General features: G+C 51.9%; 1 protein-coding gene across 2 annotated transcripts; it reads left to right on the forward strand.

Annotated features, from left to right (window-relative positions):
- Nucleotides 1–2,067: 2,067 nt before the first annotated feature.
- AACS (acetoacetyl-CoA synthetase) lies at nucleotides 2,068–62,174 on the forward strand. Of its 2 annotated transcripts, XM_088019458.1 has the most exons (18): nucleotides 2,068–2,248; nucleotides 8,989–9,092; nucleotides 10,330–10,450; nucleotides 15,603–15,716; nucleotides 18,694–18,791; nucleotides 30,621–30,735; nucleotides 30,951–31,032; nucleotides 33,934–34,081; nucleotides 39,824–39,904; nucleotides 43,128–43,252; nucleotides 47,665–47,729; nucleotides 47,875–47,997; nucleotides 51,062–51,175; nucleotides 52,842–52,967; nucleotides 57,393–57,462; nucleotides 57,935–57,993; nucleotides 58,827–59,029; nucleotides 61,937–62,174. In XM_088019458.1, the coding sequence occupies exons 1-18, from the start codon at nucleotides 2,116–2,118 to the stop codon at nucleotides 62,072–62,074; spliced, it is 2,019 nt and encodes a 672-aa protein (XP_087875584.1). In that variant the 5' UTR covers nucleotides 2,068–2,115; the 3' UTR covers nucleotides 62,075–62,174. The 2 variants fall into 2 exon arrangements, with proteins under 2 accessions (XP_087875584.1, XP_087875585.1); XM_088019459.1 differs by lacking the exons at nucleotides 43,128–43,252; nucleotides 47,665–47,729; nucleotides 47,875–47,997; nucleotides 58,827–59,029.
- Nucleotides 62,175–141,454: the final 79,280 nt, after the last annotated feature.

Consider the following 141,454-nt stretch of genomic DNA (forward strand, 5'->3'; position numbering starts at 1 on the left):
GTGGGCCAGGCTGAAGGGATTAAGAATGAATCAAGTGGCCATCAGGTGTATAAATCCAGTCCTCTGCCCGCTCTATGAGAGTTGGCCAATCCCCTCATCAAACTCTGATTTGCATGGCCCTGGAAGGCGAGGTCTATGCTTTACATAGCAGAACCCCCTTGCCTAGCCCACGGAGGCACACACTAGGCATTTCTGAATGAATGACTCTTTCTTGAGCTCCTCCTATGGATCAGGCTTTGGGAACCCTGGTGAACCGGTGAAACAAGGATTTTGCTCCTGTTGAAAAAAACCATGAATCCTTCAAAGATGAATCTCCTTCCGGGTCAAGATGAACTCATGCCTTCACAAGGGTGGTAACTCAAACACAGAGCCAGATGAGATGCTGGCCCTAGGACTTGGAGGTCAGAAAGCCAGGTATTCTGGAAGTCATGTTTATATAGCAAGCATCCTGTTTTAGATTAGAACCTATGTTTTTTTCGTGGTGATTGAGAGATGGAAGCTGTTTCTGATTTAGTGATGGGGTTGCTTCATAAAACTCCAACACTGCAAAAAAAAAAAATGTGCCTGGGAGAAGCTGACTGGGTTATTGGGAGAATAAGTTACAAGGAATGTGGGAAGGTCCGTAGCACAGTGCCAACCCACGCACAGTAGGAGTGTAATAAATTAACCTTCAAGATATACCCCAAGTCTCATTTTTCTATTTCCACATCTGCCACCTGGTCCAGCCACCATCATCTCTCTCTCTCTCTTTTTAAAAGATTTTATTTATTTGACAGAGAGAAAGAAAGAGAGCATGAGCAGGGGGAGTGGGAGAAGGAGAAGCAGACTCCCCACCAAGCAGGGAGCCCCATGTGGGGCTCGATTCCAGGACCCTGGAACCATGACCCCAGCCGAAGGCAGACGCCCAACCAGCTGAGCCACCCAGGCGCCCCACCATCATCTCTTTCAACATCATCCTAACTGGTCTCCCTGCTTCTATACCTGCTCCCTGAAATCTATTCTCAACTCAGCAGCCAGAGGAATTCCTATTACAGCTACAGTCAGAACATGACCCTCTTCTGCTCAAAACCTTCAGCGGTCCCATCTTGCCCATCGTAAAAGCTGGTCTTCATTGTCCTTAGGAGCCACTTGTGTGGCCACTCTTCCTTCATTGACTTTATCTTCTACTCCAGGTCTCTCAAGTCAAAGAAAAAGGCTGGACCCTTTACTAGTTCTCTAACCACACCCAACACTCCTGCTCAGGGCCTTAGCACCTGCTGTCATCTCTGCCTGGACACTTTCCCCCAGATACTGAAGAGCTCATTACTCCTGTCACCTGCTTCAAGTTGGTGGCAGACGTCACCTTTTCAATGGAATCCTCCCTGACGACTCTATTTAAATAGAAACACTCCTTCTGTCTTTTCTATCCTTCCCTGCTTTCTTTCCATAGTACTTAATACTTTTTATTACATGAATTACTGTACACGTATTATTTATACGACACTCATTGGTATACTACATATTTCACTGCATGCATTATACTATGTATGACGTATATACGACATCTTCGTCCCTTATCTCCTGTTGACACAAGGCAGGAACTTTGCTTCGTTCACTGCTGTATCCGCAAAGCCCTGCACCGTGCCCGGCACCCAGCAGGCGCTCCGTCAATAATCCGCAGGAAGAACAAATCAATAGCGAACGAATGAGCACAGGAACGGGCCAGCGCCTCTCGGCTTCCCGTGCTGCTTTAACCCCTTGACGTCCCAGGTGAGGATGGGGAGCTCGGGCGCAACGCGCCTGCGCAACTCCACCCACCGCGCGCGGGTTCGAGTCCCGGCCGCGGTAGGGCGCGGCGGGGAGCACTCCTTTGCGAGGTTCGGCACCGGCGGAGGGTTACACGCGGAGGGGCGGGGCCTGGCAGGGGCGGGGCCTGGCAGGGGCGGGGCCTGGCAGGGGCGGGGCCGGCCGGGGATCCCGCAGACGCGCCCGCGCCGAGCTCAGTCGTGCTGCCTGCCACCCGTCGGTGCCGCTCACCCGCCGCCCCGGGACCCTGCCGCTCCGCCTGCCGCCCCCCGCCCGGTCCCACCCCCGGTCCCGGTCCCAGCACAGCCGACGCCGCCCCCCGCCGCAGCCATGTCCAAGCAGCCGCGGTCCGGCCGGGAGGAGATCCTGGAGTGCCAGGTGATGTGGGAGCCTGACAGCAAGAAGAACACGCAGATGGACCGTTTCCGGGCGGCTGTGGGCGCCGCCTGCGGCCTGGCGCTGGGTGAGTGCGGGCACGCGGCCCGGGGGCTCCGCGGCCACCACCGCTCCCCCCCGCCCACCGGGCCGTGGCCTCCAGAAGTCTGGCTCCCCCTCGGGGTCCGAAGGGCCCCCTGGCAGAGGGACCCCCTCCTGGGGACCGGGGCGCCCCCTTCTCCGGGGCGTTGCTGTCAGGGCCCCTCCTGGTTGTTGGAATAATCCCCTGATTCTCAGTTTCCCTGTTCCGGGGCTTGGAGGAGCCCCTGGCAGTGGAGGCCCCCTCTCCAGGGGGTGGGGCACCTTCTGACGGTGGGGTTTTGCCCCCTTGTCTGTGCAGGACTCCTCCTGACTGTAGCATCTATGTCCCCGGCAGGGGTCTTCACCCGCCCCCACTCGCCCCCACCCCTCCCGGGCCTTGGAACCTCTGGGGACTGAGATCCCTTGCTAGTCTTCCTACTTGTGAGGTGAGGGGCCCCTGGGGTCTTGCACTCTGGCCTGGCCGGGGGGGGGGGGGGGGGGGCGCTTCCTCCCAGACATAGGGTCTTTCTGACTTGTAGCTCTTCTCCTATGTTTGTGGGGGGTCCCTTGCCAGCCAGTAGCCCCTTGTGTTGTCCCCTCCTAGGCCCCTCATCTTGAGCTTACTAAAGGGCTGCCATGGAATTCAGGCACCTAGGAGAAAGACGGTCAGGTAGAGCCTTTGGGATTGGGGCGAGACTCCTTCCCCTCCTGTTTACGCTCGCAGCCTGCTGCAGAACCTAGCCACGGGCCCTCCCTCCGGCCACCACCCTGGCTCTCAGAAACAGCCTGGCCTGGCTGCGTGTGGGCTGGGCAGACGAGGCCCTTTTTCTGGGTGAGAAGCACCTGCACGTGCTTCCCTCCGGCTCTGGCTGGCTTGTCCGACTTCCTGCAGGACATTCCCCACCTTCAGCGGTTTTTAGCTCCTCACAGCCACTTTCCTCCCCTTCGTGGCCCTCGGCTGGCTTCTGGGACTCCTGTGTTCCTGTCGGTGGCATCACCGTTCTCAGTAATCCTCACAGAAGTGGAGACTGGGTCGTCTGCCCTGCATAGGGGAGTCCTCAGCAGCACTGCCTTCCTTCTTAATCCCCCCTTTTTGTGGGGGGCCCTTGTTCCCTCTACCCCGAACACTGGCTGGTTTCCTGCTTCCTACTTTTCCTTCCTCCTCCCTTCTGTACACCCTGCTTGCTTCGCCGGAGCACAGGTCTGACTTTGTCACTCCTTGGCTCAGAGGCTCACAATGGCCCCTTGTTGACCGTGAAATCGCACAGTGCCACCTGGCAGCTTCCAAGCCCTCCACCGTAGGATGGGTGTCATAGCTTCCACTGAGCCCCTTCCCTTGGCAAACCCAGCTCTCTCGCTCTCCCTCCCTCCTGCTCACTAGACAGGGAGCACCTTGGAGACAGATGTGGCTTATTACTCGGGGGCCTTCCAGGTAGTAGTGGGTAAATAATGTGTGTCTGGTTGGGGGAGAACAGACCTGATTCCTTCTCCCCCAAGAAGAGCCAGGAGTGGAACATTCGTCTGTGTTACCTCCCCTCGATTCTGTCTCTTTCCCCTGCTGGCAGTAGTATAATATTCTTCTCCTGTGCTTAACTAGCCGTGGCACTTTAGGAAGTGATGGCACATGAGTTGTGAGGTGGGTGAGACACATCTGACTTGACTACCTGGATTTCGAACTGGCTCCACCACTTCTTTATGATCAGGAGGAAGTCACCAGATCTTCCCTGAGTCTCACTTTCCCTGGCTGTAAAATGGGCATGATGAGAGGACCTGTGTCAGTGGGTGGTATGAGGGTGACAGGAGGCCCTCAGGCCCAGCGGTCACCTGCACCTGGCTGGTCCGTGGGTCGCTGTGTAAACACTACTGAGCACTCCCAGTCGGCCTGCTCGGGGCGGTGGACTGGGGGTCCAGGCCCAGACTGGACCTGAAGACTTGGCTCAGGTGGCTCACACACTGGGAGACTGCATAGGGAAAGCAAGATTTCCAACTTGTTTTGAAAACCCAAAGGTCTGTGATGCTGGGTCTGTGTCACCATGTGGTGGCAATAAGCTAGACTGAGCAGGGTTCTCCTCTTGGTCTGGGGGAGCTTTAGAGCTTGATGTTTGTCTCTCTCTCTCTTTTTTTAAAGATTTTATTTATTTATTTGACAGAGACACAGCGAGAGACGGAACACAAGCAGGGGGAGTGGGAGAGGGAGAAGCAAGCTCCCCGCTGAGCAGGGAGCCCGATGCGGGGCTCGATCCCAGGACCCTGGGATTATGACCTGAGCCGAAGGTAGACGCTTAATGACCGAGCCCTCAGGCGCTCCTTGGTGTTTGTGTTTTACTCTTCCACTCCTGATGGTTGAGCCAGCCTGCTGCTTCCAGAGGCCCAGCCCTGGCGGTTTTGGGCTTTAAGAGCCAACTCACATGCTGCCTTGTTTTTGATCATTGTCTTTGAATGTTTTCTCCTTTCATCTGCTCTCCAAATGCATGTAATTTGGACTTTCATTCTGCCTCGTCTTTCCATTAATTTGTGAGTATTCTAGTCGCTTCAAGACTGCACACTTGAACTTGTACTCCCCCCCACCCCCCGGGGTCTTGTGTGTAGTTGGTATGCAGTCTTGAGCAATGCTGTCGCTCGCATGTACAGAGAGAGAGCAAAGTACGCACCTTCACGGGTCGCTTCAGTTGTGCTCTGGTTCTGAGGTTGGACGGCTGGGGGCCATCCTCCCGCCTGGCCACCTGGCCATGAGCCCAAAACCCCAGACCGAGGTTGGCGTGAGGTCTCTATCCCCGCCGTTCAGGAGCTGCCCGATCTGGGTGGGCTTACTTATTCTCTTTCCCGCACCCAGGGCCATTGCTTGGTTTATTGTCACTGCTTCTAGCGGAGCTACCTGAGGGCTCCCTGCAAGCCCACGTAGACCTGGGGGCCCTCAGGATGCGGACCCCTTATGGAGCAGCCCACAGCTGCAGCCCAGCATATGTGCCTGTGGTGTGAGGCCTCTTTTGCAAGACCCCAGGGCGCATGCTACACGCACCAGCCCCCCCCCTTGATTAGGGGAGGGACACCCCCTTCAAAGCACCTGCTGGTTTGGTGGCCTGTGCCACGTGTTTTCCGGTGTACCACAAGCTACAACTCAGTTCAGTGTTGGAGCAGCTGGGACATCGTTTGCCCACAGATAGAAGGCTTGCTCCCTGTTCTCAAATAGCTCAAGTGTAGCTGGAGGAGAAAGCTCGTGCAGGCTAGCAGTGCGGCGAGTGAGTCAGGGCCGAGCGCCAGCGCACGGCAGCCTGCTGTCGCCTCCCGGGCGCTCCAGGGCGTGTTGGCTCTGGCAGACAGGATCCTGAGCTGAGACTTGGAGGTGTAGGCTGGTCAAAAGTCTCGTAGGTGGAGAGGAAGAAGAGGGTGAAGGGAAAGCAAGACTTGCACATTCAGATGCCTACGGGGACCCAGAGGGTGATGGGCATAATACCAGTCAACTTAGTGGGTGCTTTTTCTGTTTTTAAAGATTTTATTTATTTATTTGAGAGAGAGAGTGAGAGAGAGCGAGCACATGAGGGGGGGGAGGGTCAGAGGGAGAAGCAGACTCCCCGCTGAGCAGGGAGCCCGATGCGGGACTCGATCCCGGGACTCCAGGATCATGACCTGAGCCGAAGGCAGTCGCCCAACCAACTGAGCCACCCAGGCGCCCCCTTAGTGGGTGCTTTACACACGCATCCGCCGACTCCATCCTCAGTAACCTGGCCAGGTAGGTGCTGCTTTCACCCCCTTTCCCCAGCTGGGAAAACGGAAGTTCAGTCCTGGTTGGGATGTCGCAGCTGTGAGTAGCCCATCTGTAGTCTGTTTCTGGAATCATTAGTCTGTGCCGCGGTATGTGGCCTTGGGCATGTGGGTGAGGGTGGGGCGCGGCTGTCACCCAGCTCTGTAGTTGCTTGTCACTACGTGGTGGGACGGTGCCTTAGTGATCTGGGAGAGCAAGGCGGGGGCTGCGCTGTTGGGAGCTGGCCTCAGAAGTCGCCCTTGGTCATTTCCATACTATCCTGTTGGTGACACGGATGAGTCCTGCTCAGTGTGGGGAGGGGACAGCACAGGGAGGTGAGGGCGGAGGTGAGAAACAGGAGCCGGTCACAGCTGTTCTCTTGTCTCAGGAGAAGGCAGCGACACTGAATTTCATTTGAAACCTGACTTTAGTACATTGACAGCTAGTTCCAGTTCTTCACGAGCAGCGTGCAGCCTGAACCACACAGGCCTGTGGCGGATCATCCGGGCTTTGGGATGCTGCCTGTGAGTGGGGGCCAGGAGTGTGTGAGCAGGAGCCGGAAGGGCGTGTCTGAAGAGGGGTCCCCGATGACTTGGCTGGGTCGTCAGCGGTGGAGAAGTCTCTGCACCGAGTCCTTCCGTTTCTCTGCTGTCCTCTACGGTCCTTGTGATGTTGGGTTGCTGTCGAGACCACTCAGTCCCCAGATTGGCAGGCGGGTGGCATCTTCCTCCCTCGCGGATGCTGCTGGTGACTCACTCTTGATGGGCTTTTGTAGTCTTCAGTGGAGGTGTGGGTGTGAAGCCTCTGGTCCATCTCTTGTGTGAGCCTGAAGGAATTTTTGGTGCCGGAACTATTTGCCCTTTGCAAGGATCAAGGTGACCAAAAACAAACAAAAGACTGGGAGAGAATGGAGCTGTGGGCCTGTTTGCCTAGTGCGGGCAGGGTGGAGCCTCCCTCTCCCGCCCCCCCTTCTGGACCCGGAGTCCTGCTCATTAACACTTCCATGTACTTGCACAGCCCGTCCTGTCTGCTAGCCCGCTGTGGGTCGTGCTTCTGCAGGATGTGACCAGCAGTGGCTGCAGTGGCTGTCACGCCAGGTACTTTCTCTCTGCCAAGCACTGTTCTTAGTGCTTCATGTGTTCTGACTGTTTCAGTCCTGACAGTGACCCTGTGACAAGTACCATTCTCTTCCTTTCATGGAGGAGAAACTGAGGTCCAGAGATGATTGATTACTCATCTGAGTCACATGGAAATTGGCGGGATCTGAACCCGGATTGTGGCACTCTGGAGCCTTTGTCTTTAAGCAACATGCTCTACTGCTCCTCGGGGTCACTGTTGTTATTCCCATCTTGCAGTTGACAATGCCGAGGCTCAGAGGGTGGAGCAGCTTGCCCACCGTCATTGTGTAGTAAGTGGCAGAGCCGAGATTCTAATGCGGGTCGTCCAGCCCAACCCTGGAGCGCAGTGTTACCTCTCCTCGGTCATGGGGGCATCCATGGCCTCCTCCAGTCAATTTCCAGGTGACACACAGGGAAACTGAGTCCCCAAGACTGGCCTACCTGAGGTCCCCAAGCGTGGTCTCTAGAGTCAGGGTTGGCCCCAGCCTTCCAGATGCCCGGTCCTGGCGTTTTTCCCTGCATGTTTGGTGGACCTGCTCTCTGGCCCCTGGCGTGAGTAGGTGGGTGGGGCCGGAGGGCCGTTCTCCTGGGGCTTGGAGGAGGTGGCCTGAAGCCCCCGTTCCCTGATCACTGTATGACCTCTGTCCTGCCTCTCCGCATTTCATCCAGGTGACCCTTCTCCATCCCTGCTGCAGACCCACTCACTCCAGCACTCTTTAACTGGGCTCTTGGCTTCCTCCCAGTGTCCTGACCCTGCCCTTGCTGCCAGGGCCAGCCCCTCCTCCTGCAGCATGCTCCTGCTCTCAGAGATCTCTCCTTTCCTCTGTGTACTCCCTCTCTGGCCCCCAGGGCTGGGAACAGGGAGGACCATTAAGTCTTTAGCTGACTGATGGCAGCGAGAGAATTCAGCCCAGCCATCATATTAGGCCATTTTTTTCTGTTCCTGACACCTGCTGGTCATCTTCCTCTTGTTACCACATCCTTGGAGCACCAGCATATGAATGGAGAGCCTACCGAAAATATGTGGCAATTAAAAAGGCCCAGTGAGGGGCAGCAACTTTCCCCAGGATTGGAACCAGGTGGGAAGAAGAGCGAGTTTTCATTTGTGTGAAAGCCGGAGAGAGGGATGTATTTACTCATACATAAAATCTGGAAGGACACACAAATCTCTTTAACTGGTTACTTCTAGGTAAGAAAAGTTAGATGATTGTGGGGCAGGATGGAGAGACTTCCTGAATGACCTTCTGCACTTCTGTTACCTTGAATCATATGGCTTATTCAAAAATCAAAATAAATACCTGTTCCTCTCTCCCCCAAACATTGTTACTGGCACAAGAAGTCATCAATAAGCTCCTAGTTTTGCACTTCTGTGTTTTCAAATCTATTGGATATGGCTTTCCTGTTTGTATGGTATAATAATAGCAAGCTTAATGGAGTTCTGATTTGGTCCAAGGTCCTGTTCTAGTATCTGTCTCATGCATGTGCTTATGCTCATTTAAATGCTCCCAATAGCCCTGCCAAGAGGGGGTGCTATTAACCATCTCCATTTCACAGATGGGGAAACCGAGACACAGTTTGCTCAAGTAACCTCCACAAGGTTGCACAGCTAATAACCGGCCAGGCCAGGATTTGCAGCCAGGCCTTCTGGCTCCAGAGTCCATGTTCTTAGGCACGCTGGTTATGATATGGAACCACTGCCCGGCAGTGGTGGGTTTCTGGGGGGTAAGAATTGGGATACCCCACCTCCCCCAGACCATTTCTTGTCAGACACCTTCAAACTGCTCAGACATAACTGTTAATTCCTTACGTGTGTCCCCGTCTTCTTATTGGACTGCCAAGACTTTCTAAGATTGGTTTGAGCCATGTGCCATTTTATTTTGTTTTTAGAAAATTATGATGACTTATACCACTGGTCAGTTGAATCCTATCCAGACTTCTGGGCGGAGTTCTGGAAATTCAGTGGAATTGTCTTCTCACGCACGTATGATGAGGTAAGTAGGGATTTTACTTATGCATTACCTTTTTATGGTTATGTTCCAAAATAAAGTGTTTGTTTTTGGGAATACTGAATCATATTTTCTTTTGACGCCTCGCATCAGTGGGAAAAAGTCATTGTTTTAGAGAGTTGGCAGAAAATTGTGTTGAGGTCACAGACTCCATGGAGACCAGGCAACCTCTGGACTCTGTGATGTGTGGACCTCAGGCCCTGTCCTGGGAACTTGGGCGATCCTACATGCAGGGCATCGTCGTTTTATTTTTATTTTATCTTAAAAAAAATTTAATTGTGGTAAAAGACACATAACACAATTTACCATCTTTTTTTTTTTTCCACAATTTACCATCTTAACCATTTTAAAGTGTCCAGTTCCATGGTGTTATTAAATACATTCACATTATTGTTCTTTTTTAAATTGTCAGTAGTTTTATTATTTTTTAAACCTGGAGTTCAGGGAACGTTCTGACGCCTCATGCTGTCCGTCAATCTGGGGAAAGTGGGTCCTGTTACCCAAAGTATAACTTAATTGTGTTTTCGTGTGACTGGGGGGTGAACTGTTCTGAGAGGCTCACCTGTATATGCACTTGGGGAAGGATGTCGAGGTTCCAGCCCATGGAGGAAGGAGGCTAGGGGCCCGGCTCTGGCTCTGGGGGGTTGCGGTGGGAGGGGCGGGTGGGTCCTGGAGCTCCGTCTCCCAGATTTCAGTGTGTGTGGTCAGAGCCTGCGGCATTGGGCAGGTGCCCACCTGTCTTACTTACTTTCTGGCCCCTGCACCTCTCATAGAGTAGGTGCTTCATACAGGTCTGCTGAAAGAGTTCATTTGTGGGGATGCTGTTTTCCCTTGGCATTCATTTCCTTTTTTTTTTTTAAAAAAAAAAAAACCTCATGGGGGAATAATTAGCCATGAAACCGTATCTATTTAAAGCGCCCAACGTGATGATCTGATATACAGACACACTGTGGGATTAACACACCCATTGCCTCACTTTCCCTGTGGTGAGAATGCTGAAGATCTCTTCCCAGCAACTTGCACATGTGAAATCCTGTCTGATGAACTGATCTCTCTTCAGTTCCAAGCCTGGAGGCCAGTCCAGTGCTCAGTCTATGAAACGATCTAATGAGGCTTTGGGCCAGTGAGTTAGTGGGCTTCCCGGGAAGCAGAGTCACTTGTATTTATTCCTGGTGTAGATCTCATCTGGGTGCGTGTCTTGGTTTGCTGTCGTTCTCGGTAGGTTGTGGACACATCGAAAGGAATCGCAGATGTCCCCGAGTGGTTCAAAGGCAGTCGTCTAAACTACGCGGAAAACCTCCTGCGGCACAAAGAAAATGACCGAGTTGCCCTATACGCTGCAAGTGAGTCCTCATGGCCCCAGTGGATTTCCCTCTCTCCGCATCCTGTGCCACGCACACGAAGGGCCACGTGGCTGGAGAGGCTCCAAACATCCAGATTGCCGTGTGTGTTTTCAAACAATGTTCTGGCACTTTTTTTATTGTGGTAAAAAGTGGGTAACATTAAATGTACCGTCTGGACCATTTTTAAGCATACAGTTCCGTAGTGTTAGGTGCCTTCCCGTTGCTGTGCATCAGCTCTGCAGAACGGTTCCATCCTCCCCCTGTTTCGGCATGGTGTCCTCAGAGTCCATCCGTGTAGTCGTGTGTGATAGGGTTTCCTACCTTTTTGAGGCTGTATGTATTCCCTTGTTTGGATACCCCACATCTTGTGTGTCTGTTGATCTGTCACGGGGCACCTGGGTCACGTTCACCTCCTGGCTGTTGTGAATAGGCTATGACAAACATGGGTGTGCACATAGCTCCTTGAGGTCCAGCTTTGGATCCTTTTGGGTAGATACCCAGAGGTGGATCGTATGGCGACTCTATGTTTAATTTCCCGAGGAACCTCCTCCATACTGTTTTTCTGTAACGGCTGCCCTTGGCACCTTTCCGACATCGTTAAGACCTCTGTTGACTTTTTCTTCTTGCTGAGAAAGGGAGGGGACATTCATGTGATCATGTTTTATGGGAGAAATTGAGACACCAAATATGAAGTAACCAGCTCAGAGTCACCGGGACAGTTAGTGAGGGAACTACAGCTAGAATCTCTGCCTGTTGACTTCTCTTTAAAAAAAAAAAGTTTAAAGAATTTTCTAATTTATGTACTAAGCAGGTTCCAGAAGAGTTGCCATAAAATATTTGAAATAAACGGGGAGTTTTCTTAGTAAGGAGACACTGTGGTTGGCCTCCTAATTAATTAGGTTTTTGGTAAGCCTGAAGTTTTGTAAAAAAGTAACATTGGATTTATATTGTATTGGTTAAGGTTTGAGGTGTTTCACGGTGGATTTTCCAGGTGACTATGTTTTTCTCCTTTGAGTGATAAAGCTTTACTTACTCATTTTAGACACAGCATGTGCTACTTGGGTTGTGAGGAAATAGGGCATCCGCAGAGGAGACTGAACTTCACTGGACCTTTGGTGTTCATGACTCACGGCTTCCAGTTTTGGGATGGTGACAGAATCTAATGCTGTCGAGCTGTCCACATGTGTGGGATGGTCTGCTCCCTCCTTTGCAAAGGGAGCTCAGGTAGCTGTGCCCCCTGCCGTCACCTGCCCAAGTCTTGTCTCTTGCCACCTGCTCTCAGTCCTTGCAACCCCTGTCTACGTTACAAGTTACTATTTGTTGTCAGAAGTGGTGTTACAAGTCAGATAATTATGCTTGTCCAGGTAGTGCCTGAAGTAGGGGTAGCTGACCTTGGGTGAGCCCCTTAACCTCTCTGGGTCTGTTTCTACCTCTGTCTAATGGAGAGGAGGAGAGTACCTATTCAGGAATATTGTAGAGCTTAAATGAGTGAATGTGTATACATGTGTATACAGCAGTTTCCGCCACAGGGGAAACGTGCATAGCTCTCAGTTGAGGTTATACCTCTGAAATCCCTGTGTGGCTTTTCTAAATCCTGGCTGTCCAGTTCCTACCGTGGCTTCCTAGAGCACATCTTCCAGGGATGGGGCCCAGGCTCATGTATATTTTTAAAGCCCACGGTTGCTTCTGATGCATATTGTTGGTTAAGAACCACAGAGTCTTGCCTTTATGTAGTCTTTGGGCTGTTCGGCATTATTCTCCCTTCCTTGGTTCTTAGCCGGATGCAGTTTGGGCTGAGCACGTAAATAAGTAGCCTTGGGAATGGGGACACTACACGAGTCCTGCATCTCTCCCTTGCTTTTCAAGGAGGTATTTGCATGTCCATCCGTCCATTCACTCGTTCTCAGATCTGTCTCAAATGTCTCTTCAGTGCAAAGTGTTGGGAACATGGTGTTGACCAGGACGGCTGACATTGGAGTGGGGCGCACGATAAGAAAACCATGCGGATGGTCCCCAGCTTAGGACTGTTTGACTTCACAGTGGTTTAGCGCATTCAGTAGAAACCGTACTTGGAATTTTGAATCTAGACCTTGTCGCCCGGGCTCACGATCCGCGGTCCCATCCTGTTTGTGATACTGGGCAGCGGCCGCCGCTCCCCGTCAGCCACGCGATCACGTGGGTCACAGACGCCACCTGCATCGTCTGTCACTGTCAGTGCCGTAGTCAGGTGATTTTGTCCAGCGGGAGGCTCACGTCGGTGCTCTGAGCACGTTGAAGGTGGGCCGGGCTATGCTGTGGTGGCCGCTAGGTGAGGTGTGTGAAATGCAGGCACACTCTGAGCTGGAGCCGGTGGGCTAAGCTTTAGCTTTGTAAAATGAATGGAGGAGCACATTTGCCTGGGGTTCCTTACACCCTTGAAGTCTAATAGGAGTTGGTTTACAGGGTTTCAGTAGTGAGCCGCGTGTGTGACACGGGCATGCCTGCTACGTGACCCTGGTCACAATAGCCCCCGGCAGGGAACCGGCTGGAGGTGCTTGGCGGCCACAGCCTCCGGGAGGCAGAGAGCGGCGGAAGCTGGGAGAGCGGGCCTCCTTCAAGGGGGATTTCAGCCACGAGAGTCATCCATGCCCTTGCGCGGCGCATGTCAGTGGTTCTTCGCATCTTCACAGGGTTGTCAAGGACCACCTCTGTCTAGTTCCTGCTGTCTCTGCCACCTCAAAGGGACACCCCTCCTCAGACCCGGCACCCATCGGTGTCTGTCGTCTCCTCGCGTTTGCCCGTGCTGGACGTTTCCTAGAGATGGAATCCCGTGTGGCTCTTGGTGTCTGGCCTCTTGCTTGGCCTCATGCTTTCAAGGCCCCTCCGCGCTGTGGCAACTGTCAGTGCTTCCTTCCTTTTATGTCCCAGTCACGTTCGGGTGTGTGGATCCAGCACGTTCTCTCTGCCCGCGAGAGGCCCTTCAAGGGCTGTCCTGCCCCAGGCACTGGGGTCCCTTGGTGAGCTCTGCTCAGCGCCTTTATGACCGGAGGGGCGGGAACGCTGGGCCTGTCTTTGATTGTTTTTCCTGCTCCCGTCAGAGGTCTCTGCACTTTTACCTCAGGCACCGCACCAGGTCCCAGTTTCTCCCTCGGGAAAGTGGGAAAGGTCAGATGTGAATCTTCTGACAAAACGAAACAAACCTGAAAATCGGTGATGCTAGTGGGAAAACAGACCAGTCTTGGGGGTGGCTGTGCGCTCACGCTCTCACGCTCCCCCTCACGTGTATATTGGCTGCACCCAGACCCTCTTTCCCTAAGTCCAGCTGTGTCCTGAGCGTGGGTGAGGGAGGTAAGGTGGTCATTCCGGGTGCGTGGTGGCTGTTTCACACTTGTCCCTGCGCGCTCTCCCTGCCCAGCCCTGCCGTTCCTTCCCTTTAAGTAGGAGAACCCCTTCTTCTAATGAGCTCCCCTTTTATTTGCAGTGGAAATAAGTGCCCTCAAGCCAGGGATCAAATTTAGTTTACAAATAAAGTACCTTCTTCTTCTTCTTTTTTAATTTAATTAATTTATTTGACAGAGTGGGAGCGAGAGAGAGCACACAAGCAGGGGGAGCGGCAGGTGGAGGGAGAAGCAGGGACCTGATGTGGGGCTCGATCCCAGGACCCTGGGATCATGACTTGAGCGGAAGGCAGACGCTTAACCGACTGAGCCACCCAGGCATCCCACAAATAGGGTACCTTCTTAGCAGGGTCCTAGATCGGCTGGTTATTGGCTTGGGGACTTGAAAGTCACTCACTGTGTTTTGCTCTCTGCATGTTTTCCTAATTCGTTCCCACTCTCCCAGCTGAGTGCAGGTACTTGTGGAGTTCTGCTTTGTGCTCGCTTAGGCATTCTTGGCCGACCCCATCCCTCCTCCATATGATCCCTGGGGAGGCCACAAGGTGCCGCCAAAGGAAGGCGTTCACTGGTGCCTTCATGCTCCAGCGAGCAGAGCAGAAGCAGTATGCATTAGCCCATCAGTGTGGAAGTTCCAAGAACAGCTGCCTGCACAGCACATTCTGTCTTTGACCAGTGGTTTCAGGTTACTGGGTATTTTTACAGGATAGGAAATCACGTGGGGGAGTGGAAATATGGGAGAAGTAATTACGAGGCTACTCAGTAAGGAGAGAAAAGAACCAGGGGTAGGCATACATAACCTTAAGGAAATGGGAAAAGCCAGATTTATACCAAAGAGAAATCAGGATGTTTGGAGAAGTGATGCTTCATGTTATAGAATCAAACAGCACTTAGTCAGGAATAAAATATTTGCATCAAAGACAACAGTCAGAGGAGTAATGTCTTTCCAGTAGAAAGTACATTCAAATAATTTTCCCACACCCATGCAACATTGAGTCTTGGTTGTATTCATTTTCTTTCTTTCTTTTTTTTTTAAGATTTTATTTATTTTAGAGAGAGAGAGAGCATGCAAGCAGGGGGAGGGGGAAAGGGAGAGGGAGAGGCTTAAAATAGTAAACTCTTAGTGTCTCACAGTTTCTGTGGGTTGCATGTTCAGAAATGGCTTAGCAGGGTGGTTCTGGCTTGGGAGCCCTTCATGAAGTTGCAATGAGGATGTCGGCAGGGGCTGCATCATCTGAAGGATTGACCGAGGCGGGCAGTTCCACATCCAAGATGGTACACTCCCATGGAGTCCTCAGTTTCTCACCACGTGGCAGCTAGATCCCCCAGAGTGAGCTAGGTGGAAGCTGCCGTGTCTTCTAGGACCAAGCATCAGAAGTCACTGGTCTCCAGTGTCATGTTGGTTACCTGGCTCGGGCCCCATCAATGTGTGCAGACTCACCTGAGAACATGAGCACCAAGGACGGGGATCAGTGGGGTCGTTGTGGTGGCCAGCTAGCACACCGTCCTGTTCCGTTATTGCCGTCTGGTAGGTGGAAATTCGTGTCTCGCTGTTGTCACTTATGTTTCTTCGATAGCGAGGCAGATCATTCTAATGTCTTAGGCTGACTTCCACATACACGCCCTTCCCTAGGAAGCTGAGGAAACCCACATCTGGGTGATGTTCTGGGCACCCGTTTCCAACCTGCGTTTAAGCCGTGTGAGTTTTCCTCCTTGTCTGTGACTGAGAACCTTTCTTTTAGGGTTGTCTCTACCGCCTGTCCCTTTTCTCTTCCCAGGGGAAGGCAAAGAGGAAATTGTGAAGGTGACGTTTGAAGAGTTGCGGCAACAAGTAGCTTTGTTTGCAGCAGCAATGAGGAAAATGGGCGTGAAACAAGGAGACCGGGTGGTCGGTAAGTGTTTTTGGTTCTTGTTGTGGCCTGCGGGGGAGGAGACTGAGGCAGAGTGACTGGCTTGGAAGGTTGAGGACACTTTTGGACAAGATGGCAGATTACATGCAGCCTCATAGGACTTAAGCGATCCTTGCTTGGTGGAGGCTAGATGCACAAGGAAGGTCATGGCGCAGGGAGAGGGCAGGGGAGTCCTGGCAGTAGGGACAGCCTATGGAAAGGCCCTGAGGCTCATGGGCACAGGGCACCTGCAGGGGTGACAGGAGTGTGGTGGGCTGGGTGTGCAGGGCAGGCGGTGGGGTTGGCAGGGACTGTCCTTCTGGAAGGGTTGGAATCCTCAGACCTGAAAGGGAGGCCTGGCTCCTTCTCCCTCCCCGAGTCCCCGCCTTCCTTTGTTCTCTCCTAATCGGGTGGTGAGTCATGATTTCCCACCTAGAGCAATTCAGGTTCTTTCTTATAGTTTTCTTTTCACTTTGACTTTTGGAGAAGGTTTAAAGGCCTGTGTGTGGACCTGGTCTCCACCGCAAGGCACTGTAGTGAATTGAGATGTGGGTGGGTGTGTCCCCAGGGGCCAGCAGCGGGAGATAAGAAGACTTATCGTCCCTGCAGGCCGGGTGGTGTGCAGGCCGGGTGGTTGGGGTGCTAGCCCGCCTCCCCCGCCCCCATGGTGGTGGGGCTGGGGCCACGGGGCAGGGGTGGCGGTGGGAGAAGCCGCTGCTGGGCCTCTCCCTGGGGAGCTCACAGCAAGTGGGTGTTCAGCGTGTGTTTGCAAAGAGGGTGGCCTTATCGTGTGTAAACCGAGGAAAGGGCTGTACCCATGTCTCCGCTGATGGCAGCTGGGCACGGAGTCCCTGCTTGCATGTTAGTTGACTAGCACCAGATAGTAGGCACGCACCAAGTTGCCTCCTCTCTTACTCAATGGGGCCCGCCCGTGGTTGCTCGCTGCCGGGAGGTTCCTGCGAGCCCACGGAAAACCCACCGCCACTCTCTCCCCACATCCTGCTTTTGTTCTGTTGTTGTCCTTAGAGACCGCCTGAAATCTTGGGATCATTTGTGTGCATGCCTGCGTCTGTCTGTCTGTCCTCCCATACTAGAGGACCGGGCTTGGTCTTCTGTTCACTGCCGTGTCTCTGTCCCCAGGGAGGCGGGCGCACGGCGGGTGTATGATGAACACGGAGCGAGCGAATGTGGGTGTGGGGCCCATGGTCACAGCAGGCATTGCGTGGTCGAAGCCTCAATATCTGGGGTTCTTCTTCCAATTTAGTCTACCCTTTCGAGGTCTAGAAAAGGATTTCAGAAGATCCTTTTTCCAATTTTCTCTTAAAAAAAAAAAATCTCTCTTTGAAGCAAACATTTTCTGAGAGAAGGAGAAATGGAGAACCGGGTGTGTCGGGGAAGATGGCTGAGAGGCCTCTGGGGACACCCGACTCTGCAGTCAGGCTGGTCCCCGGTGACCCGCCCCCTCGTGAGTGTCGCAGCGTGGACACCAACTTGACCTGTCCATAGTTCCAGGCCCCCGGGGGCTGTGTTTCCCTAAGAGGGCGGGAGGGAGTGACTCCCTGGGAGAAGCTTGAGGGGCTCCTGAGACTGGGTTGGGGCTGCTCGTGGGGGACTTACTTGTCTGTGACATGCTCATCTCTTGGCCCTCTGTCGGTCTCCACCGAGTTTGGGTGTGCAGCCTCCCGGGGGTGGGCCCCGTCCTGCCCTGGGGACCTCACGGTTTACACAGTAAGCTCAGTAGGCCCGCGTGGGCCTGCCTGTGGCAGATGCTGGGCGCAGCCCTGCCCTCGGGGTTGTTCCTGGCCCAGCAGGGAGATACAGCGAAGCCAAGGGAGCGGGAGTCCTGAGTGCTGTGGTCACGTAGGCCCCTGAGAGCGGAGGGGAGGGAAGCAAGGGGGGAGCCGTGCTCAGGGCCCTGGGTGCTGCGACTGCAGGGCTTCTGTGGTCACTGGGGGGTTGTGATGGGGGGGGCACTGGGCCATGGCCCCTCTGCTCTCTGCTGACTTGTGCCTGCTCCTTTCCTCTGGAACATTTAGGTTGATCTGTTTAATGGACCACAGTCTCTCTGGCCACAAAGAGTCTCTGCCTCTGTTGTCATAAAAGCCCAGCCTCTTGCCGGATGGAGGGTCTATGCTTCTTCTCCCCTTACAGTCTCGTGACTGTCCTGCTCATCGTCTTCATTCCCCTATTGCCTCTCCTTCCTTCCCCATCTATCCACCTGTCTGTCCGTCTTTCCTTCCATCCATCCATCCATCCATCCGTCCAGCTGCCAGCCAGCCAGCTCACTAATATGAAGGCCTTGATATGCAGGGCATGGTAAAAGGCACTTGGTTAAGCAAAGAACAAGACAGGCAAATCCCTGCCCTCACGTGAGAACCAGATATAAAAATGCCAGTTACGACTATTAGATGTAGGTGATTATTAAGGTTAATTTGGTGAGGGAAAAATAGAGTGTGCTTTGTGGGGACCAGCCAGGGAACCTGAGTTTATCGGGTGACCTCGGAGAAGGTGTCTCTGAGAAAGTCTCATTTGCATTAAGAGCTGAGCGATGACTTTGCAGAGTCAGGAAGGCTCGTGTGCATAAAAGAGTGGTTAGGCAGAGCAGACAGCCTGTGCAAAGGCCCCGGGGCAGGAGGAGCTTAGAACGACTGGAGAACTGAAAGAAGGTTGTGACTGAGCCCAGAGTGGGAGGCGGGGTGGAGGGCGAGGAGGCTGGGCCGGATCCTGCAAGGGCTGTGGGGATCACTCTGGTTAGGTTGGGTTGGAGGGGGTGACATGGATAGCCTGGTGGTAAGTGGTAGGGCCTTGTGAGTGGGAGATGTCCAGGCACTGGGGTGAGGTGAGGCTGGCCGTGCTCCTTGGATCAGCCAGAGGCAGCCCTTGTCCCCACTCCTGCCCTGGCTCTCAGAAGTACCTTTTGGAGGTCCGCCGCGTCCAACATACCCTGAACCCAAGCCTTTCTCCTGGTGCCCAATTACAGGTTATTTACCCAATGGTGTGCATGCCGTGGAGGCCATGCTGGCTGCAGCGAGCATCGGTGCCATCTGGAGCTCCACGTCCCCAGACTTCGGTGTGAACGTGCGTTGGGGTCCCCACTGAGTGCCCTGGGGGTGCGGCCACTGCGGCAGAAACCTTCCCGTGTGATTTCCGCAGGCGAGGGCTCTGTCCACCTGACATCTTGGGTAGGGGCGCGGGTGGCTGTGCCGCAGGACTGGCGGGGCTGGAAGGCCACAGTGTCACCGTGGCCTCCCATCTCATGGCCGGTGACATGAGAATGATGGGAGAGAAGGAGCCAGAAGGAGCGGAGTCTTGTTTTTCAATCTAAAAACAAACGAGTCTTCCTTCTTTCTTATGTTACTAATGTCCTGTCCGTGTGTACGGACTGCATTAGTGTGTGTTCTGTGTGACAGATGGCTCTTGGACATCTAGCTGGAGGGGTCTGGTCATTTGTCCGTGTATCCATGACCACGGATTTCCTGTACCAAACCCAGTCGTCTGGGTTTGCTCACAGAGGTTCCCCCGAGGCCTCCCTGCCATTTTTGATCTCTTACTTGGGATCTGTGTTCTCTGTGGGGGAGGAGGGCGGGCCTCTTTCTTTCTCTGAGCCCTGCAGGGGCCCAGGACCTGGGGTGCATCCAGCCGCTGGAGTGACCCGGGCAGGGGCAGGCAGCTCCTGCTCAACGCCACCGGGGAGGATGAAGCAGCAGAACAGGACCTCCCCGTGGCCCCAGGGACCTTCCCTGGCTGCAGAGCCTTGGGGACGAGGGGCTGTCAGGAGCCCTGAGGACAGACCCCAGTCAGAGGAGCCGGAGGCCATCCATGACCATCATCCACTCTTTCTGGCGTCGGGCTGCTCCGCTCTCGTCACAGCCCCTGCTCCGGGCACTGGACCATGTAGCTCAGTGGCTGAAGGTTGGCCTGGCCTTGCCGGCGATGTGCCCCTGGGTCAGCTGTTTATCCTCTCGTGCGAAACAGGGGCCGTGGGGAGAGAGAGGGTCACGAAACAGGTACAGGAGGCTCGGGCCCGGGATTGGCACACCTCGGCTGCAGGTTCGGCCACTGGCAATGTTGGAGCTCAGCACTCTATGGTCGGCGCGTGTCTCGGCTGCAGGCTGGGTTTCTGGGTATGAGCTTGAAGCTCACGTCTGCCCTGGGGCTTGCTGTTCTGGTGAAGGTGGTCCAGGTACGTTGCATTTCCCCCACGCCGTGCGAAGGAGGAACAGACACGCTTCTCCGGCCCAGGGGCCTGGAGAAGTAAGTGAGCGGCTGAGGCTGGGGTGAGGACCCAGCTCTGCTGAGTTCAGGGAGGGGTGGCCGCCCCAGGCTGGAACTCTCCATGTGGGCTCTCCAGTGCCCCAGGCTGTCCGCGAGCCTGTGTGAGCTGCTTGGGGCTAGTGGCATCCTCACGGGAGGGTCCCAGAAGGCCGGGGCCGGTCCCTGGGCACTGTTCCCTCGGATCCCGCCCTTGAGCTGGGTTGCTCAGAAGCAGGGCTGGGAAGGCAGTGCGGCATGGTGGTTCCTGCCCGGGTTTGGGTCTGGCTTTGCTGCTTCTGGCCATGTCCTCAGTGCACACTGGGGAGCTGGTGAGGACTGCAGAATTATTGTTAGTGTGGGGTCGGGGGCAGCACTGGACGCACCCACCCAGGTCGGTACGTGTTAGCTGTTATCCAGGAGTTGGGTGTTGTTGAGCGACATCGGGGATTTTGAGCCCGTCTGGAAGATGTCGGGAAAGCTGTGTGTGGCCCAGGGGGTCAGGCGCGGCCTTCTGGGGCTGGAGCGAAGCCCCTGCCTGAAGACCTCCCTGAGAGCAGAGCTCCTGATGGTCCCAGTGGCGCGTTGTGCCTCTGGGTGCACGGGGGGTGTGGGGGGGGACACAGGCAAACGTCCAGCCACCTCCTGGCTGTTCTCTCCACGGTCTTCTCTCCCGGATCATCATCCTGTCCAGGCCGCTCTGCTGGTGCCAGTGTGCGCTAGATGGCAGCCTGGCTCCGCTCTCTCCGCAGCCTGCCACACGCCCGGGTCTGGGGAAGGCCGGAGTCTCGGGGGAGAGCGCTCCCTGCGGTCAGAAAACGACAGGCCAGCCGCCTTCCCACTCAGGTGCTTCCCTCCGCCCCGAGTTCCGGGAAGCTTTCTGGGAAGCTGTCACCTGCATCCTGCCTCCGGTGGGCGCAGCTGGGCGTGTGTGCGATCCAAGCTGCCGTGCGCCCCTCCTTCCACCTCTCCCGCATGTCTTCATTCTCAGCTTGGAGCCCGACACAGTTGGGCGTGGGGGTGTCGCCAGGCGGGGAGAGTGCTCTGTTTCCTGGGTCTCCAACCTTCCAGCCTCCCCCAGACCTCCAGGTCCTGCATTTTTTTGGCATTTTGGTTTTTTTTTTTTGTTTGTTTCATTGTTTTCATTTGAGTCCAGTGGCTTCTCCGCAGATGTGCGGGGGGTCCAGCCCCTGACATCCACGCATCCAAGCACCGCGCCTGCACCCTCACGGCGTTTTCAGGTCACCGTGCGCGCAGAACGGGGCAGCTGTCCCTGCCCGGCTGGCTGTCCACGGGACGCCACGCCTGGCTGGTGGCGAAGCGCTGCAGCAGGCCGCACGCGCCCTCCCAGGTGTGCTGCGTCACTGCCGAATGAAGGCAGCTGCGGTGCGGGCGGCTCTCCTGGACCGGCTCAGAGCTTCACCTGTGCTTCCCCAGCCAGGTCGGCGTCCACCTGGGGCCTCCGAGTCTGTCCACAGCCCGGCCCAGACCTCTGATTCGGAAGCACTGGGGTCTTTGCCACGTGCGGGCCGGGTCCTTTCATCCGAAGTTTGTTGCCACCTTGCGTGGGGAGAGCAGGAGAGGCGCTAGGTGTCACCACATCTCAGCTCCCTTCCAGGGCTCCCCCAGGCCTGCTCTGTGCAGCCCCTCCCCGGTCTCAAGCCTTGCCCCCGGCGCCCTCTGCCTACGATACAGCCTCGTTCCCTGGGTTGTTCCAGCCTGAGCTTCCCTCTTCCTCCTCCTGCTTCGGTCTGCCCGGGATCCAGCCCTGTTCTCTGCTGCTGCCCTTTGGTTTCCTGGCCCACGGGCGAGTCTTCCCTAGTGGAGGCGGCCCCACGGTTAAGAGCCCCAGGCTGTAGGCCCAGCTGTGTCACTGGCTGGTTGGGAAGGCTGGGTGACTGACTTAAGCTGGCGCTGCCTCCTCAAGGACATCGAGCTGCCCCGGGGGTGTGCAGGCCAAATGTGTGAGCGCCCGTGGCAAGCCAGAGTGGTGTCTGGCACACAGCACTCCGTACGTGGTAAGGGATTTTTATTGGCAAAAAGTTTATTCCCAGATAAACCAGCAACTCTCAGCCCATCTTAGAATCCTGAGCTTTAAAAATACTATCTATTTTGCTATAAAATAGCAATGTTTGTACATCACCACAGTGCCTTTTATCCACCTAATGGTTTTCCTGGTGATCCTCAGGAATTTTCTGCGTAGCTTTTCCCCTTATGTGCACAGACGAGTCACCCGGGTCTTCACCTTTCTGGTTCCCACCTCCCCACAGTGTTGAGGACTGGGATTTTCTTGGGAAATCATGGCTTCACTGCTTGTGCTCTTGGAGTAACCTGGCTGTTGGTCGTGAACCGCTGCACAAGGGAATGGAAGGGCTGTTCTGGGTGGTATCTTCCCAGGCACCGTGTTTGTGGATGAAGAAGGCTCTACCCTGGTCTGAACTTGGGGGAGACCTGGCCTTTCCCTGTCACCCCTGGGAGAACACTCAAGTTGTGGGGAGTGTGTCGTGAGGCTACACCTGTCAGTTCCCATCACTTCACGTCAGTTCCAGAAACAAGGGGTTACCTGCATGGGAGGCATGCCTTCTTGCAGAGAGAGAGGTGTGCTTGGCAGGATGGCAGGTTCCACGTGTGGTATAAACAGATATGTGGCTGTGGTGAGCCTGCCTTTTGTATTTATTTATTTATTAAAATGATTTATTTATTTTATTTTTAATTTTTTATTGTTATGTTAATCACCATATATTACATCATTAGTTTTTGATGTAGTGTTCCATGATTCATTGTTTGTGCATAACACCCAGTGCTCCATGCAGAACGTGCCCTCTTTAATACCCATCACCAGGCTAACCCATCCCCCTACCCTCCTCCCCTCTAGAACCCTCAGTTTGTTTCTCAGAGTCCATCATCTCTCATGGTTTGTCTCCCCGTACGACTTACTCCCCTTCATTCTTCCCCTCCTGCTATCTTCTTCTTTTTCTTTTTTCTTAACATATGTTGCATTATTTGTTTCACAAGTACAGATCTGTGATTCAACAGTCTTGCACAATTCACAGCGCTCACCGTAGCACATACCCTCCCCAATGTCTATCACCCAGCCACCCCCTCCCTCCCACCCCCCACCACTCCAGCAACCCTCAGTTTGTTTCCTGAGATTAAGAACTCCTCATATCAGTGAGGTCATATGATACATGTCTTTCTCTGATTGACTTATTTCACTCAGCATAATACCCTCCAGTTCCATCCATGTCGTTGCAAATGGCAAGATCTCATTCCTTTTGATGGCTGCATAATATTCCATTGTGTATATATACCACTTCTTCTTTATCCATTCACCTGTCGATGGACATCTTGGCTCTTTCCACAGTTTGGCTATTGTGGACATTGCTGCTATAAACATTGCGGTGCACGTACCCCTTCGGGTCCCTACATTTGTATCTTTGTGGTAAATACCCAGTAGTGGAATTGCTGGGTTGTAGGGTAGCTCTATTTTCAACTGTTTGAGGAACCTCCATACTGTTTTCCAGAGTGGTTGCACCAGCTTGCATTCCCACCAACAGTGTAGGAGGGTTCCCCTTTTTCCACATCCCCGCCAACGTCTGTCGTTTCCTGACTTGTTAATTTTAGCCATTCTGACTGGTGTGAGGTGGTATCTCATTGAGGTTTTGATTTGGATTTCCCTGATGCCGAGCGACATTGAGCACTTTTTCATGTGTCTGTTGGCCATTTGGATGTCTTCTTTGGAAAAATGTCTGTTCATGTCTTGTGCCCATTTCTTGATTGGATTATTTGTTCTTTGGGTGTTGAGTTTGATAAGTTCTTTATAGATTTTGGATACTAGCCCTTAATCTGATATGTCATTTGCAAATATTTTCTCCCATTCTGTCGGTTGTCTTTTGGTTTTGTGGACTGTTTCTTTTGCTGTGCAAAAGCTTTTTATCTTGATGAAATCCCAATAGTTCATTTTTGCCCTTGCTTCCCTTGCCTTTGGCGATGTTTCTAGGAAGAAGTTGCTGTGACTGAGGTCGAACAGGTTGCTACCCGTGTTCTCCTTTAGGCTTTGGATGGACTCCTGTCTCACGTTTAGGTCTTTCAACCATTTGGAGTCTATTTTTGTGTGTGGTGTAAGGAAATGGTCCAGTTTCATTCTTCTGCATGTGGCTGTCCAATTTTCCCAACACCATTTGTTGAAGAGACTGTCTTTTTGCCACTGGACATTCTTTCCTGCTTTGTCAAAGATGAGTTGACCATAGAGTTGAGGGTCCATTTCTGGGCTCTCTATTCTGTTCCATGGATCGATGTGTCTGTTTTTGTGCCAGTACCATACTGTCTTGATGATGACAGCTTTGTAATAGAGCTGGAAGTCTGGAATTGTGATGCCGCCAGCTTTGCTTTTCTTTTTCAACATTCCTCTGGCTATTCGGGGTCTCTTCTGGTTCCATACAAATTTTAGGATTATTTGTTCCATTTCTTTGAAAAAGTGGATGGTATTTTGATGGGGATTGCATTGAATGTGTAGATTGCTCTAGGTAGCATTGACATCTTCACAATGTTTGTTCTTCCAGTCCATGAGCATGGAACGTTTTTCCATTTCTTTGTGTCTTCTTCCATTTCTTTCATGAGTATTTTATAGTTTTCTGAGTACAGATCCTTTGCCCCTTTGGTTAAATTTATTCCTAGGTATCTTATGGTTTTGGGTGCAATTGTAAATGGGATCGACTCCTTGATTTGTCTCTCTTCTGTCTTGTTGTTGGTGTATAGGAATGCCACTGATTTCTGTGCATTGATTTTATATCCTGCTACTTGACTGAATTCCTGTATGAGTTCTAGCAGTTTTGGGGTGGAGTCTTTTGGGTTTTCCACATACAGTATCATATCATCTGCAAAGAGTGAGAGTTTGACTTCCTCTTTGCCGATTTGGATGCCTTGGATTTCTTTCTGTTGTCTGATTGCTGTGGCTAGGACTTCTAATACTATGTTGAATAGCAGTGGTGAGAGTGGACATCCCTGCCGCGTTCCTGACCTTAGGGGAAAGCTCTCAGCGTTTCCCCATTAAGAATGATATTCGCTGTAGGTTTTTCATAGATGGCTTTTATGATATTGAGGTATGTACCCTCTATCCCTATACTCTGATGAGTTTTGATCAAGAAAGGATGCTATACTTTGTCAAATGCTTTTTCTGCATCCATTGAGAGGATCATATGATCCTTATTCTTTCTTTTGTTAATGTATTGTATCACGTTGATTGATTTGCGGATGTTGAACCAACCTTGCAGCCCAGGGATAAATCCCACTTGGTCGTGGTGAATAATCCTTTTAATGTACTGCTGGATCCTATTGGCTAGTATTTTGGTGAGAAGTTTTGCATCCATGTTCATCAAGGATATTGGTCTGTAATTCTCCTTTTTGATGGGGTCTTTGTTTGGTTTTGGGATCAAGGTAATGGTGGCCTCATAAAATGAGTTTGGAAGTTTTCCTTCCATTTCTATTTTTTGGAACAGTTTCAGGAGACTAGGTATTAATTCTTCTTGAAATGTCTGATAGAATTCCCCTGGGAAGCCATCTGGCCCCGGGCTTTTGTTTGTTGGGAGATTTTTGATGACTGCCTCAATATCCTTAGTGGTTATAGGTCTGTTCAGGTTTTCTATGTCTTCCTGGTTCAATTTTGGTAGTGGATACATCTCTAGGAATGCACCCATTTCTTCCAGGTTATCTAATTTGCCGGCATAGAGTTGCTCATAATATGTTCTTATAATTGTTTGTATTTCTTTGGTGTTGGTTGTGATCTCTCCTCTTTCATTCATGATTTTGTTGATTTGGGTCCTTTCTCTTTTCTTTTTGATAAGTCTGGCCAGGGGTTTATCAATCTTGTTAATTCTTTCAAAGAACCAGCTCCTAGTTTCGTTGATCTGTTCTACTGTTCTTTTGGTTTCTATTTCATTGATTTCTGCTCTGATCTTTATTATTTCTCTTCTCCTGCTGGGTTTAGGCTTTATTTGCTGTTCTTTCTCCAGCTCCTTTAGGTGTAGGGTTAGATTGTGTATTTGAGACCTTTCTTGTTTCTTGAGAAAGGCTTGTATTGCTATAGACTTTCCTCTCAGGACTGCCTTTGCTGTATCCCAAAGATTTTGAACAGTTGTTTTCATTTTCATTGGTTTCCATGAATTTTTTTAATTCTTTAATTTCCTGGTTGACCCTTTCATTCTTTAGTAGGATGCTCTTTAGCCTCCATGTATTTGGGTTCTTTCCGACTTTCCTCTTGTGCTTGAGTTCTAGTTTCAAAGCATTGTGGTCTGAAAATATGCAGGGAATAATCCCAATCTTTTGGTACCGGTTGAGACCTGATTTGTGACCTAGGATGTGATCAATTCTGGAGAATGTTCCATGGGCACTAGAGAAGAATGTGTATTCCGTTGCTTTGGGATGGAATGTTCTGAATATGTCTGTGAAGTCCATTTGGTCCAGTGTGTCATTTAAAGTCTTTATTTCCTTGTTGGTCTTTTGCTTAGATGATCTGTCCATTTCAGTCAGGGGGTGTTAAAGTCCCCCACTATTATTGTATTGTTGTCAATGTGTTTCTTCGCTTTTGTTATTAATTGCCTTATATAATTGGATGCTCCCATGTTAGGGGCATAGGTATTTACAATTGTTAGATCTTCTTGTTGGATAGACCCTTTAAGTACAATATAGTGTCCTTCTTCATCTCTTATTACAATCTTTGTTTTAAAATCTAATTTGTCTGATCTAAGGATTGCCACCCCAGCTTTCTTTTGATGTCCATTAGCATGGTAAATGGTTTTCCACCCCCTCACTTTCAATCTGGGTGTGTCTTTGGGTCTAAAATGAGTCTCTTGCAGACAGCATATTGATGGGTCTTGTTTTTTAATCCAATCTGATAGCCTGTGTCTTTTGATTGGGGCATTGAGCCCATTTACATTCAGGGTAACTATTGAAAGGTATGAATTTAGTGCCATTGTATTGCCTGTAAGGTGACTGTTACTGTATGTTGTCTGTGTTCCTTTCCGATCTATGCTGCTTTTAGGCTCTCTCTTTGCTTAGAGAACCCCTTTCAATATTTCTTTTAGGGCTGGTTTCGTGTTTGCAAATTCCTTTGGTTTTTGTTTGTCCTGGAAGGTTTTTATCTCTCCTTCTATTTTCAATGACAGCCTAGCTGGATATAGTATTCTTGGCTGCATATTTTTCTCGTTTAGTGCTCTGAAGATATCATGCCAGTCCTTTCTGGCCTGCCAGGTCTCTGTGGATAGGTCTCTTGCCGATCTAATGTTTCTTTAGCCTCCATGTATTTGGGTTCTTTCCGACTTTCCTCTTGTGATTGAGTTCTAGTTTCAAAGCATTGTGGTCTGAAAATATGCAGGGAATAATCCCAATCTTTTGGTACCAGTTGAGACCTGATTTGTGACCTAGGATGTGATCAATTCTGGAGAATGTTCCATGGGCACTAGAGAAGAATGTGCATTCTGTTCTACCGTTGTAGGTTACATATCTCTTCTCCCGAGCTGCTTTCAGGATTTTCTCTTTGTCTCTGAGACTCGTAAGTTTTATTATTAGACGTTGGGGTGTTGACCTATTTTTATTGATTTTGAGAGGGGTTCTCTGTGCCTCCTGGATTTTGATGCCTGTTTCCTTCCCCACATTAGGGAAGTTCTCTGCTATAATTTGCTCCAATATACCTTCTGCCCCTCTCTCTCTCTCTCTTCTTCTGGGATCCCAATTATTCTAATGTTGTTTCATCTTATTGTATTGCTTATCTCTCGAATTCTGCCCTCGTGATCCTGTAGTTGTTTCTCTCTCTTTTTCTCAGCCTCTCTATTTTCCATCATTTGGTCTTCTATATCGCTGATTCTCTCTTCTGCCTCACTTATCCTAGCAGTTAGTGCCCCCATTTTTGATTGCACCTCATCAATAGCCTTTTTGATTTCGACTTGGTTAGATTTTTAGTTCTTTTATTTCTCCAGAAAGGGTTTCTCTAATAACTTCCACGCTTTTTCCAAGCCCAGCTAGTATCTTTAAAGTCATGATTCTGAACTCTAGGTCCGACATCGTACTAATGTCCGTATTGAGTAGGTCCCTGGCTGACGATACTACCTCTTGTTCTTTTTGCTGAGGTGATTTTTTTCTTCTTGTCATTTTGTCCAGAGGAGAATAGATGAATGAGAGAACAGAATGCTAACAGGTTAACAACGTCCCCAGCAAATATAGTGTATACGAATCAGAAAAGACCTGAAAGCAGGGGAAAAGAAAGGGCAAGAAAGAGAAAAAAAAGATAAAAACAAAAACAGAACTATACAAAAAAAGCAGAATATGATCAAATATGATCAGGCTAGTGCATAGATCAGTGCCACACACTAGATTTTGGGCGTATTTTGGTCTGTTAGAGAAAAGTGCCTCCTAAAATTTTAAAGGAAGAAAGACATATATGTACAAAATAAGGGTTGATACAATGAAGGGATGGAAGATGACTGTAAAGATGAAAATTATAAAAGATTTTATAAAAGGAATTGATACGATAAGAAGTTGTTTGAAAAAAGAAAGAAGATTTACAAAAAAAGGGAGAGAATGTGATCAGGCAGGAGACTAGAACAAAGCCATACACTAGTGATTTAGGGTGTATTTTGATCTGTTAGAAGAAACTGTATCTCAAAATTTTAAAGAGAGAACAACTTATATATATATGCCAAAAATAAGGGTAACTACTATGAAGGGATAAAATATGACTCTAAAAATGAAAAATAAAAAATGTTTTTTTTAAAAAAGGGATTGATAAGATGTTGATTGAAAAAGGGAAAAAGAAAAATAAAAAAAAAACAGTTAAAAAAATTAACTTTGATGAACTAATGAATCATGGTAAAACAGCCATGAATTCTATGTGCAGTATTCCCCTAGCGCTGGAGTTCTCCCGTTCTCCTTGATCGGTAAACTTGGTCTAGGCTTGCTGGCTGTTCGCGCTGATCTTCTGGGGGAGGGGCCTGTTGCCGTGGTTCCCAAATGTCTTTGCCGGAGGCGGAATTGCCCCGCCCTTGTCAGTCCGGGCTAAGCAAGCTGCTCGGGTTTGCTCTCGGGAGCTTTTGTTCCCTCCAAGCTCTCGGTAGAGCTTTGGAGGACCAGGTGAAAATGGTGGCCTCCCAATCTCCGCCCGAGGAGCCGAGAACTCGGGGCCCCCCTCCTCAGTGCGCCCCCAGAGAAAAGCAGTCACTCCCGTGTCCCCGGTCTCCGGCCGCACTCCGCGCTCACCCGGCCTGTGACCGAGCGTTTCTGTCTCTGGCACCCGACCCCGTGTGGAGTCTCCAAACCCAGCAGATCCCTGCGGTGCGCTCCCGCGCCGCTCCTCCCGGGGGAGGAAGGGGAGTCTCCCCGGCTCTGCCGCTTGTTGGGTCCCTGCTGGAGGAGCAGTGGCCCGACTGGGCCGCGGATCACAGTTTATGGCCACCCCGAGCTGAGAGCCCACTTCTAGGCTCACTCTTTGCAGCCGGCTTCCCCGCTCCGATACCTGGGAGCTCTGTCGCACTCAGGCACCCCCGGTCTTTCTGTGACCCCGAGGGTCCTGAGACCACACTGTCCCGCGAGGGTTCCACCCCCCGCTTAGCCACTGGAGCGACGTCCCTCCACGGAGCTGGCTTCTAAAAGGTCCGATTTTGTGCCCCGCGGCTCTAGCACTTGCCAGAAGCGGCCGACGGAGGCCGCCTCCCCCGCCGTCGATCCTTCCGAATATCGCCTCGGATTCACTTCTCCGCACGTCCTACCTTCCAGAAAGTGGTCGCTTCTCTGTTCAGAGAGTTGCTGCTATTCTTTTCTTCAGTCTCCTGTTGAGTTCGTAGGTGTTCAGAATGGTTTGATCCCTATTCAGCTGAATTCCTGAGACCAGACGAAATCCAGGTCTCCTACTCCTCTGCCATCTTGTTCCCGATTTATTTATTTTAGAGAGAGAGAAAGTGTGTGTGGGTGTGAGCAGGAGGAGGTGCAGAGAGAGAGAGAATCCCAAGCAGACTCCCGGCTAAGTGTGGAGCCTGACACGGGGGTTGATCGATCCCATGGCCCGTAAGATCATGACCTGAGCCGAAATCACGAGTTGGATGCTCAAGCACCTGAGCCACTCGGGCACCCGGAGTTTGCCTTTTAAATGGAGCTTATTTATTAGTATACATGTTTATAGCGTTGTGCATTTCATTGGCAAAAAGTACCATTTGGAGGACTCATGTACCTCTTTAATCGAGGATTAGAAGAGAACCAGAATATGGAAGTGCTTTGCAGTGTGAGTTGCCTTTTTGGAAGGCAAGTCCTGTACGCTAGCGAAGCCGTGTTCGAGGCTCTTTCTGCAAAGTGGGGGATCTTTCTGGAAGTGCCACTACTCGCCCCACAATTTCCCCATCTTATAAACTTGTGTTTTGCTATTTCAGTGTATGTGCATGTATCCTTTTGGTATTTTTTTATGTCGAGGCTTTCCTTGAAGTGACGTTCATGTCTCAGGCGCAGGTTGTGGTTTGCTGGGCTTTCCTTGTTGGCCACGGCTGACGGGGGCACAGGAATGAGGCTAGAGCGCCAGTTCGAGCTGCTTCTCTCCCTCAGTGTGGTCCCGTTGGTTGCTGAAGGTGTTTGCCTTTTGTGTGACTGATGGCGAGCGCCCTTTCTTTCCACTTGCAGGGTGTTCTGGACCGCTTTTCTCAAATCCAGCCAAAGCTCATCTTCTCCGTGGAGGCTGTCCTGTACAATGGCAAGGAGTATAGCCACATGGACAAGCTGCAGCAGGTGGTGAAAGGTGTGCGGCTCTCCCGGGTCTGAGCCGGCATGGCGGGGCGCGGCGCGTGGGGGCCCCTGGGGTCACCAGAGCTGGCATGGCGGGGTGCAGTGCGCGGGGGCCCCCGGGGTCACCAGGGCCCCGTGTCGCCCATCCCTTGGTTGCGTTACAATTTGTAAAAAGTACGACCACTAAATGTCTTGGCCTATAAACCTGTGCTCCTCCCCTCCCTTCAGGACTTCCAGACTTGAAAAAAGTGGTGCTGATTCCTTACATTGCCTCTAAAGAGAAGATAGACATTTCCAAGATTCCAAATAGGTAAGCTAGCCACGCGCCGATCGCTGGTTCTGGGCAGAACCCACAGGAAGTCCCAGTGGGTAGTCAATTCTGTGGATCCTTTCACTGGGGGCCGTAGCATCTTAGAGGTGCGGGAGGTTTTGTTTAAAAATCACCGTTTGTAGATGGGCACCTGAGGCCCCAGAGTGAACCCCTCAAGACCACACAGCGACTTGGTGGTGGAATGGAGAGAGCCCTGGAGTACCCTTTCTCTCTGCTATGCCTTTGAAGCATCAGGTCAAGCCCAGCTCCCTGATGAAATGGAAACTACCGCGTGCACGTGTGTGTGTGTGTACATGCATCTGCGTGTAGGTGCGCATGTAAACACACACACGTATATGTATATTTCCCTTGTAGAACCTTTTCTTTGTCCTTATTGCTAATTGCATCTTCCTCTGTTTTTCTGACATTTATAAGCTGGTGCATCACACACCTTAAGTACCAAATAGTATTGGTTGTTTTTTTTTTTTTTTTAAGATTTTATTTATTTATTTGAGAGAGAGAGACAGTGAGAGAGAGCCCAAGACGGGGTAAGGTCAGAGGGAGAAGCAGACTCCCTGCCGAGCAGGGAGCCGGATGCGGGACTCCATCCCGGGACTCCGGGATCATGACCTGAGCCGAAGGCAGTCGCTTAACCAACTGAGCCACCCAGGCGCCCCCAGATAGTATTGTGAGCAGTTTGTTTTGGAATAGGAATTACAGAAGTGGGTTATGGTTCGGTCACAGTTGAGTTTGTCTCCAAATTCTTGGAGTTATACTCCTTACTCCTTCCTTGAAACTGTTGTGGGGAAGAGTTCCAAGGTCAGGTGTGTTTACTCCCTTCCACTCTGTGGGGAGGACAGGGAGGAGATTGCAGGGGTCCTTTTATTGGGGTGGACAACTGACACGCGGCTTGGTGTTTTGTGCAGGTTGCTCTCTAGGGGTGCTGCGGGGTTTCAGTTGTCTGGGAGAGAGGAGATACACTTGCTGGGAGGGTGAGCCATGGCCACTGGGCCTGGTAGATACAGCCGTGCTCCTTGGGGCCTGTGCTCGGGTTCCAGAGGCCACAGGGTGCTGTCAGCACAGGAACTCTTCCCTGGGGGCTGTGGTCTCAGGCCAGACTGCTCAGGTTCGGGTGTCAGCTCTGTGACCCCGTGTGAGGGATTCACCTGTGTGTGCCTGGGGTTCCCTGTCTGTAAAATGGGGATGATCACAGCGCTTTCTTCACAGCCGGGCTATGAGCATTCTGTAAGTGAATGCCGGGCCAAGTGCACTTAGTGTGGCCCCCAGCAGTCCCGTCTGCCACGATGAGTGGGGGACGGCCTCAGGCTGCGGTGGGCTCTGTCCCACAGAGCATCTGGGTCAGGATATGCAGGCCTGGCGCTTGGGTTGTCCCTGAGACTGTGGGAGCCGTGCCAACCTTGATGAATGACAGCCAGATGATGAGCCCTGGTCCCAGTTCCCACTGAGCACGCGGCTCCCCTGCCTTTCTGTCGGGGGCCATGATGCACGGAGGCCGCGAGGAAGACCAGACGGGCTCGCTGGCCCCACCGTGGCCCGGATTTTATCCTTCTGAATGTGCTCATCAGCAATTGGTATGAACCGAGAGCATCCTGTGGAATCACGGTAGCCACTTCATTTAGCTTGATACAGTGCAAAAAGCTGCCCCCATCCCAGTCTGGGAATTAGACCTCCTCTGCGCTTCGTCTTTGATTGCTGGATGCCATGGATAAACTTAAGAACAAGGACGCGCCCAGGCTCGGAGACCTGGGGGGGGCGGGTGCGCCCTTTGGGATTTTCATTTTTAGAAGAGCAACAAAAGTAATTGCTATTTACTGTGATTTATAGACTGTTGGGAAGAAAAGGTTTTTCTGTGTGAAGTATCTGATTAGATTGGGCAGTTTGTGTAAATGGGATTTGAAGGGGAGGTGGAGGTGGAATGGGCTTCCATTGGCTGGAAAGTTCCACAGTGAATGACTTTCCTGACCCTCCGGAGCCGAAGGCTTTGTTTGTTTACTGCTCAGAGTTGAATTATTGTGGATGCCCTTTTTAAACCTCTGCGCCGCCCCCCCCCCATGAGACATCCTTGTCCTTAAGGATGCCTTCCCATGCAAGATAGCTCAGCTCTTCCCTTCCGTGTGTATGCACTCGTGTTTCAGAGTCATTGTCCTCTCCCAAGATGGCCTTGTGGCTTCAGCTGCCCTGTTTCTGCTCAGAAAACAAATCTGTTCGTGTTCCTCTTTTGCTGGTTTTTGGCCACATGCATTGACACTTCATGTCAGCTTTGGGGGCAGATTTCTTAGGTGGTAGTCAGTGGCGGGACTTAATTTTGTTTCTGGACAGAGATTTGTACCTAGCTGTTGTTTTTGTGGTAGCATGTGATGTATTTGCCTAGAAGTGTGTCTGTCATAGAAACTAGTCTTCAGATCTTGGCCCCGCCTTCTCGCTCCGACCTTCCTTGGAAAAGCTCAAGAATCTGGCACCTCCCTTCTCTCCCTGCTCCTCACAGGGGGCAGCACTGCGTTCACAACCTCCTTCCCCTGAGTTTGCGTACAAACAGGGGATGTGTTAGTTGTAAATGATCCTTCTGCACAGTGCTTGTTAAAGCATTCCAGAGATTCTCAGAAGAGACAGCCCTTGGCCCTGTCAGCATGCTAATAAAGCAACTCAGAATCTTCACTCATTCAGTTCTTTTCCCTTCAGTTAGCTTGAATTTGAATTCATAAAGATTTGATTTTTCCCCTCCCTTACGGAAAGCTTCCAAACAAGGTTAGTGTTCCCTGGAAATCCTACAAGATAGCAGTAGGGGGCAGCGAGAGGCCACGTCTAGCCCAGGAAACCTCGGCAGATGCAACCCAGCATTCTGGAATGTTCACTGTCTGTTTCTGTGTGTTTTGCCCCTAGCGTGTTTCTGGATGACTTCCTTGCAACCAGGAAAGGCGAGCAGGCCCCACAGCTGGAGTTCGAGCAGCTGTCCTTCAGCCATCCACTCTTCATCATGTTTTCATCAGGCACGACGGGGGCGCCCAAGTGCATGGTGCATTCTGCTGGGGTACGTCTCTTCACCCTCTGTCTGTTTCCCTGGGGACTCCCAGCTGGTGAAAACAGCCATCTGAGTCTGCACGCCAAACCCCCGCCCCAGCCAGACTGCACCCCCTCCCCAGAGACTCCGTCATGCAGCCCCTCTTCGGGTGGGGGGTGGGTAGCGTGGAGGTCTGAGATCGAGCGCGGGCACTCGGAGCTGCTGTTCCAGGAGCTGCGTCACCCCTGCGATGGGTGCAGGGGTCCCAAAGTGCCTCCGAGGCAGGGCATGCCCTGGGTGAGCCGCTCACTCCCAGACCCGGACCCTGTAGGTGCTTGTGAAGGCGGTGGGTGGGCCCCGCCGGCATTGCACAAAGAAGACAGGAGAGCCGGGAGAACAGTAACCGTGAGCACACGGAGGGTTAGGAGAGGTGCCGGTGCCATGACGCCGTCGTGTTAGAAGGGCGTGCGCGGCTGTGCGCGCGTGCTCCGTGGCGTGCTCGGACAGAGCTGCCTGGGGGCTGTGGCCAAACCCCAGGAAAGCCGCCAGGTCAGGTTACAAAGCACAGGTAGCTGAGGAAAGCTCACCAGGCCGCAGTCGTGGGCTTGCGCTGCCGTCACCAAGCGCCACGGGCTGGTGGCTTCAACGAGAGCCACGTGCTCTCATGGTTCCCGGGCTGGGATGGGGGTCAGGGGTTCCACTGGGGCCTCTCTCCCTGGCTTGCAGATGGCTGCCTTCTTCCTGCACCCTCACGCAGTCTTCCCTTGGCGCGCGTCCCCGGGCTCTCGCGTTTTGCCCAAATTCCCTCTTCTTGTGAGGACATCAGTCAGGATGGATTAGGAGCCGCCCTCGCGGGCTCTCTGACCTCATCACCTCTTTAAACGTAGCCACATTCTGAGGCCCTGGGCCTCGGCCTCAGCATACGACTTCGGGGACCCCCAGTTCAGCCCACGCACTCCTCGTTTCCCTGTATTTCATCACAAGTCCCGCTTTACTGAAGCACCTGAAATAATGCTTCGCTACTAAGCGTGAGATTTTGTCCGTATTGATTAGTGGCGTTAACCTTTTATGCTTGAAGCAACTGCGAGCCTGCGGGAAAGCTGCCGGGATAGCGCGGTGGGCTCCACGGGCGCGTCAGCCGGACTCCGGCGGCCTTGCTGTTTGGGCGTCCGTTCCACGGGCTTTCCGAGAGGCCGCCTCCGCGCGGCCTCTGTCCCTGTGTGTACGCGCGCGCACACACACACACACAGATACACACACGCACACACACAGACACACACAGATACACATAGACAACACACACACACATGCACACACACACACAGACACACACAGATACACGCACACACACAGATACACACGCGCGCACACAGACACAGACAGACACACACAGACACACATAGACAACACACAGACACACACACACACAGATACACACACGCACACACAGACACACACAGATACACACGCACACACACAGACACACACAGATACACACACACACAGACACACACACACAGACACACATAGACAACACACAGATACACAGATACACACACACACACAGACACACACACAGACACACACAGATACACATAGACACACAGATACACACACACAGACACACACAGACAGACACACACAGATACACAGATACACATAGACAACACACAGATACACACACACACAGATACGCACACACACAGATACACACACAGATACACACACGCACACACAGACACACACAGACACACACAGACACACACAGATACACATAGACAACGCACGCACACACACAGACACACACACAGATACACACACGCACACACAGACACACACACAGACACACACACACACATAGACAACACACAGATACACAGATACACACACAGACACAGACACACAGATACACACACACAGACACAGACACAGACACACACAGACACACATAGACAACACACAGGTACACAGATGATACACACACACAGACACACACACACAGACACAGACACACACACACACACACACACACACACACATTCTTTTGCTTCTTGCTGACCCCCTTGAGAGTGGGTTGCAGGGTGCGGCCCTTCATCCCGAATACTTCAGTGCGCGTCTCCGGGGAACAAGAACGCTCCCTCACAAACCCCTTGTACGGTCGTCGAGTTCAGGAAGATGGGCGTCCATGTGATACTGTCGCGTGACATGTGGCCCCCATCCAGGTGCTTCCACTCCCCCCACGACCTCCCACGCAGCAGCCTGCTTCCCCCCCCCCCCCCGCCCCGGGTCCGTGCTCCAGAGCAGCTCCTCGGCCTTCCTCCCCCCGGGACGACATTGGCATTTTGGGAGTGTGGCTGCTGGTCTTGCAGAATGGCTCCCTGATGCGTTGGATGTGTCCTGCTGCTTAGATCTGGGTGACACCTTCTGGAAACGAGGATGGGTTTTTCTCCGTATGTCTGGTCAGGAGGCAGCCGGCATCCGTTTACTCCGTACTTGTCATCTAACCAGGTCACTCTTCAGAGATACCATTCCTGGGTGCACTTGCTACTTTTCTACGACCGTGACCCCTCCTGGCCTCCTCATGTCTTCCTGGCCTTGATGGGAAAGCTGCTTTCTGACTCAGGCACCGTCCCCGCCTGGCGCTCCGACGTCTCCTGGGCCAGTCTCCGTGCTCCGTGGCCCCCGTGCTCCGTGCCTGTGGTGCTCCTTCCAGGCGCCCTGGGCTTCTTGCCCGGCCGGCTCTGCAGCCCTCTCCAGACCCGCTTTCCCACTTCTCCCTCAGCTGGCTTAGCCTGGAGGGAGGAGAAAAACCCACAGGCTCTTGGTCAAACCTTGTCATGGCCTTCTCTCTCGCCCTGCTCAGAAGAAGGGGGTTGTCCGAGAGGAGAAAGCTCCTGTTCCCAAATGGCTTTCTAGCTATTGCTTCATAAGATGGTAGCATTTGAAAATCAAATATGGAATTTCTCTTATTCTAGTTCATTTAGCTTTTACAGATGTTTCCTATGCCTAGAAGCAGTCTGAATCCCTCCCATAAAAAGGGGACATTTACATTTGAATCATTTTAAAGCCTTATACAGCTTTTCGCAGAGCGTTTCCATCAGAATGGGGAAAGGACTTAGCACGGCTCCATTATTACCTGGATTTAGATTCGCTGAAGATCTGATTGCAGGTTATATACACCAGGAGCCTGTGGGCGACTTCTCAGGAAGCCACAGGGCAGGAGGGAGGGGGACACTTTATTTCTGCAAGTAACACTGGCCAAACTGAGTTGCCTTTTTGTAGGAGTGAGTTGACCTTTTTCAAACCATCCTGTTTTATTAAATCACATCAGGTGTGTTGAGAGAGTAAGATGTCATTTGCTCTGGTTGCTGGAATCACATTTTCCCTGGAGAGGGGAGCTCTAGTCTGCCTGGTCACAGGCCCGTTAACGAGCTGTGGAGCAGAGCGTTTTTAGAAACCCTGTAGACAGGGGTGGATAGTATGTGTGGCAAAACAACAGACATTTTAGGAAAAAACTGAAATGTCTAACTGCACTTTTATTTTTAGTGCTTTTTGCATAGTGAATGTCACTTTTTTAGGCGAGGAACATAAAAATGTATTAGATATAATGTGGCTTGCTCATAAAATCATCATGCCTGGTATATTTAGAGTATGGAAAAGTCAGGAAAAATCATACTTATTCTGTCTTCCCTGGGCTCTTGCATCTCCAGAGAAGTGACTAAGCATCTTGCCTGTTCTGTTCAAGAGTCCCTCAACAGGAACCTTGGCCACGGCGGGACGGAGGGCCACAGCGAGGCATCGGAGGGCCGTCCCCCTGCTTTACCGGGGGTGCTGTTCCTGGCTTGCAGGCTTGTGTTTTCTGAGTTGACAAGAGATCTCAGAAAGCAGCTTCCCTCTTCTTTATGAAATTAAATTCCTCTTTTTGCTTGAGATGCACAAAGTCATGTTGCTCATACTTCCTTCTCCTCAGACTCAGCCATAAATACTTAAAAATTAAGAGCAAAACTGCTGTGAATTAAGGTTCATTCAGAGAGATTCTTGGGAGAGAAGCAAAGCCTGGCTTGTTTCGTGCCGCCTGCGAGGAGGGGGAGAAGGCACCGGAGAACAGATGTAGGGTTATAAATAGGGCCGGCTTGAAGCAGACCGCACTGATGAAGAAACAGGTCTCAACTAAATGACGCTTCTAAGTAAGAACAGGGGAGGGGGATTCGCCGCGGGCTCCTGTTGTCGGGGGCCCTGGCCCTGGCAGTGGATTTGGAATGTGAACACTTCATGCTCACGGAAGTCATTGTTGGCCCCAGGCGGGTCCCCCCACCCCCGCCCGGCTCCAAGGGAGAGTGCTGTGTCGTGCAACTTTGCACCGAAGCTTGCGACCCCCTCGGGTGGGGGGCTGTTCCCGACCCCCATGATGCATGCTCCATAAAGCCACCAGAGACCTGGGGTCTGCAGGTGGCCTTGGGGACCTTCAGAAAGGTCCTGCCCCCCCCTCCCCCCAGAAGCTTCTGTGCTGGAGTCTGCCCGGCCCCCGAGCGGCTCTGGTCCCTGCTGCTCCTCGTGGGTCTGGCGACGGTCTTGGTTCTGGACGTGCTCTGGAGTAGGAGAATTTGTTGGGTAGGGCTGTTTCCATTGAGCTTTGAAAGGATCCTCTCTGCCTGCAGGCTTGTTTTTATTTCTCTTGGGTATGAAGAACATCGGTTGTAAAGGCTGCTTGTGATACATAGGTCCTTGCTTCAGACCCGATAGTCCCGAAACAACGGGGGCCCATTGCCACCAGCCAGGTGCTCCCATCTGTGGAGCAGACTGAAGTATGGTGGCTGGCCTCTGCAGGGGCCCCCGAAGGGCAGTGCCCCATGTAGCCTTGGGATCGTGTATGAGATCCACGCACAGATGGGAGCACCGAGGCTGAGGGGACACTTAAGTGGCTGGTGCAGGACCCCTTGCTCTGCCCTCCACATGGCGCTCGGAGGTGGGGTGCTCCCCCTCTGCCCTGTGAGCCACAGAGAGACAGGACAAGTTCGGCAGGAGGGGTGTGGGTGGTGGGGTATTACAGAGCTGAAAATAAAACACAAGGGAGCTCTCGGGGCACGGATAAAGAGCTCCGAGGTATGTTACCTGGAAAGATCAAAGTGCAGGGCAATGTGTGCAAATAAAAAGCCAGCGTAAATGAATACGCGCTGATAGGCCAGGAGTATACCTGGAAACACACACAGGACGTGATGCTCGGCCGCCGGAGAAGGGGGGCGGGGGGGGCTTGTCATGCTGTCTGCTCTGGAGCATCGGGCCGTGCGTGTACACTTCCCGTTAAACGTTGAGGTCAAGAGAGAGTGGACGGTGCATGGGGGCTGGGGACTGACTGGGTGTTTGGGCTGAAGGCAGGGTGTCGCGGTGTGAGGCTCGCAGTGCGCTGCGGAGACGTGGCAGCCGCATCCCCCCAGTGCTTCCCTGTCACCGTGCTTCCGGGTCCGCGTGCTGCAGGCGCGTGCTGTCGTGCCACGCTCCCGTCCTTCTGCCCCTGGCCGTGACTTTGCCTCCCCACTCCTCTGTGTCTGGGGCTGGGGTCCCACGGTGCTCCTGATCTCTGTGGCTGCCGAGCTCGCAGGCTGCTCGGTGACTCTCGGGTCAGGTCGCAGGGTGCCGCAGGAGTCCCGCTCATCCAAGCGAGCGCGCTCAGAAGTCTGCTTCCTCCGGGAAAGGGAAGGGAGGCCGGCTTCTCCCCCTGGGGCTTTGCGTCTGGGCCGTGTGTGCTCACACTGCTGTCCCGCCTCTCCCCAGGGCACCCTCATCCAGCACCTGAAGGAGCACATTCTTCACGGCAACATGGGCAGCGGAGACATCCTGCTGTATTACACCACGGTAGGCGGGCTCCGAGGGCACCAGGAGCCAGGAACGGGGCTGTGTATCAGGGCAGTGCCCTCCTGTCTGCTGCGCCCCTCCCGTCACTCGCTTTGGTCCCTTCAGGGCCAGTGTGATTCGGTCACGGGTTTTGTGACGGGGGCATTCTCTTGCGTGAGCTGGGTGGGCCCAACGGGAGCACACGGGTCCTGGTACATGGGAGGCGGGAGGGCCAGCGTCAGAGAGGAGATGGGGCGAGGGAAGCAGAGTTCAGAGTGAGGTGGGGTCACGAGCCGGAGGGCGGGAGTGGCTTAAAGGGAAGAGATTCCTCCCGAGAGCTTCCTCAAGGCGCATAGTCCTGCCGACACCTTCACTTTGGACTTCTGGCCTCCAGAACTCTCACATAATGCATTTGTGGTGTTTTAGGCCACTCAGAGTGTGGCAGTTTGTTGGAGTGGAAATAGGAAATGTATACAGGTGGCTCTCCCAAGTACTGTGACAGCAGGGGGTCTGGGTATGGAGGCTGGGTTGGGCCTGAGACTGTGCTGGGGACTGGAGCTGCTCCCCATTGCAGGACCAGCCCCGGAGGCCCCGTGTCCCTGCCGCGGGCGTGGGCCTGTGGCTCCAGCTGCCCCCACGCTAAGCCCATGCGTGTGCTGGCTGGCGCTGCCCTCACAGGAGGAGTTGTGGTGGTTGTTTTTTTAAAGACTTATTTTATTTCTTTTGGAGAGAGCGCATGCAAGAGCATGTGAACAGGGGGAGGGTCAGAGGGAGAGGGGCAGAGCCTGATGTGGGGCTTAATCCTGCAACCCCGAGATTGTGACCTGAGCTGAAATCAAGAGTTGGGTCCTGAACCAACTGAGCCACCCGGGCACCCCACTCACAGAAGGAGTTCTGTTCTGGCCCGAATCCTTGCCGGTGCACCTTGTGGCCGAGCCCGGGTACCCAGCTGGTCTGCCTGGCCACCTCACTTCTCCCTGGGGTGTTTCACTAGAATCCTGGAGAGGCTGCTGCATTCGCTGAGCAAGGACGGGGTCCAGGTGCCCAGGAAAGGCAGATGGCACAGTGGAAGCCGGCGTCCTCCGGGTCAGACGTCACTGGACGTGGGACGGATGACGGATGGGACCCTGCCTCCAGCACATTCTCCTGGCTTAGTGTGGGATATGCGTCATTAAACCAAAGCCTGGGTTCAAGTAGTTGGAGACACTCCTGTCCTCGTTGAACTCTGTAAGATGAACACTTAGGACGAGTTAAAGGAAGTAGTGTTTTATTCCAAAAGAGAAAAACTTGAAGTTGGCTTTTTCCAACCGCAAATATCCAAAGGTTTCAGAGTGATTTAGCTCCGTTTTCTGGATGACGATTCTGTGTTGAGTTTTTAAGGAAACCGAATGTGTTCCCAGCCCGTGAAGTTGATGGCTAGGGCCCTGGCTGTGCCCCTGGGGACAGAGCCCGGCACTCCACGCACTCACTCTGGGAGCACTCCGGATGTGTGGCCATGTGCAGGCTGCCTCGTCACTCGGCGTGTCCAGCTGAAAATCAAGGCCTTGGGCCCGGTGATTGGGGTTCCCCTCAGCTGCAGGGATTTATCCCCAACCCTCCTCCCCGCTTCCCGCACACAGGCCAGTGGTGCCGGGCACTGCCAGGCTATGGGCCCTTTTCATGCAGAAAGCCTAGCGGTGTGATGGAGCGTCTTTTGAGTTGCAGGGAGACCCTGGCAGGTGCAACGATATTCAACTCAGCTGCCTCCCTGCGACTCACGGTTTAAGATGCCAGGGTTTTACATCGAGGGCAAGAACATAATGAAAAGAACTCAGATCTGGAGCGGTTTTCCCAAAGGCATTTCACTTTTCCTGAAGCATTCTGCTTGGGAGGGATGGGCAGGTGGCTTTTTCTGTGGGGCATGCTGGCGCCCCCAGCCTTGGGTGACAGCAGCTGCGGGGATCCCCGCAGCCCGAGCCAGGCCTGCGCCGCGTCCCTAACTGATGGACTTTACAGCTTCCTCGGACAGTGAACTGTCCGGGTCACCGTGCTGCTTGGGCTGCCCAGCGCTGGTTTCTTTTGTTAAGAATAATTCCTTAGTGAAAGAAACTCACCTAGGGATATTAAAACCTGGTGAAAAGGCAGCTTAACTAACTTGAGATTTTTGGGTGACCCCAGCGCTGGTGTCGCTGAGGGGAAGGACAGGTAGCTTTTCAGGGGCCCGCTGGGTTCTTGAGCCCATCACCCAGGCCACCGGTGACTGCTTGCTGAGCCTCTGTGCTGGTTGTCTCTTAAGTGCCCTTGTCTTAACCAGGGGGTTCTTAACCAGGCTGTACCGGTGGGCCGCTTGGGGTGCCTCATGTGGTGCCTGGTCCCCCTTGTGGGACCTGCACAAGGTCACGGGGCGGGGCATCCTCCTGGCCCTCCCTGCCTCCCGGGAGGACATTCCTGCTGGAGCTTTCCTCCGGCTCCCTGGCTCCTTGGTTCCCTTGCTGTGTTGGTTTAGCTCCGGAACCGCCCACAGTTCCCCCTGCATGGATGGGAACACGGTTGCCAGTGGGTTTGTGAGCACCTTTTTGCCTTAAAATGTTTTTTAAATAACAACAACAAAAAAAGCCTTCTTTGCATACGAAAAACATTCACACGCTGAGACATCAGGGTCCTCCTGGGCCGGGGGCGGCCGCGTTGGTCGTGCTCACACACGCGGTCTGCGTGTTCCTGTGGCATGTGTGGATGCCTGCCTGGGTCTCTGGGTTTGTGCACAGCCATGCTTTCCTGTGTGTGGACAGGGTTATGCTGCACCCCATCTGCTGGCTTGTTTTACACGTAAGCTCAGAGACTGGTCCACGTCCGCGCAGGCCTCATTCTTGTGAACGGCGGCGGTGGGCTGACTCCTGAAGGCTTGCCACGTGCTGTTCCAAATGTCTGATGCGGCTTCACGGACTCGTGTGCGGTGTTCCACAGTAGATGTGCGTGTGTGGGACCGCTTCTGTGTTGGTGGACATCTCCTTGCTTTCCATCTCCCAGCGAGGCTGCAGTACACCACCTTTGACCCATCTTAGTGTGCACATGTGCATGGATCTGTACAAGAAACTCTTGGCGTGGAGTTGCTGGGGTGAAGTGTCGTGCATCGGAGATGGGCAGTTCTTGCCAACTGTTGGCTCAGTTTCAGGAGGTTTTCTAGGGACGTGAGAAGCTGAGTGGCAGAAGCAAGGGCACCTGGCCCAGCGTTCGGTTGACACTGTGTTCCTTCTGTCTGTTCCAGGTTGGCTGGATGATGTGGAACTGGATGGTGTCCGCTCTTGCCACAGGGGCGGCTGTGGTCTTGTACGACGGCTCCCCCCTGGTGCCCACGCCCAACGTGCTCTGGGACCTGATTGACAGGATAGGGTAGGTGCCCGAGACACCGTGCTCAGCCACAGAGCCGCCGTGCTGTCGACTGCTCTAGCATTGGTGTCTTCTTGGGAGCGCTTGGCCCCCTCAGAAGGCGAGGGAGGGTGAGGGAGGTTGAAGTTGCCAAGGAGGGTGGGAAGGGGCAGGCAGTCCTGACAGGGACTGACCAAGGAGATGGGGGCCACCCCCAGGGGCCAGGAGTGAGTCTGGAACATCAGGGTATCAGGAGAGGGGATGGGATCTTGTGTCTATAACTCTGGAGCCTTAGAACTGCTGGAAAAGCCCAGGAGAAAGGGAGACAGGGCCAGTGAGGGTTCTGTCTCACGCAGGGCTCCTCCAGCTCCAGGGTGGGCTGGGGTGTAAAACAGGCTGCCTGGGGGATGGTGTGGATATGCCCGTGGAGGGCAGGCGCAGAGCCCAGCACTGGGGCATTCACAGGGTCTGGGCTTCCCACCGCCAGCCTTCTGAGCCTCATGGCGAGAGGACAGTCCTGCTTTTGTCAGCTGGCCCTGGAGTCTTCTTGGACCCGTCACAAGGTTGCTCCGAAATGTTCCTGTAGATGCTGCATGAGGGTGTCTGTGCCTCCATGCCGTCCTGCTAACGGCTCATTTCTTGGTCGGGCGACGAGGGGAGCAGAGGCAGAGCGTGGGGAAGGATGCTGGGCCCTCCCTCTCCCAGTTCCCCTCCTCATGGTCACTGGGGGAAAGTGTCAGGAGACCGTTCTGTGAGTGCTTTCTTTGCTGATGAATTAATCATAACCGGTGGAAGCGTCCCCCCCTCCCCTTGCGGCCCGTGGTCACTGTTGGCCTAATGATCGTGGTTCTGGGGATGAGAATATAGAAGCAGCAGAGCTCCAGGGGCCTCTGGAATGTGCTCATTACTCTAAGTTTGAGTCTGTTCATGGTGGGGAGACAGAAGAGCCACTAATGTTTTTAAATCCTTGGCCATTAATATTTCAAATATAACTTTGCCTGGCCTGGGTAATATTTAAATCCTGACATTTGGCTCACAATATTGGCGAGGAAGGCGATTTCCTAATGAGACTGTTTCCAGAGAAAGGTTAATTGAATCCCTCGGAACTGAGTTGACTTTAAGAGCTTTACCCTTAATACCTGTGAGCTAGGCTCCAGGTGGGGACAGTTTTTGGTGTGTGTCTGTGTGTGTGTGCGCACGCGCGTGTGTGTGTGTAACAGGAAGACGGTTAGAAAATATGCATTATTCGGGCTCAGTGCTAATGAATTTGAAGGATTAAGGGCCCCAGGAAAACCCAGCTGTGTGTGTGTGAGTGTGTGTGTGTACGTGCACTTGCGTATGTGTCTGCATATGTGCACAAGTGTGTGCTTGCCTGGGCAAGAGTATGTATGTCTGCATGTGTGGATGAGTGTATGTGTGTACAGGTTTGAGCGAGTACATGAAAGTGTGTGTGTGAATATGTGTGAGCAAGAGTGAGTGCCTTTGTGGTTGTGCGTGCACGTGGGGGTGAGTGCGTGAATGAGCGTGTGTGCGTGCATGTCTGAGCATTCACAGGTATGTGGTCTGGGCCGATGTGGTAGGCACGTCCTGAACATCTGCCTTCCATCAGCCCCAGACGCTGCTGGAGACATGGCCTTGGCCCTCCACAGGGCCCCTCTGGACCCGGCTGGGAGCTTCCCTGCCCGGTTCATGGAGGCCGGTGCAGCTCTGCAGCCAGGCAGGTGCTGGGGGAGGGGTGCTTGGGAGGGCTGCGGGCCTCAAACACCTGCTCTGACTGCCAGCGGCCACTGAAGGAGGGGGTGTAGGTCAGGTGTGGTGGGAGACCTTCATCTGACCTTTACCTGTGCGCCCCCCCCCCCCCCCCCCCCGCTGAAGATTAAAACTGAGTTACATATGGTCACGTAAAATCCTACCTGTCTGTGGCGAGAGGAGCGGCTCTCCCAAGCCGGCTGACAGCAGGGTCCTTGCAGGCCATTTCAGGGTCTCTGGGTTTTTAAATAATATTGACTAATGTAGGAATGAAATCTTTGCCGATTATTAATGTGTCGGCTCAGACTTACTAACATATCTGATAACAGAGCATTTATTTTGTAGACACAAACAAGGTTCTTCTAACAGATGAATTTTCTTTGTCATTTGGGGTGTATTTCTGGGCTCTGGGAGTCTGGCTTGGGGAATATTCGGGTTAGAGTTGGGGCCAGAACTCTGGGGTCTTTTGTCCAGGCTTTGCGTGTACCTGGGCCAGCATCAAAACCACCTGAGCTCCCCCGTGTTGCCTGTCTGTGGGTAGGAGAGGTCTAGGTGGTGCATGGTGGGGAATGACGGGCTCATCTGGCAGAGTGGACTTGCTAGACAGCCGTCTGCAGGGTCATGTCCGCATCCTGCACATCTCTGGGTGTTTGCTCTGCACCAGGTGCCCTGCTGGGCCCTGGCGTGTGCGTAGCAGTGGTGGAGGCAAGTGGGTCCCTGTCCTCATGGGGCTGCACCCAAATGGGGGAAGAAGGAGAGAGAAAAAATGCTGTTGGTGCCCTGAGGTCAGGGACGCTCCCTGGAGGCAAGGCCGCTGGGGTCTGAACCTCAGGCCTGGGGAGGGGACACAAAACACGTTCCAGGCAGTGGGATGGTGAGTGCCCGGGCCCTAAGGTGGGACAGGCATAGCTGTGCACGGGGAGCCCCCGTGCTGTGAATGTGAAGGGTGGGTGTGGGGCCGGCTGGGGGATGGGGGCGGGAGGCTGGTCCCTCTGGGACTGTCAGGCTGGTTTGGACGGTGGGTGCTTTTCAGCATGAAACGCGACACCACTGGAAGCAACACAACCCGGTGTTTTTAAAGGCTAAGTGTTGCTCCTGAGTGGAGAATGAACCGGGGGGTGGGGGGGCGTGGGGGGGTGGGGGGAGGTGGCAGGGCAAGGGCACACGAAGGGAAACTGATGGGTCTTCGGCTGATGGAGTTCCCCAGGCACGGGGTGGGTGGCCTTGGAAGCGCTGTCTGTGAGCTGCCCTTGGGGCACTGGGGCCGGCACCTGTCCAGCCGGGAAGCTGCCTCATGCTTTGTGCAGCGACCAGGCAGTACTCCGTAACAATACGCAGTGGTGAGCACCCACACAAAGCTCCCATGCTTCATGAGCTGAGTGTGTTTTTACACATCTCCTGCAAGCCCTGGAGATGGATGGGGAGACCTTCCCGTTCTTCCGACAAGCAGGCCTGTGACCCCCACCCAGCACCTGTTCAGGGTCTCTGTGCATTGCCAAGGTCAGGGTTCACAGGGATATGGAAAGAACCACAGAGAGCCGTTGATTCTGGGGCTGTGCAGAATAAGGAATGTCGTTTTGGTGTGGTTGGTGGCTGGAGACCTTGGTGCCGGTGGCTGGGCGGTCACTGCTCCACCATCAGAGGCTGATAGCGTGCCTTATCTTCTGTAAAAATGTAGCTATTCCTGAAAGGGTGACACCTTAGTCCTTGGAGGTGACCTTGCATTTGTGAACCAGACTGGCTGAGTTAATGCAGTAAACATGGGGGACGTGGGAGGTGCCTAAAGTCTCAGTGGGCGGCTTAGTGGTGGCAGGGTGGTGGTCGTGAAGTGAAGGGGGGGGCCGGGAGGAACAAAGGGTAGCAGGCTCGAGGGGCCCTCCCTGCCCAGCCACCCCAGCGTCAGACAGCATGTGGCTGTCTTCCTGGAGGGAGATGCCACCCAGGGGCGAGGGGATGAGGTTTTTGCTGCCCAGAGGGATGCAGAGGGACCTGGATTTTGCAGCCTCCTTTGGGTCCGAAAGACAAGGCATTATTTAGTTAGGAAGAGGGTCTGCAGGTCAAGGGCTGCCTGGCTGCAAGAGCAACTGGGAGGTAAAAGGAACGATAAATCGCGCTCTCCCCCAGAAATACAGTGATTCACGCTCCGCATGGTGTCGGTCTCCGTGTGGATGTGGGGGAAGGACCGTAGACTCTAAACGTTTGAAACGAGAAGAGCTGCGATTTTGTAAGTCATTTAAGAACAGGGGGTGGGTCCTGAATGCCCAGGACGGGCCCTGCTCCCACAGAGGGTCCTGCTGCCCTCTCCACCTTGGTGGAAGGGGCTCGCGTGAGGCTGGAACTTGAGGGGCCTTGGTTTTCTGGCCTCCTTTGGTCCCAAAAGGGCAAGTACCCTGCAGTTGGGAAGATCGTGGGCTGATGTGCGCGTCATTGTCTCTCACATGGAGCCACGTGTTCAGGGGGCCAGGGCTCCTTGCGTGTTGGAGTCAGGGTGCAGACCTGTCCCTGCTGAACCCCGCAGTCAACGCAGGTGTTTGCTGAACACTGGGTATTAATTCAGCCCAGAAAAATGATGTGTCTCGGATTTTGCAAACTTGCCAGAAACGAGTCACTAATTTTAGAAAGCTCTGGAGCGTGGAATGTGCAGGAGCCTTGAGAGTTTCTGTTTTCTTTCCCTCCTGTGCCCTTAGCATCACCATCCTTGGAACAGGTGCCAAGTGGCTGGCCATCCTGGAAGAGAAAAACATGAAGCCAGGTCAGTATGCCCCTCGGGACGCTTGGCCTACACCGCGCCTTGCCAGCCAAGGAGTGCAGAGCCACTCTCTTGCCTGTCTCCTGCACGCAGGCCAGAACAGAGGTGTCGGACTTAGTTTTAATCTTTCTGTGCTGCTTGGCCCTAGTGGAAACCCACAGTCTGCAGACACTTCACACGGTCTTGTCCACCGGCTCCTCTCTGAAAGCCCAGAGCTACGACTACGTCTACAGGTGCATCAAGAACAGCGTCCTCCTGGGCTCCATCTCAGGTAGGGCTTGCACCGTGGGGCGGGGGTTCGGGAGGAAGCAGGGGAAGTGGGGCACGACCAGGCTGGCCCCTGCAAGCGTGCACAGCCTCTGACCCGCCAGGTCCGCTGTCTTGAACTCGTCCCGGGTAAATAGCAGGACGCACATCTCTGCACGGTTGGCTCTTCTCGTTCATGACAGTTAAGTTCTAGAAAGTCGCTGAGTTAGTGACCGCTGAACCATCGCTCCTGGGGGAGGTATGCACACGCACGCACACACATCTCATCTTATATTCTGAAAACAACCTTGTATTATAATCTTATATTTCTGAAAACAACCTTTTCTGGTAGATTCTGTTCTCTTTACCTTACAGAAGAGAAAACAAGTTTCAGAAGTGTTAACTGACTTGCCGGAGCAGCCTCCCAACAGGGTGCTGTGTGGCCGGCCCCCGGGCCAGAGCTTCTTGCGCCCCTTGCCCCTCCCCTCGCTGTCCCCTGGTCTTCTCTCAGCGGGAGCTGAAACCAGAGCACGGCACCGCCTTGTTGCCCCGCAGCTGGGGACGTGCGTGGGGGGCATCTCGAGATTTCCACCACTTGGCTCATGGTCTCAGATGACCTTGAAGGCACCCCGAGTGTTGATCCTGAGGTCATACATTTTAGCGAGTAGGAGAATTTGCAAATACAGAATCTGTAAATAATAAGGATTGGCCAGGGATGAGAACAATTGTTGCAAAATCGTTTATATTCGTTAAAAGCTGGAAATTACCTATATGCCCGGTAGAAGGGGATTCATTGACTAATTTATGGTGCATCCTTAATTTTTGCGGCTGTTAGGAGGGATATGATGAAAATTCTTATTTAGATAGAAACATATTTATTGATACTGAAAGAGTTGTGATATGTTGAGTGAGAGAAGCAGATTGCAGAATTACAAGCGTGGTCATTTTTGTAGATCAAGAAAAGGAATATGTTGGGGGGGCGTGTGTACACCCGTGTGTGTGTGTATATGGGTGTTGGGATTTCAAGTGAAATTTCAATTTTTTTTCCTCTTCCCTTTTTTCCCTACATGAAGTTGTATGAAGACAATTTGTGCATGTTGCAAAATATTCAGAATCCAAAAAGGAAATAGAGTGGTGTCCACCCCACCGCCCTGGCCCGTCCTCCTTCCCCAAGGAAGCCTGTGCTTGTTTCCTGCCGGGGGCGTCTGTACGTCGGTGGGGGAGCATGTGTCGGTGGGGTGAGACCCGTTTAACTTAGGGTTCACGCTGTTCCATTATTTCCCCCTTAACAGTGTGACTTAGAGTTAATTCTGTCATAGCTCATCAGAATCTTTAGATGACTTTAATTTATTTTTCTGAAAACACATCTTTAAAAGATGCCGTGTGATATGCTTGAAGCCCGAGGCTGCCCTGCCAGCCGTCCGCCTTCCAGCTGGACCCGTGGCCCGAGGCTGGGTGTCTCGAGCTGTTTTGGTGGGCAGGGAGGGCTGGGGTCCCGCCAGCATCTGAGAGTGGCCTTGGGACATCCCCTTTCCTTCTGAACCTCAGTTTGCCTGCCTTTAAAAGGGATGGACTGTACCATGTGGCCTCCAGGGGCCTTTCCATATGAATGCTGCCCGCCGAGTAGGCGGACCTGCTGGGGCTCTGGCCATTTATTTAGTGGGGTCATTGGCCTCGTGACAGGTGACATCTATCAATGTTTGCTGCCTGTGTATCACTCTGTGGAATGCTGCGGATCCTGGAAACATAATAGCTCTCCTGTTCTGACACAAAACACTCTTCAAGATACTCCGGGGGCGGCGGGGGGGGAGCAGGAATAGTATGTCTGAGGTGGCCTGTGTGCATGAGAAGGTTGTCTGTGGAGAGGGTCTCCGGCCAGGTGGCAGGGATCCACATCCACTCCTCACCCTCCCAGAGTTCTGGGTCTTGTCTCAAGCGAGAGCCAGATGTATCACCTGCCCAGAATGCTGGTTTGCAGAAGCTTCGGGAAATATGTCTGAGTGGTACTGCTGGCTGACCCGGTGCTGTCGGACCCTCAGCCCTGGGCTGGTGCTGTGCGCATCCCAGCATCCCCTAGAGAGCATCCTAAGCCTCGGGGGGCAGCGCTCACACCTCCCTGGGGCCTGGAGCGCTGGTCAGTCCTTGCCGGCCACTGAGATGAGCGTGGTTCTCATTTTCATGGGGCACACCTGCCGTGACCCGAGGTGTCAGGAGAAGGCAGAGGGGACATCACACTTCCAGCCTCTGTCTGAGGGAAGAAGTACAATCAGTTTCGAGTCGAGGCCAGGATGAAAGCCTGCTGGTTGCTGGAAGCATCCAGATGTCTTACGTGGCTCTCGAGCGCCCTCCACCCTGGGTCGCGCGCGCCGGGCACGGTGAAGGAGGGACTGCTGCTTCAGTTACGGGGGCATGTTCCCCGGCACACACACGCGTGCACACACACATGTATGCAGAGGAGTCGCTGGGGTCAGGAAGCCGGCTCTGTGTGCACCTCCCGCTCACGTCCCCCTTGGGGTCCCTTCCCGCCCCAAGTGCCTGAGTGAGGGGACAGTCGTTGGCAGCAGTGGGTCTAGCTTTGGGGGCTCCTGCCGTTCCTCTCAGTGCCTCCCAGGATCTGATTCCCTTTTGAGCTCCTTCCCGGCGTTGGCGTTTTTCCTATCTGAGACCCAGCCTGCACGGACCCCAGGGGTGCGGCTCCTCCGGCCACAGCAGAGGGCCTCTGTGTGAGCCATCTGCCCGAGCAGTGCCTGTGGGGTAGAGCTAATGGGCGAAGCTTCCATTTTCCGTGAGCCCGAGTCTCGAATTTCATTGTGACCACAAGAGGTCATTTATTTTGTCTCTTATCCAGCAGGAAGACTCGGTCAAAAAATAAATCACTCAGACATGGGTGGTTTGCTGCAATTTCTAAATCATCTTCCCCATTTCTCCCTGAAAAGAAGCACTAACTGTCCGTGGATTTTTCAGTATTTACCTGGAGAAAGAGTAGTGATACCTGTGTTTTAGGGTCTTCCTCCTCTGGTGTTCACAGTAAAAGACGAGGCTGTTTGTCTGTCTTCTGAATTTTGGATCTCCTTTTCCTTTGTTTGCAGGTGGCACTGACATCATCTCCTGCTTCATGGGCCAGAATTTTTCTATTCCTGTGTATAAAGGGGAGATTCAGGCCCGGAACCTGGGCATGGCCGTGGAAGCCTGGAACGAGGAAGGTGATGGCTTCACTAACCGTCTTCCTTTCTGTGTCTGGGCGTGACTGGTAGCTCGGAAGCACTCGGATGTGTAACTGCCCTGAGAGGGGCAGCCCAGCTCACTTCTAGCCACCCACCGGGTTCCCCGTCCCCAGCCCCCTTCGGCCTGCCCGCCTCAACAGTCAGTGTCGGGCAGGAGCACAGTGGAGAGCTGTGTTCAGGAACTGCAGGGGGGCCGTTGTTCTCCCGGTGTCCAAACCCCAGAGACACTGCTCAGGCAGTCCCACTGCCCTGCTGGTCTGACACCTTGACCCGGACCCAGTGAGGGAGCTGGAGGTTGGCCTCTCTGACAGTCTCAGGGCGAGCTTTTGCTTTGTAGCCTCTTAGTGGCTATTGGTAAATCAGCAAAGCCTGTTTGTATCTCCAGCACCTAACAGGGCCTGGCCTGGCGTGTGGTGTGTGCACTGTACAAATTTGCCCTGTAGCCACTGTTATTTTAACTGGGCAGAGTGAATGGGGAGTTTGTGTGAGGAAGAGGGAGAGACGTCAGCCATGGTGGTTCCACCAGGTTAGGGGCTGTAAGTCTGGATAGCACAGGAAGGAGCTCTCTTTCTAGTTCACTGAAAATGTTGCCAGAGACCTTTCCGAAAATCAGTTCTTACTTTCAGAAGAGGACTTTTCTCTGGTGCTCACAAAAAGTTCTCGGCCCCATATATCTGTTTTCTTCCCCACCGCCCGAACCATTTCTCTTGGTCTTGGGCACTGCTACATTCTGTGGCCTGGTCGGGGGGAGATGCTCCTGGCAGAGAGAAACCAATGGCCGTCTCTTCAGCTTCCAGATGTCTGTCTGTTCTCTATCTCGGGGGTTCTGTGGGGTGGGATGAGCTGGGCCAGGGAAAGGAAATGTGGAAACTCGAGCCTCCCAGGACGCACGGTGGGATGGTGACTTTCAGTGCGAGACCCGCGGTGCTGTGCTGTGAAAGGTGCTGGATAAATGGGCCCACTCACTGGGAGGGATGCTGTGCTGCCTTCTCTCCTCGGCTTCCCCGGCCTGTGCTGTGCCCGGGGCTGGAGACTGCGTGCCCTGTGGAGCAAGTGGGACTCGGTGCAACCCCCTTAGCCTGCAAGTCGGGAGTAGTGAGTGAAGGTGAGGATAGGTTGGGACCTGGTAGTGCAGGAATCCCATTCCTGGGAGATACTTGCCCGTATGAGCAAGGAGAGGCGTGCACGTGTGTTCGTGGTAGCATGTTTGCAGCAGGGAACAGAGTTGGGAACAGTAGAGCTTCCCCTTTAGGAGGAATAAATGGCCACAATCGCATGTGAAGACTTATAAGCAGTGAAAACAGATGAACTGGAGCAGCGTGTAGCCGATGAGCGAATCACCCCGACCCCACGCTGGGAGAGCAAAGCAGGGTGCTGGACGCACGCAGCACGATGCCGTTTGCGCAGTTTGGAAACACGCGGGATGACTGTGTTGTTCAGAGACACGTGTTGATGGAGTGAATGTATTAATACACATGTGGGAAAGATAAATTTCCTTTAGAAGAGGGGTTTGGGGGAGTCGGGAGGGAAGGTCACTGGGGGTCATTCCCAAGTAGGGTGTGTAAGCGACGGAGAGTGTGAGTATGCACCACGGTGTGTGGCTGCTGTGTGTGGTCACATTAGTTTTTCATTCTTCCTGAACCAGGAAAGGCAATCTGGGGAGAGAGTGGTGAGCTGGTGTGCACCAAGCCGATCCCCTGCCAGCCCACGTGCTTCTGGAACGATGAGAATGGGAGCAAGTACAGGAAGGCCTATTTCTCCAGATTCCCAGGTAGGTCGGTCTGTCGGGGATGCAGACAGAGCTGCCCAGACTCCGCTGGGGCTGGGCCTTCAGGGTCTGGTTCTGAACCCCCCCCCCGCTCACAGCTCCTTCCGCCGGTGGGGTGAGAATGAATGTCGGATCAGTATCTTGTCACATTCAGCTTGAAGCTATCATGTGAAACTGGAGTCTGGGTTAGTTTCTTCCTTTTTTTTAAGATTTTATTTATTTATTTGAGAGAGAAAGAGAGTGCATGAGTGTGGGTGGAGAGGGGCAGAGGGAGAAGGAGAAGGAGAGAGAATCTCAAGCAGACTCCCTGCTGAGTGTGGAGCCCAATGCAGATCTCAGGATCCTGAGAGCATGGCCCTGAGATCAGGACCTGAGCAAAACCAAGAGTCAGATGCTCAACCGGCTGAGCCACCTGGGCGCCCGTGGGGCGGTTTATGCTTAACTAGCCTCTGTGCGCAGAGCCCCTGGGCCCCGTGTGCGGCTGCGGGGGGCCGGCACGAGCACCGGTTTGCCCGAGGGAGGGCTGCGGGCCGCACACCTACCCAGGATTGTGCCTGCCAGTTCGGAGAGAGACAGCGTGTTCAGGAGCAATCTGGCTTGGGGCTCTTCCTCTCTGCCGTGCGTGCACCCTCACCCGGTCCTCACGGGACTATTGGAGGAGGAGTGCTTTGGCAGTGGGATGATTTACAACCTGCCTGTCACTCTCACACAGACTGACACCCTCGCGTTCCATCTTCCGAGTGGCGCCTTGCCCCCGAGCAGGGAAGTGTTTTGTTTCAAGCTCTGACTCCCGTCTGCCCTTACCTTCGTTTGTCAGCAGGCGCGAGTTGGCGCAGCTCTGCCAGTCACAGTGTAGCAAGCCCTCTGTCCCAGAGTGGTTTTTTCCAAGTGTTTGCTTTCTTCGGTCTCTAGGAAGGTAATTTGATTTTGCGTTAACTGCATGTGGAGGATCAGAGAAGGGCAGGTGGCTGTCGGGGGCAGAATTTGCTGTGGACCCCTACCGTTTCTCCGCCTGGCTTTGCACGTTTGCACGTCCCACATAAAAACCACCGAATCTGGCATCGCACCCCCACGTGGGCGTTGGAGGAGCACCCCAGATGTGGCCTGGTCTCCACTGGGTACCTGCCGTACTTAAGCCCCACCTTGGGTCCTGCCAGCATGCAGCTGCCCAGACGGCGTGAGGCGGGATAGAGGGAGCTTAGAGAGAGAGAGAAGCGTTCCTCAGATGACCCTGAAGGACAGGGCAGGGGCTCCTGTCTTAGGAAGAGAGTAGAATCTCAGCTGGAGGATTCATCTAAGAAATCCGTCTCTTGTCTTCTGCAATACTGCCCATTGGTCTTTGGAAACTGTCTTTCCTAGAACTTGTTACGTATACAGGGTTAACACGATAAATGTCTCAGGATTGATTTCAGAGTCTTTCTTTTTTTTGAACTTCTGGTATTCCCTCTTGGAGAAAACAAATATTTTGTGACCTGTTATATTTCCAATTTTCCTTGGCTGCCAGGAAGCTCAGAGTTGAAATCATTGCTTGGTTGCAGCAGTCCTCTACCCCCAGGGCAGGGTTTCTGATTCTCTTTAAAGAATCTCATCATGCAGTCGGTTTTATAAGTAGTTTCCTCAGATACTTTCTGAGGGTAGGGGGAGGTATATGAGCCAGTACAGAAGGAGGAAAGCAATTAAGATAATGGGACTCTGAAGCTGTCGGTTGTGGGTGGGAGGGACACAGAGAACCTGACTGTCCATGCCCCACCACTGGGACATTCTGACACTGTACTGGAATTGGTGACTAAAGGAAACAGCTGGAGGCCAAGGTTGTCGTTTCTGTAGCAGGAAGCAAACTCACAGACATCGACATCATTAGGCCAGGTGAAAATGTAAGCAGGCAGTGAGATCCAAGAAATCAGTAAGCAAAAAGAAGAAGTTCAGCAGAGGGAACAGTATCTCTCTCTTTTGTATCAACTTTTAAAAGGAAATGTGTGTGTGTAAGTCTGTGAATAAATGCACAACAAAGGGTTATTTGAGTGGGGGAATTATGAGCTGTCTTGCTTTTCTTTATATCTTATCATTTTTAAAAACCTAGTAAAAATTAAAAGAGAAATTAAAAGCAGACTGAAGGAAGATTTAGACCATTCTGATTCTATAAAGCAATGATTTCAGCTCTGAGTTTCCTGGCAGCCAAGGCAAAAAGGGAAATAGAATGGGTCCAGATAAGTGCAGGACACAGTCCACTCGGGAGGCCAGACCTGCCCACCAACTGTCAAGACTTTGAGCTTGATGACATGGAGACAGCCAGAGTTTCCCTCAGCCCACATCAGAAGAGTTCAAAGTGGGAAGACGCCCCGAGTCGTAACTGCTGGAGTCCTAGGTCCTTCCATAAGAGAAGCGTGTGCGGTTTATTCACGATGGCGCATCTACAGATGTGGAAAGCCATGCCATCATTCTCTCATGCCCAAAAACACATGCTCACCGTAGAAGATTTCCTCCAGGAGGAAAGCCAGAGCAAGGCTGGGTCCCCCCTGTCGCGCTGGCGTGCTGTCGCTGAAAGGGGGCGGAAGGAGCCAGTGTGGTGAGCACAGCTGGAACTGCTGGCTGGGGGCACGGGAACCTGCAGGGAAGCCTGCATTTCTCTGCCGTGACCACCTGGCAGCAGAGCCACCCGCCCTGTGTGAATTTTTTCTCCCGACTTTGGATTGTACGAGGTGGAAGTGCTTCATTGTATTTTCACAAATGACAGTTCCTTCAGCGTGCGTGTGCGTCTTCCGTTTTGTCTCCATTTCCAGGGCCTTGCGTTCATGGTCAAACTCCTGGGAGAGCCGGCTCTGCACAACCCAGACTGTGTCGGGGGCGGGCGCCCGGTCCCCGGATGAGAAAGGACTTGGGGGCGGGCGGGTGGGACGTGCCCTGTGGCCGTGTCTGCAGCCCTGTTTCCCCCCACATGGCGTCTGTAAGCCCGGTGTTCAGAGTAGCTGTCAGATATGCTTCTGCAGAAACTTGGCGTATCGCTTGCAGTCCTAGGAATGATTCTTTTCCCCTGTTTGTGTACATGAGTCTTTTGCAAGTCCCATCAGGAGGAAGGGGTTTCTGTCTTTGGCATGGCGAGGAGGGGAGAAGGACCTGGAGGCCTGCAGCCCTCTTTTGCACCAGAAGAAATGAGCTCAGGAGGCCCTTCGTTCCCAAATTGCCTCCCAAGGACCACACTACCTCCAGATGGACAGATGTCCTGGCCTTCATCTGGGCAGGAGTCTTAGTCACTGCTCGTGCAGTCTTCTCATGACAGTGAATGAGCAAGGGGATAAATGAATGCAGTATGTTGTCACGGGTGGCGCCTCCCGGACAGGTGCAAGCAGACGGGGTTCACACCTCCAGCCAGGGAGTGTCTCCAGGATTGCAGGGAAGGAGGTGCTCTCAGATGCCCTTTCTGGGCCGCAGGGTCTTGGGGCTCATTTCAGGAGGCCAGGCTGCCCCTGGGGAAATGACTTCCAGGTGGCCGAGAGCCAGGGGAATGTGCTGTCCATCATTCACACCCGTTTGGCCTCCGTTCATGCGGCTGATCAGGGTCACTGCCTTTGGTGGCAGGAGGAAGCTTCTGGCTGGTTTAATTGCTCCCTTGGCAATTCCCTTGAGGCGTGACTTCTCTTTCCTCTTCCGTGCCGGTGGAGGATGTGGCCAAGGCTGGCGCTTTGATCCCTGGGGATATTAGCTTTGCTGTATGCCAAGACGAGGGCCTCCCTGGGAATGTGGCCATCCCAGGCCCCAGCTGCACACCAGGCCACACGGGGATGGTGCAGGTGATTGGTTTCAGGGTCACCTCTGATCCCTGCCCCCACCCCACCCCATTCCCCTGCCTTCCTTGTCCCCTGGGCTTTACCAGCCAGTGAGCTCCGTGCACATGGCTCGTGCCTTAGCTCGGGCCTCTGTTAGTAGCTTCCCACTGGTCGCGCTGCTGCTGTTCTCCTATTCCAAGAACGGCCCAGCCCCACCAGACTAGCCCCCTCCGCTGTCCCAGACAACCCTGTCTTCCTAAAGCGTGCCTTGTAGTTTCTACCCTTCACTCAGAGGGCCTGCTCCCAAATCTCCCGTTGACCTTCCCTGGCCGCCTCTCGCACCCTCCCTGCCGGGGCTGGTCCCAACCCCGGGAATTCGTGAGGCCCTTGTTGGCGCCTGAAGGAGTGGCGTTCTCTTGTGTGCTGGTGCGTGTCAGAACTGGGCGCACAGGGGCCCCTGCTAGACGCTGTGCTCCTGGGGGCAGGAATGGTCTAGTCCACTTCTACCCCTGGGCCCCAGCCCCATTCCATACCTGTTTCTGTGCCTCAGTCGTGTCTGTTGACGAGCATCCTGTTACTGTCCTGCCTGCCGTGGCCATCTGTCCAGGCAGCTGGTCAGGACCCCTTCTCCTTGGGATGACTGAGCACCTCTGCCTCCCTGCAGGTGTCTGGGCGCATGGCGACTACTGCAGAATCAACCCCAAGACTGGGGGCATCATCATGCTGGGCCGGAGGTGAGGGTCTTTAGAGGGCTTCTCTTCCCTGGAGCCCCCTTTCCCGGGGCATCCAGGCAGGGACAGGAGGCATCCCGCGTCAGCTGCCCGAAGGCCAGGTCTGGGCCTGATCCACATTTCTGTGCCCAGAGTGGGGTGGTGGGCCTGTGGCAAAGGTGTGTCCGTCCACGGTAGCAATGGCCCTTCCAGAACGGGGAGCGTGTGGGTATTGGGTGCACAGCATGCCTATACGGGTGGGAAGGGGCAGGGGGGTGACAGGTGTTTCCACACAAAGGGGACTGCTTTGTTGTCTGGCTTGGAGTTAGAGAGAGAAGGTGACCAGTGGGGATAAGGAGCCGGGGGGGGGGGCAGGGGAGCCTTCATGACTGGACCCAGTGTTGCCGTGTGGGAAGGGGGTAACTGCCCCCGCCCCCCGGGTGACGTGCCTCACTCAGGACCCGCTGTGTGTTCGTGACCTTGTGTCTCTTTCCAGCGATGGCACGCTCAACCCCAACGGAGTGCGATTCGGCAGTTCGGAAATCTATAACATCGGTACGTATTTTCCCTTTCTCCTCGATTTATTCTCAAGTCATCCAGGAAGGAAGGAGGGTGTGTCCTAGAGGGAGCCCCAGAGCCTGCTTTCCAAAGAGCCCGCCTTTTGGCATAACTCCAGCCCATTTGCCTCAGAGGCTGTGAGAACATGTCCTTCTTTCTAGAACGTACCTCATCCACATTGCTTGTAGCCATAAAGCCTCAGAGGCCCATCCCTGTTCCATTACATTTTATCTTCACAGTGAGCAACCTTGGGTTGCTTAATTGTGTCTCGTCCTTACGGGTGAAGAAGGAGAAGCACAGAGAGGTTGTGTGATTCCTGGAGGTCACATAGCACCGTTCGGGACACCACATGCAGACAGTGGGCCTCACAGCTGCAGAGTAGAGTCATCCGTGGGCCTTTAAAATGCCCCACCCAGGCCCCAAAGTCAGCCTCTGTAGGAGGTGGCTTCCTACAGATGTCATGTCAGGGTTGTTTGTGTGGCCAGGATGGAGAAGTCCTGATCTGTCTGCCTCCAGCCTTTGTTCCTCCCACCAGTGGAGTCCCCGCCACTGGTACTTGCTGCCTTTTTATTTTTAAATTAATTTGTAATTAAGCGAGTAAGGCCTGTGTTTGGCTTCTTACAAACACATCGACCATTGCAGCTCGAGCTAAAGCTCCGACCCTTGCCAGTGATGGGCGTTCTTCTGTTTGTTCGCCTTGAGGGGCTCTTCCCAGGAGGGTGGAGGAGAGGCAGCTGTCCCCAGCAGGATCGGGCGGCCGGCTTCCCCCTCCTTCCTCACCGGCCATGGTGGGCTGGTGCGAGATGTGGCCCCTTCCCCTGTGTCTGCAGTGGAGGCCTTCGAGGAGGTGATGGACAGCCTCTGTGTCCCCCAGTACAACAAGGATGGGGAGGAGAGGGTGCTCCTCTTCCTGAAGATGGCTTCTGGCCACACGTTCGGGCCTGAACTGGTGAAGAGCATCCGCAATGCTATCCGCGTCGGCCTGTCCGCACGGCACGTGCCCAGCCTCATCTTGGAGACCAAGGGCATTCCGGTAGGTCGGCCGCCGGGCTCGGGCTCCTGCCCCCGGGCAGCAGCAACCAGAGCACCCTCATCCCCCCGAGAGCCCCCACACGCAGAGACTCATCTAGAAGCTTGTTCTGCTTTATATATAGTTTGTCTGCGTTGCCTGGCAACCCCATCTTTTTTACCCCAACATCTCTCCTTTTTTTTTTTTTTTTTTTTGTTAACCCTTCCTGAATTGCATGTAAAGTAACTTCTGCTAAATACCTGTGTTCAGAGGCTAGGCAGGCCCAGCCCTGCGCATCCAATGGGCTTTTCCCCGGTGCGGTTTTAGTTTGTTCTTAAAATTATTAATGAGAAAATTAATATTAACTTTTTAAAGAGCCGCTGGGGTGCTGTTGCTCTTGCCTTTTAATTTTAAGTTTTGCCTGTGGAAAGAAGAGTCGAATCTATTTAGAGGCATGTCTCCAGAAAGCTGCTCCCCTTCTACTTTGTTTAGGTTCTGGGGGAGGAGGGGCGCCCAGATTGGATCTCAGCTTTAACTTGGACTGTTCCCAAGGCGAATATCAGCTGGGAAGAGAGGCTGCCGTGTGCACGTGCACACGTGTGTGCACAGGGTGGGCTGAGTGCACAGACCAGCCAGGGTGTATGGAAGTCTGCAGAACAGCGGTTCTCTGATGGGGACACAGCGCAGAGCCTGCTGACTGGGCCCCCATGGGAGACAGCTCTGATGCTGCCCCGAGCAGGGCCGGGACTTCCCCTGTCTACCTGCTTCTTTTAAATTTTGGTTATGCACAGGAACTGTCTGAAGCTTGGGAGTTCTCTCTGTCTCTCTCGGTTGCTGACTCCTGGTGACTCTGGGGACCGTGGCTCTCGCAGGGAGGAAAGGCACTTCTTGAGTCCATGATATTTACTGTCTTCTGCTGAGGGCCTAAAGCTTTCCTTCAGTGAACCAGTTCTGTCTGCTTCTCGAATATTTTGGAGCACGAGAGTTTGATTTTCCCCTTGGCTTTCTTTTGTTGAAACAGGACGTGTGTCCTTTGCTGCTGGAAGGGCTACCCCCCAACTGTGTGTGCTCATGAGATTAGTGGCACGGTTTATCCGAGAGATGCAGGAAATGGTGGCCCGTCTTTCTGTCCTCAGCGTGGCGCTCGGGTCGCCGTCAGCCCCCGCTCTCCCCAGGTGCTGTCTCTGCTGTCTGGTTGGGTTGGGAAGTCACTCCAGGGTTCCCTGAGATTTTTCAAGGCCCTTGTGTTTTCAGATCCTCCTGATCTGAACTAATGGATTTGGGGTGGCCCCGTGTGTCGTGCGCTGGGGAGGGGGTGGCCTGGCCAAGGAGACTTGGGGCACTTGGGGAATTGCGAGGCCGACAGGCCCCAGGCAGCCACAACTGCCCTGACCCCAGCACATCTTTGTCCCTGCTCACAGCTGAGACGCCTGGCCCACCCCAACGGCAGGCAGCATGACGTGTGTGCCCCAGGAAGGCCTGAGCAGCAGCCGGCGGGGGGTGGGGGGCTCTCTGCCTCCCTGCCACCCTCCTCACCAGAGGAAGCAGTAGCGGGATTTCTTCTGAAACATGGTCTTCTTTCTTTTGTCAGCTGATGGAAGATATAAATTATTAGCTCCCCTGAGCCGTTCTTGGAGCTTTTCTGTAAAGCTAACAAGCCCATACAGTTGCATGAGACTCTTGCATTTCGGGGCGAGAGGGGCTAACACCCACATGACAGGCAGTCCCTCGGAAGCTAGCGCTTAGATCCTTAATTAGTTCACACATCGCCCGAGTTTTTCAAATGAATGAATTTTAATTACATCTCAGGTTAAAAAAAAAAATAGTGCCCATGGAGGAGAGATCAGGGCACCGCCGTTTTCCTTAAGGTCTCTGCCCTCGAGTCCCCTGCCCCCAGACACCCGCCCTGCCACCAGAGGCACGGGGATCAAAGGCGGAACATGCGGGCCACAGATTTTAGGGGGAGCTTTGAACGTTTGGAAGGAGTCTGGCTGTGAGGAAAGTAATACCCCATCCCGACCTGATGAACGGTTCTGAGGGAAGATTTGGGGGAAGCTTGGTGAGGCTCATGGACGAGGCTCGATGGCCAGTTGATGGTGACGAGGTGGCAGAAGCCAGCCTGCTGCTGACATGATGCTGATGGCCCGACTTTATGGTACAGAGAAGGGTAATGAAGTCAGTCTAACTGACGAAATAGAAACAGTCTGACAGTGAGGCACTTGCAAGAGCTGTCTGTGTGTGAGCCCCCTGGAGCCCTGTCCTCCCGGCAGGGAGAGGTGCTGGACCCCCCTTCATGCTCGAGGAGGCAACTGGGCTTAGGGAATCAGCCCACAATCCCCCAGATGCAGTGATCCAAGTGCCACCTGCTCACCGGGTGGAAGGCCCCCTCCCTGGCGCACCTGCGTGGCTGGCTCCAGGCCGAGGTCGTTCGGTCCGCGGTTTGGACGTTTGTTCTGTGGTTTGGTCCTTCGGTTTGGTTGGTTTGTTCCGTGGTTTGGTCCTTCAGTCCGTGGTTTGCACGTTCGGTCTGCGGGTCTGTGGTTTGCACGTTTGGTCCACGGTTTGGTTGTTCGGTCCATGGTTTGGATGTTCGGTCTGTGGGTTCGCGGTTTGGACGTTCCATCCGCGGTTTGCACGTTCGGTCCGAGGTTTGCATGTTCTGTCCATGGGTTCGCGGTTTGGACATTCCGTCCGTGGTTTGCACGTTCGGTCCGCGGTTTGCATGTTTGGTCTGTGGTTGCACTTTTGGTCTGCGGTTTGCATGTTCGGTCTGCAGGTCCGCGGTTTGGACATTTGGTCCGCAGTTTGCACGTTCCGTCTGCGGTTTGCACGGTCGGTCCGCGGTTTGCACATGCTTGGACCCGGGAGCTGAGGGCTCTCTTCCCCTTGAGACTCAGCGCTGTGTTTCTTTCGTCCGCCCCTCCCTGGCAGTACACCCTCAACGGCAAGAAAGTGGAAGTGGCTGTGAAACAGATCATCGCTGGAAAAGGCGTGGAGCACCGGGGGGCCTTCTCGAACCCCGAGACCCTGGATTTGTACCGGGACATCCCCGAGCTGCAGGACTTCTGAGTCGGACCGGCTCGTCGGCACCCTGCCACTCACATCTGTGCTGTGACTTCCGTGGGTTCAGGACGTTACTTTGGGAAGGCAAGTGTCCACAGGCTGGGAGGAAAGTCATGTCTGTCCCGCAGTTGCGTCTGGTGGCTTCCCCATGTTCTTCCCGGGTCACGTCCTGACCTTCAGAGGCCGAAAGGGAGCATTTGGTTGTGTGTGTGGCAAGGCTTAGAGAGTGTGTGTCTTTGTACAAGTGTTCTTGCACGCGCTGCGAGGAGCCGGGGGTCACCTGTGCGTGGACGGTTGTGGCTGACAGCCATGGTCACGGCCACGCTTCCTGCGTTGGCTGGCGCTCTGGCAGCGGCGGCGCCCCTCTGAGGAGCGATCTTGCCTTCAGCCTTGGGCCTGTAGTCCCCTTTGCTCTCTTCAGGTGTAAATCTGTGTCTCCCTTTTCCGTGGGTCTCCTGGCTCTGGCTGTCATCCCTTAGGGACTGGCCGTCTGCTGTGGCACGTGGACTGGTCCCCGGCGACCGACCACTCCTGCGGGTCCTGGTGCAGCCGCGTGTCGTGCCCACCAGACCGCCCTGCCTGGCGAGCAGAAGCTCCCGCTTGACAGCTCGTGGGTTTCGTGCTTTAACAGGGTCTCCTTATTTCATGGACTTCAAATGATTTAAAAATGTTGTAACATTCGTTATCTGGTGTGTGTGGGTGCTTAAAAACTGGATGTCCGCCCTGCGGGGTGGAGTTGCTTTCGGGGAATCGGCTGGCCGCCTGGGCAGCGGTCACGGGTCCTCCCGCGTCGGAGCTGCCTGGCCTCAGGGGACATGGCCTCGCTGCTCCTCCCCTCCCCGGGGGCTCTTGGAACCTCATGTGGAAGCTGTGTTCTCAGCAGCTGTAAATTGAGTCACGGGTTAGATCACTGGGCAGTTCGTTTGTATTCTCAGTTCAGCACGTTAACGAATTCCTGTAATCCTCATGTTCGTTTTTGTATTTTTAAAAACTGAGCACAATGAAAACCTTTTTCGAATCCCTTTTCTTCTGGATTATACAAACACAGGGGGAAAGCACTATGAGGAATTTATGCAATAAACGTCTGCATATATACATTTATGTGCACACATCTGTGTGTGTGACGTGCTGGCCTCTTCTCTGGAGGGGTGACTGGATCCGTGTCCGAAGCTGCTTGTGCTGAGGGGCCAGCTGGGGGCTGCGCCCTGCGGGGGGGCAGTGTTTGGCCATGCAGGTGGGACATTTCTGGGCCCCGGGTGACTGAGTGACCAGCGGGGACTTTTCACCATGAAGCCAGCTCCCCGGAGGGGAGGCCTGTGCTTACCCTGGGTTCCCCCCTGGTTCCAAGCAGCCAGGTACCCGGACCACAACCTCTGTCATCACAAGAACCGTATGTCGCTGGGATGGCGTCACAGAATCCAGGCTTCGTTTGGCAGGGCTACTTTCTCTCCTGTCTTGGGAAGGTGGAGGCAGGCGCATACCCGGGGCCTGGGTCGTGACTGTGGGATGAGCAGTGCCCATCTGAGCTCCACCATCCCCCGTCTGCGGCCGCCCTGCCTCTCACCTTCCATCGTGTTCCCGGCAGGAAGGAGCAGGAAGTGACGAGAGGGCTGGGTCAGGGGCAGAAGGCCCCCTCTCTCCGGTCTGTCCCCTCTTCATCAGCCAAACAGTGGCTTTTCTGGAAACCCCACCCCGTGGGCCTCTGCTAGTACCTATGTGACCTGACGTGGGCCACATGGCCACCCCTAGCGGCAAGGGTGTCTGGACATCTGAGCGTTTTTATTTATTTTATTTTATTTTATTTTTTTAAAGGTTTTATTTATTCGTGAGAGATAGGGAGAGAGAGAGAGAGAGGCAGAGGGAGAAGCAGCCTCCCTGCGGAGCAGGGAGCCCGATGCGGGGCTTCATCCCAGGACTCTGGGGTCATGATCTGAGCTGAAAGCAGACGCTTAACCATCTGAGCCACCCAGGTGCCCTGTGTGAGCATTTTTAAACAGGACCTGTCACCTTTGTCGCATTTGTTTCTCGTTGCCGCTGTAACAAATTACCACAAACTTAGTGGCTTAAAACACAGATTTATTGCAGTTCTGGAGGTCAGAAGCCTGATGCAGATCTCCCTGAGCTAAAGTCAAGGTGCGGGCCGGCTGCGTTCCTCCTGGAGGCTCCAGGGGAGAGTCTTCCTTGCCTTTTCCAGCTTCCAGAGGTGCCCTCATCCATGACTGCTGGCTCATCCCTCCATCCCCAGAGCCTGCAGTGCCTCCTGCCCCCCACTTCCACACATAAGACCTCTGTGATCACGATGGTCCCACTCTAGTAATCCAGGATCATTAACATCTATTGATTCGCAGGCTCACTTCCATGTGCTGCCTTAAATCTCTTGGCCACAGAACCTAACATCTTCCCGGGGCATGTTTGGGGGCCTTACTCTGCCCCCCTCACTTTGCAAACACGGTCGGGTCCTGCTGCTGAGGAAGACGGGAGAGTGGTCATCAGGAGCTGTGAGCCCCGTGCTGGAAGAGCTGGGCGGTTGGGACCCCTGGCTGTCGACTGACCCTGGGCTGAGCTTGTCCCCCCTGTGGGACTGGCCTGCCAGCCTCCCTCCTGGGACTTGGGCCCGACCCCGCAGGGGGCTCGGAGCCCACGTCGCACTGACTTGCCAGAGGCGTTGTTCAGGCTTCACTGCATGCCCTTTCAGTTCCAGCCAGACCCCCAGGCTGGCCAAGCCCACACATCTGTATTAATAAGCTGCGCGGGACAAACTTCATTAACGAGAGCCAGATGATCTGAACAACAGCCCTCGGACGCCCGCGGTGCGGGCTCTCCCATGATGTGCCTTGGCCCAGGTATTGCCCTGAAAGCACCCTCTGGTCAGCTGCCTTCCCCTTTGCGATGCCTGCAGGTTTTACCCCCCCCCCCCCGGTCTCTTTCCCATCCCCCCAGTTCCCCACCACACCTGAGTCCCCAGCTTTGCCAGGAGCACGGGGGCCTACAGTGCTGCCCGGCGGGGGGCTGCCGGGCCTCTGAGCAGCTGTCCTCCTCTGGGTCCGTCTTCCCACCTCCAGGAACTTTCTCAGGGGTGGGGGGGACTGCGCCCACCCCCACCTCCTCGCTTGTGCAGACAATCCTAGGGACCCTGGAGCACTGTGTCTGGGTCACTTGGTCCTTGACACTCAACCCCGCACCCTCCCTTTGTGCCATGCTTCTCTGCACTGGCTTCAGAACGATCCCTCTTGCTGTGGGCACCTGCTGGCCCCCTCCCTGCATTCCGAGCCCCGGAGGACCCCAGATCTGCTCCCTTATCTGGATCCCCAGCCCCTAGCAAGCCCCTAGCAAATGGCCTGAGCCACCGAGGCTCGGGAAGGGTGTCTCCTTGACCTTTTAACCCACTGTCATTGTGGATGTTTGTGGACAGGAGAGTCCCTCCCCTTGGGCTTCAGGTGCCCAGGGCAAGGTGGGGAATGAACTCCCTTTGAGGGCCCAGCCACATCCCCAGCTCTGGATTTCGGCCTTCAAAGGGAAAGCCGCACACAGATTTACGGGGTAAGTGGTTGTCATTGGGGTACAGGCTCAGCTGCTATCATGAGTCCCCCTCCAATCCAGCTCAAACGGAAACAGTTTTTCCCCCTGCAACAGCTTTAAGGTGAATGGGTGGCCTGGGGGTGGGGGTGGGGGTGGGTAGGTGGCTTTGCTCTGCAAGGTCGCGCAAGTGACCCGAGCTTCTTCCATCTGGGTGCTGCACTGTCCCCTGCACGGCGGCCTGGTCCCTGTGACCCGTGCCGGCTGGTTGCATTCACACTGCAGTCCCCTCCCTTCTGCTTCCTGCCCATCAGCGACCACTTGTCTCACAACCACACTCAGCTGCGCAAGGCTGGGCAGTGTGCTCGCCAGCTGGGTCACGCCTGACCTGCAGCTGGCGAGTCTGCCTGGGGGAGAGGGTGTGCGTGCGTGTGCGCGTGTGCGTGGGAAGGCGATGCTTCCTTGTGTTTGTGTGGCTGCATTTTGAAGGTAAATTGTAAAGTTTATGAGGCCAACTTGTTGGCTGTTATAACATTTTGGCCGTGTGTGTATATGTGTTGTGTGTGAACACATGCATGTGTGTGTGCGTTGACATTACACATTTGTCCGAACCCAGAAGAACAGGGCATTGGACACGTCAGCCGTCTGTGTTTTCGGTCAGGGTGAGGGATGCGAGCCTGGCGCCCATGCACACGCGGCCAGCCGGGAGACTTCCCCGTCTCGCATTGCCTTGCCCGACTGTAGCTGCTCACGCCTTCGCCCCTCAGCCTGGGTCCCAAGCAGCTTCCAGTTTGGGGACACCTTTCTGTGTCCAAGTCAAGCGGCTTCTCCTGGGTATCTGCAGGGCCGGGGAGCGGGCACTAACTTACTCTTTCAGCAACGTACCCTGTTTGTCACTGGGGCCAGTGGTCACCGAAGCGTGGTGAGCCCCTTGTGCCGTGGAGTGAGCCCGTCGGGCAGGAAGGCAGGCGACCAGCAAGGAAAGGAGAGAAGGTCTGACCAGACACCATGGTTGAGGCCTCTCCAAGGAGACGGCGCTGAGGCCCGGCCTCCGAGGGAAGATGCCCCGCGAGAAGGTGGGAGGTCAGCCTGCGGGCATAGCAGAGCGAGCCAGAGCCACGGTCCCAAGAAGGAATGGACTGACCCAGAGGAACAAAGGAGAGAAGAGTACATTTGATTTTGAGAAAGGGTACAGAGCCGAGTGGGAGAGGGGCTGCGGTGCAGAATGTGGAGCGTGGACTGTGTTCCGAGGGCCACCAGGAAGCCACGAGGATTTTGAGTCCAGCAGTGGCATCAGTGGATGCGCACTTAGAGGGTGGTGGGGCAGAGGAAAGGTCTGGATTGGGAGCTGGGTGCTAAGACGTTCCAGCTTTCTCCTGTCTCTTTGTCCTCTCTCCTCTCGCCATGGCCCCAGCACCCCTTGTGCACAGAACTTGAGGACCGCTGTGGGTCATCGAGCACATAGGTGCTGAACACACCGCCGGGGCTGGAAGGAGCCTGTCCGATTTGGCCAGAAGCCTGAGCTGGCTTTGACGAGCTGCGGTTCTTTCTCTCCGGGCCACGACTGCCTTTGCCGTCAGTTCTAAAAGCCTGCTGCCATTTCATCCCCACGTCTTTGAGACGTCATAAGCAAATAAGTAAAGGCCTATTAAGATGATGTTTAAACTTCATTACGAGCCAAGCACTGGCTCGGCTGTTGTGGTTGATCATGTCGGAGCGCACCCTTGACCAACCCAGCAGTAAGCGGATGGTCTCGTAATTTCATTAGATGCCTTCCAGGGGAGCAACAGTTGTTCATTAACTCATTTTGGGCTGGATCGGTCTGCAAACCTCTTCATGTTGCTTGGGATGCCCTCCCTCTTTTTCCTGCTTCTGCCTTCTTTCCCTGCCTCAAATGGCTAAGTCACAAGTCAGGGTGGGTTTTAGGGGAGTGAAAAGGTGTGGTTGTCGAGGAGCCCCACATGTCTTGGACCTAGTTTTAATGTTCCGGGCTCTGAGTTTATCATTCTTGCATTCCCGCTTACCCTTCACCTGCTTATGGCGAGGTCCAGTTCTTTGTGGGGCCCACTTCTTTTTTTCAATCACGACTCAGGATTTTGTTGGCTACAAAGGAACAGAAGCCCCATCCCAAACTGGCTCAAGCAAATAGAAGGATATAATCAGTGCATAGGTTTGAAGACTCCAGTGCCAGGATTAGCTTCAGGTGTGGCTGGATCCAGGGGCTCTAACGGCATCAGGGTTCCCTGTCTCCATGTATCAGCTTTACCTTCCTCTGTGTTGACTGCATTCTCAGATGGCTTCTCCTCTTACTCTGCCAACCGGGATACCTCCCGCTCCAGGATTGTGTCCTCTCAGTGCTGAGAGGGGAGGATTTTCCTCCTGGGGGTTGCATCCTGAGTTCCAGTGTTGAAGGTCTTTGGACCATTTGGGTCACATGACCCCTGCCAGAAACCAGCCATACTCAGTTACAGGGACTGGGATGGGGGTCCCAGAGCAGCATGGGGCTTTCCTTTCAGGAATGGGGGGCAGCCAGCCCCTCTGTTTCTTCTCACCTTTTCACAGGTGCTGGCCCTTTCCCCCTTACCCCCCTTGCTCCTCCTTTCTCTAGGAGAGAGCCTGTCTAACCTCCTCTGTCTCTCTCTGCTCCCCCTTCCCTCCCCAGAAAGACAGGTTGCCTGGAAAACAAGCCGGGGCCTGGTGCCTACGAGAATGGATTTCCAGATTAAGAAAATTGGGTGGGGGGAGGGGGAGAGAAAGTGCTCTGTTTTTCCATAACACAAACTCTGGAAAGTAAAGCTCTGAAATCTTATGTCCGGGTTTCGAAAATCTGTGAGACTCTGGATTAATGTTTAGCTGTCCCCCATCCCCTCATCTGAGCCCCCCCGCCCAGGCCCTGTGCTGGGCCAGGACTGGCTGGATGGAGGGGCTGTGTGGGCAGGAGGGCTCAGCCCTCCAAGGGGCTGCTGCTCCTGCTCCCCCTCGCCCTTCATGTCCTCTCTCCTCCCTCTTTCTCCTCCTCCCCTCCTTCCCCCTTCACTCCTCACCCACTCCTCACCACAAGCCCGTCAGAGATGGGCTCACATCCTTTCTCCCTGGGAAGCCTGTCCTGCGGTGCCAATCCGGACTGACTTGTTCCCCTTTGCAGAAGACACACCCTACAGTGGCCCCATACTTCCTGCCCTTTGCACCGTACTTTTGCATTACCTTCTCCTCTTGAATGGGGATGGGACCTGTGATCAGCAGAAGATGGCGAAGGTGAAGAGATTTTGCAGGTGCAATTAAGGTCCCTAATCAGTCGACTTTGCATTAATCAAAAGGAAGACTGTCTTGGTGGGCCTGGCCTGATCAGGTGAGTCTTTATAAAAGGCTCTGGGCCTTCCCTGATGTCAGAGACTCCAAGTAGCAGAGACTTCTGGCTTTGAGGAAGCAAGCTACCATGACTTCTACAGCCACAAAGAAATGAATTCTGCCATAAACCTGGGGAAGCTTGGAAGGGGATCCTTCCTGAGTTGGGCCTCCAGATGAGAATGCAGCCTGACCTTCACCCTGCGCTGAGAACGAGCTAAGCCATGCCTGGACTCCTGGTCTACAGAAACCATGAGGTAATACATGAATGTTGCTTTAAGCTACTATGTTTGTGATAATTCATTATGCAGCAATAGAAAGGGATTATACCTTCTCAGTTGTCCAGGCCTCAGCAAATGGGATCACACCCCACTTAGCACTTTTCTATGTATGAGTTCTGTGTCCTTGGCCCCACTCAGGTTCTTGAGGATGGGAATCTGCCTCCTTACTTTTTCCCTGTCTCCACCCCTTGGTCCCAACCACAGGTAAGGCTTCATTTCAGTTGAGACTGGCACTGTGACAGGAAGCCATCTCTTATCAATGGCTTCAGGCTCAGCGTGATCCAGGGGCTGGGACAATGGGATCATGATTCAGTATCTCTCTTGGAATCTCTAAGCCACTGGAGTGTAGCGGTTAAGAGCATAGACTCAGGAATTGGGTTGCCAGATAAAATCTAGGATGTTCAGGGGGCGCCTGGCTGGCTTGGTAGAGCATGCAACTCTTGATCTTTGGGTCATGAGTTTGAGCCCCATGTTGGGTATGGAGCCTACTTAAAATAAAAAAATAAAATTGAAAGAACATAGGATGTTCAGTTAAATTTGAATTTCAGACAAACGGTGAATAGATCTTTAGTGTAAATATATCCCAAATATAACATGGGACATACTTACACCAAAAAATATTCATTGTTTATCTGAAATTCAAACTTAGCTGTCCTATAGTTTTGCTACATCTGGCAACTCTACTCTATATCCAAGGACTTGGATCTGAAGTATGGTTCCACTTCTGTCTGTGTGACCACAGGGAAGTTACTTAACCTCTCTGAGCCTCATTTTCCTCAGCGGGGGTCGGGAAAGAGCTGATGCTGAACTTTAAGCTTAGGGTCCTGCATCCACCTCTGCGTCACTAGCTCTGCGTGGGGTGGTGACCCCCGGATGAAGTGGGGTGGCCTGAGTGTGTGGGAGGAAAGAGAGAACCGAAGCTTTGCCTGGGTCTTTGCCTGGAAGAGTTCCCAAACAGAATTCTGAAGAAGAAACTTTTTGCTGGTTCCGAATGTTCACGTGTAATGAACACAAGTGAGTCTTCTAGGCACAGACCGCAAATACAAGAATTGGGTTTTGAGGATCAGCCAGATTTCAACCGAAACAGGCCACCCTTTGAGGAGAAGCAACTCCATCTGGGATAAATCTCTTTCAAAATTGCGGTTTTCTGGGAGCGAGCATTTCCTCTAGGAGGAGAAGTGCCTGAGTGTGCTGGCAGGTAAAGAAAAGTGGTGGAGCATTTTTTGACACTGCTCCTGGCGGGGAGGGGTGTGTCTGGATCCCTGTCTCCTTGCGTCTGAGCGGGCTGGTGACTGGCTTGATCCCTAGTGTGGCACAGGTGCTGCTCAGTGGTTTATACGCTTGGCCAGGAAAGCCTTGGAGCTCGACCATGTTCTTTTGGGGGTTGCTCACTCTGGGGAAGCCCACCCCCGTGTAAGAAGTCTGGGCATAGACGCAAAGAAGATGAAAACAGGATCTCAAAGGGGTACCTGCACTCCTATGCTCACTGCAGCATTATTCACGGTTGCCAAGATAGGGAAGCGACTTTAGTGTCCATCAGTGGATGTGTGGATAAAGATGTTCTACATATGTGTGTATATGTATGTGGGGGGGGTCCTGCCATTTGTGACAATGTGGATGGACCTCGAAGGCATTATGCTAAGTGAGGTAAGTCAGAGAAAGACCAATACCACATGCTCTCACTTATACGTGGCATCTAAAAACGTGGAGGTCTTAGAACCAGCGAGCAGAATGGTGGTTACCAGGCCCCGGGGGGGTGGGGGAATTGGGGAGATACTGTTTTAGGGTATGGACTTGCACCTAGAAGAGGAATAGGTTCTGGAGACGTAATACAAAGCATAGTGAGTGAAGTCAGCAATACCGTATCCTTCAAAGCGGCTACAGACTAGATCTTAAATGTGCTCACTATAGAAAAGAAATGGTAATTACCTGATGTGATAGAGAAGGTGGTGGTGATCACACTGCACTATAGAAGTGTATCAAATCAACATGTTGTACATCTTAAATGTACCCAGTGTTCTATGTAAACATATCTGAATTAGAAGAAAAAGTCTGAAGATTTTGAGGCCACCAAACTGGAGAAGTCACATGGGGGCGCTCTGGCCCAGAGTTCCAGCCGTCCCTGCCTGGGCCCCAGGCACTGGAGTGGAGCTGTCTCTGACCCTCCATACCTGTCCTCTGTCAGCCGAATATCACTGAGTGACCTCAGCTGACACCACATGGAACAGAAGAATTACCCAGTTGAGCTCTGCCTGAATTTCTAACCATGGAAGCCTTGAAATACAATAAAATTATTTTTGTTCTGCGCTACTAACTTTGGGGTGGTTATGTGGCAGTAGCCATCAGAACAGGGCTCCTTTACAGTGGGGCCAAACTCGTGGTGTAAGTATTAGAAGAAGGGCGGGCGCAGCCCTGGGAAAGCTGGGGACGTGGGAGCCTGCTTTGTGTCAAGGTGACAGCTGTTATTAGGAAGCTGGCTCTGAAGCTGACACTCTGGGGTCAAGTCCTGGTTTGGCCAGCCGGGTCACAGTGGGTGTGTCTCTCAACCACCCAGGGCCTCAGATTTCCCATCTGTAGAATGGGGTTTCCGTGAACTGCGGATTTGACAATAAGGAGCAGATGTCTCAAACCAGTGGTTCAAATCTAGCCTGCAAATGTATCTTACTTGATTCTCATGGTTTTATTATTCGGATCCAGTTTAGCAATTGGGAGATTTCGCAGCTTCTCTTGCAATCACTTGGTCATAACAGCTCACATAGTCTGACACCATTCTCAGGCTTGGCATGCGCAATTCCTCTGACCTCTTGTGTCCTCATGGACCCCCGGGCTCTGCCAGAAGTGATCCAGGGAGCAAGGAAGCCGCCTCAGTGGGGACCACAGCAGGAGATGACCATGACAAAATGTTCCCTCCACCCCCTGCTGTGGCAAGACACACCCCCCCCCCGCCCCCTGATTTAAGCCGGGCCCCCTTGGGGAGCGGAGAGCCCCACATGGGACTGACGTTAATGTCCTGTCCCTAGGAGACTGGGGTTCATGGGAGAAGTTCATCTTGGTGATGGAAAAATAAAGTCCATTTCTGCCAACTCGAGCACGTGGGCTGAGCCCTGGCAGAAGCCACCCGTTGAGCAAACCCTCCCTGGGCGCCCAGGCTGATCAAAGCCCTTAAATCAGCAACTGATTTAATCCTCACAACTCCCCCACAAAGCAGACACTTTAATGATCCCTGTTTCCACAGAATGGTGACTGAGGTGTAGAGGTTAACTCGCCTGGGGTCCTACAGCTAACGGGGGGTGGGATAGAATTGGGGTTAAGGCCCCAGGCAGTCTGGCCACAGCCCCCCTATGCAGTCTGCAATGCTGCCGGTCACCCCCTTCCCCGCAGTATCTCCTGGCAGAGCCGGGATGGTATCCTCTGTGGCACAGACAGGGGTCCCCGTGTGGGAGGGGAGCCCCGGGGTGGCCTGGGGCTGGAGTCCTCGGCCTGCAGACAATCGGTGCTTAAGGACCACCCGTGGGAACCAGACACCAAAAAGGCGTTTGGGGCCGGGTGAGTGGCTGCCCAGCCAGCCTAGGCTGGAAGGGGCTGATGCAGGTCACCCTGCCTCAGGCTGCCTGGGGTCCCTGCAGTTTGCGTAATGACTGCCCGGGTCCCCTCTGCACGCTGATAGCTGAGCCAGGTGCTAGCTACCCGAGGGTCAGCCTGGGCTGTCCTGGTAGCCGAGGGCGGTGGCTCCCCTGGTGGGTCTGTTGCACCGTTGTTCTCCAATGCGCAGGCTGAGGACCACAGGCCTCGGGGGCTGGAGCCATTCATCTGGGCCGCAGGCTGGCTGGGGCTAATAGCTGACATCGCGTGGCACCGACCACGTGCCAGGCGCTGTTCCAGGGGCACGGTCCTGACTGTCTGCAGGCCTAGCACACAGATGCCGTCATTATCCCCACTTTGCAGATGGGGAACAAGGCACCGGGTTCAAGGCCCTCGCCCAAGGTCGCCACAGATGGGCCAGCTCCAGATGCTGGCCTTCACCTTCTTGACCCTTTCAGGAAGAGCCCCAAAAGAACAGAGAGAATCCCCCTTTTGATAAGCCTCATGGGCGGGGTGTTGTTCTCAAATATCTTGGTTGATTAAAAAAAAAAAATCATCCCCCAGTGAAAAAGATCAATTGCGATGTATGGTTTCCAAGTCACTTTGATGCTGTCACAAACCCTCTCATATGTTGGAGCCTCTAATTAGATTTGGAGGGGAATGAATTCATGTGTCATGAAATTTTAAAAGACAACGTTCCATGAATGGAATTTCCCATTATTCCAGCTTGATTGAAATTGTGGGTTTTTAAGAGGATGCTATTTATACTCTTAAAACAATGGAGCTTTCAAAAGGATTCAGTTCCTCAGTCTTCGTATGTGATTTCTAGGGAAGTGGAAATTTTCAAATTTTCATAATGAATTTGTTTTTGTGGCTTTCCTCCTTTTCTATCCTTCCTTCTTTCTTTCTTTTTCTTTTTTTTTTTAAATAACCTGAGTCGGCAGTGTCTCTCTCCCCCTGATGGGAACCTCAGGTTCTTGCCAAAATATGTATCACATAATTGCTTTCATGTTCAGGCCCGGCAAGAGCATGTTGTCAACGGCTGGGACACAGATGTGACAATTCTATTAGCCTGGGTCCTTGCGTGGTTGACCTTGCAAATTGAATTTGGGGAGGTCAGCCCTTCTGCCTGGCTGCTAGATTTCATGTTAACAGTTTGGGGAGAGGCCTGGGAGGTGCAGGCTGAGATTTCTGTGCTCGGGTGTGGACAGCCAGGCAGCCGCTCTGACGCATCCCATCCCACCCCCCCCTCGTGTCCTGGGGGCTTCCTCACCTCCCCAAATGGAAGGCGGCAGCCTGTGATCGATGGCTCCTGCTCGCCATATGTAGCATTATTTGCCACTCTGTCAGGGTGATAATGTTATTTTTAATATTGCATCTTCAGACCTGAGGTTTATTTTTAGGTTGGGAGTCAGCCAGCCTTTCTAGAGAGAAAACCACAAAAAGTTGAGGGCGTGGTGGCGCCTGGGGGGCTCAGTCAGTTAAGTAAGCACGTGCCTTCGGCTCAGGTCATGATCCCAGGGAACTGGGATCGAGCCCCTCATCGGGCTCCCTGCTCGGCGGGAAGCCTGCTTCTCCCTCTGCCCCCACTCCCTGCTTGTGCGCACTCTCTCATTTGTGCTCTCTCTCAAATAAATAAATAAAATCTTAAAAAAAGAAATAATTCTGCAGTTCCTCCAGAAGTTAAGCGTAGGGTTACCGTCTGACCCCACAACTCCAATCCTAGGCATATTCCCCCAAAGACTTGAACTCAGGGACTTAAACAGATGTTTGCACACCAGTGTTCCCAGCAGCACTATTCACAACAGCCAGAAGATGGAGACAGCCCGAGTGTCCATCGACAGATGACTGCAGAAATAAGATGTGGCCCATCCACACAAGGGAATATCACTCAGCCAGAAAAGGGAACGAAGTTCTGACACAGACACACGCTGAAAACATACTTAGTGAGAGAGGCCATACCCAGGAGCCCAGACATTGTGTGACTTCTACGAGACAGCTTGAATAGGCAAACTCAGAGACACAAAGTAGAATAGACGTTATCTGGGGGTTGGGGCAGGGAGAGGGGCATGGGGAGTTAGTGTTCAGTGGGATGATGGAAAGTTCTGGAGGTGGATGGTGGTGGTGGCCACACAGCCACGTGGAGGTGCCACGGAATGGAGCACTTATAAATGGTTAAAATGGTAAATTTTGTGTTATGTGTATTTTACCACAATAAACCATCACTGAGATGTACACTTACGATTTGTGCGCTGGTGGGGTGGGGGGCGCCTGGGTGGCTCAGTTGGTTGAGCATCCAGCTCTTGTTTTGGCTCAGGTCGTGATCCCAGGGTCGTGGGGTCAAGTCCTGAGTCGGGCTCCATTCCCAGCACAGAGTCTGCTTGTCCCCCTCCCTCCGCCCCTCCCTCCTCGTGCGCACGCTCTCTCTCTTTCTCAAATAAGTAAATAAATGAATAAAATCTTAGGAAAAAAAAAAGATCGGTGCGTGGGGGTGTGTGTATGCTGTAAACACTGGTTCCCAGGCCCTACTTCTAGAGACTGTGATCTAATGGTTTGCAGAAAAGCCGGGGCATCGATATTCAAAAGAAAACCTAACCACAGGAATCTGTGATCTGGGAAAAGGGCAAAACTCAGGCATGGAAACCCCTCCAGAATAAGACGGAACCGAGGGATCCAGGGGGAGGCCAGTGCATCAGGTCTAGGGCAGAGTTTGCTGATGTAAGAACCCCCCGCCCCACCACCGCCCCAGCTCCCGCTTCCCTTTCACAGGTGGCTGCCCTGTCAGCCGGGTGCTGAGCTCCTGTGATGGATGGAACCTCCACCCTCCAGCCTGCATGGGTCACGGGTAAGAGAAATAAACTCTGCTTGCATATCTGCTGGCATAAAGGCACCGACCCTGTGGCCTCATGTGTTACGCAGCAGAACACTGTCTGCCCTGACTGGTACAAGGTCTCCCTCTTGGACTTGAATGAGGGAGGGGGAGGCCTTGCGCGGACTGGGAGCTGCCTGGACAAAGCCTGGGGCAACGGACTGCGTGTGGCCCGCTGGAGACGTGCGGAGCTTAGTCGGGTCGGAAGGGAGGAGTCATCCGAGAGGAAGGGACAGAGTGGAAGGGACCTTGATGCTTTGTAAAAGATCATCGAGTGGAGGGATGATATTTGTCAAATTGAGCCATCTTTTCTTTTCCTTATGTCACTGTCTTGCCTTGACCCTTCCCTGCTACTGAGCAGCTGGGCTACTGTGTGTGCATGTTGCATCAGGGATGATTTATGACAGCGAAGGAGAGGGAGAGAGATTGAGAGAGCGGGAGGGAGAGAGAAGGGCCATTTTATAGCTTCTCCTTTCTAAAAGCCTAGAACTGAGAGGCCAGGAAGCACAGACAAAAAATAGGGGGAAAAAAGCATGATGAAGAGCAGGGTTTCCCTGCTCCACCCCCAGCAGACCAGAAGATTCCCTGGACTGGAGGAGAAGCCAAGACCGAGAAGACATCGATGGGTATGAGTGAGGGGAGCCTGGCTCCCTCGGCTGAGTCCTCTGGCAGCCATGTCCCCAGATTCCTGACTGGTTGTAGGTGCAGGGGGGCTCTGGCTTCCCGAGGTAAGGCCTGGCTAGGTAGCAAGCACTCGGAGAGCTGAGAACGCTTTGGCAGCAAGCAATGGAATGCACAGACAGAAGGGATTTATTTACCGAGTGCAGGCATTTCATGAACTCACGTGAGCACTTTTGTTTCTTGGCTGCCTCCTCGTGGTCACAAAGTGGCTGCCACAGCTTCGGGATCCCATGCTCACACATCTGTGTCAGCGGGGGGACACGGCGGTGCCGGGCAGCCTGGGCAGCAAGAAGTCTCCTTGTGGCCCCCTCTGTGGGGAATGTTTTCCCCGAAAGATCCCCAGCAGACTTTCCCTCTGGTTCATTGAGCAGGGCTGTTTCTCACGGCCGCCCCGAGCTACAAAGGATGCTGGGGAGCAGGCACTAGAATTCTCCCCCCACCACCCCCTTATTTCTTGCGACATAATTTCACACTGGAATAAAAGTTGCAAGTGTAGCACAAAAAAATACCCAATATCTTTGACTCAGATTTCCCGAATGTTGACATCTGCTTTATGCTTTCCTTTTTCTTGTCCCCTTACATACTTACGCGCACACACGTACCTATATTCCTTCTGAATTGTTTGAGTTCGTTGCAGACATAATGTCCCTTTATCCCTGAATACTCCATTGTGTATTCCCGAAAAACAAAGGCGTTCTCTTACATAACTACAGCACGATGACTGAAATCAGGGGATTAACATAGAAACAATGCTATTGCCCAATCTCACGACCTTTTCCGGATTTCATCAACTGCCCCAGTGATGTCCTTCAGAGCAGAACAAAAGCCCCAGTCACACAAAGCCCTCAGTTGTCTTGTCTCCTAAGCCTGTGTTAATCAGAAGCATTGCCCGAAACTTCCATTGCCTTCCATGACACTGATCTTTTTCTTTTTAAGATTTATTGATCTGAGATAGAGAGCAGGAGGGAGGGGCAGAGGGGCAGAGGGAGAGGGATAGAACCTCAAGCAGACTCCCCGCTGAGCGCTGAGCCCGTTGCAGGCCTCGATCTCACGACCCTGAGATCATGCCCTGAGCCAAAATCAAGAGTCAGATGCTTAACCTACTGCACCACCCAGGCACCTGACCCTGATCTTTTGAAGAGGACAGGCCAACGACTGCAGTACTGAGTTGCCTGATGCTTCCTTCTGTTTGGATTCGGTTGTGAGCTTTGGCAGGACCACATGGAGGTGATGCTCCTTGAAGCATTGTCTCTGGGGCCACATGCCGCCGGTTGGTCCCATTTCTGGCTAGGTCAGCTTTGATCAAGTGTGAGGCTGGGTCTGCCAGGGTTCTCTACTATGAAATTACTGTCTCAGCATTGGATTTTCCACCTTGAGAGTGGGAATGGGGGTTGGGGTGGCCAGCCCACTAGATGACTATGGTCTTGCACGTCTGAGTTTGTGAACCACCCCCTGCAGTCATTGCTAATCTTGAGTTGGGGAGGAAGGAGGTCCTCAGGAAGAAGCAGATTCCATTCTCTCTTTTTAGCTACACTTTTTTTTTAAAGGTTAAGTAATTTTTAAAATTTTATTTATTTTATTTGTTTATTTTTTTAAAGATTTTATTTATTCACTTGCGAGAGAGACAGAGAGAGAACAAGCAGGGGGAGTGGGAGAGGGAGAAGCAGACTCCCCGCCGAGCAAGGAGCCCGATGCGGGACTCGATCCCAGGACCCTGGGATCATGACCTGAGCCGAAGGCAGATGCTTAACCATCTGAGCCACCCAGGCGCCCAAGGTTAAGTAATTTTTTTAAAGATTTTATTTATTTGTTTATTTGAGAGAGAGAGAGAGAGAGAAACAGCATGAGAGAGTATAGGGTCCGAGGGAGAAGCAGGCTCCCCACTGAGCCGGGAGCCCGATGCGGGACTCGATCCCAGGACTCCGGGATCATGACCTGAGCCGAAGTCAGTCGCTCAACCAACTGAGCCACCCAGGCGCCCTTAGCTACACTTTCTAAGCACCTACTGTGTGCTGGTCTCCTGGGCAAGGCCCCACGAAATACACAGTAGTAGGTGACATTGCCTACCCTCAATTGACCTTCCTGCCCAAGGGGAAGGAAGGAACTAGTATTTCTTGCACACCTACTATGTGCCACACCTTGGGTCAGGCAGTCACATCCACTGTCTCACTGAAATTAGCACCTCAGGTCTACGAGGCTGGTGTTGAGTAATGATCTGGGGGGGGGGGGTGGAGCTTGATTCATTTTGAACCAGAGGAACCATTCATAGCTTCTCCCATGTCTGTATCTGCCTCACCTCACTTGAGTTCAGTTTTTTAAAAGCATCTGAAATATTTTCCATATCAAGTGTTTCAAGGACCTAATTATGAACTTCATTATAATTGTTCATTAGTTATATTTTGTTCAATTACTTTAACAAGTTGCCGAATGGAACACAAAGCCGGCAATTAGCATTATATGATTGTAATGAGACACTCAAATTGGGTTATAGAGCATTGTCTTTGCTTGCATGTTTTTCCCTCAGAAGAAGACAAACTGAAAGGTGGCGTCTGGCCGTCTCTCTGCCCACCGGCTCCATCCAAGCTGTCAGGGGTGGGAGCAACCTTTTCTTTTGCACAAAGGTCAAGTTTAGAAAAATGGAAAGGTTTAGGTATGGTGCTAAAAGTATTCCAGGTGATGATTATTATATTATTATTGATGGTGATTGTTCTATCACAGATGATGAGTATTCTATGACTCATTACATGGCAGTCACTGTTTTAGGCATATTGATATTCAACAATTCATTTAATCTTCCTCTCAGGTCCCCGAGGTGAGTGCTATCATTTCCCCATTTTACAGATGAAGGTATCAAGGTGCAGAGTGGACTCTGCCCAAGGTCACGGTGGAGCTGGCCTCACACCCACGCCCAGGTGCGCCGGTTCCAGGGTCCTACCCTTGACCACTCCTTCTTATTGATTATTGAGTCTCACAGAAAATCATGTATTTTTTAAAAATGTCAATTACCCACTTTATCCAATAGGAGACCACCCATGAGAAAAAAAAAGAAATGACATTGAGTTTTAGCCACTTAAGTGTTAACATCTGAATGTACTTTAGAGGTAGGAGTATGAACACTACCTTCTAAAATTTGTCCTAGAACCAGATCACACTCTGTCTCCCATTGCTGTCCTTGACCCAGGGGCCGTGGTTGAGGGCACAGACCATGCTGACCATGTGAAGATGTTTCAACGGGATTCCAGTAACTAAAAACAATATTCACTTGTCCAACTTCAAGGAGCTGGCTTGACCGAGAACGTTAGATTCTTTGGTGAGCGAGAGAAAACACTGACTTAAAACATCTGGCTTTAGAAGAGGGGAGATCTATTGGTTAATGTGACTGAGAAGTCTGGGTGTGGATTTCAAGCATGGCTGCATCCAGGGCCTCAGACCGTGTCCTCAGTGCATCCCTTCCGCCCACCAAGGGCACTGCTGCCCTCTGCATGTGAGTCAGTGTGCTGGCTGCACAGCAAGAGACCACCGCAACTCCAGGTGCCCCACCCTGGGGCCGTTGCTGGGCCTCCCTTGGGGGCAGTATCCACCGTTGCCTCTGCAGCAAGGGGTGCATCAGCCGGCAGCTTGAGGGGTCTGCCTCTGCCTCTGAGTGCACCCGCCAGGGACAGGGAAGGTGGCAGGCCAGGGCGCAGTCACCTCTAATCAGAGCCTGTGCAGGTGCTTTGTGCAATCAGATCCGCGTGGGGGTCTTGGAGCTTCTGCCCAGTTCTGCCTCCTTCCCCTGTACCTTCCGCAGGCGTCACCCCAATCAATCCCTTGCTCTCCTAACTCCCTCTCTGCACCTGCTTCCCCCAACTGCCTACTGTGCACCCTGCATTCCTCCTCTATGAGGAGGAACGCCCAGCTTGTCCCACCGTGGCTCAGTCTTCTGGGACTCAGTGTCCACCTCTAGGAAATGGGCATATGGCAAATGGATCCTGTTCTGTCTTTCTCTCTCTCTCTCTCTCTTCCTCTTAGCTGATCTCTGCTCACAGCCCTCCTAACAGCATCCATCTGGGCTCTGTGCTGTTAGCAAGAGCCTCGTCCAGATGGCCGGACATATCTGAGTTGATGGCTTGGTGTGCTAATGACACAGAGCTAATTCTTAATAATGATGAAAGGCAGTAAAACCCACATCTGGATCAGATCGAGATACCTAAGCCGACCACACACTCTCTGCTGCGGTCCTGGCCACTGTCACCAGGACAAGTGCGATTATTCCAGAACCGGGGTTGATCTGCAGCCTTGGCCCCCTCCTGGTAAGGCCTCTGAGTTTGGAAAGCCAGGGTTATCTGAAACCAGCACTGGTGAGTTGCAAAGACCAGAATCCCACTCAAAGATCAAGTCACAAGGGAGCGAGTTTATTGTAAGCACAGCGGCCAGAGAGTGTGGTTCACAAACGCACGTGGCATCTGTCAGGACCCCTGGGTGTGCACATGGCAGATCGAGTCAGTTGCTTCAAGCTGAAAGGACTTTAATGAAATGATACCAGGGGGGCTCGCAGTGCTGTTGAGAAGCTGCAAAAATATGCTCCCATCCCGGGGCGCCTGGGTGCCTCGGTCGGTTGAGTGTCTGCCTTCGACCTGGGTCATGGTCCCAGGGTCCTGGGATTGAGTCCACATCAGGCTATTGCTCAGTGAGGAGTCTGCTTCTCCCTCTGCCCCTCCTCCCTGTGGTTTCCTGAAATCCCACTCAATCTTTTTTTTTTTTTTTAAGATTTTATTATTTATTCGAGAGAGAGAATGAGAGAGAGAGAACATGAGAGGGGGGAGGGTCAGAGGGAGAAGCAGACTCCCCGCTGAGCAGGGAGCCCGATGCGGGACTCGATCCCAGGACTCCGGGATCATGACCTGAACCGAAGGCAGTCGCTTAACCAACTGAACCACCCAGGCGCCCCGAAATCTCACTCAATCTTGAGGTAGACCTACCTGCTCCGCAGGACTGCTTCTTCAAAATGAAATCTGAATGCCTTCACGCAGACTTTACCACAGTCGGCGCCGCTCCCTACTGCCCTGCCCTTGTCCTGTTTTGCCCATTTATGTTGCTTAGCTCCGTTCCTGTGGACATCTGCATTTATGATCCCAGAACCAGGAGCCGGGGGTTTGGGAAGACAAAGCATGGCACTTAAAGGCTTTTGTGTGTACTTTCACGGACGTTCTCTCCTACCCGGAATGAAGCAGCACAGGGTCTATCACCTCCTAGATGGGGCGGGAAGGATAAGACGAGTACACGGTACCGTCCGGCCACCTATGGAAATAGGGGCCTCTCCTGGGGCCTACGTGCCGGACATCCAGTGGGAACTGGGTGGTCACTTCCTCCTCCTTGCAGGTAATTGCTTGGGCATGAGCACCGCTGCACTTCTTCTGTTGTGAGATGAGCTGCCATGCTCTACGGCAGTGGGCTTCCCATCCATTTCAGTCCCAGGGACACTGGGACGCTTTGTTTCTGTCAAAGGTCCTTGCAGACCAGGGCACTCTGAGCACGGGTACGTCCCGCTGCCCTTTGTGGTGGATGGGCTCCCGCTGCCCTGGCGTTCTGCTCTGGGGTCCTACTCATTTTTAAGACAGGGCCACTGGGTCCTGGGTTTGTAAATGAATTACAACAGTTGTCTCTTAATCGAAAGCCATAAAATAGAGGTTTACAGTGAAGTTTGGTTTTTCTTCTTTGTTGTTGTTGTTTTTCTCTGGGGTACTATTTTCTGTCATGGGGTCTTGTCTTTCCATGTGTCGGACTAGGAATTTGGAAGTCCAGGTTTCAGTTCTGAGTCTGAGCTGTCACCACAGAGCTGTGTGGGCCTTGGAGAGTCGCTTGACCTCTCTGAGTCTCGGATGTTTCATCTGACAAATAGGGAAACTGAGGTCTGCCCATCCAAACGCTCGGGGGGGGTGAGATGATGAGATGAGATCATGGTCATGAAATTGCTTTGACAAAGGACAAAACTTTGTTCAGTTTTGTGGAGCTGTCTTAACCATTATAGCTGGCATATTGGTAGGAAATGATTTTTGCTTGCAGGTAACAGGAAACTTCACCACTGTGGCTTGATAAGCATTTACTCTTCTTATATATACTCCAGAAGCGGTTATCTCAGGGCGGTGATAAAGCTGCTTAAGGAAGGAAGGGCCAACAATCTCTGTGATTCTCTTGGCTTTCCCCCCACGGTCACAAGACGGCTGCTGCAACTCCAGCCATCACAGCGATATTTAAGGCAGGAGGAAGGTCTAGGGCCTGATCAGGCTCCCCTCTTCCATTTCCCATAGGCAAAGGCACTCCCAGACTGTCTCCCGACCTCGTCCATTTTCATCTCACTAGACAGAAGTGGGTCTTCCAAAGGGTCTGGGGAAATGAGTATTTAGCTTCCTCTTGCACAGTGAGGAGGGAAGGGAGGACGAAGCTGGGAAAGGGTGTTGGTTAGATCGCTAACAGCGTTTGGAACGGCCAGCGAGTTCTGAACGGCACAAACAGAAATTGTTCCGTGATGGGGAAAACAACCACTGCAGGATTTTGATTTCCACCCTTGTGATTGCTGCTCCTATTTATCTGAGCCCTTTCCTGGGGCCTGGCTACATTTGAATAGCTAACATTTTCCTTTGGAGGTGGAATTATATTAAAAATCAGATGCTCGTCATTATGCAAATGGCTGTCTCGCTACAGCTTAGGATTTTCATCTTTTTCTGAATTATTCCTTTTTCACTGCTTTTTCTGTCCTCCTCTCTTGGAAGAAATAAAAACAGCCACTGACTGATCAGAGGAAGTTTCCAATCATTCCGTCAGCGGATGTTTACGGAGAGTCTCCTATGTCCCGGGAGCTGTTTTAGGCTCCGGGAGACAGCAGTGAAAGGCACAGGGTCTGCCGTGCTGGCGCTTACGTTCCGGTGGGGGAGAGAGGCCACAAGTGAATGAATAAGTGAGATCATTTATGTGAGTGACACATGCGAAGGGGAGACTAGAACATGGTGGGTAAACAGATGTGCAGGTGGGGAGGGCTTCTCTAGGTGGGGTGGTAGGCATATGTCTCTGAGGAGGTGATACTGCAGGAGAAACTGGAGAGAGGAGGAGAAGCCATAGCACGTGCAAAGGCCCTGAGGTGGGGACAAGCCTGGTGTGTTTGGGGAAGGGGAGGGCCTGTGGGGACCACACCAGGAGAGGGGAAGAGAGCAGGAGGAGATGAGGGTGGAAAGGGCAGGCCAATCCCCCAGGGCTCTGGAGCGGCTGTTTGGCTAAAGCTTCTGCCTGGTGGGAGTTGTTTTGCTGGCGTGGGCCTCGCTGGCTGGGAGAAGTGGACCATCGAAACTTAGCCCGGGGTCCTGGTTCCAGGGCCCCATCTTCCAGGGATGCTGCCATCTGATATTATGTCGGTCGTTTGTTTACTTGCTCACTGTCTATTTCCCTAATTTGAATATAAGCCCCATTCGGAAGGAACCTTATCTGTCCTGCCCATGGCTATGTCTCCAGCACCTAACAGGGACCAGCACATAGTAGGTACTCAAAAGTATTGAATGAGTGTCCCTTAGTTTTCTATTGCTGCATTATAAATCACCTCAAACTGAGCAGCTTCAAACAACGCCCACTTACTCGCTCACAGCTGTGCAGGTCAGGAGCCAGGCACAGTATGGCTGGGTTCTCCGCCCCAGGTCCCTCGGGCTGGGTTCCCATCTGGACCTTGGATCCTCTTCCAAGCTTGAGCAGGTCGTGAGTTCAGTTCAGTGGCAGCAGGACCGAGAGAGATTTGCGTTCCTGGCTGCCTGGTACCTGGGGACTGCTCTTCGCACCCACGGCCCTTCTCGGTGGCCGCCCTGTCCAGGGTCACAGCCAGCTGTGGAGAATCTCTCTTGCTTCAACTAGCTGACTCTGGCAAGAGCCCTGTTCTTTCCAAGGGGTCACTTATTATAATCTTCCTTTCTTAAAGTTAAGTGTACCATGTAACATAACCTGCCCTGGAATAAAACCCGCCATCTTCACGGTCCTGGGATTGTACAGGGTGGGACCCGTAGGCCATCTGAGAATTCTGCCTGCCAAACGACGCAGGACTGAATTGGCTCTTACCCCCATCCCTCCTTCCTCCTCCCATGGAAGCCACTTCCCTGCCCCTGCCGGCCCAGCACATCTGCTTGCTGGCAGCTGCAGGCTTTGCTTTCTGGTTGCTGGAAGCTATTGTCTTCTGGCCATGGAGTTTGCAAAGTTCCCAGTCTGGGCTGTGGGCCTCCATTTATGCCTTTTTTGCCTTTGGTACTATCCAACCCCAGGGCCTTTGCACTTCCTGTTCTTGTTGTATCACCTGTGTGGTTCATTCCCTCACCCTTTCAACTGTTTCCTCAAATGACACCTTTTCAGGGGAGCCTTTTCGGACTCTTTTTTCTTCCACTCTAAAAATACTTTCTTGTCGGGGGGAGGGCGCCTGGGTGGCTCAGCCGGTTAAGCATCTGCCTCTGGCTCAGGTTGTGATCCCAGGGTCCTGGGATCAAGTCCCACATCGGGCTCCCTGCTCGGCAGGAAGCCTGCTTCTCCCTCTCCCTCTGCTGCTCCCCCTGCTTGTGCTCTCTCTCTTTCTGTCAAATAAATACATAAAATCCTTAAAAAAAACAAAAATACTTTCTTAGGGCACCTGGCTGGCTCAGTCAGTAGAGCATGTGACTCTTGATCTCCGGGTCGTGAGTTCGAGCCCCATGTTGGGGGTACAGTTTCCTTAAAAAAAAAATAATTAAACAAACAAAAATAATAGATTTTTAAAAATAAAAATACTTTTGTTTTACTTTTCTCCTTCGCACTGATTTCATCCGACCCGCTGTATGTTTTGCCTGTTTCTTTGGTTTATGGTCTTCCCACACTAGAATATCAGCTTTCCATGAGCAGGGAATTTGGTGTGATTTTCTGTCACATCCCCAGCACCTAGAGATATTTATTGAGCCCCTGGCACATACTAGGGGCTCAGTAAACATCTGTGCGAAGAATGAATGAGGGTTAAGGAGGGCAGTTTTAACTTTTTAAAATCTGTCTTTTCCTTTTTTTTTTTTTTTTTTGGAAAAACCTGAGCAGGCACAAGTGTTCCTTCCCCAGGCAACCGTGTTATATAATCAGGACCTTCGTTCTGGAAGGAGCAGTCAGCACTGTTTCAAGCAGTTACACTCTCCTTTTAGCTGCATGGGCTCTTCCAGAGAGCCTCACGTCCATGGGGGAAGAGGGCTCCTGGCACAGCGCGGGGAGGCCCCAGGGGCCGGTGGGGCCCTTGTGGGTGGCCAAGCAGGTCAGGGTCAGCCCATGGCCGGTGTCATGCTCTGAGCATCCACGTCTCAGGGTGGAAGGCGAGCTTTGTTCTGTAAATCCGTTGAAGCAGAGGGTGGGGGCGGAAAGAGATGGATGAGGGTTCAAATCTGGGCTCTGCCACTTGCTAGCTGTTGTCCTTGAGTGTCCCACAGTATCCCAATGGCTCTTGGGCATTCAGGCAACGCAGCATCTCAGACATTCCTCGTGTTTCTGAAACCCGCAGCCGACATCAGCAAGGCATCCCACCCAAACAGTGTCTTGGCGGGAGCTCCCCCTCCCCGCCTGGGGACCGGCCCCGTGACAAGGGAAGACCACTGGCCCCAGCCACCCGCCCAGTCCTCAGATCCCAAGGAGTCACGTGTGCGAAGCCTCCTTCCACGGCCGGTTTCTTGGAGGTCTACAGGTCCAGCCTGGTTTGTTGTATTTATTCATTCTTATTATATACTCCCCGTTTTAGACAATTAATAAAAGATTCCCACTTCAGGTTAGCTCATTATACATTATGAATTTGTAAATGTCAAGATGATCGCAGTGAAATTTTAGGTGGCGTGGTTTCAAGGAGGCGAGACCCAGGGGGGCTTTAACGGCTGCATTTAATCAACTGAGTGGCACCCCTGCCCCAGAGCAGGTGCTGGGGCTGCCTGGGGGCTGCCGCCGAGCTCAGCACTTTGGCATCGTTAACACACATGAATTTTCATGGCAGGGATCTGAGAGCTTTCGGCGGTCCCCACTTTCCCAAACAATCAGTTTCTGTCTGTGAGGCCCTCTGATCGGTCCTACCCTCCTGGGTTTTACCCTGTCTGTCCCAGTCCAGCACTGGTGGGAGGAGCTGAGCGGTTGTCAGTAGTTAAGAATGGTATGGCCATGCTAGCGAGGCAGAAGCCCATCCAACAGCAACATCTCAGGGGCGGACGGGACTGACACGGTGCTTTGTCCCTTCGGGAGGCGGCTCTGCGGCTTTGCGTCAGGAATGGCTTTCTGAGGAGACAGAGGAAGAGCACTGTGGGGGCTCAGAGACAGCTCCTCTAGCTTCAAGCCCCAACTCTGCCATTTTTAGGTGACTTAAAGCAAATGGATTAAACCCCTGAGCCTCAGTTTCCTTTTTTTGTAAAATGGGGGTGAAAATCCCCCCTCTGATTTTACTGGGATGGTTAAGTGGCTTGTCACACTGCAAGGTCTTAATAAACAGTAAGAGAAAGATGCCCACACTCAAGTCAGTCGATCAGATGGTAAGGGGCACCCGTAGCTGAGCACCTGAGCTGATACTGAAGTGCCTTCTCCTCTAAGGCAGGGAAGCACACTGGCAGCACCGAGACATGTGGAGAATTCATCCAAGGTGCTCTGGTTTGCACTTCTCTCTGGGACCGCCACTTGTATGTTGAATTAAGCACTGTTACCTTATTTAGAGGTGTCGATGGTGAAAAAAATTGGGGTACCCCAGCGCTAGGGTCCAAAGTGCAGGACTCGCTCAGTGCAAACCTGCTTAAGGAAATGTCACTCCGGAGCGCCTGGGTGGCCCAGTCGGTTAAGTGTCTGCCTTCAGCTCAGGTCATGATCTGGGGTCCTGGGATCGAGCCCCGCGTCTGGCTCCCTGCTCAGCAGGGAGCCTGCTTCTCCCTCTCCCTCTGTCCTTCCCCCACCACGGCCCGCCCCGCGTGTGCGCCCGCTCTCTCTCTCTCAAATAAATAAATAAAATCTTAAAAGAAAAGGAAATGTGACTGCGTAGAAAAAAATTTTTTTAAAAATATTTTTAAAGCCGTAAGCATCATCTCTATCTTCTGCCTGCTGAATGAAATGTAAGGGCAAGGAGGGAGCTCCCTCAGCGATGCAGCAGAGTTCTTCCTGGGTCTGTTCTTTGCATTGAACCTGCTTGCGTGGACAACTGTCCTTGGACTCCCCAGGTGCCTATCCTCTGGAACTGCACCCTGCTCCCAGGCTGTGTAGTTTGCACCTGGCTGATGCCTCGCCCAGCTCCGCGGTTGGGCATGGGACTCCAGACCGGCCAATTAGCATATCCCATCCCCTGGCACAGTGATTAGTTCAGGGATAGGCACATGACCTCAGTGTAGCCAATGATATTTCTTTTCTGCCATTCTTCTGCTGACAGGGAATCCTGAGGACATTGGGTTCCTGGAACCAGCCAAGCCTGAAGCCATGCACAGTTTGATTATGTGAACCAGTCAATCCCTTCTGCTTTGGCTTTTATCATTATAAAATATAACACTGTTTTGAGCCCGGTGGTTCTAGACAAGAAGAAATCTCTTGGCCCTTTGTAGCTAAATGCTGTGATTTAACAAGCCCATGAAGTCCGACTTGGGTCCTCCAAGAGAGGAATGTGGAGGAGCACATCCACCAGGCATTGGTCTCATTTGTCCATCAACATTTCCATAATTTCACCCCATCCTGTCCTGTGCTGAATCATTTCCTGTCCCTCCTCTGGAACTTTGGGTCTTTGCAAATGTGGAGAAGCTAATGCACGTTAATCCTGGTGTGGTCCGAAATGCTCTCTAATTTTTCTGCAGGAAGCTCCTCTAAGCAGACTAAAGAATAAATATAATTTGTGAGAGAAATAAAAAATATTTGAACCTGTGCACAGGCATATGTGCTCAGAAGAAAGAGCTATGCAGACAGGGAAAAGCCCACCCATTTCCCGACAATGGCTTGATACCATCCTGCACACCCATATTTTACCAGAGGGTAGTGGATTGAACAATTATAATAAGCGATGCTAAAATTATAACTAGCGATGATTTCATTGAATTTCTAAATTTCATTGTAACCATCTCCTTGATATTTACAAATTCATGATGTATAATGAACTAACCTAAATGGGAAATCTTTTATTAATTGGATAGACAGAAAATGTATATTAAAAATGCAAACCAGCACCGCTATGCACTCATGGGAATTTGAATTGGTACAACTTTTCCTCCGAGAGGCACTTGGTGTGAAAATCCCGGAACTGTACCTGCTTTCACTTGACAGTCTGTTCTTTAGGGACGTACCCTGAAGGACAGATCATGCCCATGTATAAAGGTGCCGCTGGAGCTCACAACCCGGAGATCAAGACTTCACATGCACTATAGACTGAGGCAGCCCGGTGCCCCTTGGGAGCCCATTTTTAATAAATTATATATAGAGTATACCTAGAGGAAGGAATGGAAAAAACATGAATATATTAGAGGTGGTTATCTCTGAGGGGTGGGGGTTATGCCTTTTCAATACTTGTTTCTTTTGTGCCAGGAATGCATATTTTGGAAAAAAAAAAAACCCTCACAAAGTCAGTATACAGGAAATCACATTTTTTGAACTTTCTGCCATTTGACTTGAGATCTTTTGTTGAGTGGTAAATACATATCGCAGTCCATTGGGGGCTTTTCCTGTACATACATTTATCAGGCTGCTTTTGGCTACAGGTAGTGAATATCCAAGTAGGTTGTTTAATTCAGTTTATCATCTCAGCGAACAGAAAGTCAGGACTGGAGGCTGACACCGTGGTTCAAGGATGTCGTCAGGAGCTCTCTTGTCTTTCTGTTCTGCCATCTGTAGTGGGCAGTGGTACTGTGGTGCCTCAAGGTCAAAAGAGGCTGCCAGAGCCCTCCTATCACACCCTCACTCTATAAGACGGCAAGAGGGAAGGGGTGGAGGGTAAGATGGGCCCTTTGCCTCTGTCACCTGATCCAGGAAAGCATCATCCTACAACTACCCTTTACATCTCATTGGTCAGCACTAGGTCACATGCCTCCTTTAGGTCCCTGGCAGGAGGGAATGTGATTGGCTGAGACCTCTAGGACTCCTCCCCCTGCCTTCAGGGCTCCGCCTATGCCACTCAAACCAATCGGGAGCCTATCCTATGGGGGAGCAGTTAAGGCTGCCCCCGAGTTTCTGGGGGTCTTAGGCTGTGCGGAGGCAATCGTGGGTGGGAGAGCCACAACCCATCCATCTTGGGGACTGCCTGGGTCACCTCTGATCCTGCGGCTCCTCGCGGGGTGACAGGCACATTGCTTAACCTTCCCCCGGGGTCAGTCCCCTCAACCATACAATGAACAGATAGTTGTGAGGGTCCAATGAATTAAAGTGTGTCAGCCCTAAACTACTGAAAGCAGGTGTTGTGACAAAAATTTGTACCCAAACGTCCGTGGTAGCACTACTCACAACGGCCAAAAGGTGCCAACAATCCTAATGTCCGATAGTGGAAGAGTGGATACACAAATGTGTCCCATGCACGCGACGGAATAACCTTCAGTTACAAAGAAGGAATGAGGTACTGGTCCGCGCTTCAACAATCGCTGCACTTCGCAAACGTTGTGCTGAGTGCAGGAAGCCAGACAACAGGAGACCCCATTTGTATGAGATGGCCAGCAAAGGCAAATCCATAGAGGCTGAGGGGACGGGGCAATGGGGAGCAGCTGGGCACAAGGTGTCTCTTTGGGGTGATGGAAAAGTTCTGGAATTGGATATCCGTGATGGGTGCACAGCATCATGAATGTACTCAATGCCACTGAATTGTACACTTTAAAGTGGTTAAAACGGTAATTTTGTGTTATGTGTAATTTACAAAAATAAAAACCCAAACCATGGAAAGCCCTTAGAGTGGTGCCTGCCTGGCATGTGTTAAATGCTATGCCATTACTCCTTACTAGTGTTTGTTCTGCCCCAGAGCGGTTACAACTTGTTCCCAAATCCCCTGCAGGAGGCTTTGTCATCCCCACCCCACCCCCACGTCGGGGCCAATGCGGGCCTCCAGGGCTCATTCTACTGCTCCCAGGTCCCGCTGGGAAGCTATGGGAGGTTGGGGGAGGGGAGGGGCGCGGGGGTGGGGGTGCGGTTGGGGGCAGGTTAGGGTGCTTTCTGCTTCACCACAACTGGAAGCCATTCTTCCCCGGGTCTCCCCCGGGACTCTACCTGAAAGCGGACTCAAGCCCCTTCTGTTCTCAGTTTTCACGGGCTTGCTGCCACCTTCCAAGGGCTCAGCTCTTAATCGAGTGTCCTTTTTCAGTCACCGATTTCACCACTGTTTCTTGGACGGCCCCCCCTTAGCGCCCAGCACTGCTCCGGTTACTAGCTATTTGGTGAACAAGACGGGGGCTGACCTCCCCGTGGGGGAGACCGGCAGTGATGAAGTTTCTCTCCCTGTACGCGTGAGGCCAGGGAGTCATAACTGCTATGCAGAAAATAAAAGAGAGAAATGGGACAGAGAGAGAGAGAGAGAGACATGGGGTACTTGCAGTCCGGGGTCCCCAGAAACGGGCCTTCCTTCCATCAGTTGTCTGTATATCCAGGTGTCGCAGTTCTGTCCTTCTTGATTTCCTATCCAAGTGAGCTCAGCTGCTATTTTGAGAGGCTCTCCTCACCCACCATTCCCGGGGTGGTGGAAACGGGAGTCGACTCCGTTCGCTGGAAAGAATGCCAGCTACCATTTCAGCGAAACAGGAATATTTGCATCGGAAAAGGACAGTCCGTCTTGGCAAAGAACATCTTAACTGGCGGGGCACGATGGGGGTCGCCGCACGGGTGTTGGAAACGTTGGCGGTGCACAGGATACAGGGGTCTTCCAAAGCTGGGGTGGGTTCGGCGGGGGTGGGGAAATCTCTCTGCCGGGTGCCCCCCTTACCCCCTGCCCTGTGCGCACGGTCTTCCTTCTGCGTCTCAGGCCAGGCGTGCAGTGCCAGCGATAGCCACGAGATGGCAGTGTCGCTCTACGCCTGTGGCCGGGCGGGCGCGTGGGCCGAGCAGAGCCTCGCTGGGGGCGGGGAAGGGCGCGAGAGGGGCCGCGTGGGGGCACCTGCCTGGCGGGTAGGGGGTGCGGGACCTGGGGGAGCAGAGGGCCTCGAGCTGGCTCTTAGTTGGATCTGCCTCACTTTCCCCATCTGTACACAGGGGGAGAGTTTGGGCTGTGTAATTCTTATGATCCTGCCCCAGGCTATGAGGCCAGTAGGCTGGGGGTGAGATTCTGGGGGTCAGGATCCAGGAAGGCCCAAATAACCCCATTATCATCTAAACTCGGGGGCCTGGTTTAATACGCAGGAGTCCTCCCCCAACCGCAGGACCCGCGGGGGGGCAGGGCTGGAGTTCTCATCTCACATAATGAGCTCAGAGAGGTTCAGGGGTTTGTCCAAAGTCACACAGCGGCGTGGAAAAGCCACCCTCAGAAACAGAGCCCTCTCCTCAGTTATCTCTAGCAGCTATCGATGGGGGAGGTGGGGGGAGAACTGTGCCCCTCTACCTTAGCTCCCTAACAGCAGTACTTAGAACAATATATGAACAGGGCTGGAGAGGGGTGGGGGGGGCTGGAGAGGAGTCTTTTATTTTTTTAAAATTATTTTTTCGAAATTATTTATTTATTTTTTAAAGTAATTGCTACATCCAATGTGGGGCTCGAACTCAGACCCCCCCAGATCTAGAGATGTGTGCTCTTCGCATGGAGCCAGCCAACAGACCCTGGAGGGGTCTGTTTTCCATGGCTGGTCTGGGAAGGCCTCTCTGAGGAGATGATGTTTGCGCTGAGTTCCGAAGTGAGAGGGAGGCAGCAGGGGGATGAGCCCGGAAGGGTGTGCCCAGAGGAGGAACACACAAGGCCAGAGTGCAGAGGTAGGAACCGTGAGCCTGAGGAACAGCTAGGACCAGGGGTGGGAGGGTGGGGGGTGTTTGGGTGCGCTGAGCCAGGGGGAGTGCCGAGGTAGGCAGATGCTGTGCCTATACCCCCAGCCCTGCCCTGGAGAAGCCGGGTGGCTCTGTAGTGTGTGTGTGTGTGTGTGTGTGTGTGTGTGTGTGTGTGTGTGTGTGTCTAGTCCTTTAGGAGGGTAGTCCCTTGGGGGAGGTTGTCTGCCATCACTCCTGACACTGTATAACCCTTGGCTCAGGGACTCACCAGAACTATTCACCCCTTCCCCGTGCACCTCTGCCAGAAAATGCCTTGTTATCTTTGGTCACAGACCCCCAGCCCTCACTGACCTGCTGTCTGGTCCAACACGTGGGGCTCCTTGGCTGGAACCCCCCCAGGTCCTCCTGCTAGGAGCTCCCTGGAGCTTAGTTGTGTATGCATTTCCAATTGTGAGACAGAGAATTCCCGGAGGGGCAGGCACCTGCATTCCATTCATTTTTTTCTCCCCATTCCTACCCCCCCCCCCCCCCCCCCCCCCCCCGGCTTTACAGGCCCTGCAGCCGGTAGGTGCTCAGTTCAGCAAACCCTTATGAATGCACGAGTGGGAAAGAGTGGGGGAAGCAGCCAGGCTGGGAGGATCCCAGGAAATGCTGACAGCATCTGGGGGGGCATCGTCCTCCCAGCTAGGGGAACAGTCACAGAGGAGCAGACAGATGCGTCCTTCACAAGGCCCTCCCCTCCCCACACCTAAGGAGACCACCCGTTGTCCAGCCTGATATCTGGTTCTCCAGGCATGGATCACAGGCCTTGCCCAAGAGCCCAAAGTGGGCTTGGCCAGTGCATGGGTTCTTTGAAAAGGAAGCCTATTAGTTGCGACGGGAAAATCCCTTTCTGTCTTGCAATTAACCTGGCCCAGAGACTCCCCACATGCCCCTAGCTCTTTCTTCCTTCTTTTATCTAAGAAGAGCTGAGCGCTGCTTCTGCTAATGAGCTTGTCTGTACTAATGAAGCAGGTGCCCTGTCCCCTGCCGTCCCCCCTCACCAGCTGGGAGGGGGGAGGATTGTTCTTCTGATGTGAGCTCTGGGCCCACAGAGGGAGATCAGATATATGATAATAATGACCATAATGATGAGAATGATAATGTCCACAGTGGATCCCTTTAAATGAGCTCTTACTTCATAGGTCAGGGGCTTTATATACCTTATGTGGGACACCAGGTGGACGCTGCAATGGCTTCCATTTCTCAGATGGGGAAACTGAGGCTGGGGAGCATAAATGACTTGGCCCAGGTGGCATAACCAAGAGTGGCAGGGCCAGGTTCTCAGCCAAGACTTTGAGATTCTGCCTCCCTCCACGCTGCCTTATTGACGTTTCCAAAGAGTTTGCCCCACTTTTTAATGGAAAACCTAGACACTGGAGCCCGTGGCCGGTACATGGGAGCTGGGACAGAGCAAGGACTCCCACCTCAGGGTCCCACCTCCCACCCACCCCTCCTCCAGCTGCGGGGGGGCGGGCAAGTTTCAAGTCATCTGAGGACTGCTGTAGGAGCCCCCACGTGCACCCAGCATGATTCACTCATTGAGCTGCGCCCCCGTTGCTCCGCCCCGGGTTGGGGTGAGGGGAGGCGGGGGAGAGGGTGGATAATAGGGGCTGTGACCCCCAATGAGGGCTTGTCCCCAGGCTGGAAGAATCCCACCACCCAGTCCCCGTCACGGCCTCCACTACACCCTGGAGCGGTCGCCCTGGGAGCTCGTCCCTCGTCTCGCGCCCCCTCCGCTTCCAGGGCGTCCTCTTGCTCGGGCAAACAAGGGCCCCCGCGGGTCTCTGCCTCACACCTGGAGAGACACCCCAAGACGACTTCGATTTCTTTCAGGACCCCTGACCGCGCCCAGCCAGCGCACCCGTCCTGGTCCCGGTGCTCGGTGGAAACTCCTCAGGTAGCCCCCGACTCCCCGAGGCCACCCCTGCCCTCCCCTCCCCCACAAGCACCCCCAACCCGTGCCAAATTTATCCCAGGACCTCTCGTCTGCGCTCAGCCTTGCAATCCCTGTCCCCTGCGGAACCCCCCACCCCCCCAGACGTCGTTGCCCCATTCCAAGGACCTTCCCCTATCTCCCCCACCCTGCGACCTTGGGAACTGCCGCCACTTGGCCCGAATACACCCCGATCTGTGTGCTTTTGGCCGGCGGGTGCCCCCTCCGGCTGCCCTGTCCGCGCCCACGCCCCAGACCACCCCCGCGGGTCTCCCCAGGCCTGTGCGGCGCAGCGCCTTCCCCCAGGGACGCCGGGGAGTGGCACGTCCCGCCGCCTATGGCTGGGCGGCCGCCCGGGGCCCCGTCTCCGCGGCGGGCCCGCCCCCTCCCCGGCCCCGCCCTCCCGCCGCCGCCCCGCCCTCCTCCCGGCGCTCGCCGCTCGCTCACTCTCTCGCGGGCTGAGGGGCGGCCGGCAGCTGGCGCGGGCAGAGGCGGCGGCGGCGGCGGCGGCGGCGGCGGCGACGGCGGCGGCGCCACGGCGATGGGACGGGCGCTGGGGCGCAGGAACCGCGGCGGCGGCGGCGGCGGGGCCCGCGCAACTCGGGCCAAGTGCGGGGCCGCCGGCGCGGGCGCTGGGCGCTGAGCCCCCGCGGCCCCCAGCTCCCCGGCCGCGCACGGCCGAGCCCCGGAGCGCGCGCAGGGGCGAGCGGAGGAAGCGCCGCCAGCGTCTGGGGAAGAGCGGCGCCCTGGGGGCGAGCCATGCCCGGCGCCCGAGCGTAGCCACCCGGGGCTGTCCCCGGGAGCCGCGGGCCGGGCCGGGCGCGCGACAGGAGCAGCCCCGCGCCGCGCCCACCGCGCGCCGAGGACCATGCCGCCCCCGGGCCGGGCGCCGCCGCTCGGGCTCCTGCTGGCGCTGACTGCGCTCCGGTGCCCAGGTAACGCGTCCCCGGCCCCCATCCCCGGCCCCGGCCGCCGCGCACAAAGTTGGCTCCAGCGCGGGGCGGCCACCTCCTTCGCAAGTCCCCGGCAGCTCGCATCTCCCGGACCCAGACAGATCTGGGGAGACCCCGGGAACCCAGGGGTCCCCGGCACGTACCTCTGCCCGGCGCGAGAGCCCGCCAGCCTTCCTCCCCAGACCCCAGCTCCCCTGCGGATCCTTTCAGGGCGCGCGGGGGCAACAGACCGGAGGCGCTCAGCCTCTCGCGGCGGGTGGGGGCGCGCCTCCAGGAATCTAGCCCCCTCCCCGCCCCGCCTGGTCCTGGTTCCCGCGGGGTTTGCTGTGACGGGGCGTCGGTGGACCCCTTCTCCCGGTTTCCTGATGCCCGCGGATGACGCACGGCCGTGCGTTCCCAGGACACCTGCGGGGCCCCAGCCTTGAGGTCGTCTCGGTCGGCGCAGTCTGTCTGGCTTGTCCGCAGCCTCTCCCCGCGCCTCGCCGCACCCTCCTGCTCTTAACCCCCCCCCCCCCCCCCCCGCCTCCCGGAACATGTCCCCTCCTCAAGTGGCCTCCCCTTAGCCAAGGCGCAGCCTGCTGCTCGCTTTCTGGAGACGCGTGCTGCTCCAGCTCCTTGACCCCAAGGCGGCCAGGCAGCCCCGTGCGCGCAGGGCCGCCTGGAACGTGGTGATGCCCAGAGCCATTGCCTGGGTACCATGGAGCCGGGCTTCCTGTTGGCACCGACGCAGCTGTCGCCAAAACCTAGTGAGTGGGAAAGGCAAAATAGTCCTGTATTTTCTCTCCCTGCTGGAGTTTGGAAAGCTTCTACCACCTTGGCGTGGCTACATGTTGGTTCTAGAGGAAGCCTATCTTAAAATGCCAATCCCTCTCCTCCCCTCCCCCACCCCAAACAGTGGAGACAATCCTAAAGGCTCAGATGAACCCGGAACAGTCACGAGCAACATCCGTGTGCATTTGGAGAGCTCAGTTCTCCAAACATTTTAAAATCAGGACCCATGATGTGGGAGCAGATACCTTTCGCTTTAGAAAAATTCTCATTTCCTTAACAAACAAACGGCACAGATATCCAGGCTGCCGTAGAAAAATACAACTTTAACTTTTCAGCTGTAACTGCTTTAGGGAGGTTGTATATTTATATAGGAACGAACCTTGTATGCCAACTTAATGTGTGATGTATTTGCATGGAAAAAGTAAATATTGTCTTACTTTGAGATGCCCTTAAGTGACCCAAAATATTTCACAAAACCTTCCACTCGGAGAGAACCTTCTGTCAGAGATATCCATCGGCGTTCAGCTTTGGCTTAATGTGTGGATGAATCTTCAGTTTGCTTGGCTCCTAAGCAGTATCTGTTCTGCTCTCAGCTTTCTTCTGTGGTGCATAAGGAGGGTCAAGGCTGTTTCTTCCTAGCTGAAGCCCTGGGACCTGTTCCCAAAAGTGCAGTCCCTTGGACTTGAAAATTGCAGTTTTGTCTCTATTTTGTTTCTCCACGGGGGTCAGCCTTTGCCTGGATGTGCTCATAGGCGAATATTGGAAATCTCTCGGGGAGGCTGCCTGCCTAGTGCTTGTAAGAGAAGATGGAGAACCCCCCCTCCCCCCCCTTCCCTAGCAACGGAAGAGCTTGTGCCTGGCTCTGGGAGGCCAGGTCCTGGCAGGGAAGGTGTGCCACCCCTGAAACCTGCTGCTGGCCCAGCTCCTGGCCGAGCTGCCCTGCTGCTTTCCCCCAGAGTCTCAGCTGGGCAGCTCTCTTGGCAAATGCCGCTAGGACAGAGCCCTCCGTGCCATCCTCAGGTTCTTGCGAGCACATGTAAGTCTTTCACCGGTCCCTACCAGGGACGTAAAGAGAGGCAGTTTGATAACTCTATATTTAGCACCAGTTAGGAGAGCTAGGAAGAAAAAAAACAAGGCTGAAATTCTTGAAAGATACTTAGCTGTCTACTGTTGGTGGAAAGGTTCAGAGGAATTAGCTAGAGCTTCCTTCAGAGCTGGTTGGATTTTCTGGGTAATTTCTGGCATGATTTACCAGCCATGTTTGGCTGAGGCTCTGGGAGAGGGGCTGGAAGGGTTCTGAGGGAAGGAAGGATGCCCTCTCCCCCATCACACAGGGACTGTCTGCTCTGTGCCCACCCCCCCCCCCCCCCCCCGGCGTGGGTAGCTGCCATGGTAAAGAGTGTGGTGGGCGTACTTCTTTCAGCCTTGCAAGCGCTTAAACATATGGAACTGTACTTGGTAAGAGTCAGCACAAATCCCCCAGCTTAGCGACTAGGGGGCCCCCATTATTCAAGCCACTTTTGTGCATGCTACGGCTTTGCAAATTAGCAGCGCTGTTACAGCCCCTGCTGGGGGAAATGGACGCGCCTTGCTTCATTGACCCATTGTGTTCAGGGTCTAGAAAATTGGGGTGGGTGGAGAGCCCCTGACAGAGGGGCCTTGTGAGTGGCAGAGCCTGCTAGTGGGGGGCGGGTGGCTTTGGCTTCAAAGCAGAGACACTCTTCACCCTGCCAGGCACCTTGGCATGGCCTGTGGTATATTTCTTTCTCACTACAATAGTGGTTTGGGAGGGGGGGGTTGCCTGTGTATGGTGCTGCTCTTCGAAGAGGTGGTGGGGAGTGGTATGCAAATGCTGTCACCTCCCCTGAGTGATTTAATGGCGGTACAGTGGAGGTTCCCAGAGTAAATCATTTCGGTTCCCCCCACCGGATGCAGGGAACTTGGGAGGCGTGGGGCTTCTGCATGAGCTGCGGTGCTCGGAGCCAACAATGAGCATGGTGGTTGCCATGATCCAAGAGAGCAAAAGAAACCCCTCGCTTGTTGGTGTGAAGTCCAGGAGGGTGGTCTCTGGGCCCGCAAAGCCCTTCTAGGGGCCTTGTTCCCTGATGAGCCCCCCAGTTGTACGCGGCTGGGTGGCTCCTTTCTTCTCTCCTGGGTCTCATATTGAATGGGCACAGAAAGGGTACATTTCCCTTTGTAGCTATGGTGTTGAGCAAGGGCATGCTGCCCATCACCGTGGGGAGATGGGGGCGCCCTGGCACCGTAGACAGTTTTGTGGGGCGAGAGTGGTACCAGCAGCTGGCTCTTGGAGTAAATGAGTGGTCTTGCAGAGCAAGAAGGCATCTTAGAGCCTCTCCCCCCCCCCCAACACAGCCCCCTTTGCAGATGGGAGAAAGGGGACTCAGGCATGGGGAGTGACTTGCTCAGGGTCACACAGTGAATTGGCGTCAGAGCAGGCTCATGGCTTACACAATTTCTCCTTTTAAAAAATTCTCCACCCAGGCGTTCCTCCCTGTACACAGGGGAGTCTTTCTGGTAAAGGAGCTCTACTGTATGGTCCTCGAGGGGACTGTGGCTCTATTCACGGAGCCCAAGGTCATGAGAAAGACAGCTGCTTGGTGAGGTCAGAGTGGCAAGTGTCTGCTCACCAAGGCAGCAGGTCCTCACAGCGGAGCTGCTGGGGATGGGGCCATGGAGCCAAGAGCTGCTGAAGGGGCTCACCGTGTTCCAGGCCCCGTCCCAGGCCTTGCCTTGTCTGGACGCAGTGGAAGCCTCACCCTGGGGGCCGGCGGATACTCTCACTACTCACGGTTTATAGGTGAGGATATTGAGATCCAGAGATGCTAAATAACTTGCCTGAGGTCACACAGTGTCAGGATCCTGGTCCAGGTGCCGATCACCACCACCACCACCCCCCCCCCTCCGCCCCCGCCCCACCTCACTCAGCCAGACTCCCCTGCGCGGCCTCACACAGCGTGGTGTGGACGGGCTTCTGGATTCCAAGGTGCGGGGTGATTATGGCATCCCTTCCACGGGCCCGCCTTTGCTGGGGGCCTGCGCTTCTTTTCTGTAACAAATACATCTGTTAATGTGAACGGAGGTTTGGAGCCATAGAAATCAAACAGATGGGAGTCAACTCTGCAGGCCACTGGGAGTCCTTCAGATTGGGTGCCCTTGAGGGATTAGGTGGTTACGTTAAAGGCCGAGACTTTGGCAGCCAGAATAATCCCCTCCTGTTTGGTCTCCTGTCCCTGGTTCTTCCATTTCAGTGGGCCTCAGAGTTGCAACAACTCAGTGACTAACCCCGATCCACTGCTGACTCTGTGTCCTGAGCCCTTCACAGAGTTTGCTTCATTGAGTCCTATACAACCCCATGGGGGTAAGGACTGGTATTCACCCCATTTTACAGATGGGGAAGCTGAGACCTGCACAGATGCCATGGCTTATGCAAGGTCACACGGACACAGAGGGAAGGGGTGTGTGTGAACCCACGTGAGCTTGGCTCCCAGTCTGTGCTCTTAACCTCTGCCTTCTCTGTGAGCACAGACGCCAAGTTTTGTGGGCAGTTGACTGGATTTTGAGACTAATTTGGGCTCAGGGGATTCGGGGATGTGTCTTAAGTTGAAGGCAGAGTTTTTTTTTTTTTTTTTTTTGAGAAAATCATTTTGGGGGAGGGATTTTGGCTGCTCTAGAGTCAGCCCCCTCAGTCAGCAGCCCTGGAGTGCATCAGCAGGGAGGGTTTGGCTTCTGGAGAATTGAGCCTGCCTGGAAGTCCAGTGGGGGAGGGTTGCCCTTGGGCCATGTCTGGCCCGCAGACTTCTCTTGTTTGTTGACAGCATTTAAAAAGTGGGAGGTGTCAGTATCGCAGTCCAGGTTGCTGGCTACTCTTGAGAAATCAGGAGATCTTGTCTAACCCTTGACCGCTCTGAGACTCAGTTTCTGCATCTGTAAAATGGGCCCTGTCTTTGTCCACGCAGGCTGCTGTAACAATATACCACAGGCTGGGTGGCTTGTAAACATCAGACCCCTGTTTCTCATGGTCTGAAAACTGGGAAGTCCCGGATCAAGGCGCCAGCATGGCCACGTTCTGGTGAGAGCCCACCCCTGGCTCATAGATGCGGTCTTTCTCTGTGTCCTCCCGTGGTGGGCGGGGGGGGGGGGGCTCTCTGGGGTCTCTTTTACAAGGGCACTAATCCCACCCATGACCTCATCACCTTCCAAAGGTCCCACTTCCTGATAGCCTCACATTGGGGGTTAGGTTTCAACATACGAACTTGGGAGGGGCACAAACACTCAGCCGACAGCAGGCCCTGAACTTACCCCTTGCTGATCTGGTCACAAAGTTGGGCCACGCCCACGGAGTGAGGGGGCTGTCTGCATGGCCTGCGGTTTCTCAGGAAGGAAGACAGGCAAGAAGGGAAGGCTGGGTGGGCTCCTTGCTGTGATGGTCAGAGCTGTGACGTGAAGGTTAAGGGTGGCTTCTCACTTTGGATTTCCCTGGATTCTTGGGTGACCGCCCAGGGAGAGGTTAGAGGTTCAGTTGTATCCCCAGGGATACTAAGGCTCAGGGGCACAGGGACCCAATCAAGGCAACACTGACTGTGAGTGGCAGGGTGGGGTCTCCTCCCCAAAGTGCCCGACTCCTGTCTTTCCTGCCTCTAAGGTACCTTCTTGGCCTGGAGTTTTCCCTCAGTTTCCCTGCCCTCCAGCTTAGGTCACTGTGACCCCGGGGCTTGCATTCTAGGACAGGTTCATGTGATGGAGAGAGAGAGAGAGACAAAGAGCCAACAAATTTGCAAACAGGAAAGTCCTCAGCAGTAATTTGTGCTCCTTATGTTCAACGCAAGGCAACGTGATGGGGGAGTGACTGGGTAATCCAGGAAGACTTCCTGGAGCAGGTGGTGTTCGATCTTAATCTGAGACCTGCATGATCAGAAGGAGCCAACCTAGAGAAGGGTGTTCCAGGCAGAAGGAGTGTGAATACTTGCAAGGTACCCTGCATAGTGCCTGGCCCATAGTGAGTACCAAGAGCTCCCTGCTCCCTCCCTCCCTCCCTCCCTCCCTCCCTCCCTCCCTCCCTCCCTCCCTCCTTCATTCATCAGATAGATATTAATCAGCTCTGAGCACTGTGGGGGCATAGTATGGAACAAAGGAGACACATCCCCCCATTCTGAGGAGCTGGCATTCTGGTGGAGCAAGACAATAACAAAACAACGGACAGGCAGGTACATAATGTCAGATGGTGATAGGTGCCATGGGGAGAGCCAAAGCCGTTTGTTACTTTATTCTCCGTCCGGGTGCTTGTTTTGCTACTTGCCACTCAGTGCAGGATGGACCCATGATGCCTACTGTCTGCCGAGGGAAGGGGAGAAAGAAGCCTAGGTTCTTCAAGTTGAATTCCGACGTCTTCCCCTGCTTGAACCACCTGGGTCCACAGGGTGTTCCGAACTCCCTTCCCTGACACCTGACTCCTTAACTGGTCAATACCCTCTCCTTACACTTCAGTCCCAAAATAGTTACATAAAAAATCAATAGAGTCCAATTTGATTTGCTGTATTTTATTACTGAGGGTGATGGGAGTGTCTGGAATCGCCTGGTTGTTTTGCAATGTTAACCTAAATTAACCCGTTGGGGGACCTAACTCATCATGGCTGGGCTTCGGTGCCCAGAATTCAGTGCCCAGGAAGGGTGACTCAGTAAATAACGCATCTGTAATGTCTGCTTTGTGCTCGGAATGCCTCCCACCAGGGCTCTTAATGCATTGGAGCAAATGGCCACATAAAAATCGTGCTGGGGTTGCAGCCAGCGTTTCCGGGGCCAACTCCGCGCGCCTGCTGGAGGGTCCTGTCTTTCCTTCCAGACCTCCGAAGTGGCAGGCTGCCTCTGCCTGGTCTCCCGGTCCTCGGAATCCGTGGCTCCCTTTGTTTGCCTGGTGCTCTTCATGTTATGTACCGTCGACGTATTTATATCCTTGGCTTGGTATTTTTCCCTTCTGTAGTTGGGCCATCTGCTGCTGCAGGTGGCTGGCACTCCTGGGTGCGCTGAGGGGACCAGACTCCTGGGGATGGGGGGCACCTGGGTAGAGGGATGGGGGCTCCGCAGACGATGAGGCTGCAGGGGGTGGCCAGGTGGGAGGGGACCCTGTTCTGCCCGAGTCTGCTCCAAGCGGAAATACTGGGCAGGGGCAGTGGACGGGGAGGGACGAGGTGTGGATGGAAAATGTCATTTCGCCAAAAAAGTTTTCTAGGGTGGCAGTGAGTCGAGACATTTCCAGGCCCGTGGAAAGCCCCTGGCTGCCTTTGGGCCATATCTGGCCGGGAGACGTGTCTTGTTAGTTGCCAGCATTTAAAAAGTGGCGGATGTCAGTATCCAGGATCCCGGCTTCTCGCAAGAAATTGGGAGACCTGGGACACTGCTCTAGGTCCGTGACCTCTCTGAGGCTCCGTTTCCCTGGCTGTAAAATGGGTCTTGAACTCGCCTCCTGCTGATCTTCTTCCTTGAAACTCCAGCCCAGTCTGCTTCCTTCCTCCTTGTCTGCCTTTGCTTTGAACATATTTTTATTGTGCTCCTATGCTGTGATGGGCCCTGTTCTCGGGGCTGGTGAAACAGCAGGGACAAGACAGCCAAAGGCCCCTGTCCTCATGGGGTCAGCATCAAGGTGGAGACAGACAGATATGGACTAAATGAATAACTAAAATGCAGTTTATTGAGTGGTAGTCAGTGCTACAGAGAAGCACAGAGAAGGGCCCCAGAGAGGGAGCGCTGGGGAAGGAAGTTTTGCAATTTTATTTTATTTTATTATTAAAAAAAAATTTTTTTTATTAAGTAAACACTACACTCAGCGTAGGACTCAAACTCACAACCCCAAGATCAAGAGTTGCATGCTCCACTGACTGAGCCAACCAGGCGCCCCTGCGATTTTAAATAGCGGCATCTGGAAAGGTGACATCTGAGCGACGACCTAAAGAAGTGAGGGAGTGAGCTATCTGGTGGCTATCTTGGGGAAAAGTGTTCCAAGCAGGGGGAACAGCCTGTGCAAAGGCCCTGGGGTGGGAAGGTGCCTGGCAGGTCAAGGACAGAAAGGAGGCCAGTGTGACTGAGTTGAGTAAGGGAGGGAGAGCAGTAGATGAGGTGGCAGGGTCGGGTCTCGTAAGGACCGTGGCTTTTCCTCTGAGTGAGGTGGGAGGGCAATGCTCTGACTCCCAGGAGCAGAAGCAGGGAGAGCCGAGAAGGGCTACTGCACTAGTCCAGGCTTGGATCACAGTGGTGGCTGTGAGGAGGTCACAAGTGGGATTTGGGTGCAGTTGGAAAGTTGCTGCACGGCACCGGCTGACTGATAGATGCGTTCAGTAAATATTTACTGGGTGCCAACGCTGTGCCTATCACTGTACTTGGAAGTGGGGCCAAATCAATATTTGTTAGCGATGAAATTATAAACAACGTACATCTGCGAGTTGGGCTTTTGCCTTCTGTAAGTTCTTCCCCAACAGCCCCAATGAGAAGGTTGGGGTGGATGAGCCTGTGTTTCTGCATCTCTGGGATGGACCTGGTAACACATCCTTAGGGAGAATATAGTTAAAGGGATCCAAGGATGACCTTCGATGCAAACTGCTTATTAGCACAGTGCCTGGCACATACCAAGTGCTCAGGAAATGTTGTTAATTTATATTAACAATGTTGTTAGGACCGTTAGGAAGCCAGGACTCTGTTACCCTCTTTGCCCCTGGAAGCACAGTGGGTGGAGGTTGAATCTGAACCATGATCTATCAGACTCTGGTGTTCATTGATCCTGCTGGAACCAGTAATATTAAAAGAAAAAAAGTAGCCGTGCTCATGATGTGATTATTCTGGGACAGCTGATTGCTCTTTGTCAGTATAGGTGTACTCACTTTATCTAGTACATGTGTAGGTGAAATGTTGTGTGTCAGTCAAATCCTATCTTCTCCATCAACTTCCACAACATTTTGGAGATGTGTAAGTTCCGTCTGAACCTGGGCTGGCTTTGGCTCTTGACATGCTGCTTATTAGTTTCTGCATCCCTTAAACCGGCATCCCCAAACTATGGCTCATGGACTGAATCTGGCTCTCTACCTGTGTTTGTAAATAAAGTTTTATTTCAACACAGCAGCATCCATCTGTTTACATAATTTCTGTGGCTGCTTTCTCCCAACAATGAGAAGTGAGTCATGTCAGAGATGATCTTGCCTGCAAATCCTGAATAAACTACCTACTACCTAGTGCTTTTAAAGAACAAAGCTTGCCTTAAAGGAAAGTCAAACAAGGAATGCTCTGTAAATGAGTGTTTCTAGCACACATTTGTGGCCAAGAACAAGTATCCCTTTTTAACGTCAAAAAAATTGTCCAGCGCATCTGAATGAGAAGAATTGTGGGTTTGGTATCTCTTGGTTGGAAAAAAAAAAAAAAACAACCATATTGATTGAAAGTTGCCATCAATTCAATAATGCTTTTGAACGAGTAGGTTTTGGTAATTACAGTAGCATTTATGTAACATTTTAAAAATAGTAGCACATGTGTGTGCGAGATATTTTTACTCGGTAGGCAAAGCTGGTTGGCTTACAGCTCAGAAGACCCCTTGTAGGGATGCTGCCGGAGATAACTAGTATTAAAGGAGCCTACTGGTTGGTTATTTTATACTTGGCATGACTTCGATCAATGGATCTCTTTTATGGCCTTGTGCTTTTTCTTTTTGGGTTGTTTTAAAGATGAACATAGCCTTCTCTATGTTTACTTGTGACTCCCAGGTCTGTGATACTTTAAGTTTTCAATGCTAAGATTTCAAGTTCACTTATGAAGATGATGTGCCAAATGCAAAGTGCATATTGCTATATTAATGTGGATTCTTATTGCAAGGGACAAAATTGGGAATTTACTGGACTCTGGAGCTAGGAAGTTCAAGGAAGAAACAGCTTCAGGCATGGCTAGATCCAGGGGCTTAACACTCCTAATGGGCGCTTCTGTTCTCTCACTTTGTCTCTTGGTTCTCTTTTCCTCCATGTTCATTTAATTCTCATACAGGCTTTCTCCACCTCCTGGCAAATCTGGCCACAGTCAGCTCCAGGCTTTGTTCCAAAATCACTCATCTCTTTTCTGATTATAACAGCGAGAACCCCTGGACTAACCTGGGTGCCGTACTGACCCCTCAACCAGGGACTGTGACTGTGGATGGGATCCTGTATGTGATCAGCCACACTTAAGTCAGAAGCTCATCTCTGGAGTTGGAATTGGAAGCACACTGCCGGAAAGAGAGACGGGAGATGATTTCCCAGAGGAAAATCTTGGTGCTTACACCAGAAAGAAGACAAAGTTGCTGCAACAGCTTACCAAGTGAGGTGGGGAGAACCCTCCAGGCAGGGAGCGCCCTCACTTGTGGGTGGAAGCCTCTGGTGCCCCTCCTCCAAGGAGCCGGTAGACACCCCATCCCATCCTGTGTGCGCTTTCGGCTGCTTCTGAAGCCGCTGGGCTGCCTTATTGCGCACGCGACCTCTGAAGCCCCACTTTGGGGATTTCACACGTATTTTGGTTGCTTTGATTGACAGCATGGAATATCTGGGATGCAATCTGCTAGTACCTATGAAAAGAGAACCTGCTCTTTTGGCCCAGCAACCCTACTTCCGGGAAACCTATTTTTTTAGAAGCGAAAGCACCACTATACAAGGGTGTCTGTTCAGGGGTATTGACAGCAGCATCTTCTGTGCTGATGATGAAGACACGACTGTCCATCCGTAAAGTAGTTCTTGACTAAGTGGTGGCATTTCCGTGTGGACTACCACGTAACTGTTAAAAAGAGCAGCTTGGAGCTGTATCCCTTCTCCCGAAACAGGGTTCATTGCTAAGTATCTGCACCCCCATATTGAGAGGAGGTGTGTGGTAACTGGCACTGTACAATGCCATTTTAACAAAAACTATGAACCGAAAGTCCCCTCTGCGTATAAAGTAGCCAATATCTATGGTGCTTTGCTGTATGCCAGTCACAAATGTGAGTACTTTACATGGTCATCTCATCTAATACCTACAACAAGCCTAGGTGCGTGGGTATTATTATATCCCTTTTAAAGAAGGGGAAATTAGAGTTACACGACTTCAGTGAAGGAATGAAGGGGGTAATGTGGTGGGTGGTGGGAAAGAAGGGGCAGGAATGGGAGGACAGCTGGAATGTTTGAGACATTTTAGCCACAATAATGCTGAGTTTTACGAAGAGAGCCCCGCTCTTTCCCTTAGGGTCCCTGGGTCCCTGTTGGGGCTGGTGAGCATGCCTCTGTGGGGATCCTCCAGATTTGCTGCTGTGTTTTGCTGGTGCAGGGCTATGGTGCACGGAATTCAGGCGAGCCAGGGGGATGCTGCTTTGTGGTTCCCTGGGGGAAAGGAAGACTGGGTGTGTGGTGTGATGGGCATATCTGGTGAGATTGGTTTCATCAGTAACACGGACTTAAAGTGGCGGTGGCTTAAAAAGTAGGAGATTGTTTCTCTCCCAAGTCAGATTCTGAGCTGTGTAATTCAGGATTTTAGATTAACTCTGTTCCGTGAAGTCCAGATGGGCCCTTGCTCCCTTCTGCCATTTCAAGGTTGTGGTCTTTGTCCTCATGGTCCAAGATGGCAGCTGTGGGTACAGCAATTTCATCTTCATTCCAGACACCAAAATGGGGATGTAGACAAAGAAAGGGTAGAGGATGTGCATCAGTTGTCTTTTATGGAAGAGTCCTGGTGGCCCCATGATGCTTTTACATATACACTTATATCCCATTGGCTGTGACTAAGTCACATGGCCACATCTAGTTGTAAGAGAATCTGGGAAGTGTTTTGTTTTTAGAGAGAGAACAAGAGAGCGAGTGAGTGGGGTGGGGGACAGAGGGAGAGGGAAAAAGAGAATCATAATCGGGTTCCACACCCAGCATGGCACTCGATCTCACGACCCTGAGATCATGACCTGAGCCAGAATCAAGAGTCGGATGCTTAACCGACTGAGCCACCCGGGCACCCCCATGGGAAGTCTTCATTTTAGATTGCTACAAATCAAGAGTTCTGTTACTGCAGAAGAAGGACAGAATGGAGGCCAGGGGAATAATTAGTACTTGGTGATGCATACCTTAGCAGGGTAACATAGTGTTTGGAGAGAAGGCATGAACCATCGGGACCTTTTATTATCGTGTGTGTGTGTGTGTGTGTGTGTGTGTGTGTGTGTGTGTGTGTGTGATTTTATTCTGCCTCCTAAGGTGGGGCCTGGGAGACATAAGTTTTTATGGGTGCCAAGAGGAAAATGAAAGCAGTTTGGTGAATGATTAACACCATCTCGGTCAAAGATATAAATATGGCTTAAAGAAACATCACAGATAGACCCAAAGTCCCTTTTGAACAACTTCATATCCTTCCCAGAGGTAACCATTTATATCAGTTTGCTGTGTATTTTTCCCTGTAGGAAGTATATATATGCTACCGCATAGTTTTAGGTTTGTTTTTGGGTATGTGTACATCTTGTCTCTTCCCCAATATCCATGTGCATATAGAACTATCTTACTTTTTTGAGTTGCTGCATGGTAGTCCATGGTATGGAAATATCAAAGTGTATTTAGTGATTTCCCACTACCTCATAAGAAGGGGATTCCCCAAACATAGAAAAGGGGGTTGGAAAGAAGGGGTTCACCCACCAGGAACACTGTGCAGAGATCAGCACGCAACCGGGATCTGCAGACATTTGAAATAAGCAGGCGTGGGACCGAGGAAGGCAGAAGAGCTGACACGTGAGGAAGTAGACTTAGCAACGGGGACAATGGGGGACTGGGTCTTCGAGACCTGCTTGGGGCTTCCCAAGGTTCTAGTCCTGGTGGTTCCTACTGTGGTGGACCCCCAAAGGACTTGGAATGCCAGCCCATCTACTCCTTGCATTTCTCCAGATTCTGGGAGCTTCAGTCTTAAAAAAGGGACATCTTCCAGTTCCCCAGTCTCTACCTCTTCAGCCCTTAATGCAAACTCACTTGTTTCTAATGGAAAAGGCTCTCCAGAAAGCACCATGGATTTAGGGTGAAATTTTTATTTCCTTATGATATCTTTTTCTCTTTCCACCCACCACCCCCTACGCCCAGCCCGGTTTAAGTGTTTTTCTCTTAAATTTATGGGCTGAGCTGTTAAGAGGGTCCGCATATTTCAGGAGGAAAGGTATCGGGGGAGGAGGTGTCAGCCTTGCTGTTCACACCAGCTTCCTTTACACAAGCTCTGAAGTGGCCTCATCTTACTGGACCAATTTGCCTGTCAGCTCAGATCATTTTGTGAAGGCAACTGCGTTCTGCTTCTCTCTCACCATAGCACAGAGACAACATGAGGGAGGAAGGTGTTGCAGTGCTTTTCCCCATATTTCCCACACTTCAAGGGTCCCTCGCTCCTCTCATTTTACCTCTTCCTTTGTGAAAGTTTTTAATACGTGTTTGAGTGAGGGAATGGACTTGTATCACATCTCTCACCGCTGAGTTATGTACCGTTTGCTGCTTCTACAATTGCTTTATTCTTGTGAACCGTTTCAAGTGCATCACTAAAATTTAGGGCATGAGTTCAGGCAGGCAGACTGACCGCCTGGGTTTGAATCCCAGCTCTGCCACTTGCTAGCTCTGTGACTTTGGGCTGGTTACTTAGCCTCTCTGTGCTATAGCATTCTCCTCTGTGACATGGGGAGAGTAGGAGCTCCTACTCCTTGGGCTGCTGTGAAGTTTAAGGGAGATGGGGCATAAAAATTCAACACATGCTTGACTTTGCATGAGTCCTTAATAAATGTTAGCACTGCTTTAATTCTCTTCTCCATTCACTGAATTTTTTTTAAGATTTATTCATCTATTTGAGAGAGAGAGAGAGAGAGAGAGAGAACGTGAGTGGGGGGAGGGCAGAGGGAGAGCCAGAGAGAATCTTGAACAGGCTCCCCACTGAGCGTGGAGCTGGATGCGGAGCTCAAGGCCAGCACCCTGGGATCGCGACCTGAGCTGAAACCAGGAGTCAGATGCTCAACCCACTGAGCCCCTCAGGCCCCCCCGCCCCGAATGTTTAATTGAACACGTACTGTGTGCCCTGGTGCTCATTTTTCTGGTTTTGCTTGTTTCCGCCCCCACATTACTTCATATCCAGATCCTGTCACATGATAGGATCACTTTCTTTTATTAATTCATGTTTTAAAGAGAAGATATAATTGACAGACAATATTAGACTGGTTTCAGGTGTACAGTGCAGTGATTCATTATATATGTTATGAGAAGATCACCATGATAATTGTAGTCACCATGTTACCGTACAAAGTTTTTACACTATTATTGACTGTATTCTCTATGCTGTATATTGTATCCCTGTGTCTTACTTATTTTATAACTAGAAGATTGTACCTCATGATCCGCTTCACCTATTTTAACCACTCCCCTCTCCCCTCCCCCTTTGGCAACCATCAGTTCATTCTCTGTATCTATGAGTCTGTTTCTGTTTTGTTTTGCCTGTTTGTTTTCCTTTTTAGATTCCACGTATAAGTGAAATCCTATGGTATTTGTCTTTCTCTGTCTGACTTATTTCACTTAGCATCATACCCTTTAGCTCCATCCATGCTGTTGCAAGTGGCAGGATTTCATTCTTTTTTGTGGTTGAGTAATATTCAGTACACACACACACACACACACACACACACACACACACACACACACACACACACACACCCCATGTCCTCTTTATTCATCTATTGATGGACTCTTAGGTTGTGTCCACATCTTGGCTGTTGTAAATAATGCTACGATGAACATAGGGGTGCATATGTCTTTTCCAATTAGTGTTTTTGTTTTCTTTGGATAAATACCCAGAAGTGGGATTGTTGGATCATATGATAACTCTATTTTTAATTTTTAAAGGAATCTTCATACTGTTTTCCATAGTGACTGCACCAATTTACATTCCCAACAATGGGGCACAGGGCTTTTCTTTTCTCCACATCCTCGCCAGCATTTATTATTTCTTGTCTTTTTGATAGTAGCCATTCTGACAGATGTGAGGTGATACCTCATTGTGGTTTTGATTTGCATTTCTTTGATGATGAGTGATGCTGAGCATCCTTTCATGTACCTGTTGGCCATCTGGATGTCTTCTCTGGAAAAATGTTCAGATCCTCTGCCCATTTTTTAAATTGGATTGTTTGTTTTTGTCATATTGAGTTGTAGGAGTTCTTTATATATTTTATTTATATTTAAAAATGTTTTATTTATTCATGAGAGAGAGAGCACGAGCGAGGGGGAAGGGTGGAGGGAGAGGGAGAAGCAGACTCCCTCTCGAGCAGGAAGCCTGACGTGGGACCCAATCCCAGGACCCTGGGACCATGACCTGAACCGAAGGCAGATGCTCAACCGACTGAGCCCCCCAGCTGCCCTATATTTCTGGATGTTAACCCCTTATTGGATATATCATTTGCAAATATCTTTTCCCATTCAATAGATTGCCTTTTCATTTTGTTGATGGTTTCCTTTGCTGTGCAGAGGCTTTTTATGTTGGTTTAGGCTCAGTAGTTTATATTTGCTTTTGTTATCCTTGCCTGAGGAGACAGATCTAAAAAATTATTGCTAACACCAATATCAAAGAGCTTGTTGCCTATGTTTTCTTCTAGGATTTTTATGGTTTCAGGTCATACCTTTAAGTCTTTAATCCATTTTGAATTTACTTTTGTATATGGTGTAAGGAAGCAGTCCAGTTTCATTCATACGCACATAGCTGTTCAGTTTTCATGGTACCATTTGTTGAAGAGACTGTCTTTTCCCCATTGTACATTCTTGCCTCTTTTGTTGCAGATTAATTGACCAATAGGTGTGGGTTTGTTTCTGGGCTCTCTGTTCTACCCCACTGATCTCTCTGTCCGTTTTTACTCAAGTACCATACTGTTTTGATTACTGTAGTTTGAAGCTTGAACTCTGAGAACATGATACCCCCAGCTTTGTTCTCATTTCTCAAGATTGCTTTGGCTATTTAGGGTCTTTTGAGGTTCCATACAAATTTTAGGATTATGTGAAAAATGGTAGTGGTATTCTGATAGAGATTGCATTGAATCTGTAGATTGCTTTGGGTAGTATGGACATTTTGGTACTATTAATTCTTCTAAATCCCTGAACACAGTATATCTTCCCATTTATTTGTATTGTCTTCAACTACTTTCATCAGTGCCTTATAGTTTTCGGAGCACAAGTCTTTCATTTCCTTGGTTAAACTTATTCCTTGGTATTTTATTCTTTTTGATACAATTGTAAATGATACAATTGTAAATTTGATACAATTTTCATAATTTCTCTTTCTGATAGTTCATTTCTAGTGTATAGAAGTGCAACAGATTTCTGTATACTAATTTTGTATCTTGCAACTTTACTGAATTCACTTATTCTAATAGTTTTTTTGGTGGAGCCTTTAGGTTTTTCTATATATATAGTATTCATGTTCTCTGCAAATAGTGACGGTTTTACTTCTTCCTTTCCAATTTGGGTCCCTTTTATTTCTTTTTCTTGCCTAATTGCTGTGCTTAATACTGTGGACTTCTAATACTATGTTGAATGAAAGTGGCTGGAGTGGGCATTCTTGTCTTGTTCCTGATTTTAGAGGAGAAATTTTCAGCTTTTCACTGTTGAGTATGATATTAGTTGTGGGTTTGTCATATATGGCCTCTATTATGTTGAGGTATGTATGTTCCCTCCCTACTGACTTTGCTGAGAGTTTTTTATCATAAATGAATGTTGAATCTTGTCAATTTCCTTTTCTGCATTTTGAGATGATCATAGGATTTTTGTCCTTTGTTAATGCAGTGTGTTATGTTGATTGGTTTGCATATGTTAAGTCATCCTTGCATCTGTGGAATATGTCCCAACTGATTACGATGTATGATCTTTTTAATGTATTGTTGAACTTGGTTTGCTAGTATTTTGTGGAGGACTTTTGCCTCTATGTTCATTGGGAATAGTGACCTGTAATTAATTAGTTAATTAATCGTCCTTCCTTCCTTCCTTCCTTTCTGTCTGTCTGTCTTTTCTGGTTTTGTATCAGGGTAATGCTGACCTGGTAGAAAGAATTTGGAAGTGTTCTTTCCTCTTCGATTTTTTTGGAATAATTTGAGAGGGATAGGTATTAACTGTTCTTTAAATGTGTTTGGTGACTAAAAAACAAAACAAAACAAACAAGAAGCAGAAACAGACCCATAAATACAGAGAACAAACTGATGGTTGCTACAGGGGAGAGGGCTGGGGGAATGGGCAGCATGGATGAAGGGAAGTAGGAGGCACAGGCTCCCAGTTGTGGAATGAATAAGTCACAGCGGTGAAAGGTACAGCATAGGGCATATACTCAATGGTATTGTGATAGCATCGTATGGTGACAGATAGTTACACTTGTGAGCATAGTATAACGTACAGACTTGTTGAATCTTTATGTTGTACATCTGAAATTAATGTAACAATGTGTGTCAACTATACTTCAACAAAAATAAATAAGTAAATAAGTAAATCAATAAATATTTGGTAGAATCTATCTGTGAAGATACCTGGTTCTGGACTTCTGTTTGTCGGGAATTTTATTTTATTTATTAGTTTTTGAGAGAGAGAGAGAGAGTAGGGGAAGGGGCAGAGGGAGAGAGAGACTCTTAAGCAGGCTCCATGCATGGGGCCCTATGCAGGGCTCAGTCTCATGACCCTGAGATCACGACTTGAGCCAAAATCAAGTGTCGGATGCTTAACTGACTGAGCCACCCAGGTGCCCCATTTTTTTTTTTTTTGGAGTCTATTTTAATTACTGATTCAATTTCATTCCTAGTAATCAGTCTATTCATATTTTCCATTTCTTCATGATTCAGTCTACAAAGATTGTATGTTTCTAGGAATTTATCCCTTTCTTCTAGGTTGTCCAATTTGTTAGAACACCCTGATTTTCATTCAGGAAACCACAGCTTCCCTGCTTTGAGGCCATGTGTTTGGGTGGGTACTGCCAATTTTCTCCTCCTCCTCCATGGGCTGGCTCATGACTTGCTGACCAATCAGAGCATCTCAGCAAGTCCTCAAGGATTGGATCACGGTTGGGCATATGACCTAAGCTGGGCCAATGAGGGCCAGCCCTGGGATATTTGTTGCAAGCACTGGGGAGGAGGCCCTTCTTTTCTGTTGCAGTCGCTAAGCTGGTAGGATGTGAGCCTGGAGGTATCCGTTAGTATTGCTGTGTAACAAATCACCATAAACTAATGGCTCAAAACAACACATGTTTATTATTGATTAGGAGGTTGGGCATGGGTTCTCTTCTGCTTCCAGATCTCTCCCAAGGCTGCAGGCAAAGTGTTAGACAGGGCTGGGGTCTCATCTGAAGGCTTACCTGGGGAGGGATCTGCTCCTATGTTCACATGGTTGGTGGCAGGTTTCAGGTTTTGTGGGCTCTTGGGCCAAGGGCCTCAGTTCTTTGCCTCGTGGCCCTCTCTCCATATGGCATTTGGCTTCATCAAAGCCACTATGTGACCGTCTCTCGCATCCTAATCAGGGAAGCGATCTTCCTTCCACACTGAGGTATTCTGTCAGTTAGAAGGAATTTACTCAAGGGGAGAGGACTGTGCAAAGCTGTGAATGCCATCAGGTGGGGAATATTGCAGGCATCTTAGAAGCTGCCTACTGTTCTGGACCTGAGTGAGAATGAAGCACCACAGGGTGGAAGATGAAACCAAGGGATATAGCGGGAAGCTTTTCTGGTGACCGTATTGGAGTCCCCAGCAGGAGCTATTTCTAATTTTTTTTAAATTTTATTTTCAGTATTTAAAAATTTAAAATTTTAAAATTTTATTGTCATGCCCAGTGTGGGTTTGAGCTCATGACCCCGAGATTGAGTGTGGCATGCTATCCCAACTGAGCCAGCCAGAGCCCCTAGAAGTAGCTGTTTCTGATATGAGCTTGATCTTGAACTTCCCCAGGACCTGACCCAATATACTTTATCTTAAACTACTTTGAATTGGGTTTCTGTCACTTGCCACCAGGAGAGTCCTGACAAAGTCTCGTGGAGGCTTCTCAGATTCCCTTCTCTGGCAGTGACTGCTTCTCCTTGGCAAGACTTTGGCATTCTGTGTGCTTGACTAAAATCTAGAAAATCTGCGCATATCTCATCTCCCCCTCCAGACTGAGCTCATCGAGGACAGGGTTGTATGGATATTCATTTATCCCCCTTCCTTGCTTTACTTGCAGGGCCTCGAATGCTATCAGACACAGGAGAAGCCATCTGCCAGTAATTACTGGTGTGTGACGCTCTTCCTTGCCCCTCCCTCTCCCCTCCCCCCTGCCAATCAAAAATGTTTCAAAAATGATCTCAATCTCCTGCACCTGGCTCGGGGTTGGAACGCTGAATGTCAAAGACGAAAACATCGTGGATGCCACCCTCTAGAGGCAGCAACAACTGCAACACAGACACCGTGGCAAAAGTGTGAAATTAACCACATTGGGTGGGTCACCCTAACAGAAACGACAAGTCACAAGCAACGGACCAAATCAGAGGTGGTGCTGGCTGATTCCCTCAACATTCTAGATTTTAATCGAGTACTTCTATGACAGCCCTGCCCTTTGCAAGCATTTGCTGATACCAACATATTTATTTTTAGTGATAGGATTTTATAATTTTTTCTAGGCTTAGTAGAGTTTTGTTGTATATCCAGAACATATGTTAAAAAAAAAAGAAGTTTTCTCATGAAGCCACTTGAAAATGCTTTTCGTTAATGCATTCAGTCCATTGCAATGACCTCGCCTCCAAAACCACTCGGGGTCACTTACCACTGCATTTTATTCGTTAGATGTCAGCCCATAATCAAGGGAAAGGGAATTTGATGCCCCCTATTGATCAGAGAAGAATTTGCAGACATGTTTTGAAAGTGTTTAAAAGACCTCTGACCTAGGATGGGGAGTGGTGGGGGGGGGGAGGGAGGAGCTTAACTCCTGGATTCATCAGGAGGGCTGTGAGCAGTGGAATGGAGGGCGGCCCGACCTCCAGCTGGGGAATGGTGGTCCAGTGGCCCTGGTTCACTTTCCCCTTAGTTTTTTCCAAATGTAATAATGTCCTTCTGGTTCCTCAGAGGCACCAGATGCTCCAGGCCCTTTTCTGGTGCCTGTCCTTGGGGGCCTGTGACTGATTGATTGCTTGATCTTTTAAAGATTTATTTATTTGACAGAGAGAGACACAGCGAGAGAGGGAACACAAGCAGGGGCAGTGGGAGAGGGAGAAGCAGGCTTCCCGCGGAGCAGGGAGCCCGATGCGGGGCTCGATCCCTGGACCCTGGGATCATGACCTGAGCCTAAGGCAGACGCTTAACGACGGAGCCACCCAGGCGCCCCGGGGGGGTCTGTGATTTAAACGTGGGTCTCACAGTCTCTGGCCTGACTCCTGGACAGCAGGCTTGGTGTGGGGTCCTCCTGGCATCTGATCCTGGTGGTGGCTTTGGTACCCAGATATTCCTTCCCTGCAGCCCCCTGCCTCCCTCTCCCTCTTCATTCTTTTGCTCCTTTACCCCCCTTAAAAGGGGTCATTGCAAGTAGTTAGCATTCCAAGACCGTGGCAGTGGCTGCTTTCATGGATGTGAGAGACTTGAATTAGAATATTAATTTCACCTGGGGCTTGGGCACATTGTTTCTGTGCTGAGCTCATATTTAAAAGCGGGAAAATGTAATTGGCTCCTTCCTCCTGTGTCTCTTCTGGAGGCTCCTGAGGGAGCGAGTGGGAAGTTTTAGAGTTTCTGTGACCTGCTTGCTTTGCAGGGTCGTGCGAGCCCCTGTCCTTGACGCACGTGCGGGAGGAACCTTGGCCACCTGCTAACCCAGTCGTCGTCAACCAGCATCTTATGGCCACCTCCTGCCCTGGGGCCTATCTTCTTGGCCAGCACAGTGCTGTAACAATTTTTGAGCCCGTATTCAAGAGATAGAAGATTTAGTATGAAAATTTGGATGTTTGGCTTGTCCTTGAAGAGGCTGGAAGCATGGGGCCACCTTCCCAGATAGGGGCAACTGGCTGCAGTGCCATGATCTCCAGTTCATTCATAAGCTGTTTAGTGAGCACCCACTATGTGCCAGGCACTGTTCCAGGAATGGGGGATATAGCCCCTGCCGTCAAGGAGCTTGCATTCCATCTAGAATGCGTCGCTTGTGTAGGTTGACTGTCTAGCCCTCCAGACCAGCACTGTCCGATAGAACTTTCTAGGATGGTGGGGATGTTGCCTGTGTGCACTGTCCAGGGTGGTAGCCGCTAGCCACGTGCTACTGTTGAGCACCTGAAATGTGGCCAGTGAAAGGAACTGAATTTATGATTCCAGCTCATTATCATTCACATATATTTAAATTTAACTTTAAACAGCCACACGTGGCTACTAGCTAAGGTATTGGACAGTGGGGCTCTAGATATTTGAACTTGCATCTCCCACTTGTCAGCTAACCCAGTGCCTTCATTTAACAGCTGGGGAAACTGAGGTACGTAGATGGTGCAGAGGCAGGATTAGAACTCGGATCTCCTTGATGGCTCGCCTGGGATGTCCAGTGTAACCAGTATCAGTTAAGTAGCGAATGGGCCGAAGGGACGTTAGATGTAGCCGGAGACATGGACAGGGCTCAGGTTATGCAGGGCCTTGCAGACTAAGGGAAGGAATTTGGATTAAAACAATTTATTGAGGTGAGATTCATGTACAAATTAACCATTTTAAAGTGTGCAATTCGGTGGCATTTAGTACATCCGCGGTGTTGTACAACCATCACCTCTATCTAGTTCCAGGACGTTTTCATCCTCCCAAAGGAGACCCTATCCGCTTTATGCGGCCACTCCCTATTCCTCCCTCCCCCAGCCCCTGGCCACCACTGATTTACTTTCTGCCTATGGGTTTGCCCCTTCGGGACATTTCCTATCAATGGAATCAGACACTATGTGGTCTTTTGTGTCTGGCTTCTTTCGCGGAGCATCATGTTTTTGAGGTTCATCCAGGTTATAGCAGGTGCCCGTGCTTCCTTCCTCTTCATGGCGGAATCGTGGTCTACCGCATGCATAAGGATAATTTGGATCTTACGTAAGAGCAGTGGGGAGCCATGCAGGGTCGTTGGCAGGGGCGGTTTCTTTCTGAGCGTTGCTGGAAGGAGGGCCCCCTTCTGCACCCCCTGGTAAAAAGGTTTTCCTCCCCTGGGTTCCACTGAGCTGGTTTTCAGCTTTGTGTGGGGGTCCAGGGCACACGGCTGTGCCCCCTGCCATCCCAGGTCCTTCTATACCCCTTCATGCCATAACCATGAGCACCCTCCCTGGACCCCCTCTGAGCGAATTCAGCCTTTGCGGGGGTCCCCTTCTGCGTGCCTCCTGACACTTGGGTGCCCACCGAGGTGTGGGTCAGCAGTTTACGTGAGGCAAATAACATTTGGAAATCGATCTGATTTGGAAAGGGAGCCTCCACACTGAAGAGGAGGGCTTGTGCTCCCTCCCTTGAGCACAGAGGCAGGTCAGAGCCTGGGGGATTTAGGAGAGGAAATAAGGAAATAAAGAAATAAGCCTGAATAGGCGCAAGGGGCGTCTGTCTCTGCCTCAGCGCCGGGCTGGCTAACCCAGGGCGGCAGCCGTTTCTCAGCAGGGCACAGGCTTGGGGACTCAGTGTCCCTGGGGGGGGCCCTGGGGCCAGCTAGGCTCTTTGGCTCTGCTCTGGTGAGGCAGAAGAGTAGCCTGGTCACTGGGATGGCGCTGTCCAGGGTGTAAGGGGCCGCCTGTTTCAGTCCCTTGTCACCTCATGCTGTGGGGGCCCTGGGGAGGGGCATTTACTCAGTTTGCTGGTCTCTGCCCCAGGGTCCAACAGCAGGGCCGGGAGCAGGGATTACCATCTCCTCTGAAGCCCCTCTTCTCCTGGCCCACTCCTCCTGGCCACCACCGTGCGGACGCGCCTGGGAGCGTGAAGACACTCGTCCCTTGTTTCTCAAGCCCTGGTGGTCATTGGCCTGAACCATTTGGCAGAGCTGAGTCTCAGTGACTCAGACAGACCTCTTTCTTGTGTGGCAGCTCTTCTTTGTTCCAAGAGTTTTCTCTTTTATACTATGGAATACAAAGTCTATTGATTTTATTTAAAAAAATGTAATGATACAAGTTGTACATAGATATTCTCTCCTGGTAGAAAATTAAAATGTTTCCCAGTACTGAGTTCTCCTCTCCTTCCCTGGAGGTAACTACTCTGGGAGAATTGTGTGAGTGTCTTTCCAGACTTTTTTTTTCTGTGAATCTCCTCTGTACCTGCTCAGTAGCTTGAACATCCATTTTTTCATTCAACCCATGCTAATTTATTGAGTATTTACTCTCTGTGTCAGGCACTGTTCTGGATTCTGGGGACATATGAACGAAGGAGGTAGGCACAAATCCTGGTTCTCTTGTGAGTAGAGATTCTAGTGGCGGAAGTGATCGCTATAAAGAAAAATTATGCAGGGAGGGTGTTGGGGAATCCTGGATTGGGGGGACTTCCCTTTGTACAGAGGGTGCTTGTGGTTAGAGGAGAGCTGGCTGAGAAGACAGTGCTGGAGGAGAGATCCCAACAACATCAAGGAGCAAATCGCTAGGCTTTCTCGGGGGGAAGGGATGCTGTGGGGGCAGCAAGTGCAAAGGCCTTGGGGTGGGAGCTGCCAGGTGTGTTAATGGAACTGCAAAGAGGCCAGTGTGGCCTGAGGGTCCCTGGGGCAGAGGAGATCAGACTGGTGATGAGGCTGGGTCACAAAGGGCTCAGTGGGTCACTGCTGTGCTTTTGACTTTTATCCTGAGTAGAGTGGGGACTCCCTGGGGGGTTGAGCAGTGAGTGGTCTGGACCAATTCCCATTTTAAAAGTTTCACTTCCCTGTGGTGTAGAAGAGAGAACAATGCCTGGTGGGGTAGGGTTGGGGGGGTCACGGTAGAGACCGGAGAGCAGGCCATGGCGATGCTGGCGGCTTGGACCTGGGGTGGCGGTGGAGGTGGGGAGAAGGGAGGGGTCAGAGTCTGGGCCTGAGCTCTTAGAAGAGCTGACTTGCATCACCTCTTGTGGGGTGGTCCAAGGGCAGAGGAGGTGCAGAGGCATGTTTGATTTGCGAAGCTTGCTTTAAGTGGAGGTCTCAGGCGCCTAGCTGGATGTATGGGGCTCTGTTGGGAATTTCAAATGCCCCCTGCTCCAAAAATTTGTCCTCCAACCAGCTGTCCACTGTGTTGTCTTCCTGTGTCCCTCCCTTCCCCAAAGACAGCCTTAAACTCTGCAGACTTCCCTGAGCATAGCATTCCCTGCAACCCCACCTGCTCCCTGCAGACCCATTTCCTCTTGTCTGGGTTTCTGAGCTGTCTCCAGTGCACAGCATATTGGTCCAGGGGCCTGGAGGCTGAGTCCTGCTGGGAGAACTCTGAGGAACGAGATGGGAAACCAGGGCGTCCAAAACACAGGAGGGCCATGTGCACATTCAGGCAGCACCCACCCGCCTTTCGCCCTCCCTTTGAACTGGCCCTCACAGTTCATCTTCTGAGCGCTCAGCCTGGCTTCCTCTGTCACCAAATATAACAAATGGCTTCTAGCTGGCAGGGATGAGTGAGAGGTGCCCTCTCTCTCTCCTGTGCCGGCCACCCTGACCCTTTATTTAACCATCTACTCTGGGTATCTGAGCAGGCTGGGCTCCCCTGCAAAGTGAACCCTGGGGGTGGGGGCACCACGATGAAAATGCGGCTGCTTCATTCATGAATGGTCTGTAATGAAGACACAAAGGAGCCTGCAAATCACTTGCTTGTTGCAACGGGAAACAAATGGATTTGGTGTTATCTCTCTTTTCTCTTGGGGGGGGCGTGGCGGGCGGGGAGAGAGTCCCCGCCCCTAAGCAGTTCTTCCTCCACTATTTTTCTTAAAATTGAGGTGAAATTCACATAACATAAAATTAACCATGTTTAAAGCATACATACAATTCCATGTTTTTTTTTTTTAGTACATTCACAATGTTGCACAAGCACAGCTTCTGTCTAGTTCCAGAACATTTTCATCACCCCGAAAGGGAGACCCCAGAGCTTTTAGCAGTCATTCCCCATTCCTGCCCCCCCCCCGCCAGCCTCTGGAAACAGTCTATGCTCTGTCTCTACGGATTTACCTATTCCGGACATTTCATATAAAGAGAATCATACACTGTGTAACCTGTTGTGTTTGGCTTCTCTCACTGATACAAGGTTTGCAAGGCTCACCCACATTGTAGCCGGTGTCCACGCTTCCTTCCTTTCCATGGCGGGGAATCACGGTCCAGCCAATGGTAGACCAGCTCATTTATCCATTCATCTGTTGACAGACAACTGGGTCCTTTCCACCTTTTGGCTGTTGTGAATAGTGCCGCCGTGAACGTTCTTACCTGCAAGTATTTGAGCACCTGATTTTCAATTCTTCTGGGTCTGCCTGGGGACTTTTTAAAAGTTCTCAAGTCTGGCTCTCATTGGCTAGCATTGGGTCATGTGACAATCCCTGTCCCAACTACGGTGACTCTGGCTGGCCCGGTCTGGGTCTTGTTCCTTCTCCTGGAATGAGGGAGGGGGTAGAATCAGTCCACTCGGACAGAGCATGGAGGGGAGTCCTGCAAAGGAAAACAGCGCCACGGTCACCAGGGGAAGGTGTGACTGCTGGTCAGGCCACAACCACAGCTGCCCATGCTATAGCAGCCAGGCTTGAGAGAGCTAAAGAGAGCCGACTGTGTTTCAAAGAGGAGCGTGGGATATTTCTCAGTTGCCCTCCCCCCAGATCCATTCTTCAGCCTTTCTGGTCCTCACGAGGCTGCATCCATCACCTGCACCTGTTTGCCTTTCAACTCCCGTCGGATGCGGCCAATGGGAGACCAGGCTGCAGATCCAAGAGCCGGGGGGAGACAGGCTGGAGGTGTCTCTTCCCTGCTCCCCTTGCTCTGTCACCACCTTTCTGTCCGGGGCTTCATCTCCTCCTGTTGCAGTGAGGAAGCTCGCCTCCCAGATGCTGCTGCCACTGGGCTCCAGACGCGGTGTTCTCCCCTTGGGAGGCCCCAGCTTCCCATTCTCGCCTGTGTCTCAGGGCCTCTCTGGCCCTGCCCTTCCCCCCAGTCCTACACTGAGTGCTCTTTCTGCCCGCTCCCTTATGGACATGGAGGAGACGTTGGTCACTGTGTTAGTCTAGTTCCCCTGCAGCTAGTTAGCACAAACATGGTGGCTTAGAGCAAGATGGATTTCTTATCTGACCGTTCTGGAAGTCTGAAGTTCAAATTGGGTCTTGCTGGGCTAATGTCAAGGTGTGGGCAGTACTGCGTTCCTTTTGGAGGATCTAGGGGAGCTCCCCCCCGCTTGCTCATCTCTTCTGTCTCCGCTGGACACCGGCATTCCCTGGCTTGTGGCTCTTTCCTCCACCTTCAGGGCCAGCTGCAGAGCGTGTTCTGTCTTTTCTGACCTCAGCTTCATCCTTACATTTCTCCTCTCTGAATGACCTCCTGCCTGCCTCTTAGAAGGACCCTTGTGATCACACTGGGACACCGGACAGCCGGGAGAATATCCCCATCTCAGGACCCTGAACTTAATCTCAGCTGCAAGTCCCTTTCGCCATATAAGGTCACACTCCCAGGTTCCAGGGATTAGGGCGTGGACATCTTTGCCGGAGGTCTTCATCCTGCATGCCACGGCCCCTTCGTCCACAGGGGAGGTGTCCCTTCCCTGCTGCCCTTGCTCTGTCACCACCTCGACAGATATTTAGTTCTGGAGGCTGGAAGTCAGAGATCAGGATTTATCAGGACACTAGTGCTGCTGGATTGGGCCCCACCCCTGGGTCCCACCTCACCTCTCACCCGCATAAAGGCGCTGTCACCAAATACAGCAACACGGGGGCTCGGGTTTCCACATGTGGATTGTGGGGACACAAAACTCAGCTCTTAATACCCTTCCCTCTGGTTCTTTCTCTGGCCCTCAGTCTTGACGGGCTCTTTGTGTCTTTGCCGAGAAAACAAGAGCTGAGATCCTTTTCCATCCTGCAGCGCCCCTGAAATTACTCTCTTACTGTGGCCGGATTCTCTCTGCTCCGTGAGTGTGGGCAAATTGACGGGATGTTAGAGGATGTTCTAGAAAAGGTCACCGATTACACGCCTTTCTTTGATTAGCTCCCGAGAGAAGGAGTCGGTGATTCCTTTTCTGGGCTGGAAAGGAGGCTGCACAGATGTGTGGCCAGGAGGGGCCGGGCTGGGCCACCCCCGGGCCGCGGGCTGGCAGGGGGCATCGCCTGCCTCCCCCGTCGTGCCCGCAGCTGCCGTGGGCGCTGTAGCCACCGGCTGGGATTCCTGTGTTTCACGAGCTGCAGCCATGGGGCCCCTGAGCCGCTAGGCCATGCAGAAGCCTTCCCTGTCCGCTCAGGTTTGTAATTAAAACACGACTTGCCACGCTGATTAGATTGAGCTGTTAAGTTCATCTAGAAGAGTTTTTCATCTGCATTGTGTAATTAGCAACATATGATGCTTGTATTAGTGCAATTAAAAGTTATGGTGATTAATATGGGTATCAGAGCAGAACCATAAGTCAACAGATTCCGGGCAGTTACAGTTCACGGGCTGGAAGGCAGAGTGCCAACCATGGCCCGGCCGGCCTGGCTGGGTGGCGTAGGACTTACATGCGGTGTGGTGGGGCCGTGGGCAGTGAATGGAGCCCAGGCTGGGGGTACCAGCCCTTACCTCCCAGATGGTTCTGAGCTTCAGTGCTTGGGATATATTTTGCACATCGAGAATCTCTTTTCCGCACAGACTCTCCATTCTCCTCCCTTAATTCCAAAATGCACTGAAAATCATTATCTATTAAAATTAATACCATCCAGGCATGCCTGGGTAGCTCAGGTAGTTAGGCATGACTCCTGATTTCAGCTCAGGTCATGATCTCAGGGTCATGAGGTTGAGCCCTGCATTGGGCTCCTTGCTCAGCAGAGTCTGCTTGAGATTCTCTCTCTCCCTCCCCGCTCTGCCTTCCCCCTCCCCACTCGAGCTCATGTGCTCCCTCTGTCTCTAAAGAAAAAAAAAAAATTAACAGTGTCCATACCTTTGCCCCAGGATCCCATGCTGAGATATCTATCAATTAGTTACATTTCCACACATGCAAAATGTGTCAATTGTTCTAATAGTGATGGCAGCGATTATTCGTTGTAGAATTTTTGGAAAGGGCCTAAACTGATTACATAAATTATAATGTATCCAAGCAAGGAACTATTTTGCAGCGGTTAAAAAAAGAAGCAGATCCCTGTTTAAAAACCCTAAGGTGTGCTGGTAGGTGGATAAAGAGAAGGGGAACAGTGGGTGTGTGGACAAAATTAAAAAACCCACATATATCTGTTTGCAGTTGTGTGGAGTAGCTGATCAGGGCTTCCTGGGAGACCAGTAGCTCCTCTTGGCCAGTGAAAGTGTTGGCTGGGGGACAGGCGGGGAGGTACCCGTTTGTACCTTCCCAGTTTTGCGCCATGTGCATTTATTATTCATTTAAGTAGTTTAATTTAAAAACATTTTAAAAGAGAAAAAAAGGCAACCCCCCAACCCACTCCTCCTCCCCCTCATCGTGAGAAAAAAAGGGCCTGGCGTACAAAGTATTGTGCAAGTAATCCTTGTGACTGAGAGCTTTTAGAGTGATTTTCCTTTGCTGTGGTGATGTAGCATTTTGTATCTGGCTTCTAGATTTCTAGTGCAGAAATGAAATCTAAAAATCTCAAGCACCCACGCCGTGGCATTCTAGGCTGGGAGAGAGGCAGCCCTCACCCTGTGTTCTTCCTCTTTGTTGGCTATGACCCGGATTTGGGCAGAGACCAAGACTGTGATTACAGAAGGGTCATCATCAGCTTTTCCCAGCAAGCCCCTCCAGCTGGGCCACCGAGGACCCCGTGATGAAGCTTGATGGCCCCATATGTTCCCTAATCTTCAAGAGGGACATGCTTAGGTTGGGTAGGACGGGAGGAATCCTAATTCTGGTGGAGCTTTTTTTTTTTTTTTAATTAGAATCACTCAACATTTCCACTTCTAGGTTTATACCCAAGAGAATTGCAAACAGGAGCTTAAACAGAGCCCTGTCTGTAATGTCTACAGCAACACTATTCAGAGTGTCCAAAGGTGGAAACAATCCCAATGTCTACAAGTGATGGATGGATAAACAAATTGTGGTCTCTCCATACAAAGCCATATTACTGAGCCATAAAAAGAATGCAGTGCAGACACGTGCTACACCATGGATGAGCCTCAGAAGCATGATGCTGAGCGAAAGAAGCCAGACACAAAAGGCCACATTCTGTAGGAGCTTACTTACATGAAATGTCCAGAACAGGAGTAAATCTATATATATATATAGAGAGAGAGGGAGAATGCAGTCTGGTGGTCGCCAGGGCCTGGGGGGAGAAATGGGGGAAGTGACAGCTCATGGGTGTGGGGTTTACTTTCGGGCTGAAGAAAATGTCCTGGTGATTACATGACACTGTGAAGGTACTAAATACCACTGAATTGTTCACTTTAAAATGGTTTATTTTATTTTATGTGGGTTTCATCTCAATTACAAAGAATTAAAACCATCTGTAGCGAGAGGTCCCGACCCTCTAGATTATTCATTCATTGTTCAAGAGATCGATATTTGGAATGTTGTGATAAACTGAACTTTTTTTTTTTTTTAATACATAGCCTGAATGGTGAGGTTTTTTTTTTTTTTTTTAAGATTTTATTTATTTATTTGGCAGAGAGAGACACAGCGAGAGAGGGAACACAGGCAGGGGGAGTGGGAGAGGGAGAGGCAGGCTTCCCGTGGAGCAGGGAGCCCGATGCGGGGCTCGATCCCCGGACCCTGGGATCATGACCTGAGCCGAAGGCAGACGCCGAATGACTGAGCCACCCGGGCGCCCCTGAATGGTGAGGTTTCCAGCAGCGTCCCAGGGACATGTGACAGAGATGCGGAAATGCATTATCGGAGTTTGGACAAATATTCTCGATGGCATTGACAGCACATTATGGTCTTTGCTCTCTGTCATATTATATAGAAGTGCTTGCCTCTTGTGTAGTCTTCTAGCGTTTCTTTATGCACATCCAAGTAACTACTAATATATGTTTTTATTTTCTTTACTTTTCTTTTAGGAAAAGCAGTATACTTTATGTATTATGCACTGCTCTGTGGCATGCTTAGCGATGCATCTTGGCAAATGGAGCCTTCTTTTTCATCAAGGTTAAGGAAGGGGGCTCCTTCCTTCCTCAAACCACCTCTTAAGACCGGAAGCCATTTCTTGCCCTAACCGCAAATCTGTGTGAGCACCGGGGGTGACCCAGCCTCACTGCCTGGAGGTTCAGAAGGAAGTCTATGGGATTCTGTTCAGCACAAACCTTTAGCATGCATACAAGATGTTGCTGTTTCATGGAGGGCCCAGCACTGCTTTCACAAGGGCAGATCAAATCCCTGTGCATTCAGTACTGATTTGGTCTGGGCGTCCTGCCAGTCTTGGAGGAGGCCAAGATGGTGATGCAGGCTCTCCTCTCCTGGCACCTCCAAGAAGTCTGGGAGACAAAGCTGACCGGGCTTATTTTCTGACACTGGGTAGGGGCACCATTGGGCTCCTGGCTTGGATGTTTTCTTGGCTGAGCAATCAGCGGGTTCTGGAGGCTTCAGTGGCCTCCCAGTGGGTCTTCAGGCCTTTTTCCTTGTCGTCTTGTGTCTGTTTTTCAGGATGTAGTAGCTAGAGTGAACCTGTTAAAATGTTAAATCAGCTCCACTCCCTCCTCAGCTCCAGGCCTTCCCATGGCTCCCAGCTCACTCAGCGTAAAAGTCCAAAGCCCCGAGCATGGCCCACAAGGCTTCCTTCCCCTTACTTGCTTTTCACCAGTTACTGGCCTCCTTTCTGTCCCTCAGAGGCCAAGCACACACCTACCCCAGGGGCTTTGCATGTGCTGTTCCATATGTCTGGAATGCTATTCCTGATGTTCGTATGTCTCACTTCCTCGAGGCAACATGATTCTTGTCATCTGTCCTCACATCAGAGGGCATTTCTGGCCATCCTGCCCTATCATAGCACCCAATACCCTTTCTCCCTTCCCCTGTTTTGTTTTTCCACATGGCATTCATGGCCACCTCACGTAGACTATAATTATTCATTTACCTGTGTTTTGCACTAGAATATGAGCTTCACGAGAGCAGTAATCTCTTTTGTCTGATTCAAGGATGTGTCCCCAGGACCTGGAACAGTGCCTGGCACATAGTGAGTGCTCATTAAATACTAGTTGGATGAATGTTTAATGAGCACTTAGTCTGTTCTGTACTTGGCACATGGGGATTCAGAGAGAATAAGATATGCCCGCTTCTTTTCAAAGAGCGGAGAGGTGAATGAGATCATTTTGTCCATCAGGTCTTGTAGGCACAGTGTTTAGGGCTCATGAATATATCTGGGATTAAACCTCAATAAAGCTAGGAAAAAAACCTTGCAAAGTAGTGACAATAATCAAGTATGTATTTAAATCTTATCTTTGGTAGACATATGACTTTGTAATCTACCCTCATTCATTTTAATGAATCAGTGGGCATCAAGGTTGTTTCTCACTTTTTGCTATTCTGTACACAGAGCTGGAAATAAATTAGAAATAAGAGGGAAAAAAAAGTTTGAGATCTGAAAAAGTTATTAGGTCCCAAATACCGAAAGAAAATGGTAATCCTCAAACTAGTATTCAGACAACCACAAAATAAAATATAATGTTGGCCAGTCAACCTCAGTTTGCTTTAACTCTTACAAAATAATTTTATGTCATGTGAGTTATAGGAGCATTTCAATATGTTCAGTACAGTGGAAGCCTGTAAAAGGAAGAATGCCAGGGACCTGGGAAGGTCCTAAAAGTGCCCTGCCTGAAACAAGGCAACTCAGCAAAAGGGGGAACAGTAGAAATTCATAGAAGGGAGAGCCATGGGCAGGTGTGGGCAAGCGATCGGGAGGAGGTGTGACTTGATTTGGGCCTTGAAGGTCTGGTAGAATGTGGAAAACTTGTGGGAGGGGAGATTGGAAGGAGGACATGGTACCTGGGGCGATCCAATGAGGTTGGGAAGATGGCACCCTTCTGGAGCACTCTTTGAGTCCAAGGGCTGTGGCTCAGGCTTCCAGGACAATGAAGTCTATTGAGGTGAGTGAAACTGTCTTGATGTGGACCCCAATAACATCTTCCCTCTGAGCAAGCTGCATAAGAAAAATTATGTATTGTATTGCTGCCAAGGCCTCATGCTATTATTCTATAACTAGGCACCTGCTATTTCAGGAGGAGGGGGAGAAAACCACCCTGCACACCCTTTAGCGGGGCGGGGGTGACGGGAGCAATGGGTGTTTGTGATTCCAAGGGGGGCAATATGTTTCTCTGCCCCATTTGGCTAAATAGTAGGTTGAGCTGCTTGTTTTGTTTTTGCTTATTTATCCCTGCTCTCCTCCATTGTGGACTCAAGCCGGTGTATGCAAATGAGATTAAAACAACTAGGGAAAAGGAAACTAGGGGGGCAGCTGAATAGTTAGTGTCACGGTGGGGTGGGTCTGTATGAGAAACACACACCGAGAGATTGACTGTAAATTTGACTCGGGTATCCTGGCAGCCAGAGCAACTAAGGAAAGCGTCACAGGAACCAGACTTCCCATAAATAGGGACCCAGGACAGCCGTCTGGGGATTCCTCAACATGGGAATATTCCTTCTTGGAATTACTGCCCTGATATGGTGTCTGGGGCTTCAAAACTGTCATAACATCAAGTACTTTCCAGTGACCCGACCATCTATAAATTTGGTTCCCACCCAACATCCTTGTACAACAGGGTTTCCCGGTCTTGGCAATGCTGATGTTTTGAGTGGGATGCCCCTTTGTTGTGGGGGTCCGTTCTGTGCATTATAGCACGTTTGCAGCATCCCTGGACGCTGTTCTCTAGAGGCCAGTAGTCGCCCCGCCACGAGTTGTGACAACTAAAAATGGCTCCAGACATCGACTAGTGTTTCATGGGGGGCGAAATTATCCACATTTGAGAACTGCAGTGAAAGGTCACGTTTACCCCCATCCATCCCATTTTATTGATATTTTCAAAGGATCGGGCAGGAACTGTAGATTCAATAAATTATAATGAACTGTAAATTCAGTGCAGATCATAAAGTGAAATTGCGAGTCTTGCAAGAAATGTAGGATTTCAGGAAGTCAATGAAAGTGATGTTGGCAAACTGCCCGACCCACCACAAAACCATTGACCAATGAGGGACTCTCAAGGGTTAGAGCAGTTAGCACTTGAGGAAAAGGAAATCGACCAAACTGCTAATTTAATAGATGCCTCAAAATAGAATGATTTGAATATCAAAGGATTAAAAGATGACCTTGGGGAAATCAATGATGCCCTGATATATTTTAGCAAAAACGTGCATCTTTATGGTCATGTTACCAAAGTCAAATGCGAAGGAAAGGACATTGCTTCCTGCTCTTAACGATGTTGTTGGATGAATTTCATGATTACTCTCCACATTTTATTCATGCTTTAGTCTAAAGATTGGTGTATAGTTGCAGTTATAATTTGCATTTTGTGAACTATAAGAAAGTCTTATTTGCAAAATTTCTATTTCACTTTTCTAGATAAACTCCTAGTCATACCTTCTTCTTTTATGTTTTTGGTGTTAAAATTCACAAGCTCACCATTTAAGTCGTTTGAAAGTATACAGTTCAGTGGCATTTAGTATATTTACGTAGCTGTGCAACATCACCTCTATCTAGTTCCAAAACATTTTCATCACCCCCAAAATAAAGCCATACCCATGAACATTCCCCTTCCCTCCAGCCCCTGTCAAACACTAATCTCCTTTCTGTCCGTAGATTTGCCTGTTCTGTATTCCATACAGATGAGATCATACACTCTGCAGGCTTTTGTGACTCGCTTCTTTCACTCAGCATGTTTGCAAGGTTCATCCAAGTTGTAACATGGTTCAGAACTTCATTCCTTTTTATGGCTGAGTAATATTCCATCACAGGGACGGACCGTATTTTGTTTACCCATTCATCCGTTGACAGACCTTTGGGTTGTTTCTACTTTTTGGCTGTCATGATTAATGTTGCTGTGAACATTTGTGCACAAATTTTTGTTTGAACACCTGTTTTCATTTCTCTTGGGTGTATACCCAGATGTGGGATTGCTGGGTCATATGGCGATTCTATGTTAATTGTGTTCTAGGTTAATTGTATCTTTATTATAATGTGGTGAGTCTACATCTTTGCCCTGAGTCCACTTTAAGTAGACTTTTCAGGGTGCCAGCCCTTCTCTGGTATTTAGGACCTTAGGAAATAGCTGCCTATTTCCTTCCTTCCACCACTGAGTTATATGGCAGACTGACTTATCAGAGGCAGGACCCCTTGGCTTCCTAAGGGACTGAAGACCTCCCTCCTCCTCCGCCGCAGCCAGGCCTCGTCCCTGTCTGTATTGGGGCAGCACCGGAGAACATACTTCCTTCCTCCCAGGGATGCTTCTAAGGTGAGGCCAGGACAAAGACCAACCGCATCTCTGATGGGATTTCTTTTAGAAAGGCTCTCAAATCTTTCCTGGCTTTTTCTGGCCACTTAAATTTTTCTTTTTGTTTTCTTAAATTGAAAGCAGGCACACGGTACAAATATGCCAAAAGTATAAAAGAGGTATTTATCAAAAAGTAAGTTCTTCGGGGTGCCTGGGTGGCTCAGTCGTTAGACGTCTGCCTTCGGCTCAGGTCATGATCCCAGGGTCCTGGGATCGAGTCCCGCATCGGGCTCCCTGCTCGGCGGAGAGCCTGCTTCTCCCTCTCCCACTCCCCCTGCTTGTGTTCCTTCTCTTGCTGTGTCTCTCTCTGTCAAAAAATAAATAAAAAAATCTTTTTAAAAAAAAAAAGTAGGTTCTTCATCCTTGACCCCTAGTTCCCCAATGCCTTCTGGCTGTGCTATGCCTTTTTAATATTTTGGATTTCTTTTTTTTAAAGGTTTTATTTATTTATTTGACAGAGAAAGAGAGAGAGAGCACACAAGCAGGGGGAGTGACAGAAGGAGAGGGAGAAGCAGGCTCCCCAAATGGGGCTCGATTCCAGGACCCTGGGATCATGACCTGAGCCAAAGGCAGATGCTTAACCCACGGAGCCACCCAGGTGCCCTGATATTTTGGATTTCTGTCATGTTTCTGGGAAGCACTTACTCTATCAGGGTGGGCTTAGTCCAATAGAACTTGATCTCTTTCCCATGCAAGGGTTCAGTCCGGGTGTGAAGTAAGCCCTCCACGTGGTGATTCAGGGACCCAGGATTATTCATTCTTGAGGCTCATTTACCCCCACCCCAGTCTCTGTCACAGGGAAGAGCGAGCACTTGGGCATCGTGTGGGAGTCTTTAATGGGCCACGTGTGGCAGGAGCATGCCTCTCTTCTACTAGCATTCTGCTGGTTGGAATTCAGTCACGTGGCCACACCGAGTTGCAAGGGAGGCTGGGAAGTGTACTCTGGCTGTGGGCCCAGCATAAAGGGCAAATGGATTGGGGAACAGGTAGCTTATCTATAGCAAAATTTTATTAGCAATATGCACTTCTTTCTCAGGGAATGCCTGCAAATATGGGGTTCCCCTGGTTTTACACCAAACTCAAAGTTAGTACAGCCAATTCTCCATCTCAGGGGAGAAAACAGGGTCTAGGTTTTCCAGTGCATACTTCTGCTCTTAGCTTTGCTGTCAGTCCAAAAGTCCCATTTTACCCTGTGATGGACATTTGTGCTGGTTCTAGTCTTTGCCTTATGGGAAAAAAATGTAGTGGTGAGAGTCCTGGTATGTACATCTTTGTGTGCAATTTCAAATATTCCTATTTGGTTTTCATTTTAATGCAGCAGGACCAACTTTCCACCCATTCGGTAGTGTGCTCCTAGCGAAGGGGGTCAAAGTTGCCTGTGGCCGTGGAGTCCCAGAGTTGTGTCAGACGAAATAATGGACCCATCCCTGGGAGTTAGTACCCTGGCCTCCAGACCCAGCTCTGCCTTAGACCGGCTACTTAACCTCTTCAAGTTTAATGGGATTGATGATATTAGTTGACATTTCTTGAGTACCTGCTGTGCCCAGCACTGCTCTAAGCTCTTTCTACACATCGAAACATTTACACACACAACCACCTCCTGAGGGAGGGACTACTGTCCTTGCTATTTTGCAGATGGGGAAGCAGACACAGAAAAGGTCAGCAGATTGCCCAAGATTATGTCGTTAGTAAAAGTGTTCTCTATCTGGTAGGGTGATCGGGAGGGTCCAGTATGAAGGCTGCATGGGCGCAGTAGGAAGAACCACGCTTCAGACTTAGGTCTGCCCTTCCTTGAGTCTCAGCTTTCTCCTCTGTAGAATGGGGGTAAGGTCTACCTAGTAGGGTTTATAGGATTGGTGATTCCTCCGTTTATTTAGCCAGCCCTACACTCCATTTAGCACTGGAGGGTGATGAAGAATCATTCCAGCATGGTCCCGGCTCTCCTGGAGCTCGTGGTCTGTAGGGTTAGAGTGAATGCGTGTTTGATGCATGACTGTGCCCAGTGCTTTGTAGGCCTTTGGGGACTGGCAGTTATAATACTGGATAATCACATGCATCATAAAATACTAAGTGCTGTACCAGCATTAGGTAGAAAGGATATTGACAATCCTATTGTTTCTTAGAGGGTGTTTGCTGGGGCAGTTGATGAGAAACGAATGGGGAGACCCAGGTTAGCTACATTTTTTTTTTAAAGATTTTTATTTATTTATTTGAAAGAGAGAGAATGAGAGAGAGAGAGAGAGAGAGAGAGAGAGAGCACATGAGAGAGGGGAGGGTCAGAGGGAGAAGCAGACTCCCTGCCGAGCAGGGAGCCCGATGCGGGACTCGATCCCAGGACTCCAGGATCATGACCTGAGCCGAAGGCAGTCGCTTAACCAACTGAGCCACCCAGGCGCCCCCGGTTAGCTACATTTGTGAAGGGCTGACTTCATGTCAGGTATGAAAGCGCTTTACGTATATTAACTCATTTAATCCTCACAAGTCCTCACGTGGAAGGACTATCATGATTCCCGTTTTACAGAAAAAGAAACTAAGGCACAGAAAGTTTGAGTAACTCAGTCAAGGCCACACAACTCCTGAGTGGCAGAGCTGGGATTCAGATCCAGGCGGTCTTGCTCTAGAGCTTGTTGGTTTTAATCACTTTGCTCAGTGGGGCTCCTGTGATGGGTCCTGAGTACTGGGGTAAGGTCAGAGGTGCCTGCCAGGCTGCAAAAGGCAAACTCCTTCCGGGCCACTGCAAGTGGTGTTGCTGGTGCTGTAGGGACCCATCTGGGGTGGGTTCTTCTTGATTCCATGGTGCCTTATCACAGGATCATGCAGAGTCTGCAGCTTGGAGACCAAGGCAGATTTGGCAAGTGTAGAAGGCACTTTCACCCCCTGCGGGCACCCTTTGCCATTCCTGTGGGGCCCACCGTCCCACTGCTGACACCTGTGGGCCATTTGGAAGCACTGCCCTTGTGTGTAGGGTTCAACAAAAGTGCCAGGAATTAATGAATGCCGGGAGTCCTTGAATTCTCCTCGGGGTGGGATAACGCCCAGTGTTTTCTCCACTGGCTCCCAGGGCTACCGGCAGGATGGAACTGGGTGGCCCCCAGCGCTGTGTGCTGCCGCCCTGCTCTCCTTGATAACACACCCTCTATGGACTCCTTCCCTGTCTCCTGGCTCCACACCCTGCCCGATGTTTCCTGGGGTCACCTCCCAGATCGATCACCTGCACTCTAATTCTTGTCTCAGATCTGCTTCCGGGGGTTCCAAATGAAGACAGCAAGAGTAGCTGGGATCTGCTACCTCATCATCTTGAGCTAGTGGCAGGGGAGGCCCAGCTCTCCCTGCCTTTGGTTTGCGAGCCTCAGGATGCGGACTGTGAAGCTTCGTTGAGGTTGGACTGGCCAGACTTTGCACGGCCGTGTCCCGGGCCTGCCGCCTTCATTAGCACCTCGGGCGCTCCTGGGACCAGAACACAGGTGTGCGAACAACTGCCGATGGTCGGCGGCTGTGGAGGGATTTGGCTTTGGATCTTGATTAATGGAGGGTTGGGGAGGTGGGCACCTCCGGGGCGGGAAGGCGGCGGCAACCCTCTCGGCTGTTGACTCCGAAGAGGTCTGCGCGGGGAAGTCCAACAGTTTGGGTCACGATGCCCTCCCGCCCTCAGCATTTCTGACATCTCCTGGGTCCCCCACTGGAACCCACAGGGGAATGGGGCTCAGATGCTTTTGCAACAGGGCTTGTGGTCAGGGCTGAACCTTTTCAAGCTTGGAAGGATCACTTCCGTGGTCGGAAATCTCACATGGTGCGCGGAGGGATGGACAGAATGAATATTCCCTACAGCAGACGCCCCTGGTCGCCTGCCCAGCAGCCACGTGGCTTCCTTGCTAGAATAACATTCGTTCTGGAGGTGAGGGGCCTAGCTCCAGCAGCGGACCCTGATTGGTCGCCGCCGGGGTGTCAATCAGCTCCCTCTTTGCCAGTGATTGGTTTAGACGTGGCCATGTGACCAGGGTCTAGCCAATGAGGTAGAAAAGTGTTTCTTTGGCCAGCTGTCTCTTTGAGGAGGAAGGAATATGGCAGAGAGGGTCCTTCTGCTCGTCCTTCTCTCCTGCTTGGGATGCAGTCGTGTGAGGACTCGATGACTGGTGGCGCGGCAGCGCGGGGAGAGCCTGCCAGCTTGCGGAGGAGGTGGCGCGGAAAGCTGGCGCGCCGCCGGGGCCCTGATGACGCGAACGTGCCTCCGAGGCAGCCCTGCCGCCGCCCACCCTTCGGCCTCTTCCTTAAGTAAAGAACACGTGTCCCGATGGCTCGAGCCACTTGTAGTTGGGCTCCTGTTACTCCAGCCAGATGCCTCCTGACGGATGAGGTCACCGTTTCTGGAAAGTCTTTCGGAGGAATTCCTTAACGGTTTAGCTCTTGATCCAGGATCTGCTTTTGGATTCTGAGCACCTTTCCCCAAATTAGAGCTTCCTTCACACTTTTGCTCCTGTGACGTGTAAGTGCACTGAGTCCTGACCGGGAAGGGTCCTTGATGTCACTTGGTTCATCCCTCTTCAGGTCCCTGCTTCCTGGAAGACAGTATTGAGATCTGTATTAGTCAGGAATCCTGTGGTTGCCGTCCAGAGAAAGCCAGTTCGAACCAGCTAAGTAAATTATCTGCCTGTCTGTCTATGAATCACAAGAATTTATTGGCTCTGCAGTGGAAAAAATAAGGCATGGATTTTCTGGTAGGGCAGCTTCAGGTATAGCTGCATCCAGGGGCTCAGACGGCAGCTTAGGGAATTCCCTCCCTGGCTACTCCAGGCTTTCCTGTCCACTATTGAGGATGTCCCTGGGCAGGATTTCCCCATGAGTGCCGGAAAAGCTGCTGGTGCTCCCCCGTCCTCCCACCTCTGCAATTCTAGGGGAAAGAACTGCTTTTTCTCAATAGTTTCATCATTTCTCCCCGAATTTCGTCTAAGGGGCCTAGCAGGTGCCCATCCTGGAACCAGTCACTCTGCTCGGTTGGCGTGGATCACCGGTGCTAGGTGTTATCTATGGCCATGAACCCCGTGGGCTAGGAGTGGGGCAAGGAAGGTTCCCAAAGGAAAGCCAGGAGAGATGAGCAGAAGGAGGACTGGAGCCCAGGCAGGCAAAAACAACAGATGTCTCCTACACAGCCTAAGGTATTTTGGGAGGAGAGGAGACACTGCAGATTTCTTGAAGTTTCTTTTTTAAATTGTTAGTTGTAGAACATTTTGTTAAAAAAAGAAAACCTTACCTGAGAGGCTAACCTGTGAAGAAGGAAGTGGTGCTTCTCAGGTGGCAGCTTTGGGGAGCGGGTGCCGAGGGCTTGCCTCTGTTTGGAGCATGCTTCTTAAAGGGTGGTCCCTGGCCCTGCAGCTTCGGCAGCTGGAGACCTGTTAGAGGTGCAGATTCTCCGGCCCCCACCCCAGACCCGGGTGACCAGAAACTCTGCAGGTGGGGCCCAGGAATCTGTGTGTTAACAAGCCTTCCAGGTGAAGCTGAGCACTCCCAAGTTTGACAGCGATGCAGTAGAGATTGTTTCCCACTTGAAGGGTGGAAACATCTTTTGGTTTAGTTGTTGGTTCGTGGCCTGTGCACATGGTTTTCCTTCTCTCTTCCTTTTGTGAGTGTGTCAGTGTCCTGGGGCCGCCACAGCAAATTACTACAAACCCGGTGCCTTTCAAACTGGTGTTCCTTGGCTTGTTGAGACGTCACTCCCATCTCCCGTCACATGGCTCTCTCCCTGTGTGTGTCCCCATGTGTCCTCTCCTCTTCTCATGAGGCCACCAGTCATTGGACTCAGGGCCCACCCTCATCCACGGTGACCTCATCTTCACTTACTGCATCTGCAAAGACCCTATATCCACACAAGGTCACATTGTGAGGTTACAGGTAAACATGAATTCTGTGTGTGTGTTGGGTGGGGGCAGAGACACTGTTCATCTTACTCCATGGATAAACCTCAGGGATTCCAGAAATGTGGATTTCAGACCCTGTCAATTCCTGAGAGTTGAATAAACAGCCTTCCTTTAGGTCCGTGCTGGAAAACTTGGGCACATTTTTCTCAATAAAAACAATATAAATAACCTTGTGCATTTACATTGCCCTTGTTCCAGTGGTTTTTGAAATGTATTTTTTAGTGGTGGAACTCTTTTATTCCTGCAAGGAATATTGTCCAGGAACATAGGCTGTAAAGCACAGCTACTCCGGCTGGAACCAGGTTAGCAGTCCTGCCTACTCCTTGCCCGACATATTTTTAAAAATTCTAGGATTCCAGAGAACAGAATTTGAAAGCAATTACTTATACATTGTTTCCCTTAAAAAAAGTAAAAAGAAAAAAACTTACAACTCTTGTACCAAGCCCTGTTAATACTTAAAAAAAAAAAAAACAACAAAAAACACATGTGCTTGGTAAAAACAGTTCAAATAGTACATACAGTTACAAAATGAACTCCCCCAACCAAAATTTGATCTTTCACTCTAAAGATACCGCCTATTTGTCATTCCAGAAACATCCTATTCCATATGTGTGTTCTTTTTAACTACGTGAAGGAACGCATGGTGCACACACTCTTTTGCACTTTGGTTTTTTTTATTAAGTATTTATTTATTAGAGAATGTGAGAGAGAGCGCACGAGCAGGGGGAAGGGCAGAGGGAGAGGGAGAAGCAGGTTCCCTGCTGAGCAGGGAGCCCTATTCGGGGCTTGATCCCAGCACCCTGAGATCATGACCTGAGCTGAAGGCAGATGCCTAACCAACTGAGCCACCCAGGCGCTCCTGCACTTGATTAAAAAAAAAAAAAAATTAGTTCATATTCTAGAGCTCTTCCCACAGATGCATGTGTAGATCTGCCCCATCATTTGTAATGGCTATGTAATATTCCACGGCCTGCATATAACTTACTAAAAAAAAAAAAATCTCTCCGTTAATGGGTAATTATGTTTCCATTTTGTTTTCCATTATAAACAATGCCAGTGTGAACATCTTTGCCTTTCTCATGCATTATCATCTCCACAGTCCCTTGGCTACATCCTGTCTTAATTCTTTCTGGAGCTCTAGGTTGTTTCCCACTTGAAGGGGATGGAAATTTGGAAAGTGAGGCGGTAGCCCCAGGTTATAGGCACTTGATTTTTAAAATTTCCTCTTCCAAGAACTTCTTCTCAAAAAAATCAACTTGCTTCTTAAACGTCTAACCTACCTTTTTTCTAAATGATGCCTGCAGCAGACTACCCCTGGTCATGGAATTTTCCTGATGAATTCCCAGCCAATAAACATCTCCTGATTAGTTGAGTGATAAATTGGCTTTAGGAGAAAGTTTTAGGCACAAATATAGAATTGACACCTGCTTGCCAAGACAGACAGGAGTGTGCTGTAAATATTGGGACAGGGTTAAATGTGCAAAGTCACATTATGCATTTTTCCCCCTCTCATAAATACATAAATAGCTTCTATGTTGTTCCTAAGGACCTGAACTTGACTTCTTTGGGCAGTTAATTAATTGAGATGTTCTGTGAAATTGTTTTGTTGTTCTTTTCTATTTTTAGATCTGGCAAAAGTACTATTTTGGACTCCTCTAGTTAATGAGCAGATCTTTCTGATGAAAGTCACTTTAGTAGAAGTCCTAGCCTGGAGAAATTGGGAAATTTTTTTCTTCTGAGTCTCAACTTCCTCATCTATCAAATGGGTTGGTTGGATCAGAAAGTCTGTAAGACTTGTCCAATTCCAAAGCTCTTTGAGGGTCATAACAGCTTGTGTATGTCTAATATCACTGACTTTAGGTGTTTTTTGTCTTAGCTGGCTCAGTGTGTTCATCTTGGGAAAGGAGGCTTACCCAGGCCAGGAATGGGATTCTTACCTAACCCAAGCGTCTGGTAAAATTGGTTACTTGGCCCTCTGAAGTCATCCAGGATTAAGTTTGGCTATATAGAACAGAGAAAACAAACAAAACGGGGTTAAAGAAGATAGAAGTTAATTTTCATCTCGCCACTGTTGTGGTGACCCCATGTATCAGAAACACAGCCTCCGCTACTCTCCGCTTTGCCTTCCTCAGCTTGTGACTTCTGTCCTTCTGGTCACCCCGCGGTCTAGGTGGCTCCCAGAGCTCTAGCTATCACCTCCACCTTTAGGCAGCAGCGAGGGGAAGGAATTTCACCTCTTTTTGAGCAGTCTTCTCAGAATTCCCACACTGAGCTGATGAAGTTTTATATTAAGGACTCTCTTCATGGAGACGAGCTCGTATCTCCAGGTCAGGGAACCCATCTCATACAATGGTTTCCCTACGGAATTCGGCGCAGTGCTGGCCAATAGGAGCCACTTAGTAAGCACTTATGATTTGATAATTGAATTATTTGCTAATGTTATAGCGGCTAGGAATTTCTTTTACTGGTATTATTATAGAAGTAGGTAGAAGGGTCTTCTTGCTCACTGGAGACCAAAGGCTCTTTGTAGTCAGGGATGTGGACACTTTCCCTGGGAATCCCTTAGCACACGTACTGGCCCGTAGCCCTTTGTAAAAACTGATTGGATTAGATTCTGTTTGGGGTGTATGATTGTGACCAGGGACAAGGCTGGGCCACCTGTGAAGTGGGTGCCCTATCTTGGGTGCCCTGTTGGACCTCAGCCTTTTGGTACCTCCGTTCCATTCCTTTTCCTGATCACGTGATTCTTGTTGCTCCCGTTGAACGATCCCGTTCTATGTCTTCACTCCAGAGGACCAACACGCTATATTCCCTGGTGCTAGCTCACCAACCTGATTACCTCTTCCACGTGAATGGGAGAAGATATGCCTCTCCCCGGCCCGCCAAGCCAGTAGCTTCAGCTTCACCCACAAACCTATTAGAAATGCAAATTCTTGGGCCCCACCTGCTGAATCAGGAGCTCGGGGGCTGGGACCCAGTGATCAGTGCTGTAAGAAGCCCTTCGGGTGATTCTAGGGCTCCCTCGGGTGTGAGAATCGGGTTGCTTCTAGGTCCAGCTTCTACTCTGGGAGCCTGGCTGTGGGAAGTGAGCACCGCTGAGCTGTTTAGGACACCCAGTTAGAGTTGACGGGCTGGTTTCTACCGGTGCTGACCCACGCTCCTCTACCCTGTGTATTCCAAGGCAAGAATTTCCATGGTTCTGTAACATTTGTGATCTGGGGATAACATTTCTTCCCTTTTGGCTCAGAGCTGAGATTATTTTCATCTTTCTCATTAAACACGTAGATTTATATGGTTTGGGTCTTGACTTCTCTGCTGATTCGGGACGTTGGGGAGGGACCTTTGTGACGTAGGCCTGTGGTTCTCAAGCTTTGTTGTGTAACAGTATCTCTTAGGTGCTTGTTAAATGCAGATTCTGGGGGTCCAAGCATTCTGATTCGGAGAGTTAGGCCAGGGCCCCAGAATCTGTATTTTCGACAAGCAGCGGTGGTTTTGATGCAGGTGGTTTGGCAGCCAACAGTCAGATGAACACCTATCCAGGCGATGTCCTTGGTCTTTGGATGGGATCATACAGATCCCTGCGGTGTTCAGGAGAGGGTTCCGCAGGTTGCCTGATGCCAGGATACGCCCCAAAGCGGCCCTCCAGACGGACTTCTTCGCTCTGTGGGAGAGAAGGTTCCTCTCCCAGTATTGATGTTATGTATTACTATTATTCCTGCTGCTTTATCGTGGGGTGCGGGCAGTTATGGTGATGGACATATCCTAATTCTGAGCCCCCAAACTCCAGGGAGGCTGCAGCTGTTTGCCCCTGGCAGAGGTGGTGGGTGGCAGCTGGTGGTGCCCCTGGGAGTGGGTACATCGGGTCTGTCACCCGCGCAATCAGGAGTTTGCAGGAAGTTCAACTCAGGGCAGGTGGCACCCAGAGAGAACCTGGCTAACGCTCACCCTGGGTTCTGCCCAAGTCTGAGGCCTGCCTGCCAGGGCCACGAGGATCTCAAACGGCCCGTTCACTCTGTTTCTCTGATGCCAGCTTCACCCAGACCGCTGCCACCTCCGGCCCGGAAGGTTCCTGTACGTCCTGGGTCCCGTCCCTGCCTCCTTGCCTCCCTCTTCCACCCAGCCCCTCGTCCGCCAGCGAGCCAGCAGGGCCCGCCCCCCGAATCCACAGACCATAAACCAGTAAGCTGAACGGTTCAGTGGCATTTCATTCATGCAGTGTTGTGCCCGCCGCCAGCTCTGTTGAGTTCCAAACATTCTCATGGCCCCAAAAGGAAGCCCCACACTTATTAGCTGTCCCTCCCTGTTCCCTCCCCCGAACTTCTGGCAGCCACTGCTCTGTTCTCGGTCTCTCTGGATTTGCCTCTTCTGGATGTTTCATACAAGGAGTCCTACAAAGAAGTGACCCTTGGTTTCTGGCTTCTTTCAGGTGATGTGTTTTGAGGCTTGCGTTGTAGCGCGTGTCAGCACTTCATTCTTCCCTTTGGCTGAATGATATTCCATGGTGTGGGTGGAGCACTTTCTGTTTATCCACCTGTGGACGCACGTCTAGGCCAGCAGGACACCTGAAAGAGTAGCTGGGTCACGTCTCTCCCCTGCTCGCGACACTACTGCAGTGCTGTTCCTCCATCGTCCTGGGCCCTCCCCAAGAAGCGCTGCCCAGCCGGGCCCCATCTGACACCCAGCACCACCTCATGCCATCCCCCGGCTCCGTCCCTGTCCACACCTGTTCTTTCTGTCCTTTGAAAAGCTGAGATCTCAGGCCTCGGGGCCTTCTCATAGGCTGTTCCCTTTCCCGTCACCTTTTCCTGGCTGCCTGGGCTTGGGTCTCCCCAAAGCAGACTCGAGATGAAGATTGGGGTGCAGGTGGGCCACAGGCAGTGGGAGGACAGGGCAGGGGGGAGAAGCACGGCAATCACAGGTGATCACAGGCATGCCAGCGGGCAGGTCCTTGGGGCCCACTAGCCCTGAGTGACTGGGTGGCTCGCCCCTCCCCACAGTCCTCCCAGGTGCGAAGAAGCCGGGGTCTCTGTCACCACCTGTTGACCCCCTCTTGGTGGCACTGACTTGCTGGCACTGCCAGAGAGGGCCTCGGGCAGAGAGAGAGGTCAATGTTCCGGGTGTCAGTGTCCAGGAGCCACACACCTGTGCTGCAGGTGGCCTCCAGGGACACGCAGAGGATGTGGCTTTGCTTTGATGTCTGCGCGTCACACAGGCTTTCTCAGACCACCCAGATGTTCTCTCTCTGCGGACCCTGTTCATCCCCTTTATAGGCATGATCTCAGCTTGCTAGTGTATTTAGAGTTGATTTTAACTCCTGGACAGCCAACTTCACGGCTGCGGCGTGCACCATTAGCTGGTGGTGCTTAGCCAGCATCATGTGCACCACGGATGCGCAGGGGGGAGATCCGCGGTGCCAACTGCCTGCTGCCCCCCTCCCTCAGCTCTCCAGCGGGGCCGTGGCTCTAGGAGCAGGTGCTGATGCCCCAAGGGCCCTGTCTTCGGCGCTCTTCACCTGAGAGTGGCACCAAAGGCTGGGATGCAAAGAACATAGAGCAACTGCTCGTATTTAGTTTTCAAAACCAGACTTGATTGTATTTGGATTTTGTTCTTCTTTTTTTTCCTAAACGGGCTAGCTTCTAAGAGTGAAGACGTTGGGGAATTTCTGGGAGGTTATTACATGTTTTCTCTCATGTGGCCGCCTCTGTTTGTCAAAACAATCTCAAATTCAAGCTTTGCTTTCTCTGCTTCATGCAATTTGGTTTTCTCTCCCTGTTCCTTCTCCTTCAAGCTTCGGGCTGTGCTGCCGAAGTTAATTCTCAGGAGCATTAGGTGTTGATTTTGTATTTGTTCATTTATTACAGTGCATTCAAACAGATATTTTTATAAGTCTGGTGGTTCTGTTTTCTGGGCTTGATTTTTGAGAAAGATTTTGTTTGGAAAGCTCTGAAAGCCAGAAGGAAAGAATGAGGAGAGATGATTGAGCTGGTGAAGGGAGGCGCAGGGTTGGGCTCACATGGGAGTTCTACAGACCAGTATTGATTGGTTTCCTCTCAAAACTCTGGCTACTTGAATTTAAAAGTGCT

This window comes from Eumetopias jubatus, unplaced genomic scaffold (genome assembly GCF_037043125.1).
Source record: "Eumetopias jubatus isolate StellerSeaLion01/CBP00866 unplaced genomic scaffold, mEumJub1_p1.0 scaffold_16, whole genome shotgun sequence".
Taxonomy (NCBI): Eukaryota; Metazoa; Chordata; class Mammalia; order Carnivora; family Otariidae; genus Eumetopias; species Eumetopias jubatus.

What these genes read in the sequence shown, in the direction of transcription:
- AACS (XM_088019458.1), top strand. Translation starts at nt 2,116, where the DNA reads ATGTCCAAGCAGCCGCGGTCCGGCCGGGAGGAGATCCTGGAGTGCCAG. An exon ending in TCTCACGCACGTATGATGAG is followed by an intron (nt 9,093 to 10,329) that starts GTAAGTAGGGAT and finishes CGTTCTCGGTAG; the next exon opens with GTTGTGGACACATCGAAAGG. An exon ending in ATTTCCAAGATTCCAAATAG is followed by an intron (nt 31,033 to 33,933) that starts GTAAGCTAGCCA and finishes TTTTGCCCCTAG; the next exon opens with CGTGTTTCTGGATGACTTCC.